This window comes from Rutilus rutilus (assembly GCF_951802725.1).
Source record: "Rutilus rutilus genome assembly, chromosome: 2".
In the NCBI taxonomy this organism is placed as follows: Eukaryota; Metazoa; Chordata; class Actinopteri; order Cypriniformes; family Leuciscidae; genus Rutilus; species Rutilus rutilus.
This window is the reverse complement of record NC_140210.1, coordinates 7,491,724-7,611,731: the sequence shown is the minus strand read 5'-3', so window position 1 is coordinate 7,611,731 and position 120,008 is coordinate 7,491,724. Positions and strand designations below refer to the sequence as shown.

At 38.2% G+C, this 120,008-nt stretch overlaps 2 protein-coding genes across 3 annotated transcripts; both read left to right on the top strand.

The window, feature by feature from the left end:
* The first annotated feature begins 1,834 nt into the window (after positions 1-1,834).
* On the top strand, positions 1,835-66,675 carry LOC311286181 (caskin-1). 2 transcript variants are annotated; one of them, XM_084402282.1, is made up of 22 exons: positions 2,193-2,410; positions 25,033-25,084; positions 28,306-28,403; positions 29,276-29,421; positions 29,530-29,625; positions 32,102-32,223; positions 33,669-33,777; positions 38,500-38,608; positions 38,727-38,821; positions 47,970-48,084; positions 54,513-54,752; positions 56,575-56,676; positions 58,405-58,595; positions 58,721-58,802; positions 59,245-59,354; positions 60,232-60,342; positions 60,436-60,537; positions 60,929-61,067; positions 63,398-64,341; positions 64,585-65,218; positions 65,477-66,296; positions 66,445-66,675. In XM_084402282.1, exons 1-22 carry the CDS (start codon positions 2,317-2,319, stop codon positions 66,539-66,541), a joined length of 4,608 nt encoding a protein of 1,535 aa, XP_084258408.1. In that variant the 5' UTR covers positions 2,193-2,316; the 3' UTR covers positions 66,542-66,675. The 2 variants fall into 2 exon arrangements, with proteins under 2 accessions (XP_084258409.1, XP_084258408.1); XM_084402283.1 differs by lacking the exon at positions 54,513-54,752 and having other exon boundaries at positions 1,835-2,410.
* A 3,908-nt stretch (positions 66,676-70,583) lies between these two features.
* On the top strand, positions 70,584-85,701 carry LOC311286877 (interferon-induced protein 44-like). Its single transcript, XM_084403324.1, has 7 exons — positions 70,584-70,730; positions 76,756-76,789; positions 77,141-77,348; positions 77,774-77,914; positions 80,956-81,139; positions 84,209-84,309; positions 84,582-85,701. The coding sequence occupies exons 1-7, from the start codon at positions 70,682-70,684 to the stop codon at positions 84,765-84,767; spliced, it is 903 nt and encodes a 300-aa protein (XP_084259450.1). The 5' UTR covers positions 70,584-70,681; the 3' UTR covers positions 84,768-85,701.
* Positions 85,702-120,008: the final 34,307 nt, after the last annotated feature.

The window sequence follows — 120,008 nt, the reverse complement described above, 5'->3', positions numbered from 1 at the left end:
CTTCTTGAGTTAAGCACTGACCGCATTTCTTTATATTTGAGTCCAAGTTCAAACACTATGAAACGCTCCATTAACGTACGGAGCTCTGAAACACTGCCAGCGGGACATTAAACAGGAAGTGTCTGTCCGAGCTCAAAACAGGTTTTGCGTGAGAACGCAAAGTGTCTCGGGGGAACGCAACAATTTTGCGAGGGAACGCAAAAGATTTGAAAAAATAAATTCTCCCATCCTAATTTTTTTTCCACCACCACGTCCCTTTAGGGGCTCCGTAATATTGAGTGAACTTATTGTGAAAAATTCCATTTTGTGTTCAGCTGGAAGAAAGAAGGTCAGATTTGGAATAGCTATGGGTGAGTAGCCTAAAAAATGGCTGAATTTTATTATTATTTTTTTTGGATGACATGTTCATTTAATAGTGTGCATCATCCCCCCTTCTTTAAAGGACCGCATGCCTTTGGCTCAATACACGGTCAGTACCTACCCCACTAAAATTTGTCCGGTGACCTTTCTCCTCAAAAACACACTCGCTCGCTCACACACACACACACACAAAAACAACACACACTGCTTCCCTCCCTTTTAATCTGTCAGCTCATGGGAAAGGGTCTATTTAGTCACGCCCCCTGATTGATGCAGCACCATCAATTTAACCAAGCTCTCTCTCTCTCTCTCTCTCTCTCTCTCTCTCTCTCATACACACACTGTGGCAAGCTGCTTTAATATTAATTCCTTTAATGTGTTTTTATGTTAATAGTGCTTACTTTATGTGTGTCTTCCAGACTAGTATCCCTTTTTTAATTCACTACACTCTAAAAGAAATCCAGGAGACCCATTTCTGCAACTTAAATAAATGCATGGTTACTTGCAAGTTAGAAATTCTAATGTATTGATTTACTTCACCTTTCTGTAAGGTTGAAGTTTTGTGGTTATTGTGCTGAAGAGTTGTGCATGTGCAGGTTGTGGGTGGCTATATGAAGTATACACAACAGTGACTCTATGAGCAATGACTGCGTTAACTCCATTGACAAGTAATGTTTTATTTGTTCATTAGATTTATATAAGTTAGTTTGTGTTATGTTAGCTGTTTATTTTAACAGAAAATAATAGACATGACTTTAGAGTGCTGAATTGCAGAGTTTGTGCAAACATATTCACGTTGCTATGATCAGATGATTTTCTTATACTTTAAAAAAAATGCTTGTGGTTTTTTCATTTTTGCTGTGTTTATTTTGTTATTGAGAGGAAAGTACAGCACATATTTACATATTCATCTAAACGTAACTCTTGGCAGAGTGGGCGGCATCAGATTACAGTATGTCGCTGGTCACGTATTTCGAACTTCATTTTGCCCCTAGAAGAACGAAAAAGAAATCCACTGTGAGTATATTGGGGCCTTAATGATATTAAAAACTTGCTCCCCCTAACTCACAGTTATTTGTTGGATGAACATAATTTCATTGGAGATTGTCATAGCTCAAAAAGATTGATAGTTTAATTGCCGTTAGATTAGTTGCAGTTCTTTGTTTCAGATCCCACATGTTCACTTCCAGATAGCATGCATATATATATATATATATATATATATATATATATATATATATATATATATATATATATATATATATATTTCCAGATAGCATGCATATATATATATATATATATATATAATATATATATATTTTTTCTAGTACTAACTGAATATATATATATATATATATATATATTTTTTTTATTCTAGTCAGTTTTTTTTATAGAATACATGTTAAATCAGCTTGCCATACATACACAGATAGTACACAGACAGACACACACACACACACACACACACACACACATACATGCGCACATGAGAAAGCGACAGCGGATTACAACCTCCAGCGCCCGCGCGCACATCTGCCTGGATGTTTACGTAATATATACGGTCTCTCTACGAGCTTCGGGTCAAAGAGACGGCTTCTGTTTTGATTTACACAACATCTGATATTTTTGTTACGAGCCATGTCACCGTGCGTAAATACGCGCAAGGTTTCCGCGCCGTCCCTTTAACCTGAAAACGAGGGGATTCTGTCACCTCAGTACGCAATAAGACCTTTTTTCGTCGTTAGCGACTGCGTGGACGCCACTGGTCACTTCACTGGGCATGTAAACGCGTCTTGCGCCTCTCTGCGCACTCGACCTTTCAACGATGAACGGCGAGGATGTGCTGGCGTTAACGGCACCGTTAGGTCGCCTGGTCCCCTGAAGATGCGCTGGATGTAAAAGTGTAGCCATGACCGCATGTGTGAGAGAGGGTGCTTGAGTGTGTGATTGAACAGGATGGGGAAAGAACAGGAACTCTTGCAGGCGGTGAAGACGGAGGATCTGATTACCGTCCAACGGCTCCTCCAGAGACCCAAACAGGGCAAAGCGAGTGAGTATCACACCCACCGATCTTAAATGTCTCATCACACCCTCCACACACCCCCTTGCGATTGCTTCAATGACCACTTAAACCGACGCGGCTTTTGAATATGTGATATTATATGGCAAAACACTTTGCTTTAGCGAAATAAATAAATGTGTGGTTAACAATTTCGTGCATTTTCAATCAATTCCCTCTTAAGAGCATGTAGAAAAATGACTTTGTAGGCCTTCTGTATGTTAGTGTCGTATAGCTACGCGTCTAGATTGGGAACCGAGAATCGTTTCTGGTTAAGGACCGCTTACATTTTTAAAACGTACCGAAACTAAATTATTTTTGTGGCGTTCACGAACGCTTAACGCTTTTCGTGCATTTTTTTTTCCGGAGCACCCTTTACGTCCAGTTCGATTTCTAAACGAAACGTTCCTTTAAGTGACTCAAAATCATACAGCGCGGCAGGGTCATCCAAATGACTCTAGAGTGGGTCGTTTTTTTTTTTTTTTTTTTTTTTGTTATTATCAGCGCAGACATCTACATTCGCTGATTATAACGGAAGCGTTCCACTTTTGTCGCGTCGCTCAGTATAGATGGATCGTCAATACTTGATGCTCGCTGTGGCGGGCCGCGCCAAATCCGCTTTGATGTCCAGATGAGCGCGCGCTCAGATATGGCAGGTGGCTCAAGATCGCCAAAGATTAAAGAGATAGAGTATTGAAGGAAACATGTGCAGATGGATATTGGCATTTTACAGTTATGGCTCATTAAGTACCTGACTATTCTTCATATTATATAGATTTATAATGTCGATAAATAGATACCATCTTTATATTATATCAAAGTACCTGTTATTTCTATCAGAGAGCTAGAAACGTTGTCCTTATTTTATTTCCAGCTACCTGTAGATAGATAGACAGACAGACAGACACATAGATGGATAGATGGATAGATAGATAGATAGATAGATAGATAGATAGATAGATACCATCTTGTTTGTCCATGTTGGGAAGCATGAGGCTTGGGAAGGGAAGAGGGATTATATTAGTGAAAAGCGCCAGATGTCAGAGTAATAAAGTGTGTGAGTACATGAGAGAGAGAGAGAGAGAGAGAGAGACTCAGCTGTTTGGGCGTCTGTCCATTATGACGTGTAAAGAGGCGTTCACTCTGACAATCTTTTATCATTGGAGGTCGCCTGGTCACATTACTGTTTGAAATAGGTATACGTATTGCTAAGTGCCATCATTTTATTGATGTAGGCTATATGTAGCTTGTTTTTAGTGAACTTTTAGTAGGCTATTGCATGGCCACATGCTTTTTTTCTGAGGCAAGTATAGAGGCCCATTCACACCAAGAACAAAACCTATAAATATATCCATAACAATAACTATATAGCATCCACACCAATGCACAGTAACGTTATAAGCATGCGCTGCAGTTTTGTGATCTGTCACTTTAAAGGTTCAAGGTCTTTAAAGTAGGATGGATTCTGATTGGCTGTCAGTGTTTTGATCTTTCATCAGCTGGAAAAATAGTTTTGAAAGTGATTCCATGATATAATTCCTCTGTGGCGTTATTATTATAGTTGTGGTGTGAACACTGCTATTCCTTTACATTTAGAATGATTTTATAACTGTTGTATAATTCAAACGTATAATATACATTATAGTTCTCATCCTTGAACATCCATTAAAATGTTCTGTTATCATTATAGTTATCGTCCTTGGTGTGAATGGGCCATAAAACAGACAGTTTTATCTATCTGCATCCATATTGAGAATGCAGATAGTATTTGACTGTTTTGGTGGGTCACAAATCATGCTCGTTTGGAATAGCTTTTCCTCTTATTCATACAATGATTCCTATACAGTCCTATACTATACATACAGTGACTGTTGCACAAGATCAGGCACACGCCACACAAACATACGCGGACACATGCCTATAATTGAAATGCAATTACCACTTCCAGTGCTGGGTAACATCCCAGGTGGTCAGAGATGCATCTCCTGCTATGGTAGGAGGGGCGGCCTGAAATGAAAGCAGGCCACTCTCTCTCTCTCTCTCTCTCTCTCTCTCTCTCTCTCTCTCTCTCTCTCTCTCTCTCTCTCTCTCTCTCTCTCTCTCTCTCTCTCTCTCTCTCTCTCTCTCTCTCTCTCTCTCTCTGTGTGTGTGTGTGTGAGAGAGAGAGAGGGAGAGAGAGAGAGTATTACAATAATAGCTATACTGAAGATGCCCTTCTTTTCCTTGTGTTGGTAAAGAAACAAACCTTTTTTTCTGGTGCATTTTTAGACACCATCATCTAGAAAAAAAAGAGCACAGTTTTGTTTTATGTATACCTGTAGAGTGTGTGTGCTGAATAAAGACATGAATGAAGACATATTTACCTTTGTAGATATTCTTTTAAGAGAGTAGTTATTGTTTTCCTCTGAAGGCATAGTGAGGATCAGTTGATGTGTCGGTATGCCAGACTGTATATCCTTTCTGTGATAGTTGCTAAACCCTTGCTAACACCTTTATGTCAATGTCCAATATGTTCTGCTGTTGGGCTGTAGATGTTCTCATCTCAGAAAGCTACATCATCTCTCAAGAGACTCATAAATTAAAATGTATGTTCTCTTGAACTTCCCTTGACCTTTGATACCATCTCCCTTATGCTTCCCCTGAAACTACATCAGAAAAAAAAGTGAATTTTGCACAAATTCTGCTCTGTTAATTACAATATATAATATATTGTATATCTTTATATATATGTATATGTTGTTTCAACTGTGGTGTTTGAGGGAGTGGCCATTGGCTCTTGAAGATGGATACTTAATTAGGTAGGCAGGGCAAAAAATAAGGATTGTAAATAGTTGATGCTGGGATGCACGATGATATCGGCACAACATCGGTATCGGCCGATAAAAGCTTTAAATGACCATCATCGGCATCGGCCGATATGATCATTTCTGCCGATGAGCCTTGCCGATAGGGTGGCGTGTTTCCTATGTGCACGTGACGACCGTGCATGAGGGTCAGCAACTTAACATGTGGAGGCGTTTCGAGCATGGGCGTCAGTTTGGTTTGAAATGTGCTGGGGACAGAGATGCATTCGCAAATGCATTTTCAGAAGTGCTGGGTACAATGACGCAGTAATTTTTTTTTCTCTTTCGTGCAGGTCATGTTTTGAAAGACGATGTCCTGTAGCTTACTAATGTAAACTCTCCAAGCTACTATGCTCTCCACAGAGCATAACATATTCATTTTATTTTATGTTTCGTGTTCGCATTTATGAGGAAAACCGAAAAGCACAAAGCCTTTCCAAGTGAATTTCGTTTTGTATTAATTGTATCTTAATTTTAATCAATGTTTCATCAACCAATTGCCTGGATTTAATAAATAATAAGTAAAGCAGATAATAGATAATAGATATCATGACACGGAGGCGTCCGCGATTGAACTGGAGCTAATGAAACGAAACTCAGCATAGCCTACTTGCCTCACAGACCTGAGAAATATATCTATTATCTACAGAATGCTTGAAATCATATTTTTAAACAGAACAATTCAAAACGAAAGAAAACTATGTAATCCGAAATGTGCATTTCTCTCCGGCGCGTTCACTACTGCGAAGATCGCGAGTCATCGTCAACTTCATCTTTGCAGCTGACACAGAAAACACTTGTTTATTAATAAACAATTAAAAGGTCTCCTTGCTATATTTGACATATTCATAATCATTTCTTTTGCGGTTCGTTGTGACAGCTTTTAGTTGCTTTATTGGCAACGCCACCCTTACATGTTACATGAACGGGTCGCCACTGCATCAGCACCGAAAACAGGGGAGCATTTGGTAGACCTGTTCAAGTAGAAGATGTATTTTTTATTTATTTTACTCCTAAGGACTGAAGTTTGAAGTCTGAACTTAAAAATAAAATGTGGCACTGGCATATCATTTATTCTCCAAGTGAAATAATTTGCCTATTTTTAAGGGGTGAATGTCTGTCTACATTTGTAAAAGACTTGGATTTCTCTTCAGTAAAATTAAAGTGTAAATATATCAGGGGGAAAATGTGTATATATATATCGGTATCGGCATCGGACAAAATTAGTTTGAAAATATCGGCATATCGAATATCGGCCAAAATGCAATATCGTGCATCCCTAGTAATTAATAAGGCTATAGTTGCTTTTAGTTTTAGGCTATAGTTGCTGTTTTATTTGAAGCCACCATTATGGAGGTTAGTGCTTCTACTCAATCTAAACCTTAAAGGGATACTTCAGGATTTAGCATTAAGCTTTGTATTAGTAGAAAACCTGTAGTATTTTCGAATTACCGTGCTTTCCACCCTCATATCCCCCTGAGACGAGAGATTTATGTATTTTTTGTCTGGAAAAAATCCTCCGATGACGCAAAAATCGTCATTTTTTGGCCAGAGGCTAAAGACCACAGCCAGTAGTAGGGGCTGTCCCGCATGTTTTCTACCCGCCCATAGAGGGTGGGATCTCACTCACAGAATGTACACATAGTGTCAGCCATCTTTTTTTGGAAGCTAAGCTAGCTCTTGTTCTGTGGAGAAAGCTGAGTAGTAGGAGAAAGCTGAGTAGTAGGGGTTACCATCCTCTTTTTCCCGGACATGTCCGGCCGTCGAGATCGTCCAAAATGTCCGGGATTTGTCTTTTGCTTTCTACAGTCGCCATTCATTGTTTACATGCACACCTTTTGTTTCAATCTAACTGAATTAATTCCGATTGGTGAATCTGAATGTAGTGTTTACATGAACGCTAAACAAGTGATCGGTTGAAAATTCCCGCTCCTCCGTGAGAGATACGAGACCGGTGCGTCTCACAGGATGACACGCTCAGTAATCACGGCACCGGCCTCGCGCCGTTCTCCCACGGCCCTCAGCCTCGTCCTGCTCGCCACAGTAAACATAATGAATGGCGACTGTAAAACGCAAAAGCCAAATCCCGGACATTTTGGGCGATCTCAAAATCCCGGGCAGACTCGTCACTGAGACTCACTAGCAGCCTAGACTTGTTGTTTAACTACTGCGCTCTCTTATAGGCGTGGCTTGGGAGTGGCCTCCTAGGGCAGCGAAGCAAGTGCATTCTGGGAGTTGTTGTCTTTCATCCACATGAGCCAAAAATACATTTTCTGGCTTTTCTCAGTCTAGAAAACTCAAAATAAAAAAATTATTTCACATTTCTTCTACATAAATGACCCATTTTAAATACACATTCATCTTTCCAGAGGTGAAGTATCCCTTTAAATTTGTTGGCGATACTGGGTACATTCCAACATTTCTTTTGAAGCATTGTCTGCTTTTGTGTTATATTTGTAATTTTTATGAATGAACGTGTAGATTTGCGTATAACTGACCTGATATAAAGTATGTTTAACTAGTAATTTCTATGTAGATAAATCGCTTTTGTGCTTCCACATGAAGTATTTTTTTATGCACATTAAAGTACTCTTTAAAAAAATGTGTTGCTCACCATTATCTGAACAAATTGATTCAGTAGAGCAGATGTCCATAGACCTCCCAAAAGATTAAATTAGTGCCTGTAAAAGATTCATATATCTTAAGCAGGTTGATTTGACACTGTTGCTTCGAGAAACTCCTTCTTGTTCTTGAGCAGTTAAATGTTGTTCTTGCATGGGCAGTGATCACTGATCATTGACACCAGGGCACTTAAAACACCTGCTACTGTGATTAGCATATAGAGCAGTAAGTAGATTCCAGTTCTGTTTGAGCATTTCCAAGAATTTTCCTGTTTAATATGACTGAATTAACCTGACTACATCAGATACATCAATTCATGTAATTTAATAAAAAATAGCTTCAGTAAGTGACAACACATAGTTTAACTTTTTGTGCGTGTAATACAAAGTCTTATTTGATTTGGAGATGTGAAATAATTCATTACTTCTCATGTTATTCCAGATCTTTTATGAATGACAAGCTATACGCGCAGATTCATTCAAGCAGCAGAACAGATGGAAAGCAGGGAAAAATCAAAGCATTTCAGAAGTGTTTGTTCACAGCATAAATGGTTTTCAAAAATCCATGCACAAAGAAGCACATTTGACCTATTTTTAGTATATTTCTGTCACTGATTTCATTTTCACATGGTTCCCAAAGGTCTTAAGAGAAAAAAGAAAAGTGCACTAGATGTTGGATAATTTACCAGCTAACAGCATTTGTAGTTGTGTATTTTTTATTTTTTTTAAGAATGAACATATAGATTTGCGTATAATTGACCTTATATTAAGTAAGTGTAACTAGTAATTTGACCTATTTTTAGTATATTTCTGTGAGTGATTTCATTTTCACGTTTCCCACAAGGTCTTAAGAGATAAAAGAAAATCCAAGCGGACCAGATGTTTGATAATTTACCAGCTAACAGCATTTGTAATAGTTTTAAATGGTTATTTTATTTTATTTTATGTATGCTGGTTTGTGGTTGCATTTAAAGATTAGTATATTGTAATATAGCCATAAAATAAAAGATGGATTGTTGCATCAGATATGACTGCAGAAAACTTGCTTGAGGCTAGTTTTCTTGGCCGGATTATTCGTTTTCTGTAAATGTGATTTTCTGACAGGTTAAATGCATGAGTGTCACTTTAAGAAGTGATGGGGACAGTGGAGTTGAATATGAGGATTGAATGTCAAGTATTAATCATCTGTCTAACGTGACATTTTTCAATTGGGGGTCTGTGAGGGTTCTTGAACGTACTGCTTTGGGTCAGTGGACTAAAATGTCAAAAAAAGTATTAATTTATTATTTTATCATCGTTTATTTCTAAATGCAGTTAATTTCTTCTATTGTTCTTTAACTGAAAGAAGCTACGACGTACTGTTTGCTAATGTTATAAATAGGGGCATATTATGCCCTTTTACAAAATCTCGATTTTGTTTTTGTGGTCTACTAGAATTGGTTTTCATGCATGAATGTTCAAAAAACAATAATTTTACATTACTGCAGCACCCCAGTAACGCTCTGTTTACTTCCGAAAAGTGTAATGTGCTCTGATTGGTTGGCTGGACCAGTCTGTTGTGATTGGTCAGACGCTTCGAGCGTGTTTGGGAAATGTCACGCCCCTCACCATAACTGCGAGTTTCAACACACTACTAATGCAACTCAACCAGGCCTTGACCTCTTTTTGCGCAAGCGTTGGGCGGGAATTATTTAAATGAGGAATATATATTCATTCCTGGAAGAAAACTCAAGACTACAATCGAGGCTTTTCAGAGAGTTCAGAAACAGTGCGCACTGATATAGAGAAGAACTCCTTTTTGAGTGACTTTGTGCTTTGTAACATTGCAGACCTCAAACAGCAACATTATAAAGAAAGTTGAAAATGTAGCATAAAAGCACAATAGGTCCTCTTTAATAGAAGTTATTAGGAAGAGGTTCCTAAGTTGGAAGATGTTGGCATCCTTTGGGCAAGTGTTATCACTTTGTGTATGAGGTATTTTATTTTCTAATCTTTCTATTTTAATGAACCAAACTTGCTTCTGTGGATGTTTATCAGGAGTGGCGGCCCATTTGTTTTGGGGTTTCAGTACAACAGATAGCGAGTCGGAGAAAAAAAGCTGATGCTTTCTGCTTACTGATAACAACCTCATTGAGCAGTCAGCAAAATATTAAAAATAACAAATTCCAGCACTGAGTCATTCATTATCGCATACACAAACAAAATGAAACCCATGCTTGACAATTGGAAATGCTTCCCCTGTATCAGATAAATCCTGGAAACAGGCATTGTGTTTGCAGATTCACAAACTTGAGTGATGTTTTTGGACTACAGTTACATTGCTTAACATGAACTTACTTAATTTATATTCATGTGTAACTGTTTTTCTGCAACTGTGCCTCTTCACAGGGCCTCATCTTTGCACAGTGTGTGTGTGTGTGTGTACTATAGCAGGACATTCCCAAACCAGCGAAAAGAAAATGCCAGAACACATCAGCTCAACCAGCCATGAACATCAATGCACTCTCAGAAAAAGAAAGAGGGAGTGAGAGACAGAGAAGGAAATACCATTTATCTCACCCTAAAGGAGAGCACATGAGAACACGCAAGACTTCATAGAAAGAAATTTTTGTATGCGTAGCTCACATCCAGGGAATATATATCACTGCACTACAGATATATTCACCTCAATTGAGACTGGTACATTTACACACTGGTACATTTACATCTTTTGCATTTAACTCTCTGATGGATGGTGAACACTACAGATGTGTAACTCTCTCAGAATGAATAATTTTTTTAATGATTATTTCCATATTATTAAGATATGGAATCATTATATTTGTGTTTAGAAGTTTAAATAAACACAAGTGTTGTTATTGTTAATTGAAATTGAATTAAAGTTGAAATAAAATAAAATATAAATATTATCCGAAAAGCTTGAACTTTAATAAGTTTACTAAAACTGAAATAATAAAGCTAAATAAAAACTAATAAAAATGACAAAACCACATAATAAAATAATTATTAAAACTTAAACAAATATTAAAATATAAAAGTCAGTTAAAATTATTAATAAATACTATAATAAAACCAAAATATAATTAAGAAAAAAAAAAATCCTGCATCACAGGCCATCTTGGGTCTTTTCTTTAAAGCACTGACATTCCCAATTGATGTTTTATTAGCTTGGTTATTCACCCAAAATTGTAGTCATAAGGCCACAGGTTATCATTTAGCTTTGTTCATTCAAACATTTATTGTGTATTTTTTTTTAACGTTTTTGGTTCCTTGAATGCTGTCTGACCTTAGATCAAATCAGAAGATGGAGTGAGTGTGCTTAGTTGCAGTTCAATTAATTGCATCCAGCTCTTTCATGCATCCATAACTGTCGAATCTTTAAAGTGGGTTTTACGATGGCTTCCCCTGTGCTGGTTTTGTCGTTGTCATTGTCAGATCTTCGCATTGTAAACTCAAACTGATCCGTCCGCCGTTGAAGCTGACACTGATTGGTTGGGCCGTAATTTTCCCAGACAAGGAGGTTTCATTGGACTTGAGGCCAAATGTGGAGTTGAGAATGTGAACGCTGAAGATTCATCTGTGTGTACAAGGCCAAGTGTGTGCGGTGCTGCACTTTCAACAGGGTGACACAGATTCCTGCACAGGCCGCTTACTTTGACCAGAGCCCTTGTGTCCTTCAGAAGGGCACTTAACCTTTTGCTTTGGCTCCATTCTGTGTATCAATGTTCCTGTTAGAGTCTAAAATAACAACAACTCCTGTATTCAGTATCTATCCAAGTCATAAAGGTGAAAATTGCGAAAGAAGATCATTCAGTACAAATTTAATTTTGCAACCTCCATTCCCTTGTCTAAATTGTAGATTCATATAAGCTGGTCCTTTTCATGACTAATATGAAACATTTGGAGGCAGATGTATTTCATTTATGTTAATTATTCATCTGTTTTTTTCTTCTGTTGACTTTAGTTGTCCACTTCACTGTGGCATTTCTAGAGACATTGTTGCTATGTGAAGGTAGTAGACTTTAACAGCATCCCAGTATTTACTTGGTAAAGTGTATGTGTATCCTTCCTTCCTTCCTTCCTTCCTTCCTTCCTTCCTTCCTTCCTTCTTAATTTGACAATCCAATTATTTCTGGTTAATAATTATAGTGCTTCAACTTTGATTTATTTCAGTTTATTGCCAAGACAACATTTCACATTTTTGTTTAGTTTTAGTTTTTCAACTAATATTTATATTTTGTTTTATTTCAGCTTTATTTTAATTAACCCTGTATTTTAATTAAAGAACCCTGTATAACAAACTAGCTTGTTTTAAGTATTCAGATGACATATATTAAATTAAGCAATAATATTGGTCTAAAGTTGCTTCTTCAAAAGAGTAACATATATACATTATTTGTTTTTAATTTACTCACAAGTGCACTTGAAAACCCCTTCCGTCCCCATGTTGGCAGAAGTAAAGGTATAGGAAAACAACACACACATTTCCTTGCATAACAGGCAGCGGCAGCATGGTGTGTGTGTTGTCTAGCACCTGAAGCTGTTGATGTTAATGTGTAGTAAGATATTTCAGAGGTTATGGTAGGTCAGCTGGAGTCTGGACAGCACAGGTTTTTGCTGCATTGAGCTGAGCTTGACAGGTCTTGTCTTGGAGATGAAAACAGAACAAGGCAGGCCTTCAGTAAAATGACTTGTTGTGCTGGTTCCGCGTGTGTCATTTTGTAAAGCTGTTGTGGGTTCATTCTGGGATTTGGAAAATAACATCTGAAACATCACACCAAAATAAACATTGTGCCATCATTTACTCACCATCATGTTGTTCCAAACAGGTATGTGAGCATTCAAGTCGCTACTCACAGAAAATCGTATCTATTTTATGGCTTCAGAATACTTGTAATTAAGCACATATACTTTTAATGTTGCCTTTTTGGAACTTGTCAGAGTTGTAGAGTTGCACCAGACTTTCGTAAGTTTTTACTTAAATTGGAACGTAATAAAGTCCTCACTAGGTACACATTAATACTAGCTGGTTTGTAACTAAGTCATACGTAAAGTCCCACCAAAGAGCCTTGAAACGCGCAGCTTTATTCAGTATTTTGACCTCATTTCCACAGGGCGGGACATATCGAACAGCCCCTCCCCTTTTTTTAAACAGCCAATTGTGTTTAGTTTATATCACTACTAAACTTGACTTGACTTGACTTTAAAGTAAGAAACAAAGTCAAACAGTTTTGGAACAACATGAGGGTGAATAAATGATAATAGAATTCTTGTTTGGGTGAGACTTTTCAATTTGATGCTGTCTTCAAAGGAAGCTTCACATTTTGTTCGATGATTCTGCTATGGAGAAACGGCAACAAGAACACAGCATGAAAGTACTTCATAATCTCCTACAAACATAATTTCAACTCGTTTGTGATTTTGTCCTCAGCTAGGATTGTCTCTTAAATAACTCACTGACTTTAATGAGGATATTATCAGTCTGACTCAAATAATGGGGAGATTACCCTCAAAAACATAGGGAGCATGTTTAAATAATCCTCTACACAAAGGGAAGAAAGCAGCCGCTTTGCTCTTCCAACAGTTCTTCCAGTAAATATATTTCATATGATATATATTTCAAATATATTTTATACTCAAAATATTGTGATATTGCTTGTGAAATAGTATTTGAGGTCTAAGGCTATATAGGAAAGAATTTGCTCATTGTTTTTCACTTCCACTACGTCGCATTCAAATGTGACGTAGTGAGGGGGGTTCGGGGGTATTTTGTCCCCCGAGAAAATGTGGATTTCTCGGACCTACATATGTGCATTTTAAGGTGTTTGAAGGCCAAAAAAATTGGATAACAATAGCTTTAAAAGCATGTCAGTGGGCAGTAGCATAAATTATTTGTCAAGCAGTTGACAGGTGAAATGTTCAAACACATTCGAGGACCATACAAATATTATAAATTCATCAACTCATCAACTTATATATATTTATACTTATGAATTATCAAGCCGACTAAATCACACGACTGTGCAGCAGTTCACATGCACTACAAGCTCATTATACAAAGGAAAAAAATATTACAGATCTAGACAAATTGAGTTGCTTATAGTTAAAAGAATGTCATGAACGATAATTTAGGCTAGATGTATTGATTGCATTAGTGCGTGATATTGAAGAGTGCGCGCCGCGAGCACACGGTTGACACGACAGGAAAGTTAGTTTTTCTGAGTTTTATGTTCTGACATATACCGTGACAACATCTCATCTGACAGAGGACTGTACTGCTGCTGACTGCGTTATTTATAAAAAAAAATTAATTGCTGTGAGATTGTTCGCTGTTGCCCGCAAATCCTGGAGATAGGCTGAAATCACTCACGTGGTGCGTCTCTGTGTGAGACAGATTTCAACAATCACCATTCAGAGACAGCAGCAAAGCCAAAGCACAATGAAAATAAGGCAACTTATGATTTACATGGTTTACATACATAGGCTATTGTCCGGTTTCATATTTGTCAGTCAACTTTTCAAAATACATTCGGGGCTACACTCAAAACATTCGGGGCAGAAGCCCCGGCAAAATCGGCTGGCGCCGCCTCTGCTCCTGAGATGAACAACTGGTGTTTGTGTATGTGGAAACATTGTACATGCTTAAGTACTGTTATGCATAAAACTATTTGTCAACTGAGTGACCATGGCAATGCTGAGCATCTGTATTGGCTCAGACTAGAGCCGTGTGTCCGGGCATCGGAATATTGCACATCCGTTTTTTATCCTCTTAAGGCTCTGTGTTGGTGTGTGTGTGTGTGTGTGTGTTCTGGTGGGGTAGGCTAATCCTTGAGGTGATGAGAAAAAAACAACACTGTTTCTGCTACTTGAGATCTGAAGCTGCCTTTTCTTGTTGTTACATTGGATATTATTAATATTAAATTACTTATCCCATTACTATGGTGCACATACACCAGCAAGAAGCATGTCTGCCAATCAGCATATATTTAACATTTAACAGAGTGCAACAATGCCCACTTTTCCAGTATTGTATTTTTCCAATTAATTTTTCCCATAAGGATAAAAAAAAAGTCGTTGTTAGTCGTGAACCAAACCAACTAGATCTGAGGTGAACCACAACAATGATTTGTAGCAAAAATGTAGACAAAAAGGCAAAGGTACAAGACTGTGTACATAAAGGCTTTCAATGAGAGAAAGAACTACAATCCCATAAAGCATTGCAAATGACGTAATCAAATTAAAAATTATGGAGAAATATAAAGCTATTGATTTAATTATAAATCTTTTCCTATAAATCTCTAAATATTTTATGTTTATTGCAAAATAGGCATATATATATATATACAAACAATTTTGAGAGTAAAGGGCCATTATACTTAGCCTGGAAATCCAGACCTATATCTAAAAGATTAATGGTCTGATGTCGACTAATGAAAATTGGGCGGCATCAAGCATGCATTTGAAAATCTCACTGCACGCAATTGGATAACACTACGACCAATCACAACAATAAACCCCAGCAACCAGCGGAGCTAACTGGTAGATTAGACTCTTACCGATCCGGTCCGCACAAAACAGCAAAAACGTCCTTCTTGCAAAGGAACGATTCGAGCGGCGTCTTCTGTTCCTGTTTTAGATAAAAAGTCAAGTCTAACTCGTTCATTGTACACTGAAAAAAAGGATTTGTTGAATTTAATAAAAAAATGTATGGTAAGTGGTTGCAAACAATTGATTTTAGCTACATTTAAACAAATGCATTACGTTGAACTAAAATTGATTAGGTTCAACTTAATGCATTTGTTTAAATGTAGCTAAAATCAATTGTGTGCAACCACTTACCATACATTTTTGTTAATTAAATTCAACGAATAATTTTTTTCAGTGTAGCGGCCAAAGCCGTTTCAAACAACTGGTGTTCATCCATAGCCATCTTGCAATGTTTACTAATGACTTCGACGTCACAGCGCTGTCGTCATCTCGCCTCCAGCTCGCCTATATCAGATGACCAGATGTGATTGGTGCAGCTCAGATAGAGGGGCATATTTAATTAGCATCATTACTCGACACCAGAGTAACTCGCTGACTACTGACTAATTGGAGATTTCTTTGCAGAATCATCAGAATTATGTTGTTCAGCTGTTTTTTCAAGCGTCTCCATATCTGAAAAACTGCGGAAAACTACTTTTAAACAGGAAATGATGAAATATTTACGTACATATTTACAGCGGGTCTATTCACACGGGATTAGTATTACCTGAGGTAATTATTCCGGAGCTTTTTACTGAAGGTAAAAGTCGCCGTAATCTTTACTGACATGTCCGTAATGATTACTGAGATTTGGACGGGACTAAAATCACAGAGAAGCTCTGGTAATTATTACTTTACCCCACCTCTCCATGTTAAACTTCAGTAAAAGTATAAAGCTACAGTGAGGAAAATAAGTATTTGAACACCCTGTATTTTGCAAGTTCTCCCACTTGGAAATCATGGAGGGGTCTGAAATTGTCATCGTAGGTGCATGTCCACTGTGAGAGACATAATCTAAAAAAAAAATTCCAGAAATCACAATATATGATTTTTTAACTATTTATTTGTATGATACAGCTGCAAATAAGTATTTGAACACCTGTCTATCAGCTAGAATTCTGACCCTCAAAGACCTGTTAGTCTGCCTTTAAAATGTCCACCTCCACTCCATTTATTATCCTAAATTAGATGCACCTATTTGAGGTCGTTAGCTGCATAAAGACACCTGTCCACCCCATACAATCAGTAAGAATCCAACTACTAACATGGCCAAGACCAAAGAGCTGTCCAAAGACACTAGAGACAAAATTGTACACCTCCACAAGGCTGGAAAGGGCTACGGGGAAATTGCCAAGCAGCTTGGTGAAAAAAGGTCCACTGTTGGAGCAATCATTAGAAAATGGAAGAAGCTAAACATGACTGTCAATCTCCCTCGGACTGGGGCTCCATGCAAGATCTCACCTCGTGGGGTCTCAATGATCCTAAGAAAGGTGAGAAATCAGCCCAGAACTACACGGGAGGAGCTGGTCAATGACCTGAAAAGAGCTGGGCCCACCGTTTCCAAGGTTACTGTTGGTAATACACTAAGACGTCATGGTTTGAAATCATGCATGGCACGGAAGGTTCCCCTGCTTAAACCAGCACATGTCAAGGCCCGTCTTAAGTTTGCCAATGACCATTTGGATGATCCAGAGGAGTCATGGGAGAAAGTCATGTGGTCAGATGAGACCAAAATAGAACTTTTTGGTCATAATTCCACTAAACGTGTTTGGAGGAAGAAGAATGATGAGTACCATCCCAAGAACACCATCCCTACTGTGAAGCATGGGGGTGGTAGCATCATGCTTTGGGGGTGTTTTTCTGTACATGGGACAGGGCGACTGCACTGTATTAAGGAGAGGATGACCGGGGCCATGTATTGCGAGATTTTGGGGAACAACCTCCTTCCCTCAGTTAGAGCATTGAAGATGGTTCGAGGCTGGGTCTTCCAACATGACAATGACCCGAAGCACACAGCCAGGATAACCAAGGAGTGGCTCTGTAAGAAGCATATCAAGGTTCTGGCGTGGCCTAGCCAGTCTCCAGACCTAAACCCAATAGAGAATCTTTGGAGGGAGCTCAAACTCCGTGTTTCTCAGCGACAGCCCAGAAACCTGACTGATCTAGAGAAGATCTGTGTGGAGGAGTGGGCCAAAATCCCTCCTGCAGTGTGTGCAAACCTGGTGAAAAACTACAGGAAACGTTTGACCTCTGTAATTGCAAACAAAGGCTACTGTACCAAATATTAACATTGATTTTCTCAGGTGTTCAAATACTTATTTGCAGCTGTATCATACAAATAAATAGTTAAAAAATCATATATTGTGATTTCTGGATTATTTTTTTTTTATTATGTCTCTCACAGTGGACATGCACCTACGATGACAATTTCAGACCCCTCCATGATTTCTAAGTGGGAGAACTTGCAAAATAGCAGGGTGTTCAAATACTTATTTTCCTCACTGTATATCTTTTTGATAATCAATATATTGTTCTCTGGAGAACTTTTTAAACAAGTCTATTTAATCTCATTGCTGTCTAGGAGGAACTTTTCTATGGGTTCCCTCATATGTATTTTTAGAGTCTAGTGTGAAACTGACAGTCACGTGTACGGCATGTGAGGCCAAACTAGTGGAAGAAAATGGTTGTTCTCTCCATGTTTCTCTCTCTCTCATTTTCTTTTCACAGTCAGCTTGCTTCAGCTTCAGGCCATGGCTGCTTTAAACTGAACACAGTTAGATGATGCTGAGGGATGCTGAGGGTTTGTGTGTGTGTATTGTGAGAGTGTGTGTAAATATGCAGTGCACACTAGTCCTTTTTTTGGTGGTATTGAAGAGACCGTGGTACATTTACTTTGACACAAAGAACCAAATATAACTCGCAGAATTCAAAGGGAGTAAAGTGGTAAATGTGGCAGTATATGTTCAGCATGTGCTTTGCAATTCTTCCTATATATAGTGCTCATGCTTTTGGGTCATTTTAAAATGATAATCATTAAATATAATTATAGCTATGGGTTAGAGCCTAAGAATGGGGGGAGACAATGTGTTTGCGTGTGTGTGTGTGTGTGTGTGTGTGTGTTGTTCAGATTATTGTGCTTGTCCCAGATTATGCTCCAGAGCTGAGAGATTAAATTACTTCCTTTTTAAAAAAACAAAAAACAAAACAAGCATGGAGGAATGCCATTATTATATGTATTTCTTTTCTGAATTATATATTAGGTCACTCAAATAAATTTCTCACTGTGCCATTGTGTGCAGTTCTTTATGTTTTTAAAGGTGAATCTCACATCAGTCTAAAATGAAGGGATTATATTTTTACATTACATTTTGCATAAAGAAAGGAAGACAATTTTCTCATTAGATTATTATTAAATTAAAATGAATTATTATATGTTAATGAATGAATACAACTGAAATAATATAGAATTTGTTTAGCATTACTCTAATGAGAATAAGAGTTCACATAAAACGCATTAGATTCTCATTACAATTAAATAAAATAATATATTGTATATAATGTTTTTTTAAATTACATTATTGACAATTGAGGCTTCATTGCAATGAAAATAATGCCACAATTTAATTTCTTTAAGCGAAATATCAGCACTCCACCCCCCTTCTTGTTTTGAATTATGACCTGGACATGTTCTTGAAAGGTTTGGTGAGATTCACCCATAAAGCATATCATGCCTCCAGAGCGAATCTTATCCTCTACTATAAATTATACTCCCTTTCCATTTCCTCTTGTGGGAGTACACTTGGGTAACCTTAATCTAATTCCTGAATTGTGAATATTAACCTCAATGTCAGTTTCATGAAAGGTGTGCAGCTCTTGACACCTCTTTTGTATTGAACTTGTGTTGTATCCTTCACTATCTTCATAACCACTGATAAGGCTGGATAAGTCTTAGCTCGTCCCTGCAGGGGATTTGAAGCTCAGTAAGTCATGTTCTGTGTTCACCCTATCGTGCGTATAGCATCAATATCATGCAGCTTGACAGATTAATGTTGCATTGGATTGGAATGTTGAACATTCCGAGGTCCTTGAGTATTAAATGTAACATTTCTTCACACTAACTATGAGGTTCTCAAACATAAAACAGCTGATCTATACCATTAGACAAGCAAGTTATGAGTAAGTTATTAAGGTTATTACCTTTACGTCCCATGCAGCAAGAAATTTTTTTTTTTTTTACAATGTTGCATTTTTGTTGCAATTATGTTACATTTCACTAAAAACACTACTTTGACCCACCCTAAAACACTGTAGTTCTAGCTGAGACTGGAAGAGTTTGGTTCATGTTGTCGACATGTCGAGAAGACGCTGTTTTCTGCGCTGCATGCACTTCAAAAGGATGAGGACTCGCGCTGGAATTATGAAAAAAGGACGCCAACATTACTGTTCGTATCACTGTGTATCAAGTGCTGAGAAAGCCTCTGGAGATGAAATTCAGATATGGTAATAGACGTTTCATTTCTGACATGCGCTGTAATTGGAACTGTTTCAGATGATGTGCAATGTGTTTTATGAGAAAATTAAAGCGTTTTTTTGACCTTGCATGTAAACCTGTTGTAGAACCTTTAAAATAACATAATGGGGGCACTTTAAAAGAAACATGGGTATCTGTCACATTTGGTACATTTGTAAATTAGTATTTATCACAACCTTTTTGCAATTTTAAAAGATAGTTCACCCCAAAAAATTTAAATTCTGTCTTCATTTACTCACCCTCATGTCATTCCAAACCCCTATAACTTCTTCAGAGCTTCTTCCCCACTCTTTACTCTCTTAACTCTGTTCTTTACCAGTGTTATTTTAGTATTCATCCATAATGTTCCTATTGTAAGCCACACCGGGTGAATTACAGTGAAGTATCAATATACTGATACATTACTGTCATTTGGATCTAGACAGAACCTGCGGGGCTGAGCATTTGCTCTAGAATTGATCTGTGATTGTGAATCTGATGTCAGTCAGTCACATGCTTGTCTAGGCGTCTGTGTCGTAGGCTGTCAATACATTGATTACATAATTACTAACAAAATTAAGTACAATGCAGGGGCTTTAAACCTGCTGCTTTAGTGCAATGATTATCCCTTTTACTTGAGAACTAGAGATAGTGATAGAGATAGAGATGCAATAGTGTTAACAAGGTGTGAGAGCCTAGGTAATTTATAGGCTTTCGTGCAGCACTAGAGTTGGATTAGAAAGTGCAGAACAGGCTAGACAAAAACTGTGTGTTTTGAAGGTAAAGTGTGTCATTTCTGTTCAACTAGCAGCACCAACTGTAAATGCAAAAATAAGGACTGTCCTGTGGATGTTATGTGGGCATGTGCCCAATTACCCATATGGTTAATCTGGCCCACAGCCTAACTTTGCCTAATTGAAAATAAAAAAACTGTACAGCTTCTTCACCATTAACAGAGGGCAATGAGGGCATCTACATTTTATCCACCATATGTAGCATGAAATCACCATGCTACAGGTGGCCTCCCATTGGCTGGATGTTTCAACAACTGTCTTGATTTCATGTGGTGAAGAGACTGGTATTCAAAAGCCAGAGAAGGTACAGAACCTGGAGTCATGGCTATCAGAGGGTTTGAGTGCTACTTGAATCTCTGCAGTGAGAGATTGTAGGTTTATTAGGAACTATTAGAGCTATTTTTTTTTATGTTTCCCAGCTGTGACTTTCTAAATTTATCAGTGTGCTGCATAGCTAATTAACTGGTTCATGTCATGATGGCTCAATAATACCTATTTAAGTCCAAAAACATTGCCTTATACCCACAATAGCTATGTTTCCATCCAAAGTTGTGAATTTAACTTTTGCGAATAAAGCAGCGTTATGTTCAAAGGAAATTGCCGCTAAAAATGGAAGTTGCTGCAATCAGGGAAGCCACTGTGTATTTGTGACTTGCATCTCAGAGCTCTCAGACGAAACGCAATAAACGCTTTCATAATATCTTGTGTTCGGATTCCTGGTGTTTGGGAACTCAATCATGTGAGACACTTCTGGAAGGGAATTAAACCAAATCATTCTGATGACAGACTTTGGCTCAGGCATTTCAGAATGATCAAACCAACATTTGAGATGCTGTGCAATGAGAAAGGTCCGCTGGTTAGTCCAGTTATCCAATCACTTCCACTGCGCATCGAGGGATTTATTAAAAATAAACAATACAGCTTCTTCACCATTAATAGAGGGCAATGAAGGCATCCACATACTAGCATTAATTGTCAGATTATATCCACCAATTATGAAGATTCTATCATTTACTCATCCTTATGTCTTTCCAAAAGATGACTTTCTTTCTTCTGTAGAACATAAAACAGTTACCAGCTTGTCGTTTTTTGGAACATTGTTTCATTATAAGGAAGAGAGCAACTCGGACATTCCGCTAAATCTTTCACTTTGTGCTCCATGAAACTAAGAGTTTGGAACGACATGATGGTGAGTAAATGATATCAAAATGTTCGATCATGGGTGAAGTAATCCTTTAAAAGGCCGTAAACTGTATGGCAGTATAACTGATTCTTTTTGAGAATCACATGGGGAGAAGTCTTGTTGGGTTTCAGGGGAAATATATGATTTCAGCATTTGCCATGACAGATGATGGATTATATCATCTTAACCTTTAACCTTTTGTAGATTCCCAAGTCTTGCACACTCTGCAACACTCCAGCTGGGTCTGCTGTGAATAAACTGAATGCAATATTGAAAGAGGATCCAAGGGAAGATGAGTAATAAAGAATGTTTAAAACACAGGAGGTTTTGTGCGCTCGTGAGCAGGGGCTAGGCAACACTGATTTTTTTTTTTTTTTGTCATGGTTAAGGTCAAGGTTTCCATAGCAACAGGCACCATTGAGGTTGCAGTGATAATGGTATGAATAATTTATCACATGGAAGGATTATGACTGAGTTCCAAAACACCTCATGGTGTGTGACTGTATGTGCACCTGTTTGTATGTATGCAAAATGTATGGTTCTGCCCTTAACTTCTTCCTTTATCGCGATACCATCACCACCGTTACTAGACAGACATTGCATGGCAACTTCAGGTGAGGAATTGCCATGGTATTTCTGTCACATTCTCTAATTACCATCACAGTGACATTGAGTCGTCATGGAAATGCTCATTTGCGTTTTTCTCATTCCATTCCGTTGTGTTTCTGAAGGTGTCTGGGAGTTTGTTTTTCGAAAATTAGATGCTTAATTAGTTGTATATTAAATGTGCAATAATTACGTATCTATTAATTTAGAGATAAAGTTGAATAGGGAAATTAATGAACTAATTTATCATCACCACCACCGTATAAGCATAATTGATTAGGCTGTGATCAGCGAGTATGAATAATAATGTCATTCATACATAATTAATAGCTTCTTAAGCATGTTTAGTAGAATAAGACTGCTATTAAGGTCAAACGAGCATCACACACACATACAGGTTGTTTATTTCACAAAAATGTTTGATATTTTTTCTGCATTTCAAATTTCTGTGGCTTTCTGTCTGTCTCTACACTTCCATCTCTGTCTCACCCTCTGAGAAGGCTGCCATCTGGACCACTTTCATTTAGAGCACACACACACACATACATCTGGAGATTAATGTATCAAGCCATAGACATTTGATGGAAATATCACCCAGAATTTAATGCATGATTTTGATTAGGATTGTCAGTGTTTTGCTGTAATACATCATTGTGTGAATGGGTGGTTTATAGCCAGCTGTGATTAAACAGTTTTGTTTGAGTTTAATGAATGGAAACTCTACCTGCTCATGGGTTTGGCTGAGAGGAATCCCCTCTGTGACTGATCCACTTTGACCTTTGACCTCAATATAAACATGGTGGGAAAGTATTTTATAATGGCTAACTAGGATACCGCTTCAACGTTGTCACAAACGGTTGCACAAACGTGAGGAAAGGATCTATTTGCAGCAGTGTCAATAGATCCCAGTTTCACAGACAAGGCTAAAATGCATGTCTGTGAAACCAGACCTATATGTATTAAACAAAACTCAAAATACTCAACGGGAACAGAACAACCGTAATACCACGACGAGAACTGACAAAGAACAGAAAGAAAACCAAGGCTTAAATACACAGAACAAACCAATCAACGAAATGAGCAACAGGTGTAACTGATAATCAAACAATGAATAACCAAGGTAACCAGTTGAAAACACAGAAAACAGAACTAATCGCATGCAAAACCCACCCAAACAGGCACAAAACCCGGATAGTCTCATATGCCTTGTATACATTGTACGATTTTGGGCTGTCCCAGATGAAAGATGACCAAACGTGGCAATTTCTGTGGTCGTGGATCCTAAAGGTGGTCCTACATCGTACAGTGAGAGAGGTTCAAAGACGGCCGTTGTCACGGTTTGAGACCAAAGATAGCCTGCACAAATTTTTGAATTATATATAATTTCATTTAAATTTTTAAATTACACAGAAATTAAGCATGATGATCTCACATTGTGTTTGCTGCTACGACCTACATCTACTAACAAGCCAATAAAAATGCAACATGAAATGGCATATTGATTAGCGCGACATGACGCTAAAACCTAAAACTATTACCTCAAAGCTCCATTTGCAAAATTGGCATGCCAAGTTGGCCTCTTTTCCATAGCCATGACCGGGTCCATATTCTCCTCTTTCATTTCCTCCTCCTCTTTTCAGCGCACATTAAAAACCACAACTGCCAAATTGCGATTCATCTGGCTATATTTGTGATTCAGTTTTATTCTTCTATACTAATGCTGCGTTCCAGGCAGCTCGGACATCTGACTGCCTGGAACTCACCGAGATCTGAAGTGGGATATTTAATTTGAGATATTCCCACATCCAACCTCATCTGGGATGCAGCATAACTTGCGTCGTAGCCTACGATTCAATAGGTGTCATTATCGTACAGTCTACACACATGTCCTACCCAAGTTTATTAGATCCATGTTGTACAGTGCGATTTGTAATGATCTTATAGGATTGCTGAAATCGCAGGCATTACTAAAGCAGGCATTACTGAAGTATGACATCATAGAAGAATACATTTTAAATGGGAATACATTCACATAATTTAGTGTGCAATTTTATGTGTGATTTTTGTAGTTTTTCAGCATGAAGTACCCATTAACATTTCATCATATGCATATTTCCAGGAACATTCAAAATGCTAAACATTTTAAATGTAAACTACATATTTAGAAGTATTATATTTAAAACATTTTATTTTAGATGACCAGGTGGAATTAAACCTCGTCATTACCTTGTGGAATTAACACCTCATTAAAAATTTATAATACTATACAATTATTGTTTTAAAATGATTTTTTATTTATTAAAAGTAAACACAAAGCTATTATGATTGACTATATTTTCATGCCATCTTTTCATATATAACCATTGCATGCATTATGTTTATGTCTGACCAAGAATGTTTTTTGTTAGTTTAACAAATGTGTCTGTTTGGCCAAATTAATGGAACATCTCCCTTGACAATTATAAACTGCATTAATTCTTTATCATTATTGTTTGTTCAGAGTTCAAAATATTCTGTTTTCTCCTGCAGAGCTCCTGGGTGCTGCTAAGAAGGTGAATGTGAACTTCCAGGACACAGACGGGTGAGTTTCATCTATACTACAGTGACATCACATGATGTCAATCAATTAAATTGAGTAGTGATCAAATGATATGGGCTATTCAGTGGCCAGTGCCTATATTAAAGGAAACAGCGTTTGCAACTTAATGTAAGGTATTTCCAGGTGAAACATGGCTGTACGTTATTTTATTCTTCGGCACTTGATTGGATTTTGAAAAGTGAATGTTATACGAATTGACCATTAGGTGGTTGGAGGGAAGGGCTTGAAAACTATGAGTGATTGATGACATCACTACAATGCAGTCTATTTTGAGTTCATGGTTAAGTTAGCTAGTGGACAGTGCAGATTACAGCTAAAGTAGAGGTGTGTTGTTATTAGAATGCTGCAGTGTGCTAGTAGTAGAGAGAGATAGTGAGTGTGTGTATGTGTTGTGTGTGTGTACACACGTGGTTTGGGGCTCTGGCAGAGAGAAATCTCTTACTCATGGAAGTAGGTCATAGCCTCCTGCTCAGTTAGACAGTGAGGGATCGGAGTAAAGTGGCAGAGTTGAGCTGCAATGAAGTCAGATTAGGGACTCTCTAAAAAGTTACGCATAGGCCTTAAAGTGCCCCATTATGCTCTTTTGGATAATAGTGTGTAATATAGCTGTTTGTGAATGTAAAAGGTCTTCAAAGTTTCAATGAACAAAGTGCATGATAAAAGCAGTTATTGTCTCCCAAAAGAAAGAACCAATTCCGAACTGCCTAAAACGAGTCGTCAGTAATTCCAGTCTTCCTGTACTTCCTGCTCGAACCTATGTAGGTTTGAACAAATTTCAAAATTCAGATATGGTAATGAGCGATTGGTTTTCTTACACCAGCCTTTCTCAAACTTTTTTCAGTCAGGGCACCTTTCAAAAGTGCATAAAATCTCAAGGCACCCCAGTGTAAAATATAATTTAAAAACACTGCATAACCCAAATGTAAATGCAAATTTTTTATATATATATATATATATATATATATATATATATATTTATCTAAAATGAATTTACAAATGTATTAATCCGTTCATATGTTTAACCCTTTCACACGTAAATTTAAAATATTCTGGCTGACCCCCCAGCGTGAGTTTTTCAAGGTGACCATTATTTAGAATGTGTCACTTTATGGTTTCCATGGTGACGCGTCATTGCTTGTCACGTGACACACCGCAGCAACAACAGAGCTGAATGAATGATGATCTGCTTTTATGTCATTTTTCCTTTTTTATTCAAAATATTCACAAATTTGTTAGATATGGCATGAAATATCTGATATTCCGATTGTCAAATATATGCAAGTGGAAGTGTTTTGTTTTTTGAACACCATTATAACGATTGCGTTAGTTGAGCTGTATGCGCGATGGGCGCCGCCATGTTAGTTTGTGCCGCAGACACAGTTCAGAGAATCGGATCTGTTGGATTTACAACAAGTGAATTTATCCACTTCTCCCGAAATACATAAAAGTAAGTGGCAGGTGAACTGGGAGAAGAATAGAGTAAACTTTAAAGTTACTTACACAATGTGTATCTGATATGAATAAAACTAATTATAATGTAAAGGATTATTATTGCCTCTTCCTTTGACATCGGTGTGTATTTTACAAACTCTAAATGTATTGTTTTTTTTGTACTTATGTCTGAAACCTAAAACAAACATTATGTGGTTGAAAACACTGAAAAGTTGTGATATATGACAGCTGAGCGCGCCTGTCTCTGGCTCAGCTCCAGCCAACGCGCGAAAGCACATTTGAATTTAGCAGTTGATCACGTCATGCACTGACCGTTCTAATCACACCGGTGCTCCAGGGACCAGCCTAGACTGATCACACGGTATGAGCGTACGTGCGAAAGGGTTAAAAAGAATAAGAATGTATTTATGTAAATTCAAATATATTTATATATGAAATGTCAGATTTTTTTTTTTTTTTTTTTTTTTAGCCTACGTAATTTTTTGGCGGCACCCCTGACACAGTCAGGGGGCACCCCAGTGTGCCGCGGCACCCACTTTGAGAAAGGCTGTCTTACACACTTGTAAGTGGCAGACCAATCATAACAGAGTGGGCCATTTGACCAATCAGAGCAGAGTAGGCTCTCGGAAAGGAGGGGTTTAGAGAGACTGGATCAAACCATTTCAAACACTGTGAGAAAAGAGGTGATGCTGCGATGAATAGCTTTTATGAGAAAATGAACTACCCAAGCTTTCCTTGGAGTGTTTATGAGCAAAGCAGTGACTCATTTGTGAATGAAACATTCTTTTGAGTGGAATCTCCTGATTGAATTGGTTTCTCCACTTCCCAAACGTGGGTTGCGTCTGAGAATTGTTTGGCAACCTGTAAAATAGCAAAATATGGGCACTTTAAAGCACTTGGATTGGAAATAAGAACTGATATATTAGGATTGGGTATTATGAAGACATATTAGACTGTTTTTAAGAAGATATCTTAACCATAGCAGGCCTAGAAATTAGTACACACACAGATTAACCTCAAGATTTTCTGCTGAATACTTACATTTTAAGTACATGTTGAATACAGGGTTTTCAACATAAAATTTCATTATTTTTGTCTATTCTAAATGGAATCAATAACAGTGCAGTAGAGGTGATTACGGGGGCAATTTCTACAATTTCAGGACACTCACAGGTCTGTCTCTAACTGAGAAAAATTAATGCCTTAGAGAGAAATTTCATCAAAAACAGATTTTGAGAAGTCTTTTGCTGCCTGAACTTCTATTGTCTTTGAATCCATAATATCTATCTAATCTCTAGTAGGACGCTGGTTGGAAGTTTACATGAATGACAGATGCTAAAAGATTTAGTACCAAATAAAGGTGAAAAAAATTCAGTAACATTAATTTATACATATATTGCAATGATAATATGACTTTGATATCATAATGATTTACCAAAGCCTGACTTTTTTTTTCTTATGTGACAGAAATTGGCTTCCATATTATTTGAGATACAACGGGTTATTTCAGTTTAAACCCAACCACTCTTATTGTACCAATAACCTTTTATTAAATAAAATTTGAGTCATTTATTGGCTATATGAATGTTTCTTATACCAAAAGATCCCCCATACTTTAACATTTTTACCATATTTAAATCGATTCCAAAGGTTTCCCTCCTAAAAACCTGTGCATAATTTTTTTTTGTTGCAGATTCTATATGTTACTAGAAATGGTTAATGCATATTGTGTTTGTGTGCTTGTTTTATAGGTTATCTGCCCTTCATCATGCTGCTCTTAATGGTAATGTGGAGCTGATTGCGCTGTTGCTCGAGTCACAAGCCGTCGTTGACATCAAAGACCAGAATGGTACAAACACACACAGTACCTTTTAATAGTCTTAAATGTACAATATGTACAGTATTTACTCAATATACAGATGAATCAGTTATTAAAATAGTTGTTAGACTTTTAGAGTTTTAAATATTTTTTGAAAGGTCTCTTTTACTCACCAAGGGTGTATTTATTTGATCAAAAATACAGTTAAAACTGTTAACAGTAAAATAATTGTTTTCTATTTTCTATCTAATACTGTCCCCTATATATGGAAGCTTATTTCCACAAATGAATAAAAAAGAAAAAAGGTAAAGGCGACTTTTTATCTCTCAGTTATGACTTTTCTTCTCAGAATTGCGTGATATAAACGCGCAATTGCGAGTTATACAATCAGAATTGCGAGATATAAACTCACAATTGCTAGTTTTAAAGTCAAAATTGCGGATAAACTCACAATTGCGTGTTATAAAAATCATATCTCAAAATCAAATCATCTGAATTTTGTTTCTCAGAATTGTGTTTATGTCACACAATTCTGAGAAAAAAGTCATAATTTAGAGATAAAAAGTCGCCTTTACCTTTTTTATTTTTTATTCATTTGTGGAAATAAGCTTCCATAGGGGACAGTATTTTTTTTAGATAGAAAATAGAAAAAAATTATTTTACAAATGTGCAAACTTGCGTGTTTATATCTCGCAATTCTGACTTAATAACAGGCAATTAAAAAATAAAAAACAAAAACATATCTTTTTTTCCTCAGAAAAAAAGTCTGAATTGTGAGATAAAAAGTCGTAATTGTCTTTTAAATAGTTTTATTCCGTGGAGGAAACAAGCTTCCATAGTCCCCACACTTTTGAATGGTAGTGAATATGTTTCTCATTGAAACTGCCTCCTGTTTTCTGAAGGGATGCGGCCCTTACATTACGCTGCTTGGCAGGGCAAGTGTGAGCCCATGAAAATGCTGCTCAAGGCAGGGTCATCAGTCAACAGCCAATCAGATGAGGGACAGATCCCTTTACACCTCTCATCACAACATGGCCATTATGAAGGAGTGAGTAAATGCACATAAACAGTCAGACTTGCGTGCTTATGCACATATGCTGTACACACACACACACACACACACATACTCACTGTACTGCACTGTGTGTGTTTGCAGAGTGAGATGCTGCTCCAACATCAGTCGAACCCCTGCCTCAGAGACCACGCTGGGAAAACCCCTCTAGACTTGGCCTGCGAATTTGGACGTGTCACGGTCAGTTACGCCGTGTTTGTGTGTGTCTCTCTGTGTGTACGGCACGCAGGGGTTTGTGATAGATGGATGAGAAGCGGTGCTCCGCAGTGGGAATGAGGCACAAGAAACCTCTTCTCACGTTTTCAGCCAAATGTACAATAGGAAGCCTGACATGCACTCACACCCCGGTTTCCAACGCTTGCAAATGAGCACAAGAGACTCCTACATAACAGTTTAGTTCAGTTCAGACTTGGGTTTTGTTAAAGGTACAGTTCACTCAAAATTTATATTCTGTCATTATTTACAAACTCCAAACCCGTATGACTTTTTTTTTCTTCCGTGGAAAGGAGCTTTTTTTTTTTTTTTAGAGTACTGGATGCTATTTTCATGCAACTGGAAGTATGCAAGTATGTATTTTTATAATTATTTATTTAATAATTTCAAATCACCTTGTTCACTTATTTATGCATGAATGTCTTGGTTTGTTTGTTTTTATGTATATTTGATTATTATCTCTATTTGTTAATTTAATCATTTAAAATCCCCTCTTTTATGCAAAATAACCATAAATGTATTATAAACGTCCATGTACACTTTACTTCAAATCTTATGAAGCCATATTAGCCATAGTTTTGTGTGAGAAACAGAGCAAAATTGAATCATTATACACTGATAATCTTCACATGTTAACCATTGCAACTGGGTTATTCAGTTCACTGAGATCCTTCAGTGAACTGAACTAAATCAGTCTGATTTGTCAACGACTCATTCAGTCCACGGCTGCGTCCGAAAACTTAAAAATGCTGCCTTTCAAGGTAGGAAGGCATCAAGGCACATCCAAATCCAATGTTAGCTTCTTTTCCAGTCTCCTGAGATACCTTCATTGTAGTAATTAAATATTGGCTTAGTTATTACCAAAGCTTGCTCTAATTTGTTGTAGATCATTAAACCGTCATGAGGTATCTTCGTGTGCCTACAAAGTCATTGCCTGATAAGGCAGCGAGGCAACAGGTCTGCTGCTTTTCAGACGCAACCCACGTTTGGGAAGTGGAGCAACCAATTCACTCAGGAGATTCCACTCAAAAGAATGATTCATTCGCAAATGAATCACTGCTTTGCTCATAAACACTCCAAGGAAAGCTTGGGTAAATCCATTGAAAAATGACTTATCTGTTCCTCACGTAAACCTATCAACTTCAGACGTCTTGCACTATACATGAGTCCATAAGTGAATTTATGAGTTTGATACTTTTATGGTATTTGGCATCCCTTTGAAGTTTAAAATCCTTCTTTTGTGTTCAATGGAAGAAAAAAATTCATATGGGTTTAGAGTCATTGAGGGAATTATTCTTTACTATACACCTTTGTTTTATTTGACATATTACATATTGTTTTGCTGACCTGTTGTTTTATTTGTCCTAATAGATCATTTCTTAGGCCATGAATCACATTTTTTATGTTAAAGTTGCTGTAAGTGATGTTCTGTTTCACTAACTTCCAGCCAGACTCAGAATCTGAATTAGATCACTCCCTTTCACCAAAATATCTTGCTCCTAAAACATGTCAGCGAACCTGTCAGCTTACTCGAACGCTCAAAGTGACTGACAGGCGGTGAGCGCCTCAAAGTTCTCTGATTGGCTAAACAATAGCAATCAAATTCGTTTTTGCTGTTCACAGAGCTTAAAGCCGTCACAGAGACAGGTGTGATGTCTCATGACACCCATTTCAGTGATATATTGCATGCTATTCTAGAAAAAAATATTTACAACACTTTTAACTGATGTATTTTTAACAGTGTAAAAATAATAATAATTCTTAGTTATACATATTAATACAAATTAAAATAAAACACTGAAACGCCTAATGCACTTTTATAGTTGAAACGATTAATTCACTGTAGTACCATTTACTCTACCGTTCAAATGTTTGAGGTCAGTAAGATTTTTTAAATCTTTTTGAAATAAGTTTCTTATGCTCACCAAGACTTCATTAATTTGATATACATACAGTACATACAGTAATATTGTATTAGTTGTAAATTGGATTACTACTATTTACAACAGTAATATTGTAAATACAGTAAAACATTAAAAACGGTTAAAAACAGTTGTGCTGCTTAATATATTTGTGGAAACCAAATTTCTGGATTCTTTGATGAATAGAGAGCATTTATTTGAAATAGAAATATTTTGTAACATCATAAATGTCTTTACTGTCACTCATTTTAATCGATTGAATGTGTTCTTGCTGAATAAAAGTATTAATTTCTTTCTTTCTTTAAAAAAAACAACAACTACTGACCCCAAACCGGTAGTGCAAATACCATGCTGTATGAGTGTGGCATCATCCAGCAACCCTGGTGTATATCAAAGTATCTTTTAATCACATAACAACTTTCCCACGGTATTACCACAGTCTGCTTTTTGTTCTGGGATAAGGCCTATACACCTGTTTAAGCTGTGTGTGAATGCATGCATGTTTTCTGTGTGTTCTACAGGTGGTGCAATTGCTCCTGAGCAGTAACATGTGTGCTGCTATGTTAGAACCGAAGCCCTCCGATCCCAATGGCATCAGCCCGCTACATTTGGCTGCCAAGAATGGACATATCGAAATCATCAAGTAGGTGCTCACTGGACTTCTTGGCTTTGCAACTACGATGACTTGGTTCTTACCACTTTATTTCAGCATGTATGCTGAAGTAATAACAGCTGTTAAGTTGTCATTTAGGTTATGGTCAACCTATCTTTACTGAACTGCATGGGCTTTTTTAGCTGCCACATCATTCAAGTGAGGACATTATTATAAAACACACTGCACATGTCCTTTAGTCAGATCAAGGCTTTGGCATGATTATATTACAACTTTTTCAAACTATCCGCTGATTAGATGTGTGGATGAGAACACAATTATCATCAATATTTTAGAATAGCATTAATATATTTGGTTAAAATATTTATTTTAAGAATATATCTTAGAATATATGCAAAGTCTGCAAAACTCTGGCAAATGAGGAGATTATGTGAGGATGTTTATGAGAAATTGTTTTCTATTGCTTTCATTTAGCAGTTATACATTTTGTACAAGGGGACAGACATTGATGTCGCAAAATCCTGACACAGCATTTAGCTCAGTGACACAAAACTGTCTCTGTTGCATGACTGATGTGGCAAGACAGGTCAGGAGCAAAGGGATCGGGGATGATGGGAGAAATGAAAGGCACTGTGAGCTGTCCGATCAGTCCCTGGAGGCTTCGTTCATTAGATTCGCACACACACACACACATTCAAACCGAGTGTCCTCGTTTTTCCTTTTGATGGACAGTGCCGTCATTGCCTAGTGACGCACGTCGTTAATTAGTGATTTCATCATTCATCACACATTTTAGGCTGCTTGTGGATCAGTATGAATGTGTGTATGGTTTGACGGATATGAAAGACACATTTTTAATGCCCATCCTGGACATCAGTTCCTACATCACAGCTTCTCAACTAACATGCCAAATCCGCTGCACAAATCTGGAGCAAGCAAGCACTTGTCCTGGCCACAGTTCATCTACCTTAGTTTTATGCAGGAATTATTCTATTTTAAAGATGTCCTATTATGCTTTTTTACATTTTCAAATTTATTTAGTGTGTAATGTTACTGTTTTAACATGAAAAAGGTCTGCAAAGTTACAAAGCACAAAGTCACTCCAAAGGAAGTTATTCTCTATATCAGTGCGCACTGTTTCTGAACTCCCTAGTCTTGAGTTTTCTTCTGGGAATGAACACATCACAATATTCCTTATTTAAATAATTCCCGCCCAAGGCATAACGGGAAGAAAAGGATAAGGCCTGGTTCAGTTGTGTTAGTAAATGCACAGTTATTAAGGGGCGTGACATTTCCAAAACACGCTTGAAGCGGTTGACCAATCACAACACAGTGATCCAGACTCTTAACTTTCTTTTTATGTTCATATTGATAAACTTTGCACTAGCTAGAATGATGTTGTGAAAGAGAGCCTTTTTAAGTGTTTAACAAAAAAAAAAGCTTTTATAAAGTGTTTCGTGTGTGAATGTTTTCAGGTTACTGATCCAGGCTGGTATAGATATAAACCGACAGACTAAATCAGGCACAGCGTTGCATGAAGCTGCTCTCTGCGGGAAAATCGAGGCTGTACGACTGCTGCTGGATGTGAGTATTTCATTATTATATGCATTACATTATGTGTGGGGTCCAAAATGATCTTTTTACCACCAATGACATGCATATATATTTTTTTTAAATATGCTTGTATATAAAATATTTATCGGTCAGTAAGATTGTGTGGAAAAGCTAAAGCTTGTTGAGGTGGAGATGAAGGAGACAGGGGACGGAGAGTGACTGTGCAGCGCATGTAATATATTCAGACACTTCAAAAACAAAAATATATCACAAGAGATTTTCAGCTGAAACTCAGACTTCTGTATACAACACTTTAGCACGGCTTTCACGTGCACAGCTCACTTACCAGGCAGGGACTCTCTGCACTCACGCCCTCTGCATTTCACCCGTCTCTCGACTCACTGCAAAGTGCAAATACCTGTTAGTTCTCATTAACCAGCATTTCCCTTTCCATTCCCTTACCATTCCCCCGCACTCGCTTTCCACCTGCAGCTGCCAAACCATGCCCTGTCTTCCACAGATTGTTTGATCATTTATTTGATCAAAATTACAGTAAAATTCTAATATTATTACAATTTATTTTTTATTATTACAATTATTACAAATCTTTTATTTGTAATATTTTTATTTTATATTTTCCGGTGATGGTAAAGCTGAATTTTCAGCATCATTACTCCAGTCTTCAGTGTCATGATCCTTCAGAAATCATTAATATATGCTGATTTGTGGCACAATAAATATTTATTTATTTATTTATTATAATCAATGTTGAAAACGTCTCGGGTCACGACTGTAACCCTTTTTCCCTGAGAAGGGAATGAGACACTACATCGATGACGGCACTATGGGGAACACCTCTTAACGTAACGCGTCTGAAGCATGAATGAAACTAATCCAATCCTATTGGCGTTGCGTGATGACGTAAGCGTGTGACGGCATACATGGAAGCTACACTGCATTGATGATGACACTAGGGGGAACGAAATACCCACTATGCCACAACGAATACTGCCTGTCCCAGTGTGAAGCTGCCTCAGGCACAACTAGGACGAGAGCACTTGTGCACCAGGTGTAGAGGGGAGGACCAGACAATAAAATCTCATGAATGTGTGCGGAGTGGCCCAGTCAGCCGCATCACATACCTCATGAATAGGTGCCCCTGAAAGGAGGCCTCTAGAGGATGCCATGCCTCTGGTAGAGTGAGCCCTCACGCCCAAAGGTGAAGGCAAACTGCGCACCTGATAGGCCAGGGATATAGCCTGAACAATCCAGTTACTGATGGTCTTTTTGGATGCGGGAAGCCCCTTCTTGGCCGACCCGAAACACACCAGCAACTGGTCAGCCTTCCACCACTGAGAAGACCTCTGAACATAGATGCTTAGTGGTCTGACAGGGCAGAGTAAATTAAGTCCCCCATCTTCCGCCGTCACATGAGGTGGGGGATGAAATGCCTGCAGAACCGTCGACCTCGCCATATTAGATGGCACCTTAGGGACATAGCCCGGTCTAGGGTGCAAGATGGCCTTAAAGGGTTAGTTCACCCAAAAATGAAAATTCTGTCAGTAATTACTCACCCTCATGTTGTTCCAACCCCGTAAGACCTTCGTTCATCTTCGGAACACAAATTAAGATATTTTTGATTAAATCTGAGAGCTGGCTCACTCCTCCATAGGCTTCTAAGACACTATAACTTGCTGGCCCAGAGAATGTATTAAAGACATCGTTAATATAGTCCAAGTGACTCCAGTGGCTCAATCTTAAGTTTATAAAGCGACGAGAATACTTTTTGTGCGCAAAAACAAACAAAAATAACAACTTTATTCCACTTTTCATTTCCTTCTCTCTGGGCCTCGAGTCTTTTCACGTAGTGTTTAAGCGTAGCGCGTCTGTGTTGCACGTCACCACTGCGAACACGCCGACTAGGAACGACTTTAGTTCTAGGAACTCCATTTGGAGGAACTAATTTAGCTCCTAATTCAGAGTAGGGTCTAAACCAGCACTATAGGAACTACCCGTGACGTTAGTGTACGCTGATGACCGAACGCACGCAAAACACCAGCACCTGCCATTTTTAAAACAGCTATATGTAAACACACAGATTATAGGTTATATATTTACTCCAGAAACTAGATACAAACATGGAAAACAGTGATAGATGGGCCTCTAAACCTTTATGCTGAAGAGAAAATCCAACGCAACTTTGAGGGGATCAAGTCAAACATGATTATGTATTTCTGCTCAGCTAGCAACACTGGACATCAACCACACGGCATAGGCTAATAACCTTTTTTTTTCATATACTGTGTACTTTCTATAACAATTCTATCTAAGAACATGTTAAACAGTACTGTTAGACAGATCGCTAACTAATGAACACAGAGAATGCGAGCATTGTTTGCTCTGGCGTTCTCAGCGCCGTCAAAATAAAGGTCGCCGTGCTTGCGTCACTCCCTTCCCCTTCCTACCAGTTCCTATGGCCACTTGGCCAGTGCGAACGCAAACAGCAAAACCGAGTTTGGGGGAGAGTAGTTCATAGAACTGTTTAGAAGTGGACAGTTCCTATAACTAAGTTCCTGTAACTACTTGGTCGGAAAGTGGCTATAGTGTCTTAGAAGCCTATGGAGGAGTGATCCAGCACTCAGATTTAATCCAAAATATCTTAATTTGTGTTCCAAAGATGAACGAAGGTCTTACGGGGTTGGAACAACATGAGGGTGAGTAATTACTTTCATTTTTGGGTGAACTAACCCTTTAATTCTCCCAGGAGCAAACTCCAGGCATTGCAGAGATATGGAGAGCGCCTAGAGATCTCCTACTCTCTTAAGAGAGGTGATGGCAAGGAAAAAGACCACCTTAAGCAACAAGTTCTTGGCCTCAGCCGACTCCAGAGGTTCGAAGGGGGCCTCAACCAGCCCTTCAAGGACCACTGCCAGGTCCCTTGTGGGACCACAGGAGGATCTGTTGCGCCAGTCTGGAAAGAGTGCGCAATCTCAGACCCCCCTAGTGGTTTAAATAGGACACTACTGACGTATTGTCTGTTCTCAAAAGAACGTGGTGACCTTTGAGGTCTGGTAGGAAGCTAGACAGTGCCTGAAAGACCGCCAACATTTCTAGGCAGTTTATGTGCAAAGAAGAATGCTGGTCCTGCCACAGACCTCTTGTAAAGCGCTTGACCGCTCCCCAGCCCGTGAGGGTTGCTTCTGTCGAAACGGCTTTCCAGCGATATGACGCTCCAAACACAGGACCTTGGGACAGAAACCAAGGTTTCTTCCACATTGATAGGGAACAAAGGCATCTGCAAGTAACCCTTAACATGCGGAACGGATTTCCCCTCAGGGAAAACCCCTTGGTTTTCAACCACCACTGTAGGGCTCTTATGTGCAGCAGGCCAAAAGGTATCACGTTGGACCGATTCATATGTCTTAGATCTAAAAATGGACACAACCCTCCATCCTTCTTTGTAACTATGACGTACCGGCTGTAGAACCCGGACTCCCTGTCTGGTGGAGGAACATATTCTATGGACTCCTTTACCAGCAGCGAGTGAACTTCCTGTTCTAAAACCCGACCCTGCTCTGGGTCTACTGCAGTTCTGACCACCCCGTTGAACTTTGGTGGGCGGACTCGGAACTGCAGCCTGTACCCTCTTTCTACAGTGCGAAGGACCCATGGAGATATATTGGGGAGGCATTGCCATGCCTCGACAAAATTCACCAAGGGAACAACCCTGGCGGCTGGTGTGAGTTGAAGGGATGTTCCCTTGGTTTTGTCGGGCAACGGGCAATGCCTTACAACCCTCATTGCTTGCTTGTAGCCTGCGCCTCCTGCCTCTCTTGTGGCCAACTGATGTTAAGTTTTGCCACAGCACGCGTCACAACCTCCACGAGCTCCTGATATGCTCATGTGCAGATTGAAATGGCATGTTTGATTCGTTTAGATCCCCCGCCGTGATGCTGAGCACGTCTACATCTGAGTCAGACAGCTGCAGCACCGGGCTCTCAACCCGAGCGGAAGAAGCCGCGGGGCGGGCTTCCGCACGGGGAGTGAAGGGATCTGAGCTATTAGATGAGGACAGAGAAAGTGCCGAAGTAGCCTCTGCTAACTCTCTCTGCAAGCCCCACGATCTGAGCTGCTGCGCCGCCTCGGCGGACGTGGGACACCCACCGCGGGGAGTGCAAGCCTGGCCGGCATCATCAAATACAGCTAGGGGGGACCGCACTCTGATAGACAGTGCTTCACAGTGGCCGCAAGCAGCCCCCCTCAAGGGCTGCCTGGGCGTCCTGTGCTCCCAAGCAGTACACACATATCATGTGTGTCCCCACCCGTGATAAAATGAGGGCAGGGATGCACACACTTTTTTAAACTGCTCGCTTGCCATTTCACAATATATATATCACAAACAACACCAAATAGACGATTAACACAACAGAGAGCGCTTGTTGAAGAGCCAAAGCTAACGCTGTTGTGTGTCGGCATCCCTTTGTAGCTTCCGTGTATGCCGTCACACACTACGTCATCATGCAACGTCACTCAAATCATCATGCATTGTACAAGATGAGTCAGTCTCCATTTCTCTGTGAACCTTGTTGTGATAAATATTCCAAATATGTGTGTGTTTGATATGAACACTGGTCATGTTTGGGAGTTTGCTGGTATGTTAATGATCGTTATATACGTGAATGTGTTCATGTCTGTATTGTCAGTGTAATCACTATGTACCATGTGAATGTGTATTCTGGCTTTTCTCTTCAGAGTGGTATCAGTGCTGGGGTGAGGAACACATTCTGTCAGACAGCGCTGGATATTGTTAACCAGTTCACCACTACCCAAGCCAGCAAGGAGATCAAACAGATGCTAAGAGGTACAATGGGCGAAAAAACATAAATTCACACAGAAAGGTAGAGTCAAAGGCTTTCTGAACTCACTGGTATCTGTGTGTGTGTGTGTGTGTGTGTGTGTGTGTGTGTTCCTGCATACAGATGCATCGGCTGCTATGCAAGTGAAGGCTCTGAAGGATTACTGCAACAACTATGACCTTACAAGCCTCAATATTAAAACAGGCGACATCATCACGGTAAAGAAGCAATTATTTTACTGTAACAATGAAGCAAGTTTACACCCTGAGTCATGCACATATGTTTTGTATGCAGGAGTAGTGGTTCTTTACATACATTGCTATTCAAAAGTATGGGTCAGTATGATAAAAAAAAAAGAAAAGAAATTAATACTTTTATTCAGTAAGGATGCATTAAATTAATCAAAAGTGACAGTCAAGACATTTATAAAGTAACAAAAGATTTCTATTTCAAATAAATCCTGTTCTTTTGAACTTTGTATTCATCAAAGAATCCTAAAAGAAATGCATCATATTTTCCACAAAAATATTAAGCAGCACAACTGTTTTCAACATTGATATTAATAAGAAATGTTTCTTGAGCAGCAAATCAGCATATTAGAATGATTTCTGAAGGATCATGTGACACTGAAGACTGACAAATTATGCTGAAAATTCAGCTTTGCATCACAGGAATAAATTACATTCTAAAATTATATTATAATTGTCACGAACACTCGTTATTTTAGCTTTTTCATGGACTTCAGAAGACAAAACTAAAAGTCCATGTGTCACTGGCCTCACTGTTTTAATGGATCCAGTTATCCAGCCGCTAAACACTTCCACAATAAACTCCACGAAGGTGCAATTTATGAAGTTTAATCATGAAAAGTGTGAAACTACAAAGAGAAAAATACACAAACATGAATTTCACAAAATAGATAGATCATTAAATAAATGAGCATTCTCAAGCACACAAGGCAAAGAACCAACAACAATACAGTTGAATCAACAGCATAGATTAATACTTTGCAAACTTGAGTAGGAAAAATGTAACAAACATGCTGAATTAAGTGCTACATTACATAACACAACAATAAAGAACTAAATGCTCACTTAACAAAATCAAACAGTCACTTACAGATATTGCATTTCAAAGGGCTTTGATAAGCAAGATGAAGATGGATGTCTGCAACCACATGGAGTACCTTGCACAACTAAACCACTGAAGGAATATGGCCTACTTCCTCTTTAAAACAGGAAACCATTGGAAAACTAAGGAAAACCCCAAAATAAGTATCAAAATAAAAGTCCTTGTTGAAACCGAAGTTTAAAGTCCAGCACACTCCCCGCCTGGGGTATGTAAAGACCTCACTTTGTTTTGTTTTTTTGTACTCCAATATCTTAGGGGGAGTAAAGCAGAACCACTTCTGATATAGGGCGAATAAAGTTTTTCTGCATGCCTTCTCTGATAAATTTCAGCTCCACTTTCCTCACAAGACTATCTTTACTAGGTAGTGTTTTTGCAATGATAGCCATAGGCCACTGATTTCTCTCTGCTTGGCCATCTTTCATCAACACAATGTCTCCTTCCTTGAGACAAGACTTCTTGTCTTGCCACTTCTGCCTACTCTGTAGAGTGGTAAGATACTCACGGCGCCATCTTGTCCAAAATGTTTCTGCAAGATTTTGAACTCTTTTCCACTCAGCTTTGAAAAGATCTTTATCTGTAAACTCACCAAGAGGCGGAGGGATCGAACAGGTTTTCTGAGTCAACAGAATAGCAGGGGTGAGTATTAAAGGAACTTCAGAATCTGAAGATACTGGCACAAGAGGGCGTGCATTAATGATAGCAGAAACTTCAGCCATGAGGGTTACAAGAACGTCGTGTGTGAGATGCAGGGACTTTCTTTCAAGCAACATACAGTCAAGAATACGTCGGGCTATACCCACCATCCTTTCCCAAGCACCTCCCATATGTGACGCATGGGGAGGGTTGAATATCCATGTACAAGCATGTTGTTGTAGATACCTCTGAAGATCAGAGCCTGAAGTTTCCTTATTCATCTTGAGCTCCTGCACTGCTCCAATAAAGTTTGTGCCACAATCAGAGCGTATCTGCTTAGCAGGTCCCCTTATTGCAAAAAAACGTCTCAGAGCATTAATGAATCCGCTTGAGCTCAATGTCTCTACAACTTCAATGTGCACTGCTCTTGTGCACATACAAGAGAAAATGACTGCCCATCTTTTGGAATTGGAGCAGCCTCCTCTGGTGCGGCGAGAAACAACCTGCCATGGTCCAAATACATCGACTCCTACATATGTGAAAGGTGGAGCCACTTGAAGTCTTTCTGCGGGCAAATCTGCCATCTGTTGGAGCTCTGTAGGACGACGAAGCTTTCTACATGTCACACACTTGTTAAGTAGACTTCCAATGCATCTTTTGGCACTCATCAGCCAATATCCTGCTGCTCGTATTGCTCCCTCAGTAAAATGCCTTCCTTGATGCTTGACTGCTTGATGGTAGTGTCGAACAAGCAAAGTTGCTACGTGATGTTTCCCAGGAATGATCACAGGATTGCACTCTTCCTTCTCAAGACCTGCCTGAGCAATACGGCCTCCAACACGCAGAATACCTTTGTCATCCAGAATAGGGTGAAGTTTCCGTATACTACTTTTAGGTGAGAGATTGCATCCTGCTTTTATATCACTTAGCTCTTCTGGATAGGCTACATTTTGAACGCTCTTTAGGATAACAATCCTGGCTTTTTCCAACTCTTCATTTGTAGGACTGTTACTACAGAGATGCCATCCACTACATCTTGGCTCCTTTGTTGAATGGGAGAATGACTTGGAGATGTGGCGTAAACGAGCGATCGTTCTGATTAGCTTACTCAAGCTGGAGAAGCGTTCAAAACGCTCAGGAGTCAGGAACTGATTAGACACTGCAGTTAGACATGAAATCACTTGTGGTCGGATTTCTGGATCTACTTCAAGATCAACAAGGTCATAATCCTCTTGAAGCAAGGCGTTTAAGATTGGAGATTTCAAAAGGAAATCTGGCCCTGTAAGCCAAGTTGTACTACTGAGACAATCAGCTGATACAGATCTAGACCCATGGTCTGCAGGATTGACATCTGATGGAACATAGTTCCATTGGCTAGGAGTAGATGACTGAAGAATTCGTTGGATTCTGTTGTTCACATACACATAAAAGCGTTTTGTTCGATTATGAATATACCCAAGAACAACCTTACTATCTGTGTAGAACTGGATACTATTGAACTGCAAGTCTATTTCTTCTACAACCATGTCTGCGATCTCAACTGCTAGAACTGCTGCACAGAGTTCTAATCTCGGAACAGTCAGATCTGGCTGTGGTGCCAGCTTTGTCTTTCCAAACACAAAGCCAGTATCTGCTTGGCCATTTCGAGATGTGGATCGCAGATAAGCTACAGCTGCAACAGCTTTCACGGATGCATCTGCAAATATACACAATTCCCTTGTCTGAACCTCAGAAGTAGGAAAAGATGAGTAAGTTCGTGGTATCTTTAGATCTTGCAAACTTTGTAAGGAGTTCCTCCATCTGATCCATTCTGGCTTTATGTCATCTGGTAATGGAGAATCCCAGTCTTCAGCCTGAATTGAGAGTTCCCGAAGCAACAGCCTGCCTTTGATGGTAACAGGAGCAATGAAACCACATGGATCATATAAGCTGTTTACGGTTGACAGTACACCTCGCCTTGTGAATGGCTTCTTATCGTCAATAGCTTGGAAAGTAAATGTATCTGATGCTAAGTTCCATGACACTCCTAGGCTACGCTGAACTGGAGTATCTTCAAAGAAGAGGTCAACATCTTTGATATCCACAGCCCGATCTTCAGGGTGAAATGCCTCAATCACCGCAGGTCGATTAGAGATTATTTTATGTAGCCTAAGGTTTGCTACTGCAAGCATGTCTTGAGTTTGCTTCAGAGCACTAATTGCTGTGGTTTCATTGGGGAAGGATTTCAGAGCATCATCAACATAGAAATTATGTTCAACGAACTCTTTAACTTCACTGTCAAAGTTCTTTTCTTCCTCTTTGGCCGCTCTATGCAAACCATATATGGCAACAGCAGGAGAGGGACGATTGCCGAACACATGTACACACATTCTGTATTCCACTATTTCTTTACCAGGGTCATTGTCTTGATACCAGAGAAAGCGCAGGAAATCTCTGTGATCCTTTCTGACTAAAAAACAGTGGAACATATGCTGAATGTCAGCGGTAATTGCCACCGGCTCCTTACGAAATCTTAGCAACACTCCCAGGAGGGTATTGTTGAGATCTGGCCCCTTAAGTAGGATATCATTCAATGAGACTCCATTATAAGGTGCACTGGAGTCGAAGACCACACGGATCTTGTTTGGCTTCTTCGGATGATAAACACCAAACAAAGGCAGATACCAGCACTCTTGGTCTTTCCTGAGTGGGGGAGCAATTTCCGCATGTCCGTTAGAGAACATGTTGTCCATAAACTCAAGAAAGTGAGCTTTCATCTGAGGACGTTTGTCCAAAGTATGACGAAGTGAGGATAGACGGTTGTAAGCATACTCTCTGTTATTTGGAAGCCTTCTTCTGGGAACTTGAAATGGCAAAGGAGCCACCCAGCCATTGGATTCATCCTGATAGAACTCTTTGTCCATTAAGCGTAGAAACCTGTCATCGTCCGCTGACAGTGCAAGCTTGTGATCTCTGGATGTACAAACAAAGATTGTTTGACCTAGCTTCTCGCTTGCACATGTTGCTAAAGCACTTACACCTTTTGATGCAAGATGATCTTGAAACTGAAGCTTGGTGCCATACTGCTCTTTTATATGGAACTGACTTTCACAGGGCCAGAAGAAGCTGGGGCGGCCACTTTCAAGTATGGAGGTCTTAAAAACATCAACATGAGCAGGTCGATGAGCACCTCCAAGACACACGTCTCCAATAACTACCCATCCAAGATCTAACTTTTGAGCAAATGGAGCGTTGTGTGGACCATTAATCTGTTGACGGACTTTGTGGACCCTAATAAGGTCCCTACCAAGGAGGAGGAGGATGTTAGCATCTGGATCTAGGGCTGGTATTTCATCAGCAATATCCCTGAGGTGACTGAAATGACGTGCTGCATCTGGGGTAGGAATTTCAGAACGAATGTTAGGAATCTGATTGCACTCTAGCAGTGTAGGAAGATGAAGGCTTACACTCTTATCCAATGATTCCACAATGTAGCCACTTGCTCTCCTTCCTGTTGTCTCTTTTAATCCAGCACATGTCTTGAGTGAATATGGAAAAGAAGATCCTTCGATTTGAAACTCTTCAAAGAATTCTGTTCTTGCCAATGAGCGGTTGCTCTGTTCATCCAGAATTGCATACATTCTTCTGGATTCTGATTTGTTACCCACAGGATAGATATTAACCAAACAAATCTTGGAACATGCTCTAGCACTCATTCCAGCTCCACACACTTCAGTACACTTTGATGTTACCTCTTGATTAATTAATTCACTTTCCTCCCCGCCATCTTCTAAGACAGGAGAGACGGTTTTCCTCCAGGGTGCTGGACCAGGATGTAAAGCGGACACATGACGATCACTATCACATTCAGTGCAGTGAATTTCAGCTTTGCAGTTTTTTGCCATATGTTCTATAGAAGAGCAGCACCTGAAGCATACTGAATGTTCTTTAAGAAACTGTTTGCGATCTTCAAGACTTTTCGCTCTAAAGCCTCTGCATCTTTTTAATGGATGTGGCTTGTCATGGATGAGACAATATCGTTGAGGATCAACAGTCCATATCCTGTCCGTAGCATTTCTTGTTTCAGACATGTTGACTTGGGTTTTATGAACAGCTATAGAAGCTTGCCTGAATTTATCTGATCTTTCTCGATTTTCTGGCGCTGAAGGAAAAATGGCAAAGCTGGGATCCGTTCTTGTTTTAGCTTCTGAACGAATAAAGTCAGCAAACACAGAAAATGGTGGGAAGGCCACAGAATGTTGTCTCTTGTACTTTGATCCATACGATATCCATTTTTCTTGGATATTATAAGGGAGTTTTCCTGCAATCGGGCTCACTCCATGAGCGGTGTCAAGGTAAGACAACCCAGGAAGATAGCCATCCAGCTTGGCTGCCTCCAGTTCTGCAAGCAGGTCTCCAAGATCACGCAGCCTGTACAGATCTTTACCTGATATCTTAGGGAAGCTTTCCAATTTAGAAAAGAGAGCTCTTTCAATAGCCTCTGATGAACCATACATTTCCTCTAGCCTCTCCCAAGCCATTTGTAGACCTTCAAAAGGGTGCCTAATATTAACTGATTTTAGTCTTCGTACCTGTTCAGATGATTCTCTTCCGAGATATTTGATGAGCAAATCCATCTCTTCCTCTGGCTTAAGGTCAAGGTCTGCAATAGTACTTTTGAAAGATGATCGCCAAGCCCAATAATTTACAGGTTTATCATCAAAAGAATTCAGTCCAGAAGTTACCAACTGACTGCGTGCAATGAATTTGGCCAGGCTGTAAGTGTCTGACATATGCTCAGGACTACGTTGTAAGTTACGGCTAGAAGCTTGGTCTCTTGCATATTCTGCAGTGCGTTGGAGGCTGATCTCTTTGGAAAACTCTGATGCTGATACATGGTCTACTTCCGTGAAGGCTGCTGCTAAAATTTCTGCTTCTGCTATGGCCGCATCTCTTTCTTTCTCTTCCTGCAGTGCCTCTAGTGTTGCTTGAAGTCGGGCTTGTTCCACTTTAATCTCAATTTCTTTCTTTGCATGAGCCGCTCTTGCCTTGGCTGCCTCTGCCCTCGCACGAGCTTTCGTGACGGCTAAACTGGCCGTTGAACTTCTTGATGAGGTGGAAGCTTGAGAATTTGAGCAAGCATCATCACTTTCTTTGTGCATGCGATGGCGCAGTGATGATTTAGATTCACTTGAAGACATGATCTTTGTGCAGGCTAACAAACAGAGATATTCCTTTATCTCTCTGATAGATGCAGTTGTTAGACAGGCATCCCCTCCATCTTTCCAATTTGCTGCTTATCTTTTCACTGTCACTGGCCTCACTGTTTTAATGGATCCAGTTATCCAGCCGCTAAACACTTCCACAATAAACTCCACGAAGGTGCAATTTATGAAGTTTTATCATGAAAAGTGTGAAACTACAAAGAGAAAAATACACAAACATGAATTTCACAAAATAGATAGATCATTAAATAAATGAGCATTCTCAAGCACACAAGGCAAAGAACCAACAACAATACAGTTGAATCAACAGCATAGATTAATACTTTGCAAACTTGAGTAGGAAAAATGTAACAAACATGCTGAATTAAGTGCTACATTACATAACACAACAATAAAGAACTAAATGCTCACTTAACAAAATCAAACAGTCACTTACAGATATTGCATTTCAAAGGGCTTTGATAAGCAAGATGAAGATGGATGTCTGCAACCACATGGAGTACCTTGCACAACTAAACCACTGAAGGAATATGGCCTACTTCCTCTTTAAAACAGGAAACCATTGGAAAACTAAGGAAAACCCCAAAATAAGTATCAAAATAAAAGTCCTTGTTGAAACCGAAGTTTAAAGTCCAGCACACCATGAAAAAGAATAAAAAATGAAAGATAACAGTGTTCGTGACAATAATATAAAATAGTTGTAACAATCGTAATAATATTACTGTTTTTTTTTTAATTTTTTTTTTTTTTTTATGCTGCCTTTGTGAGCAAATAATACTATTTTAAAAGAAATGTTGCTAACCCCAAACTTTTGAACAGTAGTGTGTAAGACATAAGTCGTATACTTTTTGGAAACCTGGGTTCGACCTACTAGTCTTTATAACTTTATCCTTTTGGTAAGACTATACAATAAGGTTCTACTGTATATGTTAACATAAGTTAATGCAATTAAATAATAATGGGCAAAATAATTTTTTTAAACCAAAATAATTTTATAATAAGTTTTGTTGCATGGTGCAGTGCAATGTTTTGGTTGTTCTCAGTGGTGGACGAAGTACACATACCATGTACTTGAGTTAAAGTAAAGATACTCAAGGTAAAATATTGCTCAAGTAAAAGTAGATGTGCTGCCTTTAAACATTCACTTGAGTAAAAGTACAAAAGTATTTGCCTTCAAATGTACTTAAGTATCCAAGTACTATGATTTTTTTATGGCTATAATGTCCTATTATAATTTTTGTCACAAGACTCTTGCTTAACTCAGTCTTCGTGAAGACTCCAATGTCACTCTTGGCACATCAATCTATTAATAAAATTACATTAATTAGTCTTTGAATACATTTTTTGTGTGTTTAATTTTGGACGGAAGGGGACTGTTCCCATAAGGTATAATACATTTACAGTATTTACTGTATATATTTTTCACGAGCGTCTGTGGTTATAATTATAAACATCCTAATGTTATGATACATTCACATAAACCTGCACAATGTCATTAAATACACACACACACACACACATATACATACATATATATATATATATATATATATAATTTCCCTCCAAAATTAAACACCAAAACGTATTAATGCAGTGTTTCTGCTACTCCCCAGAAAAAAAAAAACCTATTATATGCAAGTAATTTTAGTGTCAACGTAATAACGAGCAATGTTCATTATGCGTCAATATTTACCGATAATTGCTGCAATAATAGCTGCTGCTCTCTGCCCCGCTTAAAATTGGCAACGTGATTTGTTTGGAACTATTGAGAGCTACACGAATCACGTGACCGCGCGGCGGCGAGATCACAGTGGGCTTGTTCGACTTGAACCGGCGCTGCACACACAGACCATTCGGTGAATGACATTAAAATACAGCGAGATTGATTAGAGTAGACGGCTCTATATGCTTTTCAATCGCTCTCGCGATTTCGCTCTATACTTTGATATCATAAACTGATCGGTCTGTGCAGCGCCGGTTCAAGTCGAACAAGCCTAGTGTGTCGCAACCTCTTATATACTGTCTATGGTTGAAACTCTCATATTTAACGGCTCTGGTTCACGCTTAGTAGATAGCGCCAAGGCAAGTTCAAAACAAAGCACGCACGTTGTAGGCTACTGTGATTGGTGGCTCGTTTGACCAGTTAAGTTTTTATCCACTCATAAATAAAAAGGAACGACTGATTTTGAAAATGTAGTAGAGTAAAAAGTAAGATATTTGACTTTGAAATGTAGTGGAGTTAAAGTAAAAGTCTTCCAAAATTGAAATACTTAAGTAAAGTACAGATACGTTAAAAAACTACTTAAGTACAGTAACGAATTACATTTACTTAGTTACTGTCCACCACTGGTTGTTCTCAACTTCAGGCACATCTGCAACATGTCTGTTTGCTCCTCAGGTCTTGGAGCAGCATTCTGATGGACGATGGAAGGGCTGTATCCATGATAACCGCACAGGAAATGACCGCGTGGGTTACTTTCCGTCCAACATGGTGGAAGTCATCAAAAGGGCAGGTGTGCCATCGCATCGTCACATGAGCCTTCTAGGATGTCATGTGACACATATGCACATTTTAATCCACTTTAAAATCAAGGTCAATCTGAAGCTCATCTACCTGGCATTTAAACATGTGTGTGTGGGTTCTGGTGAGTTTGTATTTAGTGCATGCATTTCTGCATATATATGAGTGTTTGTGTATTTATTGTTGTGTGTTTAGATTAGGGATGAGCATTTTGTTCATTTCGTCTTCTTGAGTACTCAATTGGCACATCAACCTGTTACTATTGGAACAAACCTCTAAGTTTAAGTATAGAATCCCCCCCTTTTTCAGCAGCGCATATGTTTTTCTAGTCATTTTTCACATAGGGATTTTTAAAAAAGAGTTATAAGCCATGAGCCAAGACAATCAGCTATGAGGTGAATCACAACACTACAAACTTTGATTTGAAGCAAAAATCATCTTTGAAAAAATATTTGAAAATCAGGAAAAAAATAGGTAAAAGAGCTGTGTACTTAACATCTTTACTGAGGGAAAGAACTAAAATCCCATAAAGCATTGCGAATAGCATAATCGGATTGAGAAAACGATTGAGAAAAATAAAACAGCTAATTTACAATTGTTGATTATAAAAACAATATATTTTAAGTTTATTGCAAAATATGCTTATATATTCAAACATTTAAGTATTTTGAGAGCGTATAGATATTGACTCGATTACGCCATTCGTAGCGCTTCATGGGAGTGGGCGGAGCTAACAAGATCTTTTGGTGCGTGTTGCTTTTTTGACTCTCGGATTGGTGTAATTTTCTATACAGCTTAATGGGTAATGTTGTTTTTTCACCAGGAATTTCTCTATTAAACGTGATTATTTAAAAAAATAAGCTGAAATAATGTGGGCTGACGTCTTCAGTAGAAGCAAATGCCTTTGAATTATAACCTCGTAGCTCACTGTAGGTCTGTCTTTAAGGGTTTATAAGTTATCGTTCAAAATCAAAAAGTTTTATATCCGGAATCTGGCTGTTGCACTCTATTAAACTTCCAAAAAACTACTGTTTGTGCCACTGACATAAATGATACCTCAAATTATGAAGCTTGCTGAACAAAGTGAACAGATGATTGTTTCCCTAGAAGATTATAAACTTTGATGGAGCTGCTGTCTTCTGTGCCTTCTGTGTATTTAAATACATGAGTACTCAAGCCCAATCCTAGTGTATGTGTGTGGTTGTGTGGGTGGCTGTTCATTCGCTCTATATCAGGGTTGCCAGGTCTGCACAAGAAAACTAGCCCAACTGCTAAATCAAAACTATCCCAATCACTTTCAAAACTATCCCAATCGCATTCCCCGGTAAAAATCACGTTCCAGGGGGGTAAAAAAACAACCCGCGGCAACAGTGTAAAACCACAGATTTGGCAACACTGTTCTATATCCAACTGCACCAGTCAAGTGATTATAGTTAGAGGCGTCAGCTCGAAGACATGAAAGAGAGGGAGTGAAAAAGAGGGCAGATGAGAGTGGCTCATTTATCTGTCACTGTTTGGTCATCTCTGCGTCCACCTGTACCATCGTTTCCATGCCCTCCTTCATTTCCTTTCAACTCACATCAGTGGATTCACACTTCTGCACATTCGCACACATGCAAACAGGCTTTCACACATACATGCAGAACAGTGGCGACTGCTGCTTCTCAAGAGTGAAGAAACAACATCACTTATCAATGTCAGAATATGTACTCAGATTTACTTTGTTCTGGTGTTTGTAATTTGCTATTTAATAAAAAACATTAAAGAGAAGCTGAGCTTCTAGTCAAGATAAAAATGACAGTGATTAAAACTAGGGCTACGTGATTAATTGAAAGAAAACAAAATTGTGATGTGGCTTAGTGCGCTTAACAAATCCCAAAGTTTGTGATTTAATTAAATAAATATATGGGCTGCATGTTTCAGAGTTAAGTTCGGCACTGTGTTGCATGGAGTTCATGATCCAGGGTTTTTGTGTCTCAGAGCGGCTCAGTTCACACAGTAAAAGCTGCTCCACATTAACTCATCTCCACATCTGCTCTGAGTTTGGGTCGCTTAATGTGTGTTTGGGAATGCAGCATGTGCCAACAATCTTCTCAAACTTTAGAAGTGCTTATAAACCAGCTTATGCCAATAAAAGAGAAGCTTTAAGGGTTCCTGCGGTTTTCTGCCAGAAATTACTTTTTTTTTTCTTGAATACCTTTTTTTACGGTAAGATATTAGTGTATAATAATTGTAATAATATTATTTCTTAAAGTGCCCCTATTATGCTATTTTAAAGTTTCCTAATGTTGTTTTGGAGTCTCCTACAACTGGTTTACATGCATTAAAGGTCAAAAAACTATTTAATTTCCTCATAATATACATTTGCTCATCACCACATTTTCAATGATTCTCAAACGACTCATCAGATGAATCAATCTCTCTAAATCCCTCCTTTCTGCGAGCTACTCTGCTCTGGTTGGCCAGACAGCTCAGTCTGTTGCGAGTGGTTTACCGCATACAGCGCGTGCGTAACAATGTCAGGTCTGCGTGTCCTGAGGCTTCCTACACCGTAAACTAAACACAGTAATGAACAATGACGTTGATTTTACCATATCAATGTGAGTGCGAGTCCGATGATGAAACATTGGAAGAACTAGTTATTCAACCCGAACCTCCATCGCAAGGACGACTCGAGCAGGACGTTTCTCAGTGATACACTACTCAGTTTGAGGTACATTATGAGATGTTGCATCTGTAATTCCTCACCATCAGCATTAACAAGTGCATGTCCATCAACAAACCGATTATTTTACTTGTAATAATTTATTTACCAAGTATTTTTCTAATATATTGCGGTGAACACGTGGAAACTGTCTCAATAACAGTGCATACATTAGCCGGGCTCTAGCATGAATGACTGGTGTAACATAAATTTTGGTAGAACAGATCTTGCTCCATGCTTAATCTTTCCTCAAAGTAGTGAGAATGACAGACAATCTGCATTAATAGACACAGTTATAGGTAATAGTGTCCCACAAACTGATTAGCAGAAGTATTTCAGTAAGACAGTAATAATATGATTTAACCAGTTAGCAGGAGACCTACACTATATAAAACTCAAAACTAAGTATTTTTAACACCATCTTTCAAGAGCAAGCGGTTTGCGAATCCTGCATTGAACTCCGAGATTTGAGAAGCAGTCATCAGTGAAATAAAGGGAACACAGCAGAAGTTTAGGATTATACTGCTGTGATATCATGGTAAAGATGAATTTTAACCACTGATTCTTCACATGCTAGTCCTTGGGTACTGAAAAAAAAAAAACTGGCTTTACCTTCACATTGTAGAGCACAGCGTCTTCTCGACATGATGTCTGCGCGCGCAATAAGTGGGCGGGCAATATGCTAATGTTTCGTCTTGACGTCACAACGAAACGGCTTATGATTCGTTTGAAAAACGATTCATTCAATTGACTCAGAGTCGACTCTTACTTTTGAAAGACAATAACTTTATATACGGTGCACTTTCAGATTTAAAACTTGGATGTTTTCATTCACTTAGAACTATGTTACACACTACATGAAAGGTAATTTTCAAAAATCCATAGTAGGGGCCCTTTAATTTGTTTAATAGTTATTTGTATTATTATTTTCATTTTGCTGTCATTTCGATATATATCACACACAACTTCTCTCATAAACTTCCATTGAAGTCTGAGACCCAAAATAGTGTGTTAAGAGCCTCTTGCTGGATGAACATCAATATTCGCATCATTTAAAATCAGTAATACAGGTATGTGCCATAGACTCCAAGTGGGACTCTATGGGCCATGTGTCCATGAAATCTATTATTACTTTGTACTTTTTAAAAATGTTTACTTTAATATTGCATTGGTGTAAAGAGTACCTGAAAACCATACTTAAAAGTTAAAGTAGAAATGACTCCATTACAAGTTACAAGTCACCAAATCGAATACCATGGGCCCTATTTTAATTATCTGAAAGGAAAGTATCAAGCGCGAATCACAAATAACTTTGTGGGCGGGTCTTGGGCGCTGTTGCTATTATACCGGCGGGATAAATGACTCTTGCGCCCGACGCAAATCTAAAATGGGTTGGTCTGAAGTAGCTTCATTATTCATAGGTGTGGTTTGGGCGTAACGTGAAATAAACCAATCAGAGCGACATCTCACATTCCCTTTAAGAGCAGGTGCGTATGGCAAGCCGTTTTAGCTTAAATTGTACCCAGCGTTACTCGTCGTAATTGCATTTTTACTAGTAAGAATTCAATTTGAGAGCTCTACAATTCAATTCTTACTAGTAGCAATTACAATTAGAGAGCTCTCTTATTCAGTTAGTAAGAATTGAATTAGAGAGCTTTGTAATTGTAGTTTTTACTAGTAATAATTGAATAAGAGAGCTCTCTAATTGTAATTGCTACTAGTAAGAATTGAATTGTAGAGCTCTCTATCTGAATTCTTACTAGTAAAAATGCAATTACGACGAGTAACGCTGGGTACAATTTAAGCTAAACGGCTTGCCATAGGCGCGCTTGTTCCATATTTTTTCACATCTTCATGGACAAAACAATGATTTCCCTCGTGTGTTAATATTTTTCCTTGTAGTAATGTATGATTTGCAAAAATGAAAACTGCTGCTTCTGTGTAGATGAGAGAATCAAAGTGTATGCGCGTTGTGCACACGCTACGAGGTTTTTCCTGGTCAGTGGAATTGGTTTCTAAACCTGCAAAGTAGCACCAGGGAACGTTTGCGCCGGAACACGCCTCCTCTTTTCGCTGCACCGCCCCCGGGAGCGCAAGTTCACTCCTTAGTTTACCGGCGTGCGTCTGTGGAGGGAAAAGTCCGCTGTGCGCGGGTGCAAAATAGGAATGATACATGCGTCGGTGTACAAAGTCAATTGCGCTGGGTGCAAGATAGGGCCCCATGTGTGTAAAAGTCTTAGAGTATCAAGTATTTTATTCATACTGAATGTAGGCTTAAAGATGCACTAGTCCTCAACACCTATACATGCCAGTGAAAAACAAGAAACAGCTGATTTGTGTGGAGAGAAATCACATGTTTATCTTCTAAAATCAAAATAAAACTAAACACATCAATAGTGCAATAAATCAAGGTGGACACAACAGCCTCTTAAACATCTACAGACACTCAAGCCTGAGCTAAGCTCAAGTGCTCAAAAAGGGAATATTGAAAAGCAATATTCAAAAAGGAAATATAATGGATAAATAAAATATTGTTAAGCCTCATATACGGCTGAAGCCACATCCTCATCTCATATATGAAACACCTACGATTGAGCAACTACCCGCTAATGCACTCGCATTTGCGTAAAGTAGACTTTTTGACAAGTTGATGTGAGTAAGGGCAAAACGCACAAGATATAATACCTTCAATACCCTGTAGATAACGATATTGCTTCTTTTGTAGAAGAAATGAACTACTGCAAAAAAAGTAACTGCATTACTCATCACAAATGCATTGGAATATTTTGAATATGTTCAAAAATGTAGTCAAGTAGAGATAAAAGGTTGCTAATTTCTACCAGAAAGACTCAGAGGGCAAGTGAACATTTACATAATATTTATTTCATAAAGTATTAACAGATGGTAGTGAGCTACAATGACTCATATATAGTTATTATTACAAAAAAGTTCTTTGGCTTAGACCCCGTCCTTAATCCAGATCCTGAGGGAAGCAGATTCGGGCTGATCCTGCCGAAAGATGAAGGCAGGGGCAGAGCCCACCCCAGACGGATGGACAGGGACCGACCTGGTAGAGGTGGGGAGGATGGAGAGGGACGTCAGCCTCATCAACTGCCAATGTAAAAGAGAAAGTTCAGCACTCATATTCCAAGTGTCAAGCAGTGATTGGCCAGACCTCATAGTTATGAATGAATGACGTAGCACTAGAGTCTTTCTGGGAGAACCTATGCTAAAGCTTTCATATATTTGATACTCAAAGTACAAAGTAGCCAAAAAGATACTTAAGCACATAACTACATTTACTCAAATACTTTACACCACTGCAATAATGAAATGCACCAATATTGAAATGTTACATATACTGATTGATGTACACATTCCAACACACTTCAAATCCCCATTTTCTCCCTTTTTTGTGCATGAATGTAGTCTGCATGCATAACACATAGATCAGTTATAAATTTGGTGTTTTTGGGAATGCATTTCAAGTATGTTTTGTGAAAATAGTACGCATGAGTATAGTTCTTTTTTTAGTTTTCTAAAGTGTTAATTTTCACCTTGCATGTTAACTTACGGGGTAAATATAAGCTCAGCCATAGAGTTAGATATTTTTGCTTGAACATGTTTTGTTTTGTGTTTCCTTTCCTGTTTTTTTGTTGTTCTTGTTGTTGTTGTTTGTGGTTTTTTGGTGTCGCCTGTTGTTCTGTTGTACCCAGGTCCCTCGACCCAACAGTATCTTAAGATACAGATCCGTCCGCCAGCAATTGGTTCAGTTGTCATGGTGAACGGAGACTGCTCCCACATTTTTTCTCTGCCCCTCACTCCCCCACCCCCTCCTACCCAGCCCCTTACCCATCAGCCCCTCTTCACCTCATTTGGCTATAATATGCCTACCTGCAGCACAATTGGGTATGAACCAGCCTCCTCCTGCTCAGAGGAGCCACAAAAAGAGACAGGTATAAACACACACATACAGTCAGAAAAATACACATTTACCCGTCATAAGCATATCATATCATACACCTGGCTTTTTTTTAACTTCATGACCATAGTAAAATGGAGTAAACAAGATGTGAATCTGAATGCCTTTGAGAAAGTTGGATGTGTAACATACAAAATTAGCAGTATCAGAGATATTTGTGTGAAGAACATGTCCAGGCCATATTTCACCCCAAGAAAAAAGTAAAAAAACATAATGTTTTCCAAGTTTTTTTTTTTTTACTGCTGTGACTTTTTTAAATGTCTATTTAGCATATTTTCCCCCAATTCTCTTTACCATATAGTTCAAAAATTATCACAATTAGTTTGAAAAAGGATATAATTATATACCTTTTTTTTTTACAGAAATTAATACTTTTATTCAGCAATGATGAATTAAATTGATTAAACGTGACAGTATTGTTTAAAAAAATCTATTTAAAATAAATTCTGTTCTTTTGAACTTTCTATTCAATAAAGAATCCTGAAATCAGTTTCCACAAAAATATTAAGCATTTTCAGCATTAATAATAAGAAATGTTTCTTGAGCACCTAACCAGGGCTGCGTTTCACAAAAGCATCGTTAGCCAACTATGTTCGCAAGTTCCATCGTTATCAGCATAGTTCATCTAGTATCAACGAGTCGGTGTTTCCCGAAACCATCGTTCTAACGAACATTCGCAAACAGCATCGCAAAGTTGTGTAGTTGGAACGACAGCTCTTGACCTTAGAAGCAGAGTTTCTAGTTTGCATGACATGTGGACTAAATAGATCCTTATATTGAGCAAAATAAGCAAGCTGACATTCAGTACAACCCGTGTTATTTATTTAGAATACATACAAATGTCATTTACGTCTTTTAGTTTGTTAAGAGTTTTAAAGCACCGTTTTTGAAGACTGCGCATGTGCGAACGTGCTCTACTATGTAAGAACGATCCAATGATTGAATCTGGAAATAAAGCAAACTAACAGAGAAAAATGAGAAATAGTCCTCAGATGCCATGTCTGTAATTTATAGCAAAACATCTAGCGTTAATTCGATCCCAAACAGATTCATTAAAAGAAGTTAATACTCCACCACGTGCGTGACGTCATAAACTAACGTTTCGGGAAACAGTCGTGACTAGCTAGTTGATTTCTTCAACAATGCATCGTACTATGGTGGTTAAGCAGCGAGTTACGTCGTTGTTCGGGAAACGCACCCCAGCATATTTTACAAGTGATAATCATGTATAATCAGTAGTGTATTATTAGCCTTTTAGTTTTAAATAAAACAAATTGTTACAGTACTTTTTTTTTCAGTAATACTGCAGAAATGACTATATTACAGTCATAAGAAATCTTGGTAGCACTTTGTTTTACAGTCCTGTTTCCCATGTACATACTATGTACTTATTATAATTATAATAACTGGGTAATAACTAGGTTATTACATTAAACCTGACCTTAACCCATGTAGTTACTGTACTTTATATTACCCAGTACTTTCTTAAGTACACTGTAAGTACACATACTGTAAAATAAAGTGCTTTCAGTGCTAGACATTACATTTCACAGCTAACTAAAGTTGAATATTTTTTTGGTACTGTAATTACAAATATAACACACATGTTCATCAGCAAGGATCCCAGATTACTGTTGGATATGCTGCAGTCCATTTGAACTGCCCCCAAATGATCCCTTTACTATCTGCTTCCTCTGTGTGTATCTGGTTTTGCAAATTAGGAGCTTGCAAAGCAATGTATTTCATTCTTACCTCACTATGATTGTGTGTGTGTGTGTGTGTGTGATATCTTTCAGGCTCAAGGGGATCCGTTTCCAGCCCTCATGGTTCTCCAACCCTCAGCGGCCAGCAAAGCAGCGCAAATGAGGAGATTTGGGTTCTGAGAAAACCTTTAGCTGGTAAAGACACAGTTTTTCAATGGACAGTTGATGTGACGTGAGCAGTGACCTGTAGCGTGATATGCTATACTTTATCTAAAACTATATGTATTTATGTTTATTATGTTTGCTGCTTTTATGGTCTCATATTAATTGGGAAACTACATGGGATATTTACACGTTTCAAAATATACACTACCGTTTAAAAATTTGGAGTCAGTAAAATGTTTTCAATGTTTCTGAAAGAAGTCTCTTATGGTCACCCAGAAAGCATTTATTTGATCAGAAAAACAGTAATACAGTTATATTGTGAAATATTAATGCAATTTAAAATAACTGTTATGTATTTGAATATATTTTAAAATGTAATTTATTCCTGTGATGCAAAGCTGAATTTTCAGCATCATTACTCCAGTCTTCTTTGACGGATTGAAAGTTGAAAAGAACAGCAAACAGAAGTCTTTTGTAATATTATAAAAGTCTTTACTGTTTGTATTTTTTACCAATTTAAGGTGTTCTTGTTGATTAAAAGTATTCTTTCAACAAAAAACATCCTACTGACCCCAAACTTTTGAACGGTAGTTTATAAATAAAAACAAAAATAACTATTTAATTGGATTCCAAACGTTTAAAGTCCCCCTGTGGTGAAAATCAAAGTTTTAATTTTGTTTATATGTCTATGTGGTGTTATTAATGACAAACCATGTGCAAATTCATAAGTCAAAACAGCATTGCTGAGTATTTTCTCCTTAAAACGGCAGTGAACCAAAGACAGACTCAAAAATGCGGTTTAAAATCGCTGGTGTTTCTGACATCACAAACCACCTTGTAACCAATCAAATCAACGTGTGATCATCAACGAGTGGATCTCTGAGCTGGTGTGAGTGAGTGGAGGCGGGGCTAATTTGCATATTCATAGAACCCCATATTCTAAATGAGGCAAGGGTGTAGAGTTACATTCAAGCTATGAAGAATTTTTTTTTCAAGGAAAAACTTGTAAATATGTCATTTTGGTTATCAAAGGTGAGTTTTAAGGGATAATATGATTGACTACAGGGGGACTTTAAGATTTTCTTTTTTCCATGGAAAATAAAAGGAAATATATTGCAGAATATTTGACCTGCTCTTTTTCATACAATTAAAGAAATAGACAGTGATTCACATGGTCAAGCTCTTAAAAGGAAGAAAGCACATTAAGTACAATGCACAATATTCCACTTCTTCTGAAGCAATACAATACCATAGTGTGATGAAAAGACATTTAAGTGGTTATTCACTGAAAATATCATCAAATCTCATTTGTGGATTCGTTTGTGGTGCTTCAAGAGCCGTCGCAACATGTCATCATGCATACCGGGACATAATACGCTTAAATGTTTTGAAATGACAGAAGATCCAAAAACTTTACCCGGCCTATACAGTAATATAAATTCAAAGAAGTTTGTTTTAAGTTATCTGTCAACAACCTAAATACGGTTACACTTTATTTCAATATTCCACTTTAGACATTCTACTGACTATAAGTAACTTTGCAACTTTTTTAGAGTATTAGAAGACTGTTAGGTCAGGGTTAGGGTAAGTAGAATAAGTTGACATGTACTTGCAGAGTGACAGTCAACTAATACTGTAATGAGTAGTTAGTAGAATGTCTATCGATAGAATGTACTATCGAAATAAAGCATACACACAAACATGGACATAATGTTTTTTTTATTTCTGGTTTCTTGCATGATAACTTGTACCTGCCAGCAGGGGGCAGCATGGGCAGCACAGGCAGTCTGACCAGTGGACGTTCATCTACTAGCGGACAAAGCAGTAATGCCAACGCTCACCTCACCAACTCACCAGTGCCCGTGCCGACCACCCCCACACACTCACCCGGAGTTAACACACATGGCCTCAATGTGCCAGGACTGCATGCTCAGGCCGAGGGCGTGAAGGTGCGGCGCACACAAAGACCATAGATGCACACGAGGACAGATGTGTAAATTCTCTCTTTGTCTGTCTTTCTCTCTATTTCTCACATTACTGATCATGTATGTGTGCATTTGCGTGTGTGTTTTAGCTGTTGGCCACGGTGCTGTCCCAGTCAGCCAAAGCAAAAGAACATCTTATGGACCAATCACAGTCTTTAGATCCTAATTCAGGTACTACGAAATGTATACCAACAACCTCAGATCTAACTTCACTTTTCTTGTACAATTACTGGTGTCCAAGTGAATTTAATGGGATGTATGAAGTCAGCAAAACAATCTATTGATTTATAATTTTTTGAAATTTCAAATAAATGCCCCTGGCTTGATGTTTTGAATTAAAATGCAATAAGATCAATTTTAAATGTGTGTACAAATACTTTTGGGAGCCATTGTAATTTATATTTTATTTTATGCATTTAAATATTTACATTCAAATATTAGCCTGATCTTAGAATACAGGTTTGTCTCATTATGTCTCATTTGTACACATCTCATATATCCATTGTTCTATGCCTCCAAATGTTTTAATAAGCCCATACATGTATTCAAAGTCCTGTTAATTAAGAATATGAATCGGTAATTGGTTTTCATTTTATTAACTTTTTTGCTGTAGTGTCTTCTCAGCGCACTCAGAGTGCATCTGCTGCCCCACGCCAGCAAAAGAAGAAACCCTTTGTGGATCCATTACTCCAGAGGAAAGATGAAGTTTCAGCTGAGAGCAAGGCAAGTGTGTGTGTGTGGTGGCACAGATTTGTTTATGTAAATCATAATGTGTCTATATTTGTTAGTGTGTTAATGAGAATAAATATTCTTTATTTTTATTTTGAACAACAAAAAAGATACAAATAAGTCTAAGTATGAAAGTAAAATGGATTAATCACTTATAAACAGATAGGCTACTTTTCTAAAGTTTTGGAAAGTTTTATATATATATATTTAAAATAAATCTTTTATTCTCACCAGGGCTGCATTTATGTGCTCACAATACAGTAATATTGTGAAGTATTATTATAATTTAAAATAAAATTTTTATAAGGGGATATATTTGTATGTGTAATTTATTCCTGTGATGCAAAGCATCATTACTGCAGTCTTCAGTGTCACATGATCCTTCAGAAATCATTCTATTCTGATTTGTTGCTCAAGAAACATTTCTTCTTATTATCAATGTTAAAAAAAAGTTATGCTACTTTTTTTGCTGAAACCGTGATACATTTTTTAGGATTCTTTGATGAATAGAAAGTTCAAAAGAACATTACTTATTTGAAATAGAAATATTTTATAACATTGTCACTTGTGCATGACGTCCCTGTTTAAGGGTTACTATATTCAGATATATCAGGGTTTACGTTAAGGTGTTTCAAAAAATATATCCAAAAAAAACACTGTATTACTATGGTATATTTGGTTAGTGATTTATGATTTTGAAGCAAGAATATTTTTTTGCTGCCACACAGTGGTTTTAGTGTGTACTACATAACACACTTTCATACTAGGACTTGGAATCATGATACTGTCAAAGCAATGTCTGAATTATTGATGCGTTTCCGTCTTTCCCTGCCATACTGTGTTTGTTTGTGTGTGTGTGTTTGTGTTGTAGAGCTCAGAGGCTGTTGTTGAATGGCTCACTAGTGCACAGCTGCAGTTCTACACGGCAAACTTTCTCACTGCTGGTTATGACCTGCAGACCATTAGCAGAATGACACCAGAGGTAACACAAATAGTTCTTCAACTTAAAGGAATAGTTCACTTAAATTAAAATTCTGTTTTTGTGTGTGTGTGTGTGTGTGTGTGTGCCCCACAGGACCTCACTGCTATTGGGGTGACAAAACCAGGGCACAGGAAGAAAATGCTTTCAGAGATCAGCAAAATGAACATCCCAGACTGGATACCTCAAGAGAAACCAGTAAGAGAAATAAAGTCGGGTTCCAGAAGTCTGGATCTCATAATATAATTTAAACATATAATAAAAAATAAAATAAAAAAATAAAGCTTTATTATAAAAAAAAAAAAATGAATACAAAATATGTATCTGTATACTATTTTTGTTTCACATCAAATAAGCACATTTGTGACGTTTATTGTAGAACGTGATTTTCAAGTTTTGTGAAGTCATTGAAGCAAAAGAAGGATAAACCAAATACGAGTAAAAGTGTTTTGCTGATAATATTATTTTTTTTCTTTGAAAAGTCAAAATGATTATTTCATTAGGTTTTAGACTTTTGGACCCCACTGTATGTATATACACACAAACTTGCTGTTCAAATCTGTTACTAAATATCTGTGTAACTTTGTAGCCCAGTCTGGCTGAGTGGCTGTCTGCAATTGGTCTGAATCAATATTACCAGACTCTGGTTCAGAACGGCTACGACAATATGGACTTCATTAGTGATATTACTCTGGAGGACCTAAAGGAGATCGGCATCACTAAACTAGGCATGTATACTACAAATAATTATATTTAATAATATTTATATTCAACATTTTTTTCTTGATATCCCTGCTGAAAAGACTGGCATAGTTGGTCACTAGTATATTGTGTTTTGGATGATGTTCTCTAGTGGGGGATGCATGTGCTGGTATGGCCAAGCATGGCCATATTGGATAGCATGAGGAATAAGAGGACATTTAAAGGAGTCATAACCTGCAATTTTCACTTTTCCACGAGAATCAATGTATGTTATGATCGACTAACGATTATACACTGGCCGGGAAGCCGATATTTAAAAGTGAAGCGTTTGTTTACCTCAGGGTAACGAGTGCACGCGCACTCAAATACGAGATTTTGATTTCAGCTCCCTCTTGACGTCATGAGGTAGTAGGATATACCATATATGGACACTGCGGCAGGAAGCAAGCCTGCCCTTCCCCTCATAGTCAGTTCAGTCGAGAAAGATGGAGAAACCGAGTGCACACCGGACTTGCTCTGTGGTTGATTGCCATAAAAAACATGTAAATGTGTTTTATCTCCCAAAATCGGACGAAACTATCAGGGACCAGTGGATGAAATTCATTTTTAATGACGCTGTCCCAACAACCCTTTCAACTGGCGTGCAGAGCCATATAGAGCGTCCACGACAGCCAAAACATCGCATTGATCTCGCGAGACAATAATGCCTTCAGAAATAAGGGTAAAAGTAGGTCTGTGTTTATTTTTTTCCACTTTTCTTTTTTAGAAGGGCCTGAAAGACTATAATACAGCAGTAGGTATCTAGCCTGGGTGCCAGCCCGAACCCCGCCCACAATATTTTTTGGTCGGGAAGTTCGGTCTGGACTCGCTCCGTTGAGGAGCTATTATGCCCGAACAAAAATTGTTCGGACCAATCAAATTGTCAGGGCGGGCTTTATACGATGATGGACAGATGAGCAATGCAACGTAATCGTCCACGTCACCAAAGAGCGCTTGATTTGAATTAGTTTACAACAAAGACGACTGCTGCTGGAGAATTGAGATTTCACGAGTTCACATTTACAAATAAGTCAGATAGAATAAATGCGTTTATAAGATTTCACACAAATAAGTCGATAGAATAAATGCGTATATGACGTGCTGTCCGAGGAGAGGGCTGTGGGCTCGGTAGCCATGCTCCCCCGTATTCCTGGTTGTGAGAGAACAAGACAAGAGTGAGGATTCGGGGTGGTGGAGGGATGCTGAAAAACTGTCAAGGAGTGTTAGGTAAGTTTACAGAGTGAATATGCTTCCTCATGCTGATAGATAGGGTAACGTTAGACATGGTATTGTTTGATGACAAGTTTATATTGGATTGATTATTTGTACGTGCTCCTCCCGAACTTTGTTTATGAAACATCGTGTGTAGATTCCGCCATCGCGTCTGTTATATCGACAGCGCATTCATTTTAAAAGAGGAACAGAGAGCCGCGACATTTTGTTGGTTGAAAATATGAATGAAGAACATGCGTCATTTACTCCGTTGCTCTGATTGGTTGTAGGTCTATCCAATTGAGTGCAGAGTTTTTTTTTTTCCTGGTTTGGTTGAGACACGCCCCATAATCAAATCTCTATGGAAAAGTATCAGACTCACATTCTGACTAGAATTGAGTATGACGACGTCAGGCTAGTAGGTATCCAATGTAATACTAGGTTATGACTCCTTTAAACACTCAGGAGCACAGAAATGAAACAAGTTGGATATTAGATGTATATCCTATGCAGGTTTTAGCCATAAAGTTTAAAAAACTTTCTTTGTTCCTCTGTGGTGACTTTCAAGAAGAAGCTGACACACATCTTCCCACAGCGCTTTACTTAAACCACAATCAAAAGCACTTACTACACTAAATGGTTTTCTCTTACTTTATGTAATTTTACTTCTGGTTTAGATGTTGTAAATTTTTTTTGAAATGTAGCATTGTGGTTTTGTGAGTACTTTTGGATCTTGTATGAAAAACTTTTAATGTTCCTCACTTGTGAGAAGGATGATAATAGCTTCTGCTGAATGTTAATAGGGATATGGGTTCTTTGAGTCTTCTTTTATGCATGATGTTTTTGTCTAATTTTACATATATCTGTTTTAATGTTTAAGATGCATTGTGCCCAATGCCAGTGTCAGGGTACCAGGTGCCATTCATGCTGGTAAAATAACAATGAAAATAAGTCAGTTTTTTTTTTTTTGGTCAAAATAAACAATATGACTACACTGATCCACCATTAGTATTTATGTTGGTCTTTTCATCAGGGAAAAGATTACAGGTTTAACCTCACAAACAAAAATAATTACTGTCCACCTCTTTTTTTCTTTCCCACTTAGGACACCAGAAGAAGTTGATGTTAGCTGTCAAACGACTGAGTGAATCTCCAGAAGCAGACATTCCCACCAAGGAGAGCCAGATAGAAGAAAGCACAGACTCAAAACAATCATTAGAAACCAGCACAGAACCAGATGTGAACTCCGTCCCCTCTGTTCGAATACGCAAAAGAACAGAAGGCCGTGGCTCTCCCCGGCACAGCACCCATGGGCGAGGCATACAAAGAGCTAATGCCCCTCCTCCTCTGAGAAAACCTAGCTCAATTGAGAGTCCCACCCCAACACCTCCACACACCCCTACTAAAGGCAGAACCTCATCTTCTGCTTCAAATTCTCCTTCACACATCCCTTCCTCCCCGTTAAAAACACAGAGCAGGGCCAGAGGGCCTTGTGACTCTCCCCGTTCACATGCTCACGCTCGTAACGTTCCATTACTTTGCCTACCACCTGAAGGAGAAACCGAAGAGGGCAATGGTCAAACTCCATCCCAGCCAAGAAGTGGACAGTATATCGTTACTGATGCTGACCATGATTTACCTTTGCCAGACTCCTCTGTGAAATACGCAACACTAGGTGGACACAGGGTCACTCCTTGCAGTTCAGCGAAAGCCTCTGGTGAAACCCTTGACATCAACAGTGTAAATCGCAGTCAGTCATTTGCTACAGCTCGTCCTCGCAGAAGGACTCGTCCTCCAACTCCACCAAAACGCTCGTGCTCTTCCATTTCCACTGGTAACCTGGCTGATGAGGCTGTGGCTGATGATGTAATGTCTGGCGAAAAAAGGGCTAACAATTTGCTACTCAATGTGACATACAGGGAGCGCAGACGTAGCGATTGTGGAATTGCCTCTGAAAAAACTTCATCGGGGGGCAGCGTTAGAGACATTGCTGCCATGCTTGAAATGTCCAATCTTGGAAGCAGTGGTAAAGGAAGTGGTTATTTGCAGGTAATTAAACAGTTACTCTCAAAATAAAACAATCATTCTGTGGTCAACTTTAAGATTCAGAGCAATTATTGCTGATAAGATATTTTGACACAATTTTTCAATCTACCGGACATCAGAATTGTCCCTATTTACTGTCTTATAAAGTTCCTGGACTCATTTTTATTAGTTAAATAGCAATGTTTTACGCATGCTTAGGTACGTATTGACGCCTAACTGAGTTTTGATGTTTTACCTGTTCTTCAGGCAAGCCAAAACCTCCTTCGGCAGAACCGAGAAGTTCTGAATTCTGACGCAGATAGTCGCCGCCGCACAATCAGTGAATTTTACGACTCTCAAAAGCAGCCTGACAATGATGTACAAGAGGCTGAGATGAGCCGAGCCATGCAGGACCTCGCACATCATGGACCAGCACCTTGTGAATCCCATCTAATTAAACAGGCCCCTGAGCCACGTCCACGTTCCATGATCACTCATCTGGAAGGAGTTGTTTCTTCTCTGCCACAAGAGGAGTGGTCACGGATGGATGCCACTGCAACTTTGAGAAGACCACGACCACCACATTATTCAGATAGTGAACATTTTAACCTGACAGAAACGAGTACGATAAAGCGAAGGCCCAAAGCATTGGCTCCACCACAGAGTAACGGCACTGATGGAGATGGGCTAGAGAACTTTCGGAGAAGACCTGCATCAGAAGCTTGCATTGGAGATGGTGGTAGGGAGGCAGAATTGCAACACGACAGCTTTGGCTCTCTTCCCAGACAAATACTGAAACCCCCAGTTTCACCTAAACCAGCAATGGCACTTCGCAAATTCGATCCCCCAACTCCTTCAAGGAGGGTTCCATTACCTGGACCAGAAGGTCAACATAGCCCAGGTAAGAATGTTATCTATGAGGTTATTGTGTTCCTCATATTATCTCACCCTTTGTCCTGCAAACTGGCAAACAAGCATAAATCAGCCTAGCAAGCCAACATAGAAATTCATGCATGCATGAAATTCGTGGGTATTTTTAGACAGTAGTTCAGTGAAACCAGGTCCTCTGTTTAGCTTGATATCAACAGAGACCTTCCTGATATCTTCTGAATGGATTTAAATAAGTTGTACATTACATGGTTTCTTTGTCTCTTTATAGTGGAGATGAAGAAAATCCCCCCTCCAGTATCTCCCAAGCCAAGTCCACCTCCTACACTGCCCAAACCTGTAAAAATCAAGCCAATACATACCACTGGAACTCCCGGCTCTCCTCAGGCTGATGTTCTCAGCCCATCTAGTGCCTCCTTCAGCCCTGCTTCAATTGAACAACTGGAACATCTACCACAGACTTTGAGTCCGGTCACCCCAAAACCAATGGAGGGAAGCATGCTGTCTCCACGTCCAGCAACTTCTCCAGCTCAGAGCCCACAGACACCCCAGACACCCCAAACCCCACAAACACCCTCTACACCAGGTTCAGCTCCAGTGAAGCCCCCGAGGTCCTCCATGGCTGGTCTCTCAGTGGACATCCCAAGCCCTCTGGAAGTGGAGTTGCCTGGAGTAGACATGCAAAAGAGGCTTAGAGAAATAGAAAAACAGAGAGAGGAAGATGAAGTGAGGAAGCAAGAAAGAGTAGAGGAAGTCGGAATTGCTAGAATGGAAAGGGCAGGTCTGATCCAGGTTGATACAACATTTCAAGGTGAACAAGGCCTGATTTCAGGTTCCTCAGCAGGGAGTCATTTCAAAGAGACAGGAGAGGGCGCAGAACCGGTGGTAATGAGAAGAAGGAAGGTAGGCGTAGCCAGACAGACACAAGTAGAGGGTGAACCACAAGATGGAGTTGGAAAAACAGAGGTGGAAAGCCAAGGGTTATTGATAGCTGGTTCAGGGAACATGGTGCAACTCAGACTGGAGGAGACCAGTGCGTCCCTGGCTGCTGCTCTGGAGGTAGTGGAAGAGAAGATTAAGAAGGATGACAGGTATAAAAGTAGATGTTTCTAGACACTAAAACAAATTATGTTCTTCCCCCTTGGCACTTAGCAGTCTCTTCATTGCATGATGATGATGTTAGGCTACTTGTTGAAACTCATTCTTTTTCTTCTACTTTCTGTTTCTTTTCCTCTTCAGCTCCATTGTGGACAACAAGAGCACAGTTAACATTCTCGATGACATTGGCAGCATGTTTGATGACCTTGCGGACCAGTTGGATGCCATGTTAGATTAAAAATGAAAAAAAAATATTAGATTCCTTAGGAAGTGTGAAACACACAAGCTTCACTTTCTCAGTGTGGACAACCGAAATCAACTTTGATGCCTCAGCAGTATTGGAATCTCGATAGGGCAAATTAAGCTCTTCCATTCTAACGTGTGTAAAAGTCTACAATTGAGCATCTCTGAGAAAAGCCTAAGGTCTAAATTTTGACTAACATCATTCTCCACCTTTTCATTCTCCACCAGCTTTTCGTCTTACTCTAGTGGCCAGAATAGGTACTGCAAGTACATATCCTGACCTGCAAATACGGCCTGCTGTCTTGCTGCTTCCAGAGATAAGCACAATTTTAAGAGAGACTATGTGACAAGCTTTCTAAATATCATTAAGCAGAGAAATGCTAATATGTGTGAGTGTGTGTATATGTGTGTACAATATGTGGGGTGAGAGTTCGATGAATATTTCTTTTTAAAGGCAGCCCTAAGAGCAGTAAATGTACATCATATTCTCTTTGATGATGTTAGGAAGCTGTATTGCTCTTTTCCAAATCTCTGCTGAGAGCTTGTCCACAAGTAAAGGGGAGCTTTGAATTTCACCTTGTGGTCTTCAGCTGGACAAGTTACTGAAAAACTCTTGGTTTGGACTAAAAATTTGAAGAGCACAGTCCCATTTATGACCCTGAAAATATTATGACTTTTTTGGACTATTTCTTTGATCCCTTGAAGTATAATGAAGAAAAGCTTTGGACTTAAAGAGGTATATTGTAATCTTTACGTATGTTATTATTGTTGTTGCTGTTGTTGTTGTTGTTGTTGTCAGTGTGTGTGAATGTTTGACTGTGTAGTGTAGTTTTTGCATTGACAAATCCCACCCTGCCCAAGGTGTAATACATAGATATAGACAGAATTCAGAATAAGATGCTGGAAAAGAGTAGTGTATATATGACATATAGGTTATAGTTATCATTGATAGTCTAGAGTATGGAATGCATCAATATGGAATGATACAGACACCTGCTCATTCCTAATGTGCTCTAATAAGTGTTTATGTGTGTGTTTGTTTGTGTGTTTGGAGGGGAGGTCTGTTTGAGAGTGAGAGAATAAGGAAGTGTGTGTTTATAGTTCTAGGAAAGAGATAGTATGTTTGTCTTCTCTTACAAAAATGTACCATGTTTTTGGACATGGTACCATGGTATTTTTGAAGTATCTTGGATGACCATGTATTGTATATTCTACAGTACATGAATATGGTGATTATACAGTACCATGGTACAGTACCAAGTACTGTTGTATTATCATCTGATACCACAGTACCACCACAGTACTTTTTGTAAGGGCTGAGAGTATTGATCTCTTGGACAGTGCAATGATTCCTGTTTTGTCATGCAAACAAAAAAGACTTGCTGACAGAAGAAGTTGCATATTCCATACAAGTGGCTAAAATTAGATCATTTAATACTGTCATTGCAAGATGTATAAGACTACAGAGCAATATTTTTGATCCATGCACCATGTTATTAATTTAGCTTTATAAGTAATACTTTAAAACCAGCCATCTGGGATACAACATAACTGAGTATTTTCCGACAATCATGACAATTTTGTCCTTGATTATGACCCTGCGAAGTCAATGGAATAGATGTTGGATTATAAAATCTTTTACAGTGTAAAACTGTGTAATAATCAGTTGTTATTTTGTGTAAACCTTCAGATGGCTAATGTGTTTGTCTGACCCTGGTGAAAAAATCATCAAAGACCTCTTCCATGTAAAAAGCATTGAGAATATGTGGAATTAATATAAATAAATTGTTATGAATATAACCATAGTGACATCTGAGAGTTTTGTAAAGTATTTTATAACTGGCCATATATTATATCACATTATATTTTGGTTTGAATCATATTAAAGGAATGTTATTAAACTTTTTATGGTTTTATTTGAGGTATCTTAAAATATGCATAACAATATGCAATTGTCTTCCAAAAATAATATTCAGAATTAGCTTATAAAACAGAATCAGTTTCACTTTTAGATGTTTTACTCTTGCCTAAAACTTTAGACTCTGTGAAAAAAAAAAAAAAAAAAAAAACACAAAAAGTGGCTGCATGCAGTGTGCTATTTCTGCACTATTTCTGCACCATCTTCCATTGGTTGGAAAAACAGATAGTCCCACCCCAAACACATGCTACTGGTTGAGCCAATGTTGCTATAGCTGGTTAGTTTTTGCATGCATAATAATGCTAACATTTCTTTATTGTATTATTACCTAGTTGTTTTATCAGTGTCAAGTTTTCTGGAGGGATTTTAAAAGAATGGGGCATAGATTCTTCTTTTAACCTCCTGTCAGGCACATTACGGCCAATATTTAAGTGTAAGGTGTTGTACATTTTTGGACTACTGTATCCTATTGGAGATAAAATAAAATATAGCCTACTTTTCTATGGTCAACCTCCACAACTGTTTACTTATTAGGGTGAATTCAGGTTATTTGGGATACTTTATGCCATTGAAATGACTGTGAAAAGGTGTCCCAATCAACCTGAATTCACCCTAAATCAACATTGAATGAACTGAATGTGATGATCTGAACTGTAATGCGGTTATCTTCTCACAAGGAATGTTGTGGGCCCCCCCAATAGCTCTGGGCCGCCTGTACTCACTCTCACTTTTTCCCCCAGTAGCGGGACCCCTGGCTGTATATAGTGCTTTGGAATGACACCAAAAACATGACTTGTGAAGCAGCCAATGTTATAATCAAATCACCTACAAACCTACAATAGCTTCATATATGTTGATAAGATCAGAACATTTTTACCCAAATTGGTTCACACACCCTACAATGAGTCAACAATTTCCCATCACATCTAAACACAGATTAGCCTTCCCTAGGCTACTATTACCAATCATATTTAACTTAGATCACTAACGTTATATTAGCAATTGATTTGTTGCTCATCCTGCATGAAGAAAGAAAGATAAATATTACTCAATATTTATTTGCAGGTTATCTTCTATTTTTACAAAAAACTTACCTTTTGCTCAGTTGCCACTTTTAACAATCCTCATTGGGTGCCCTGTAAATTGGACATTAAATGTATGCATCATGTACTTAGACAACACTTTTTGAGTTGTGTGTGTTTAAAAGTGTAAATGAAAGTTTACAGGCCTGAAGTGATAAATATATGGGGTTAGTATAGCCTAGTATTGTTGCATTATTCCAAATAAATAGATTGAGATTCACAAACAAATGTAGAGATAAATTCCCAAATAATAGATTAAGGCACACATAAATGTAAAGAGTTTACAAAAAACGATAAAATTCACAAATAAATAAAATCAGATTTGCACACAACACACACACACAAAATAGCCTACTTCAGATAACGGACACATTTAGGCTATATATATTTTTTTATATATATTTTTTTTGTAAATATCTTTACATTTGTTTGTGAATCTTAATCTATTTATTTGGAATAAAGCAACAATTCTATCCTAGCGTGACCAGACGTCCCGAAAAAAATTCGTTGTCCTAATGTTCGATGTACCGAATCCCGAATCCGGCCCTAATTGTCCCGAAAATTATACTAAAGCAAAATCTTAAGTAGCCTAGTTATTGTCTGATAAAACATTAAAAATTGTCCATGGAGGTTGAGTCGTCCTGCAACCAGCCCCCGCCGGCTGCTCATTGGCTCATCTTTTTTTCTTGCTTTTAAGTTCTACAAAGATATAGTAGGCGCGAATATATATAGTAGACCTAGCCTATATTGATAAGCGAGCACAAGTTGCAGGCTGCAGCAGCCATGAGGACAGTGAATGTGCAGGCAGCCAGTCGTAAAGTGATTGATTGGTTTGCGGCACTGTGTGCAAAAAAATACTTAGGTCTAATGTCTGATGTCGGGTTACACAAAACAAATCATATACACAATTATTTATTTTTACCAAACACCCCCCAGTGATTCAGTGATTCAGCAAATTTCATCTGGTCACCCTATTCTATCTCCATATAAATACGCCCTCTGATGATAGGCTATACAGAGGAACAGAAGAACACAGTCAGAGCAGTTCTATTCCATCCTGCCTCTGTCGAATTGTCTTTATCATACAGACTTGGTATTTAAAGAGAATACAAGGGAATAACAGGAAGATAAAAACATGGGAGGATCATCATCATCATCACCAACAACAGAAACAGAAACAGAAGGTGAGATTTTGTTGCTTAATTGATTCAGTATTTATTTATGATTGCATTATCTTAAAACACTCCTATTCAGGCTGAGCAGCATGACATTGCACATCTAATTCAAATAGCCTACACATTTCTTTTCTGATGTATGTTTTCTTTGTGTATTGTTGCCTTTGTGTTTTGTATGTTCTTTAGGGCATATCCACGCACATCCACAGGCTTGTTGTGTGTTGCATGCAACACAGACACCTACAACTGTGCTAATATTAAAGGAAGTATAGGGAATATTTCAAGCATTTTTATTAAATGCAGAATTTTCTTCGGTTTGGGGAACTTTCACTTAAAAAGACAAAAACAAATCAAAAGGTTGCGCAACGACATCATTCTTACCCGTCAGTTTGGGCAGTTTCCGAATGGGCTGTTAAATGACGCATAGGCTATCTATGGCTGCGTCCTGGGTCGTAGGAAAAAGTTGGATAGAATAACTTACCCATTGTGCTTAATGCATTAACCAATTGTGACATTAAACGTTTGTGTCGCTATTATTTAATATTTTTGTATAGCATACACGAGGATGTAATATTCATTCGCGTTAATGACGTTCACTTCATTCTGCTTTGTCATTGTTCCGGTTATTTGTTAAACTGCCCCCTAGTGGCTACGTTTCTCCATCTCTCTACAATGTTTAGGTTCCCACATTACAGTTTTTGCCCATTGCTTACACACTAAAACCGAATGCTTAGACCAAAGCCTCAATACCTAAACTTCTTGTGGCATACCTTAAACACAGTGTAACCATACACTGTAAAAAAAAATCTGTAGAAATTACAGTATTACTGGCAGCTGCTTGCCAGTAACTTACTGTAGATTTAAATTGATTTTGTATTTTTTTTTTTTTTGTAGATTTAAATTGATGTTATTTACTGGCAACAGTTTGTTCAAAGTTGAATGAACATTAACAAGTCTTTATCTTTACAGAATAAAACTAAAATAACAGCCTCATGCAAAGCATTCTGGGAACCAAAATCTGAAGGAGAAAAACAGAAAAAGGTTGATGAAGATTTCTGGTTCCCAGAATGCTTTGCATTAGGTTGTTATTTTATAGTTCTATCAAATTCCCAACATTTACTCAAAATGTTGCACTGAATGTTGATACCAACAATGGATGGAAATATAAGAGGGAGAGAAGGAAGAGGATGAGTAAGAGGAGGTGAACAAGCAGGAAGAGGATGAGGATGAGGAAGAGCAATGTGGAGAATATTGTCAAGGCTGGATCTGGCTTTAGGGTTTTCCCCTTTGCCTGCAGAGACGACATTGTCTGAGATTTGGAGAAACTCCACTGGCCGGACCAACATGAAGACCTGATGCTGAAGCAGAATAAAATCTCTCTCACTGACCTTGATTTTGCAGTTGCACAACTCTTCTGAGTGCACTTTACTGTAACATGCTTTTCATTTAGAGTTTTTTACTGTAACCTTTTTGGCTTTTGCAGTTAGGTTACTGTATTTTCACAGTATGCAAGTGGTGAATATACAAACATGCGATAAGGCCCACTATTCAATATTCAGTACAATACTATACTTGCAGTGAATACAGTATACAATTTATTCACCTTACTACTGTAAGTTGTCATTACTATATTTTTTTACGTAATTGCAAAATTTGTTTACTTTGTTACAATATACTTTTTTTTCTGTAACTGCATGCTTTGGATTCTGTGTTCTCCATTTTCTGATGTAGTGTCTAATGAATGATCTGTAGTGTTTATAATTTTGACTCGCTGTGTGTGTGATCTGAAAGCATTGTTTGATTTTGAGCACAGATGAAATGGTTTTGAGGCAACTGTTTGATTTTACCAGAAGAGTCAGAGGTTCTGTGAATGTGGTTTGAAAATTTGGTTTTGTGTTTAAGGTTTTGAGAAAGTGAGTAATGGTTTCAAGAAATGTGTTTTAGCAATTCAGAAAAACTGTAAAACACTGTTTGCAAATCTCATTCACTTTTTTTTCAAAACTCTAAACACATTCTCACTCACTAAAACACATTTTGCACTGTGATGCACTTATGTTTCAAAATGCTGAACACAGGTAGGCGAAAGTTAAGCACAACTGCAACACAGTGGTCATCGTTTACACACAACGACTCAAAATTGTTCACACTTATTTCTAATGTGACCAAACCAACTGTGCATAATACAAGTCAGTTCAGAGTCCCAACATTTACTCAAAATGTTGCACTGAATGTTGATACCAACAATGGATGGAAACAATATACTGTAAGAGGGAGAGAAGGAAGAGGATGAGGAAGAGCAAGATGTGGAGAATGTTGTCAAGGCTGGATCTGCTTTAGGGTTTTCCCCTTTGCCTGCAGAGACGACATTGTCTGAGATTTGGAGAAACTCCACCGGCCGGACCAAACATGAAGACATGATGCTGAAGCAGAATAAAATCTCTCTCACTGACCTTGATTTTGCAGTTGCACAACTCTTCTGAGTGTACTTTACTGTAACATGCTTTTCATTTAGAGTTTTTTACTGTAACCTTTTTGGCTTTTGCAGTTGGGTTACTGTATCTTCACAGTATGCAAGTGGTGAATATACAAACATGCAATAAGGCCTACTATTCAATATTCAGTACAATACTATACTTGCAGTGAATACAGTATACAATTTATTCACCTTACTACTGTAAGTTGTCATTACTATATTTTTTTTACGTAATTGCAAAATTTGTTTACTTTGTTACAATATACTTTTTTTTCTGTAACTGCATGCTTTGGATTCTGTGTTCTCCATTTTCTGATGTAGTGTCTAATGAATGATCTGTAGTGTTTATCATTTTGACTCGCTGTGTGTGTGATCTGAGAGCACTGTTTGATTTTGAGCACAGATGAAATGGTTTTGAGGCAACTGTTTGATTTTGCCAGAAGAGTCAGAGGTTCTGTGAATGTGGTTTGAAAATTTGGTTTTGTGTTTAAGGTTTTGAGAAAGTGAGTAATGGTTTCAAGAAATGTGTTTTAGCAATTCAGAAAAACTGTAATATAGCCTATATATATATATATATATTGTAATGGTCATCAGCTGGATTGCCCTTGAGAGCCACCTGAGGGCACTCTACATCAGACTATCGTTATTCACTCACAACTACATTTCCCATAATTCACTGCCTGGACTCATCATCCCTGATTATCACATTCACTTGTGTGTCATTATATTGTTTAGTTCACCCCATATAAGCCTGGTTCACCTCATCATTCCCTGCGAAGTCTTGTACGTTATTCCACTGCACTTCTGAGTGTTTCCTTTGTTGTCATTGTTCCTGGTTTGATCTCTGCAGTGTCCTGGTTTTCCCGTTCCTGCCTCACCCTCTGGATTTGTCTGTTTCTTTGGATTGCCTGCCTGTGTATGACCTTTGTCTTGATTCTGATAACGATTTTGATTTACTTTAATAAACTGCATTTGGATCTTCAACCTTCGTGTCTCGGAGCAGTTCATTATTTATATATATATATATATATATATATATATATATATTATATATTATATTATATTATATTATATATATATAATTATATATATATAATTATATATATATATATATATATATAATATTATTTATATATATAATATATAATATAGGCTATATATATAATATAGGCTATATATATATAATATAGGCTATATATATAATATAGGCTATATATATACAGTATATATATATATACATACATACATACATACACACACTATATATATACACTATATATATACACAATATACATATATATATATATATATATATGACAAACTAAAATATTTTGTCAATAAAATACAATATTATAAAAAAATAGAATATTAACTTTTCATATAAAGCAATGGCATTTGTTACAGTTTTTCTCGATTGCTTAAACACTATAACCAGGTTTTTGAACTAAAATTTCAAAAGCATAATGCCATTTATCAAAAAGCACACCCATTTCCCTCAAGTTAAACTATAAACACTATTCCCTGTTTTGACACATGAGTCAGATTTGTTGAACTGTCACTGCAACTTTGATCCCGCCTTCTGTTCGGATCTGGCCACAAGACCTCGTCCAACCATTCTGTAGAAAATGCCACCACAAGATGTCATTGGTTAGGTTCTTTTTCACATACTGTACTTTCAAACTGTACACAGTACTGTAACATTACAATGGTATTCCTTTACATATACTTCACAGCACTACCCATTTTTGTACTGTACAGTTAGTACAGTAATACTGTAATATATATATAGGTACAGTCTGGAGTAGAAACTTGAAGTCGGAAACTTAAGTCGGAGTAGAAACCTGTTCTCCAGTCGGAATGTCCTATTTGTAGTGCTAAGGCTCAGACCGATTGGTGTTCTGTTTTCTGTGCAAGTGTTTTCAGGTGTGTATAAGTGCCTACAATTGCCAGATGAGTTTTGCATTTTGAACAGAGTGTTTTCCCAATGATAACAGGTGATTTCGTTTTTTGAACAAAGTGTCTAATGTAATAAGACGTGTGTAGTGTTTCGCAATAAGTGTGTTACACAATTGCAAACAAAGTGCAAAGTTGACAATGTGCTTAAGCTATGGTCACACTGTGTTTAAGGTATGCCACAAGAAGTTTAGGTATTGAGGCTTTGGTCTAAGCATTTAGTTTTGGTGTGTAAGCAATGGGCAAAAACTGTAATGGTGGGCGAGTTAAAACACATGCCCAGCCAGTGCATCTGGCATTTAAACCTGGCTATAGTGTCTTCTGCTAGTTAGCTAAGCATTAAAGAACTAAACTGCTAAATAACAGATTGGAGATTAGAATAATAGCAGATTTGTCTCATTTTAAATAAACGCTAAACTGAGATGAAAAATGAACTTCAGTAAGATATTTACATTTGCTATGGTTAAATGTTCAGCAATATCTTCCAAAGATGTGTAAATTTTGCAAATTTTTTCTATAGTGTTGATATGGCAACTAGTAAGTGCAAATTCGTCATACTAGTATGTGTGGACATTTTTAAACCATGTGTTACAACTAGCCCCACGTTAGTTTGTGTCCCCCTGTCCCCTGCATTTACAGTTTTTCTCAATTGTTCACACACAAATACTGGTACTTGAGACACAATGACCACAACATGTAACTCATTCACCAACCCCCTGAACCAATTCTACTAAACTACAAGCACAACTCCTGCTGTACACTCAAACTGCAGTTCTAAAACACACCTTTTTCAAAACACTACAGACAATTCTCTGCTTTTGGCACAATTTTCATGCAGAAAATCTCTTGTTTTCTCAAGGAACACACTGCCATTCAAATATGCACACTGACTCATCACATGGGCAAACACCCGTCACACAGTTTTACAATTAGCAATCAGAGCTTTAGCATAAAAGAGCAACAGGTCAGCTCTTCAATGGAGCAATGGATGGCAACATTGGAATTTTTTTTTTTTTTTACTGTAACTGTATACAGTAAATTCTTCTGTTGTTTTGTATGTAGACCACTGTATGTACAACTTTGTGTTGGTTGGGATCTACACTGTGTACAATGTTTTTGTGGGAAAAATAAAATATATTTGTTACCGTGTATTTGTGTGTTCTGAGTATAAAAACAATATTCTCAAATATTTTACAACACACTTATGTATGTACTGTCTGTAGTAAGTGTAATAACACTGAACCAAAAAAAGGCCTAAGTCATTATGATGAATGGAGAAGAAGTGTTTTCCATTCATCATAGTGTTTTACATTGAGCACATCAGTGTTCAACTGGTTCTTATAAATGTCTATTCATATTATGGTTTGTGCGTGTCATTTGAAAACAAAATACCATTTTGAGAAGAAATAACATTGTTTTGAATGTAAAGTTTAATGTTGCAGGAGAATTAAGGGGTTTTGCCCATTGTGTGTGTGTTTTTTGATTTGTGTGTAGAGTTCTGAGAATATGAGGCATGCTTTCAGAAAATGTGTGTAAACAATCGAGAAAAACTGTAATAGTAATGCCCTGCACACCCTTATTGACATATGAATCACATTCATTTCACAGAATATAACGAACCATGGAGGAAAACACCCTGGGGGTAAGTGAAAAATATCTATCAACATTAAAGGGAAAATTATAAATGTTTATACACATTAAATAGTTTGTGTAGAAACACAAACTTTTGTAGAAACATTTGCCCACCCTAAATTTATTAAAAATAGTCAAATATAATAGAAAAATGATTTACTCTCTGCAGCATTTCAAACATTGATTATTAGAAAGCAGTTATTATTTTCTTTCAGTTTTATTACATATTACAGTGTCTACTTTCTTAAAATGAAAGTTGAATTACAATTCTTCATCCTTTTTGTCACCTCATTTCAAATTCATGAATTGGAATGTTTAAGGCACCCTTGTTGTTTACCATTACTACTTTGTTTCTGAACAGAGAGGAAGAGCAATTGGAGAAAAGTCTAAGAGAATTCAAGCTGAACGCTCCAAATATCAAGCATGTGAGGATCTTGGTAATTGGGAGAGTCGGATCAGGAAAGTCCAGCTTCATCAACTCAGTTAACAGTGTTTTCCAAAAAAGAATCACAAATGAAGCCCTTGTTAACAAAACATCTGACATCAGCTGCAGAACCTTCACAAAATTAGTAAGTATGAACATTTTTATGAACATGTACAGTATAAGTCATTCCATTCATTAAAAATAAGTGGTTTACAAAATGATATGCATTTTAATACAAAATATACTCAAGTTTAAAAGCCTTATAAGACTGGTGACCCATCAGCATTAAATATATTATATAAATATGTTTTTCAATCTTCCTTATTAAATTGTAAAAAAAAAAAAAAAAAAGAATTCATGCTCTCAGATTTATCTTACCACAGCTTTACACAATGGACCCTTTTTACAGACTGTGATGACACATTTACACTGTTAACATCAGATATACCACGTGTTGCTAGAATTTAAACAAGCTTTGAATTTTTTTCTTTGCCAAGGACAGAAAACCGGTTCAAATGCATTTTTACATTGTTCTATGGGCTGGTCAATGTTATGCTTTTTATCTTACAGTACAAAACCTATTACATAAGACATGGACAATCTGTTCTGCCTTTTGTCTTAACTGACACCATGGGCTTGGAGTCTGAGGGTGGCGTACATGAAGATGACGTTGTCAAAGCCATGGAGGGCTGCATAAAGGAAAGATACAAAGTGAGACCTATTCCTTTACATTTACTCTTGTACATGTGAATTGATTTTTCAAATGTTTTTCAACAATCCTCCATAGTCGCAAAGTCTCTTAGCCTGGTTCTACCAGACTCTTGTACATTTCATTTGTACAGAGAGTCTGGAATCTCTCCATTGAGAAACGTTTACTTCCTTGTAGGCGGGTTCTCTGTTAAAGTTCAAAACTATTGGATCTGCCCAGAGTCACTCAGGATCTGCCATAGCCAATCGCTAACGTGTGGTCGTGACGTATGTCATGCGCCGAAACCGGCCGGAAACATTAGGCTTGTTTGAGATGAGCAAAATCTGCGCAGAATCGATCACCGGTGATCAGCGCGAGATGCATGCCGGTTAGAAATGTGTCCGAGTGCGGTCCGCCTTGCTCTGATGTCATGCTGACGTATGTCAAAAATCTCTCGCGAGCGCAAGGCGCACCTGTCGGATTCTGCAGTCGAGCGCAGTTGCTCTCCACCGACTGCGCTGATCAAAAGCATGATGGGAAACGACTTGCTGACGACACAGCTTAATGTTCATTGGTTTAAACAACCGTGATGTATTGTTCTCTTTTAAAATGTTTGATTTTAAAACTCTGATATCATGTTTTATGTATATGTGAATATTCCCAAACTATCTAACAGTGCGATCTCTATGGATTATGCAATGTATTTTTTATAAAAAATAAATAAAATAAAAAACATGTCTGTATTAAAGAAAAAAAGACTGATAAACATGTATTTGGAATGGAATTAAATAAGTAGGCTACTTTGGGTGTCTTGTTCATTATATTTATTTTCATATAAAAGCAACAGAACTTAAATTCCATCCAGTTTATTAGCAACACTGTGCACGAGCGTGAATCCCGCGAATCCCGCGATATCCATCTTTGATCTCACAGCTGTCAGATCCACTGTGAGAGAGAACTGTCCGGCTTGCCTGCGCTTTTTTCACTCCTCCCCTCACTGCAGCCGCCTACTCTCGCCTACATTTCAGGCGAGGCGAGGCGCATCTCAAACAAGCCTATTTACAAATTCAAAACGTATAAGGACAGTGATGTATTCAGTCAACTGTCGAAGCTGGGTCTAATCATTAACAATACGCCGCTGCGGTCGTTTCGGATCTGCCGCAAATGCTGTACAGTGATCACCAGGCTACTGCGCGATACGGAAACAACTTTTCTGCCTCCTTCACTTGGTCCTCCATTAGTGCAACAAGAGGGGAGACGACAACAACTATCGGCTTTGCATCCCTATCGTTCCCCTTAGCTAACTCATTCACCACTAGAACTGCCATGGCGGTCATTTTGACCGTTTTGAATTTTATATCTGCAATAATTTTGTTGAAAAAATAAATACAATCCTGCTGGTACCTGACTTTTCCTAAAAGTGTCTGTATTTTCATTTAAAATGTTTTTCATATAAATTACCTATGTAAATTACACATAAGGCAAAAAAACTAAACAAATGAACATATTTACCTATTTCGGCCATAAACGGTCATATTGACCGCACTGAATTTCGCGGTATTATTATACCAATACGCAACAATAAAAATGTGGTAAAAAATACAGTAAACATATTCAACAACAAATCATTTAAATGTAATGATATTCAGAACAGAACAAGAATGAAAAAATAACTAAAGCCAAAATGAAATGCTTTATACGCGAAAGTGAAAGTAAGCGGCGTTGGGCTCACGTAACTCTCTAATTAGAATCAAAATGTTTCAACATTTGCGATGTATTTGGATGCTAAACTATTCTTTATTATATAGGCTTTGAACTTCACTCACGTTCCAATATCGACGGAAAAAATCATCCTCTTCACACGCATAAAATGGTACGAATTGTAGCCTACTTAGAAACAGAGCAGTGGAATTTTTATATGTTAGGTTGACTATTTTATTATTATATTTTATTATGGCTATAATGAACAGGCTGCAATGCTGGAATATGGTGTGTGTGTCGGCGGGCGCGGGCGCGATCGAACAGTGGAAACATGAAAACATCTCCGTCATTTTGTTCAGGGCATCTACGAATATTATTTATTTATAAATTATAATTAAAATGTAAGCTTAGCGTTAAGTTCTGCCGGGAAGACTCAATCAGCGCGTCATGAATTAACTCACTTCTAACCAATCACGTGTTAACACTCTCAGTATAAAAGAATGGTACTTACATCCGTCTGAGTTCGCAGATACTGACGGCGCCAATTACCTCCATCCTCCCCAACCACCTCCAAGATGGTCCTTTCCCTCCATCCTCCCCACCACCACCAGGATGGTCCCTTCCTTTACCTCCAGGGGGTCGGCTGCGCCCCTGCCTTCATCTTCAGGCGGGATTTGCAGATTCCGTTACCCTCGCATTGCTTGCTAAGGACGGGGCCTACGCCAAAGACTATGCTTGCTGAGCTATAAATAAATTTACTCTTGTTATATCATTTTATCTCCCGAGTCTTTCTGGTAGAACTTGTTTAAATGTACAGTTTGGTGTTGTTTTGTTTTTAAAAGACATCCTAATACAATAAATGCATTAATCTCTCAATTGGGGATTTATCATTAAAGATAGAGTTTTGAATAGCGATCAAAATGACCGCTTGTGGCAGTTGAACTAGTAGTTATGGAATTCTGGCACTTCTAGTGCTGAGTGAGCTGGAAAATCAAACTTTTCCCGAACCCCGTGGGGAGGAGGGCCACAACATCATGGCCACCAACAAAACTTAGCAAACATTGTTCTTGCTCCGGCTTTAACTTCTGTATATTCGGCAGTTTTGCAACAACGGACCGAATAGCTTTTCTCACATCTTTCTCCGCTGCCATTACTCCATCTCAAACTGACGCACTACATCAACGTCATCGTTCTCAGCCACTCCCTCTGTTCGCTGATTGGTCCTCCCAAAAAATTGGTTTCTGGAAACCTAAGAATATACAGCAGTCCCAGACGTAGTACTGAAGGAAAATGAAATTGAGCGGAAGTACGTAGGAGGGCGGAGCCAGGCTAATAGTCTCTCTCATGCATCCCTTTTTTTCAGTTCAATCCAGATTCTCCTATTTCTCCTCAAGATGAGGGCTACAGAAGTAATCCAAGCCTTCAGGACCAGACATACTGCCTGGTCTATGTGCTGCCAGCTGACAAGATTTCACTGAGAGTTAATAGTTATGATAATAAAGTCACTAAGAAGATTAAATATATTAAGAATAAGGCCAATGAACTAGGTGAGTATAAAAGCAAGAACATATCAGAGATCTTCATTATCTTTATCATAGCAAAGTCAAAAATCTCATTCATGCGACTTAATGACATTGTCCCAAAATTCATAATCACTTCAGTCACTGTCTGGATATGCTTTGTTACAAAGTATAAAAGCATGTTTTAATGATAAACTAATCTAGCTATTGTCATATTAGTATAATACTTATACACTCACCTAAAGGATTATTAGGAACACCATACTAATACTGTGTTTGACCCCCTTTCGCCTTCAGAACTGCCTTAATTCTACGTGGCATTGATTCAACAAGGTGCTGAAAGCATTCTTTAGAAATGTTGGCCCATATTGATAGGATAGCATCTTGCAGTTGATGGAGATTTGTGGGATGCACATCCAGGGCACGAAGCTCCCGTTCCACCACATCCCAAAGATGCTCTATTGGGTTGAGATCTGGTGACTGTGGGGGCCATTTTTGTACAGTAAAGTCATTGTCATGTTCAAGAAACCAATTTGAAATGATTCGAGCTTTGTGACATGGTGCATTATCCTGCTGGAAGTAGCCATCAGAGGATGGGTACATGGTGGTCATAAAGGGATGGACATGGTCAGAAACAATGCTCAGGTAGGCCGTGGCATTTAAACGATGCCCAATTGGCACTAAGGGGCCTAAAGTGTGCCAAGAAAACATCCCCCACACCATTACACCACCACCACCAGCCTGCACAGTGGTAACAAGGCATGATGGATCCATGTTCTCAATCTGTTTACGCCAAATTCTGACTCTACCATCTGAATGTCTCAACAGAAATCGAGACTCATCAGACCAGGCAACATTTTTCCAGTCTTCAACTGTCCAATTTTGGTGAGCTCGTGCAAATTGTAGCCTCTTTTTCCTATTTGTAGTGGAGATGAGTGGTACCCGGTGGGGTCTTCTGCTGTTGTAGCCCATCCGTCTCAAGGTTGTGCGTGTTGTGGCTTCACAAATGCTTTGCTGCATACCTCGGTTGTAATGAGTGGTTATTTCAGTCAAAGTTGCTCTTCTATCAGCTTGAATCAGTCGGCCCATTCTCCTCTGACCTCTAGCATCAACAAGGCATTTTCGCCCACAGGACTGCCGCATACTGGATGTTTTTCCCTTTTCACACCATTCTTTGTAAACCCTAGAAATGGTTGTGCGTGAAAATCCCAGTAACTGAGCAGATTGTGAAATACTCAGACCGGCCCGTCTGGCACCAACAACCATGCCAAGCTCAAAATTGCTTATAGTTTTTTTACAATCGCTATGACAATTTTTTCAATACTTTTAACAAATTTCCTAAACTCTTAACGCACCAACACACCTAAAACACACAAATGGCAAAACGGTTAATTTCATGCTCAAAATCACACATTGTAAACTAAACTCCAAAACTAATTTTCAAAATACAATAATACACTAACACAATACACAATGTCTAACAAAACACTGCAAACATGTTTCAAAATCAAATAATTATTCAAAACACTAACATATGTTCTCTTCCAACAGGAACATTTAGTCAATCATAACACAATGACAAAAAAACACTATCATCAGCTGAAATTACAGAAACTGCATTATTTTATGTGTCTGTATAAGGGTCTGCCCTTATACAATAGACAGCATATTGTATTGATCATAGATTGTGTTTTGCACTGCAGATTTGAATTTTTTTGGGAAGTCTCTATATTTTTGTTTTGTTTGTAATGTAAATGCATGCATTTTTTTTTTTTTTTTTTGCAGCAGAAATTCAATACAACAAAATAAATGACCCAGAGTAGCTTTATAGAATGTATGGTTTGAGGAAAAAAAGAAGACAGAGACAGAATTGCGGCAGTAACGGCTTTATTTGCAACAGGACATTTCTGCAAGATAACAAAAATATGCAATATAGCTGCCATTTACAGTATTACTGTATGTGAAAATACAAAATATACAAACAGAAAAGGCCATCTTCTAATCTGCCCGGTCTTCTGCATTTGTCCACATGTTCTCATCCACATCACACCTGATATCTTCCCTGGCAAGGCATCTTGGGAAGAATCTTTTATAGTAACATGTCTTATCCACCCCTGGCAGTGTTCAGCTGTGATGTCTTGGTATGCAGCATCTTTTGCATACAGGAGGGACATTTGGTCCTGTGGACTATGGTCAAAAACCTTTCATCTCCAGGCTGAGAAAACTCCTCAATGGGGGTTGAGGAAAGGGAAATAAGGGGCAAGGAAAATAGACATCATCCTCTGATGGGCGTCAAACCAGGCTGTGACAAGAATGGAATGGTGGAATGCCACATTGTCCCATATTTGCATAACTTCAATCAGCTGTTTCTCACTAGGAATGGAATAATGTGAAAATACAAAATACATGAACAGAAAAAGCACCAGAATAATAATAATAAAAAAAAAAAATCATATTCTAATTATTTGCATAATTCAATCAGCTGTTTCTCAGTAAGAATAGAATAAAATATAGGGGATATATTTGTGTTTCACTTCACAATATAAGCAGCTGTTTACCTTGACTTTACTGTAAGGTTAGGTTTAGAACATGGTGTTATCTGTTCTGACATACAGTGTTAAAGCATTGGTAAATTTGGCAGTAAAAATCCATTGTTTTGTTCTTGTTTGAGCTTGTGTGTAAAAGAAGTTCAAGCATTTTAGAGTTGTGTTAATTGTATTCATTTTGTGTTAAAGCAACAAGAAATGTTTTAATAGTATAGCTTACACAGACGGATGTAGAGCTGTGTTAAGAGGTTTGGAAAATTGTTTAAAGTATTGAAAAATCTGTCATAGCAATCGTAAAAAACTGTAAATCACCTTTCTTTCCCATTCTGACATTCAGTTTGGAGTTCAGGAGATTGTCTTGACCAGGACCACACCCCTAAATGCATTGAAGCAACTACATTGTGATTGATTGATTAGATAATTGCATTAATGAGAAATTGAACAGGTGTTCCTAATAATCCTTTAGGTGAGTGTACATCAAATCATATGTCATGACATCAACTGTATCACACAATGAATAAACATTTGTATTCATGGTCACATTCAACAGAAATCCCTCAGGTGGTCATCATGACAAGGGTGGATGAAGCGTGTCCACTGGTGAAAAATGACATAAGGAAGATCTACACTAGCAAGAAGATAAAAAAGAAGGTAATTGCATTTATATTATGTCAAAAATGCCCTGTCTGGTTTAAAAGTTTCCATTTTCCCTAAATGATGTTTTATTAACAAAGTTCGGGAGGATTAGTACTCTGGGTTCGGGCCCAATATCCGAGCTCGGAGCCCTCTCCCCGGACAGCACGCCAAATATGCATACCATTTAATCTATCTAACTTATTTGTAAGTGTGAACTCGTGAAATAATAGTTTGGCATTAATGCGCAGGTTCACATCTCAGCTGACAGCATGTTTGTTTTTCTCCAGTTGGAGGAGTGCTCGGAGATTACAGGTATCCCAGTGAGCCACGTCTTCCCTGTGAAGAACTACCACGAGGAAATTGATACACAAGCGGACATAGATGTTCTGATTCTGAGGGCATTAACTCATATTGTGCAAGTGGCAAATGATGCATTGACAGTGAAGAGCAATGAAAGTAGAAATTCGGAATGAAAACCTGTGGTGGCTGACCAATAGAGGGCGCTAGCGCACTGTCTTTCTGAGTGACACACACACACACACACAGACACACACACACACACACACACACACACACACACACACACACACACACACACACACACACACACACACACACACACACACACACACACACACACACACACGCACACTGTGATACTAGCTAAGCATTTTTTAGCATATTTTACTATGTGCCACCTCATTACTCAAAACAAACTCATGTCTTTTCCCCATAACTAACCAGGTCTAATCTAACTAACTAACTAACTAATCACCATAGTAACATACTAGCCATGTAACCATATAACATAACCTACTAGCACTAGAGGTTGGTAGTGTAACGAGTTAGCTCAAAGGGGAAATATTAAAAATAACTCACAACTTGTTATGATTTATTTATTATGAATATTTGGGTCAGTTAATTGGATTAACTTGATGCAGCTAAATTAATATTACAATCAATTAATCAGTTCATCCAACAAACTCTTTTGATTATTCTTTTATTCTAAGAAAAGTGTATCTTTCATGGCCACAGAAAAATAATTATTTCTTAGCATGTACAGCGCTTAGAGCATGTAACTAGATCAAGATCGTAAAAAGCTGAATCCATCATGTCTGATAGTTCTCACCCCCTGCATGCAGAATTGACTGTGCTGCCTTGTGGTTCCCTCTTTAGTCAGCCATCCGCCAAAACAAATAGATATAAAGTCTCCTTTGTACCCTCTGCTATCTCTCTGCTTAACTCTGTAAAAAGGAGGTGATGTCTGCATGTATGGTATACTGAACTTAAACTTTAAATGTTTGTGGTATTCATTTATCCATTTGTCTGATCTTGTATTTTATTTTCAATGATGTTGCTGCTTTGTTGTCATACTGTATGTTAACTTTGCTACTGCAGCAAAACTAATCGCCCCTCGGGGACAAATAAAGGTCTTGAACTTGAACTTGAAATAATCTTTGTTGCAAGCAGAGAATCAGAACCAAATACACATTGTGCACAAGTTTTATTAACTAAATCACAAACATAACTAAACTAAACAAACATACATACATGCATAGGTAAAATAGTGAATACTACTATGTACAGGAAATGGAACTATGGAAAAGTTCCATTTAACTATGAAAAGAACCATCAGCTTTAGAGCACCTCATTAAATGTATATGTATACTTGGAGTAGCAGTGAAGGGGGGTGTTTCATTCCTAAGAGTGGGCTTTGAAGCTTATTTATTAAATGTAACACATAGTTATGTGTCTGATTGTCTCAGTCGTTACAGTAGTCTTTTATATATATCACTCTGATACCAACAGGCGCTCAAGGTCAAGCAGACAGCGGCACTCAGCTCAGAGCGCAGCTGAGGTCAAAACATTGATAGTTGGGGACTCTACGATCAGAGATATCAGCTTGAAAGATTCAACTACATGCTGCCTTCCACAAGCAACAACCTCTGACGTAAACAGAGAAATTCAAAACATTTTGATGAAACATAAGACAGCAAATCGACTCATCATACATGTGGGGAAGAATGATATCCATAAAGAGCAGTCAGAACAGCTTAAGAAGGATTTCAATGAACTTTTTGAAACACTTAAAAGACTGAAAGTACAAACATTCATCAGTGGACCACTTCCAGCTAGAGGAAGTAACAGGTTCTCACGGTTGCTTGGGCTAAATTCATGGCTGCAAAAAACCTGTAATATAAAAGGAGTGAACTTCATAGACAACTTTAACCTTTTCTGGAATCAGAGGCCACTGTTTCAACAAAATGGCCATCTTCCAAACAAACTGGGTTCAAGAGTGCTAAAGGACAATATCCTTTTCTCCCTTCATCATCCTTCTGCCAATCCAATCAACCAGAATGGCACACACTCACCTGGACACAGTTTGAATGACCACAGGACTTCACTTCAGGACTTGAATGGACATGCGGCTGACACATCTCACAAAGACAATGATAACACCATGCAGCCAAAACAACTTCTGCTCACGGACACAACTTCAGCTGAGCCCTGCCCACTGAGCTCACCAGAGTCAGACTGTGACATATTAGAAATGTCACAAGATTCAGCTCCCAAGGACAGCATATTACAGCCTCGAATAACAACAGATTCAGCACCCAAGAATGACCAGGGAAGCCAGGACAGCATATTACAGCCTCCAATAACAACAGATTCAGCACCCAAGAATGACCAGGGAAGCAAGGACAGTACATTTCAGCCACCAGTAACAACAGATTCAGCACCCAAACACGACCAGGAAAGCCAAGACAGCATATTACAGCCTCCATTAACACCACAGCCACTCTCACCGCTATCACTATCTCCTACATCCCCATTGATGTGTTTCTCAGAGAAAATGGAAAAACTAGTGTATGCTGGAACCCAATTCGCTGGAAGCCCCCAGATATCAACCAGAAAAACATCACTACCACCAAAGTCTATGAGCGCAGCTCGCCCTCTCCCCCCTCCCCCTCTTCCTCCTCCTCGAGCATTAAGGCCCCTTCCACAACGCCAGGGCCCACAACTTCCACCGTCTGCTCGAGGTGTTACAAAATCAACCGATACCAGCTCCAAGTGATTTGTGCCGGGTCCCCGCTGTGATAACAGTAACTTTCTCAAATGTTTACAGAACAAGCGGGAACCCGGTGTTCCTGTATCATCTGTTCATTCACATGTTAGAAAGTCTAAGGCCTTTAAAAGCCGTACAGCAAACCCATCTAATCTGGTGCCTATCACACGACAAACTAAGATTGTGGACACAAAAAGCAAGACTGTTAAGTTAGCACTTTTAAACATCCGCTCACTTAAAAATAAATCACTTCTAGTCAATGACTTTATAAGCACATACAACCTGGACTTTATATTTCTAAATGAAACTTGGCTAGAAGCCAGCTGCAGTGCAACAATCCTCAATGAAACATCTCCTCCGAACTTTACCTTTATGAGTGTCTCCAGAGCTGGAAGGAGAGGTGGGGGTGTAGCTGCTCTTTTTAAAGATGTCTATCAATGTAAGCAAATATCATTTGGTAATTACCCGTCTTTCGAATATCTGGGTATTGTGTTAAAAGGTGCTCCACGGATTTTACTTATCACTATTTACAGGCCTCCAAAATACTCTTCAGCCTTTGCTGAAGACTTTACAGAACTGTTATCAATAATTTCCTCAGAGTTTGACAGTTTCACTATTGCTGGAGATTTTAACATTCACATAGATAATGCAGAAAATAATATGGCAAAAGAAATCAATACTGTTTTAAAAACTTTTGATCTGATTCAACATGTACATGGGCCCACACACAATCGTGGACACACTCTAGATTTACTTATCAGTAAGGGTCTAAACATTTCATTGAATGATATTAAGGATGTCGCACTCTCTGATCATTACTGTATTTTCTTTGATTTATTGATCTCTCCTGCCATTGAAGTTAGATCTGTGTCTGTCAAGAAGAGATGCCTAAATGAGAACACTAGTGTACTATTTATGAAGGCCATATCCCTAAGACCGAGCATATCTGCTGACTCGGTTGATTTTCTCCTTGATTCTTTTAACTCGAAGGTTAAAAATGTAATTGATGATATTGCTCCTGTGAAAGTCAGGAAGAATGGTAAACAAAAAGCACCTTGGAGAAACTCAACAGCAGTGCAAATTATGAAAAGACAATGCAGAAAATCAGAGCGCATGTGGCGAAAGACAAAACTTGTAATCCACTATAACATCTATAGAGACACCATTCGTGCTTTCAATATGGAACTAGGCAAAGCTAGACAGACTTTCTTCTCCAATATCATAAACAGAAACCTAAATAATACTCGAAATCTCTTCGCTACTGTCGACAGACTAACAAATCCCCCAAGCCAGATTCCCAGTGAAATGCTCTCCGACAGCAAGTGTAGTGAGTTTGCTACCTTTTTCTCTGAGAAAATCAATAATATTAGAAAGGTGATCAGCACATCCTTGAGTTGCACTGGGGTCAGACAGATCAGACTACAACCTGAGAAAGTAGTTACTATGTCTGATTTTGAAGAAATTGATGGCAAAATTCTGAAAGAAACCATTCAGCACCTTAAAACATCAACCTGCGCCCTTGACACACTTCCCACATCTTTTTTTAAAAGTGTGTTAGACTGTTTAGAAGCAGATCTCCTAGAAGTGGTAAATGCCTCACTTTTCTATGGAAGTTTTCCAAACTCCCTTAAAACTGCTGTTGTCAAACCCCTCCTGAAAAAGAGCAATCTGGATAAGACTATATTAAGCAACTATAGACCGATCTCAAATCTTCCTTTCACAGGCAAAATCATTGAAAAAGTTGTCTTCAACCAGCTGAACAAATTCTTAAACTCAAATGGATACTTTGATAATTTTCAATCTGGTTTCCGGCCGCACCACAGCACAGAGACAGCGCTCATAAAGATAATAAACGATATTCGCTTAAATACAGATTCAGGCAAATTATCAGTGCTGGTTCTACTCGACCTCAGTGCTGCATTTGACACTGTCGATCATAACATACTTCTTGACAGGCTGGAAAACTGGGTGGGGTTTTCTGGGACAGTTCTAAAATGGTTCAGGTCATACTTAGATGGGAGAGGTTATTATGTGAGTATAGGAGACCATAAGTCTGAGTGGACGCCCATGACATGCGGAGTCCCTCAAGGCTAAATTCTTGCGCCACTCCTGTTCAACCTGTACATGCTCCCAATGAGCCAAATAATGAGAAAGAACCAAATCTCTTACCACAGCTATGCAGACGACACACAGCTCTACTTAGCCCTATCGCCTAATGATTACAGCCCCATTGACTCTCTGCTTCAATGCATTGATGAAGTCAACAGCTGGATGTGCCAAAACTTTCTACAGTTAAACAAAGACAAAACTGAAATCATTGTGTTTGGAAACAAAGATGAAGTTCTCAAGGTGAACGCATACCTTCACTCTAAAGGTCAAACAACTAAAAATCAGGTCAAGAATCTTGGTGTGTCTTTAGAGTCAGACCTTAGTTTCAATAGTCATGTCAAAGCAATAACTAAATCAGCATACTATCATCTGAAAAATATTGCAAGAATTAGATGCTTTGTTTCCAGTCAAGACTTAGAAAAACTAGTGCATGCTTTCATCACCAGCAGGGTGGATTATTGTAATGGACTCCTCACTGGCCTTCCCAAAAAGACCATAAGACATTTGCAGCTCATACAGAACGCTGCAGCCAGGATTCTTAGCAGAACCAGAAAATATGATCATATCACACCAGTACTCAGGTCATTACACTGGCTGCCAGTTACTTATAGGATTGATTTTAAAGTATTATTACTAGTATATAAATCATTCAATGGCCTAGGACCTCAATACATTGCAGATATGCTCACGGAATACAAACCCAACAGATTACTCAGATCATTAGGATCACATCAGCTAGAAGTACCAAGAGTTCACTCTAAGCAAGGAGAGTCTGCTTTTAGCTATTATGCCAGCCACAGCTGGAACCAGCTTCCAGAAGAGATCAGATGTGCTCCTACATTAGTCACATTCAAATCCAGACTCAAAACACATCTGTTTAACTTTGCATTTAATGAATGAGCACTGTGTCACTGTTTGTCCGACTGTTTATACTGTGTCTTATTTTAGTCTTTATTCTAAACTGTTTTAATTATTTTTAGTTCTTTCTCGTTTCTTTATTTTAAACTGTTCTTTATTCTAAACTGTTTTAATTATTTTTAGTTCTTTCTTGTTTCTTTATTTTAAACTGTTTTGTATATTCTTATTTCTTCTGATTATTTTTAATAGTATGTAAAGCACTTTGAATTACCGTTGTGTATGAAATGTGCTATATAAATAAACTTGCCTTGCCTTGCCTTGCCTATATATTTTTTTCAATTTAAATAATTGTAGTGAATCAAGTGATTAGAAAGTGAAACAAGAACTGATGTTATCATGATGTTACAGTATGTTCTGTTCTAATGTTTCTGAGGTCTTATGCACCCCAGGCCTTTATCAATGAATGAAAAAGAAAATGTGATCAACACAAGTTATTATTTGAAAGAAAAGGAAAGTGAAGGCTCTTTTTATTGGTGTAAGGACAGTATGTTAATCATCCTAATTGGAAAATGAATGAGATACTAGTGCTTACTAGTGCTTTAGGCCAACCAATCACTTGCTATCATGCTTTGTTTACAGTTATATTATCTCTGTATTTTGTTGCATTCATCTTTTCTTCTGACTCTGAGCTGCATGATGCTGCCACCACCATCCTTCACTGTTCACAATTAGAAGAAAAGGTTCTATATAGAACCTTAAAGTTTTCTGTCTGGCTGCTGGTGCTCCATAGAACCTTATAGGGGTTCCCAACATTGGATATTTTTATGGATTTAGTTTGAATTATTTAAGTTATTTTTAATTTATATTAAATTTAACGAAATAAACAGCTCATAAACATACTTTTTCAGTCTTTATCAGTCTAACTTCCAACCAATTTACAAGTGTATAACTGTATACATACACAGTTTCAAACATCACATTTCAAACCCTATTAAAGCTGCTATACACCACATTTACAGAGAGTAGCCAGTAGGCTGGCTTGACCACAAGAGACTACATTTACACAACGTGTTCTTATGTTCAAAGATATCTAGACCGAGTGGAGCAGAACAGAACAGGTCTTACATTTTACAAACAAGGCACTCATGGCACAATCGAAGCAATGGCCAACGTGTACACAGACCAATAAAAGCATATCACACTCCAAACACAAGTACACATACTTTGTGAACTGCACCATACAGACTGATAAACTTGATTGTGAAATGGCTTGCTGTAGACTGTAAACCAACGACAGACTTGTGTTCAAAGATATCCAGACGGAGTGCAGCAGAAAGAATGGGTCTAATCTTGACTCACAAGCACCTCCAAATAAAATTATTTCACCAGTTTTTTCTCCTCAGACAAATGACATGTAGCTTAGTCTCTCATCTTTTGTCACCAGAATCATTTTTACTAAAGAAAGAAAGAATGGAAGAAAGACTATTTTAAAGCTGTTGTGAATGGTATGCACAAATGTTGCTTACGTATTTGCTCAGCCAGCGAATTTTACTTTTTCTATAGCTCATTCATATCCACCTTATTTTGCAATGTGGAAATAAGTTATTCTCTGTGAATGTGCTAGACTTCTGATTCAATAGTCGCTTTAATAAGAAGAACAACTATATAAGTGCAGTAAACTGTAAAACTATTTGCACTACAAAACGTGTTTATAGTTACAATGTATTAAAATAATTTGGTCAGAAATACCAGTTTGCAATATCAAGAAGCATAACTAACCGCTTTGTAACCTGAATTACCGAAATGTGATGACACCAGAAGCCAAACACATTCAATTTACACATTCAAATGGCCAAACATGTGTACAGCAGTTGAGCTGTGTGGTGTCGAAGCTTTGAACAAGCTTATCCCCTATGTGGAAACACAAATAAAGGGAAACAGGGAATAGACTGGAACAGAAACCGGATTTGTAAAAACCCTGTTTTAACAATAAATTTGTAGCACATACTGTATAATCAACAATAAATCATTCAAATGACTGATTCAACAGAACAGAATATATGCTTTAAACCACATGTGTCAAGCACAAGGCCTGTAGGCCAAAACCGGTCCGCCAAATTATTCCATACAGCCCACAGGGTCATTTCTGAAACATGAAATGCCTCACCGTTATCCTAGTGAATATTATCCCGCCGCACCAGTGTGTTTGGAATATTCAGTGCATGACTGTCACGGGGCAATGTAGTTTTGATCCAAAAGACGAAGCGTGAAGCAGAACGAACCAGGCTAGAGACTTTAATGAACAGAGAGTAGGGTTGGGTATCGAGAACCGGTTCCATTTTAGAACCGGTAACAAATTTCCAAAAACCGGGTATTCGATAAGACGCACGCATTACGATTCCTCTTATCGATTCCTGACTATCCGTTATTTCAAATGTAGGCGCGCGGCAAGCACGTTCATAATAGAAGCGACGTGGGTCGTGAGCATACGGTGCTTGGCGCTCGTTTTTGCAGGCGCGCCTATGCCTTGGCGAGATGAAAACATCTCAACTTTTCAGAATGGCGCAAGCGATGCGCAGGTCAAGTGACAAAAAAACAACCGACCTTTCTGTAACATCAAAAGCTCGGCTGAACAGCTTATCATAGCTGAACAGGGCGGGTTTTTATTTCTCATCTCCATAAATACAGGGTGGGCCATTTATATGGATACACCGTAATAACATGGGAATGGTTGGTGATATTAAAGTCCTGTTTGTGGCACATTAGTATATGTGAGGGGGCAAACTCCTCAAGATGGGTGGTGACCATGGTGGCCATTTAGAAGTCGGCCATCTTGGATACAACTTTTGTTTTTTCAATAGGAAGAGGGCCATGTGACACATCAAACTTATTGGTAATGTCACAAGAAAAACAATGGTGTGCTTGGTTTCAACGTAACTTTATTCGTTCATGAGTTATTTACAAGTTTCTGACCACTTGTGCTGCCCATTGTGTTGGATTGTCAATGCAACCCTGTTCTCCCACTCTTCACACACTGATAGCAACACCGCAGGAGAAATGCCAGCACAGGCATCCAGTATCCGTAGTTTCAGGTGCTGCACATCTCGTATCTTCACACCATAGACAATTGCCTTCAGATGACTTTTTTTTTCAAATTCCAATTTTTCTTTCAGTTCAACCTATAATGGTAATTACCATTATACCATGCTAACATTACAAAACCTGTTTTTTGATATTTTGAATGCGAAGCAAAACTCAAATAAGAATAGACAAAACACCAATAATAAACAATTATATACTTTATTTAACGATCACCTAAACATCATCTTGCTGTAAACAGGACAAAGCAAAGAAAAAAGGAAAGAATTGTGTTAGTGACTTTACTTTTCGTCTTGAATTGCATTAAAAAAAAACTCCTCATTTATAAGTCGCTTTGGATAAAAGCGTCTGCTAAATGTAAAATGTAGGCTAATGTAAATGCATAAGGTAAAATGATTTCTGGTAGGCGAATGTTCCTTCTTTTTTAATTCTTTTTGCAATCACTCTGTCAAATTCCTCGACTTCACTAAAATAAAAGATGAATGCCATTGTCAAAAATATTGTGTAGCCTAATAATAAATAATATTTTTTTGCAAATGCAAATTACAAGCATATCTAGGGTGATAAGTCGGGCCACGGAGGAAATGGCTGGCAACAACTTCATATCAGTTAAATTAATTTTGATTCATTTTAATACTTACGTTTTATAAGAACTAATTTAAGTAAAAGAGGCGAAAAAACATATACAGCTCAAATTTTGTTACAAACTATCTTTACAAATATTAAATGGACTATTCATATGTTGGTGTATCGATGAGCTATAAAGTAGTTTGATTAAAAAAGAAACCGAATGAGGTATGATTCGCTAAATAAAATTGACGATACTCACGTTCTTCACATGTTTATCCGATCTAATTTTATAGGAGGCGCTGTCTCGAAAAACGAGGGGTCTGAGAATGCGGGACTCTGGGTGCGGGACTGTAGATGCAGCAGGCTCCGCGTAAAAGCCGCCACTGCTCTCACTTCGACAGACACCCCGTCTCATGCTGAACGTGCTGGTACTAATCCTTTGTTTCTCACCTAACAGAAAGCAGCGAGTGACCGACAGCCCGACTGAGCACGCCTGGACACCCACCTTCACGAGCACGAGGACTTCACAGGAGCACCAGCCACGAAGACAGCACTCATCTTATTTCACCGTTTCACCTTTGTTGAAGTATTTTCAATAAATCCACCCTCCGGGGCTAATTTTCACCGAGCGACCTTGTTGTGTGATTTCTTATGGGGCGCCGTTTGTAAAGCGGCTCACGCTGAAAATAACAGCAACATTTTGTCACATTTAGCTTCAAACAACGTCAAAAATGTATACCAGTTTTTTAAACAGTCACTTTTTAGCACATTTACAACAATATTTGTCAACTTAGAGATATTTTAAATAGTTAAATCTAAATATTAAATGTTAGACCTAAATGTTAAATGTTAAATCTAAATGCTAAATCTAAATCTAAATGTTAAATCTAAATCTAAATCTAAATCTAAATCTAAATCTAAATCTAAATGCTAAATCTAAATCTAAATGTTAAATCTAAATCTAAATGTTAAATCTAAATCTAAATGTTAAATCTAAATGTTAAATCTAAATCTAAATCTAAATCTAAATGTTAAATCTAAATATTAAATCTAAATCTAAATCTAAATGTAAATGTTAAATCTAAATGTTAAATCTAAATCTAAATGTAAATGTTAAAACTAAATCTAAATGTTGAATCTAAATGTTAAATCTAAATCTAAATCTAAATGTTGAATCTAAATGTTAAATCTAAATCTAAATGTTGAATCTAAATGTTAAATCTAAATTTAAATAGAAAAAATCGATCATAACTCCAGTAAACTATGGAGTGCCGCAGGGATCTGTGTTAGGCCCTCTGTTATTCTCAGTATATATGATGCCACTTGGAAATATTATAAGGAAACATGGAATTAGTTTCCATTGTTATGCTGATGACACTCAAATATATATTTCATCACGGCCAGATGAAAACGCTAAATTATCCAAATTGACAGAGTGTGTTAAAGATATAAAAGATTGGATGACGCGTAATTTTCTTTTATTAAATCCAGACAAAACAGAGGTACTAATCATCGGCTCAAAAAACCGCCCACAAAACCTCTCGCAATTCAACTTTAACATCGTAGGATGTCCTGTTACTTTATCCTCTACAGTAAAAGACCTGGGTGTTATACTCGACTGCAACCTGTCTTTCAAAAATCATATTTCATATGTTACAAAAACTGCCTTTTTCCACCTTAGAAACATTGCTAAGCTACGTAATATGCTATCAGTTTCTGATGCAGAAAAGTTAGTTCATGCATTCATGACCTCGAGACTAGATTACTGTAATGCTTTATTAGCTGGTTGTCCTGCATCCTCAATAAACAAGCTACAGTTAGTCCAAAATGCAGCAGCTAGAGTTCTTACTAGATCAAGAAAATATGATCATATAACACCGATTTTATCATCACTGCATTGGTTACCTATAAAGTTCCGTATTAATTACAAGGTATTGCTACTGACTTATAAAGCCCTAAACGGCTTAGCTCCAGTCTATTTAACGGATCTTCTATCGCACAATAATCCATCGCGCACTTTAAGATCACTAAATTCAAGGCTTTTGGTCATACCTAGGATATCCAGATCCACCAAAGGAGGGAGAGCATTTTCACATTTAGCTCCAAAACTCTGGAATAGCCTTCCTGATAGTGTTCGTTGCTCAGACTCGCTCTCCCAGTTTAAAACTAGATTAAAGTCGCATCTCTTCAGCCAGGCATTCATATAATATTTTTAATCTTACAGTTCAAATTACAATCCGGCCTCTAGTTAATAAACGCCAGAGGAGAACTGGCCCCCGACTGAGCCTGGGTTCTCCCAAGGTTTTTTTTTCTCCATTGGGTCACCTGATGGAGTTTTAGGACACCATTAGGTCACTTGATGGAGTTTTTCGGTTCCTTGCCACTGTTGCCTTTGGCTTGCTCAGTTGGGGATATTCTGGGGATATTTAATTTGATTTTATCAATCAATAAATTCCATTAGAAACAAACCTTATTGTATTATTTTAATTTAATACTGTGAAGCTGCTTTGATACAATCTGTATTGTGAAAAGCGCTATACAAATATACTTGACTTGACTTGACATCACCTTTGCTTTTTTTTTTTTATTATGCTCAAACAGGGCTGAATTTTCACCTTTCAACAGGACAAAGATCTCTTTAGTTTTTCATTTGACAGTTGACTGATTGCAGAATGAAAGCGAGTGATTGATTGGTTGGTTGGTTGGTTGAAAGTGCTTGAGACTTTGGACTTGTTTTGTGTTTCTCAGTAATTTGATTATTAATGTTACACTTTTCAAAAATGAGGCAGTGCTCTTCCTTGGTGCAACACATTTATTTTCTGTATGAAAGTGTGAAAAAGACAGGTTAGAGCAGCAACACTCTCTGTAGCGTGTACACTCGAACTCACTCATTACATACTGAGCGCTCTTTCACTCTACTAGCATCAGTTTCCTTAACAGTATCAAAAATGATGTCTCAAAGTGCAAGCATTTATGCATATTCATGACACTGACTGGACACACCATCACACTATCCTTAAAGTTACCTTTTTTTAAACCCATTAACACTATAACACAATAAATCTAAATTACAGGCGAGGAATGTACAAACTCTATACTCAAACATTGAAAATTACAATTCAGTATATAGCTACATTACTCACATTACAGCATTTATAATTGTATAAACTTTTCTTATTGCTCTTTTTATAATTTTATGAATTACTTTAATCACAGTTTTAACCCAATACCGGTTTCTATATTTTAACATTACATCCTCAGCAAATGGATAATAAAATCATTAACACACTGAGTCTGATTTCTTATTAATAATACACCATGAAATGCTCTATTTACAGTTAATGGCTGATGGCATGATTCTCAATAAAGTTAACACGTGAGTGGGGTGATTATAGGCCTATTCACACGTGTACGCTTTAGCTTCACTTCTTTAACACTACAAACGACTATTTCAGGTTCCAAAACATCGCCTATCTCACATTTTTGTGTGAATCATGGTATTTTTAAACACTAACTACTCATTTTCACTCATGCAGAAAGTTATGATCTTTTATCAAGATTGTTCATATTGTAACGCGCGTGAGTTATCCTTTAACGTTAGTTCTCTTACCCAGCGCTGTTCCGTGGGTTCTTGGCTTCGTTCCTTTTTATTGGGTTATCACCACTGTAGGGAGGACACTGACAAGGAGCTCCGGTGATGACAACACTTGTTTATTGAACAATTCAGAGGCGACATCGTGAATGGCCGCAGCCGACTAAAGAGTGCATCTGTACTATCACAACTGCGCAGATTGATTTCTCCCCCGATCTAAATCACGGGGCGCGTTCTCGCGATATTATCCCAAATCCTATTTAAAGTCATAGAACATTATAACTCTTAAATTTCACTTCCTACATAATACTCCCTTACCCAAGAAGAAATGTCCTCATTTCTATAACATAGTTCTTAAGACAATTTTTTTTCCTTAACATGTTTTCCAACATCTGTATCAAAGGGGTCGAAATTAACAAAAACATGTTTAGCAATGCTAAAACATATAACTCAAATAGACCCCTAACGGCATCAATATATATAATTATATATATATATAAGCATGCTCTAAATAAAGATTCCCATTGATTTAACTTTGCACCTAATATAAAGAACACATGAGAACAAAGAACATTTTGCAAATCAGTAAAGTGCAAAGTCCTTCAAATGGTAAGGCAACCGACGTGTCCTAGGGAGCACATCCCGAGTAGACACTGGAGTGTCAGGAACCTCATAAGCACCTGTTGACGGTCCAGCTTCAGGTGTGCACAGTGTTAGAGGAAGCAGTTCAGGGTTCAGGGTAACATGGCTGTCCTGTGCATTTTGCGCAGAGCTGGATGGTTGTGGGGTGCTAGGTCGTTGAATGTGAGGTTGCAACTGGGGCAATGGTGTGGGCTCCAATGGAACCTGGGGTGCAGGGAGTCCCGGTGGCACCGGTGTAATGTGAGGTGGGAGGAGTCCTGATAATGTATTCAGGGTATTCGGTTTAACAGGGGAGGAAGGGGGAGTAAGGGCGTGTGTGTTCTTTGAGTCTGTGATGTAAGGTTTCATGCGATTGTAGTGAATTATTTTTGCTTTTGCACATGGTTTGGATACATCCCGTACTTCGAAATTAACAGGGGTGGAAATACCAGAGGGGCATATTGGTTGCAAAACCTCATAGGGGCCCACCCAACGTGGACACAGTTTGTTGTGGCGGTGGGCAGGATCATCCACTAACACCAAGTCACCACGGTTATAAGGAGTGTATTTTAAATGACGATTGTAGTTCAGGCGTTGTTGATCTTGTGCCCTGTCTCAGTAAGCAGTTGCAGAACGGTAAGCAGAGGTCAATCTTTTGCGCAGCTTGTTAGCATATGCTGCTGGCGTGCCCGCTGTCGCTGTACTAAGAGCATTATTATCCTGGAGCACTGTGTCCAGGGAAATGCGTGCCTCCCGGCCATGAACCAAAAAGAAGGGTGTCAATCCTGTACTAGTGTGCTTGGTGGTGTTATAAGCCAATGCAACCTGCGGGAGGTGCTCGTCCCACTCTGTGCCCGATGCGAAAAGATGTTTGGAAAGTTCATCTTTCAGAGTACGATTAAAGCGCTCAACAGCCCCATCACATTGAGCGTGATAAGGGGACGTACGAAGCTTCTTGATTGATAGCAAGTTACAAAGATGCTTTATGAGGTCAGATTCAAACTGTCTGCCCTGGTCAGAGTGTAGGGCCTCAGGGACACCATGTTGTGGAATGTAGTGGTCAAAGATGCAGCCTGCTACTGAGACAGCCGTTTGATCCTTCAATGGGTAGAGGTTGACAAACTTTGTGTACAGGTCCATCATTACTAGAACATAACGGTTACCCTTGGTAGACATTGGCAACTCTGTTATGTCTGCGGCCACTATTTGAAATGGACGGTCTGGAGAGATAGGAATGAGTGGTGCCTGTAGGCGGGGCACAGGAGAACGCCTTGACTAACAAGCAGCACATTGGGAGCAATGTTTAGCAATGTCTGACGACATGTAAGGCCAGTAAAAGGACCGCATGGCTCTATCCAACGTTTTGGCCAAACCATAATGACCCACTGAAGGGTGTCCATGGACATGACTGAGGATCTCAGGAATCAGCGATGTAGGAATGACAACTTGCAAGGGATTGTCACCTAAGGAATTGCGCAAATGTCTGCATAACACTCCATTATGAATGACGAGGCGGCGAAACTGTGCCCACAGTTTTCTGAGGTATGATGAAGCGTCACGTAGCCTCCATAAGGGTGGTCTATGTCCTGTTTCCATCCAAGAGAAAACAACAGCTAAATCTGGGTCTGACTTTTGTTGCCCCATGACGTTCCAATCACTTTGGATTTGAACCAGATTTGATGTTGTGTGGTTTGGAACAAGCATGGGCAAAGGGGCATTTTTGTCCATGGGCAGTGTTTGGGAGTGTGCCGACATCGGGTTTGCCTGCAAAGCTATTGATGTGGTCTGAGTTGCTGCCGAGACAGTCGACGTGTCGCTCTGAAGATACCTGTCCAGTTCCAGAGGATCGGTCTCTGGCCGCCTAGACATGGCATCTGCATTAAGGTGTTTAGCACCATTACGGTGAATGACATGCCAGTCATACAGGTCCAATTCTATAGCCCAACGCGCTCGTCTACCTGTAGGATCATGATCTAAAGGGAGTTTCTTGAGACCGACCAAAGGCTTATGATCAGTAACGATGGTGAACGGATGACAAGCAAGATAGTGTCGGAAATGACGGACTGACCACACAATGGCATACAATTCCCGATCAAAGGTAGACCATTTTCTTTCAGAGGCAGACAGCACATGGCTGGCATATGCAATGACATGCTCTTTTCTTTCCACTTGTTGTGAAAGAACAGAACCCAGTGAATGAAGGGAAGCATCAGTGTAAAGGATGAAGGGATTTGAAAAATTTGGAAATGCCATAATTGGTTGTGACGTCAGTTCCTGCTTCAGTACACTGAAAGCTTCATTTGCTTCTGCCGACCAAGAGAATGATACTCCTTTGTGTGTGAGATGGTACAAGGGTTCAGCTGTGCGTGCAAACTGTCTAATGAATAGACGATAGTATGAGCACAGACCCAGGAAAGCCCTGACCTGTGTGGCTGATGTTGGAATTGGCCATGTCTTGACTTTGTCTATGTTAGATGGGTCTGGCTCGACACCGGCACTCGAAACACGGTGGCCCAGGAAAGTAACAGAAGAACATGCCAGATGGCACTTGGACGGCTTAAGTTTGAGGCCAGCTGTACGAAATCGTTGAAAAACTTCCCGCAGATGCTGAAGGTGTTGTGGGAAATCAGCACTGTAGACGATAATATCATCTAAGTAGATTAAACAAATACTCCAGTGCAGACCCCGAAGTACAAGCTCCATTAAGCGCTGGAAACTGGGCGGGGCATTTGAGATTCCCATTGGCATCATACGGAATTGATATAGGCCTGTACCAGAGGAGAAAGCCGTTTTTTCTTTGTCATCTGGATTGAGTGGTATTTGCCAGTACCCAGCAGTTAGATCAATTGTGCTAAACACTCTGGCCCCAGAAAGTCTATGGACAGACTAAAAGTCACAAATAGATATTACAACTTGTTAATACAAAACACAATCTACAAATAGATTAAAAATCCACAAACAAAGTCCTCATGATCCGCAAATGTAAAACAAGATCTACAAATAGATACAAAGTCCTCAAACAAACTCTTTGTGATCCACAAATATAAAGCATGATCTACAAAAAGATTAAAAATCCACAAATAAACACATCCTGATTCACAAATAGAAATCAGTGACTTGTACTTGAAAACCAGAATTTGGATGAATGTAAAGTGACTTGTTTGCAGGTGAAGATCATGTTCTTTGTAGATTGTGTCACATTTGTTTTCAGAATTCTGACACTATTGTTTCGCTGTTGTGACAAAATAATGCCATAATCATTGAAAATGAAGAGACTATGAGTCAAAAATGCATATTACAATTTGTAAACACAAACAAGATCTACAAATAAATTTTAAATCTGCAAACAAACTCCTCATAATCTGCAAATGTAAAACACAATCTGTAAATAGATTCCAAATCTGCAAACACACTCCTCATGATCCGCAAATGTAAAACGAGATCTACAAATAGATAAAAAATCCACAAACAGACTCTTCATGACATACAAATATAAAATGCGATCTACAAATAGATTTAAAATCCACAAACAGACTCTCCATGATTCACAAATAGAAATCAGTGACTTGTACTTGACAACCAGAATTTTAATGAATGCAGAGTGATTTGTCTGTGCATGAGGGTCATTATTTGTTTGTAGATTGTGTTGCATTTGTTTTCAGAATTTTGGCACAACTGTTTCGCTGTTTTTTCCATTAAAAAATCTACAAATGCCCTCCTCACAATTTGCAAACAAACACAGTCTAACTTGTATTTTCAAACCACTGTAAAAAGACATTCTTACACATTCTGTGCAAGCTCAGCATGCAAGTGTTGAATATGCGTTTGCAGATCACAGGGCATTCACAGATCCCTCTACACGCGTTTGCAGATCACAGGGCATTCACAGATCCCTCTGCACACGTCTACAGATCTTTTTGGCACTATCTTTCCGCAGAGAGTGCGACTACGATCCACACGTGTAGTCAGCCAATCAGGGGTATTGCTTCAATGTGATGTCACGCCCCCTCAATAAGCCCTTTTCAAAATAAGAGCTGCCACTTCTTGGATAGGTGGGCTGTGCTCACTGCCATTTACCGTTGCCGGTGTTGTACCGAAATCCGACTCCCCGGACAAATTGCACTTTCTTTCGCATGCACGCGCAAGCGAGTTTAAATGCACTTCCTTTGCTATATTCATTTATCGATCGATTTTTCACACAGCAAGCACCCAGATCCTGCATGGAAGCTTAAGTGAACTAGTGTGGATAAAAGATGCAAAAATAGATAGCTATCAAAACAAAACTGTTAATTTCACTTAATTTAACTGAACTTATCGTTTGTGTGTTAAACACGCAGTGGTTCATAGGAAAATATTGTATTACTCTCCCCATTGCACATGAATGTCATTAAAAATAATAATATTTAACCTTTTTTCACGAAGATATAGGCTTTAAGAGTTCATCAAATACATATGTATGAGGCAAATACCTGGAATTTTTTTTTTTTTTTTTGCTTAATTGCGTCTTAAAAATAGAAATAAAACAAATTATTAGTAATAATTGAAAAAAGAATGTAAGAAACTTTAGACAATTTTTTTTAATTAATAGTTATTTTCCAGCACATTAGGGCCCAGAAAAGCAGTATTTATTTAATTCATTCTTTCAATTTTACATCTTACATAGCCAGGGCCGTTATAGACATTAGGAGGCCCTAGGCAAAATTCATGTTGGAGGCCCCACCCCAATAAAAAAACACTTGAAACAAATATGATTCCTAACCTTTTTATGTATACAACATGTCATTTTTAAATTTAGTATATTTTTACTTACACAGTAGGCTACATAAGTTTGGACACATTGCTATTTTTAATGTTTTTGGATTTATTTGATCAAAAATACAGAAAAATAATATAGCCTAGTGAGTGAAATATTATTAAAAATTTAAATAATGGTTTTCTATTTTACTATACTTTAAAATATATTTATGTGATGCAAAGCTGAATTTAGTGTCACGTGATCCTTCAGAAAACTTTATAATATTCTGATTTATTATCATGGTGCTTAATATTTATTTTATAACCTGAGATACCTTTTTTCAGGATTTTTTGATTATTAAAAAGTTGTTTTAAAAAAGTCTTCACTATCACTTTTTATATATTTAACACATCCTTGCTGAATATTCCTGTTTTGTTTTGTTTTCTGTATTTTTGATCAAATAAATGCAGGCTTGTAGAGCATAATAAGTAGGCCTAACTTCTTTCAAAACCATTAAAAATAGTAATGGGTCAGACTTTTTACCGGTAGCCTATACTGTATAGGCTACATATTAATCAAACTTTATCTAAGGTAATCTCTTTTTTGTTTATTGAAGATGTTATTGTTGTTGTTGTTATTATTATTTTGCTGTTTTATTCAATTTATTCACAGTTCCAGAATACTACTACAGTAGAAGAACATAAGTCCTTTTATCATTTTTTCAGCTGCGGTATGGGCAGGATTTTTCCCTCCCATTTAATCAATATTGACTGCAGATATTGTCATATTATTAATATCAGTAATATTATAGGCTACTATTATGTATTGCATTGTTACCTTAAATATGCTATAGGCTACACAAATCAAGTGGGAGAGAAAGACACGATCGCTACTGAGCATAAAAAAATAGATTTTTTACTAGTCAGCTCCTGACGCGATGTTATTCATTGTAAGCGCAAATTCAAAGCGTGCACTTGGGGATGTACGATTACTCCAGGGCCGGGTTTCCCGATAACGATGTATCTTAGCTCTTAAGAGCGCTTTCTACGTGCAAGATTACGAATGCTCGCAGCAATTCCACGAGCGTTTCCCAAAAATGAACTTAACATGAACGCGCGAGAACGCGCTCTACGTGCTACTTAAAGAGTCGCTGTCCATTCGTGAAGTTCTGAAACATAACCTTATATGGAATCGTATTCTGAACGTTTAACCTAATAATTGTCATCTGTTGTGGATTAGCAATCAAGACAAGTCTATATAAAGCACCTACAGGCGGAGGCACTGACAAAATGGCTGAAAAAAAAAACCTAAAAAAAAAACCTAAAAAAAAAAAGATGTAATTTTTAACAGATTTAAAGGATTTGTTTTATTTATTTTTTGTTCATTCATTTCATTTTGATTAAAATTATTAAATTAAATTATTTCATTTTTTTTTGTTTTGTTTTCTGACCTTTTTAACTATTTAATTTATACATTAATTTAACCAACAACAAAAATGAGTAATAAAGTGTACAATAAAGTACAATCAAAACCTTATATTATAATCACATTGCATTTGAATATTTGAATTCGTAGCTTAAGTAGCACTTGAAAATCATCGTAGATCTACGAGTGCTCTGGAGTAATCGTAAATCCCTACGTGCGTCGTAAGAAGACAGAGTTATGAGGTCACCTGCTGGACAACCGGCAGATTACACCTTTAACTTTATTCAAATGCAATGTGATTATAATGTAAGGTTTTGATTGTACTTTGTTGTACCCTTTATTACTTTATCATTATTATTATTTTTTGTTAAATGAATGTATAAATAAAATAATTTAAAAGGTCAGAAAACAAAACAAAAAATATAAATAATTTAATCAAATAATTTTAATAAAAATTAAACGAATGAACAAAAAAAAATAAAAGATGTGATATGCTTCAAAGACTGGGAAAAATAGGGATGAAATCTGACAATGACTTGCTGATATGCACGAAAACCAGCCATGTATTGGGCATTTCTTGGTTGGCCATCATGTGGTCCCATGCCATCTTTGTCCTCCTAGTCCTCCACCACCTCTTCATCTTATTCCTCCCTGTTAAGCAAGGACACTCTCATATGCACTGACAACAACTACAAACATTCTCAAACTGCTGAGGTGTTGTGGCTGCAGTCTGGACAACAGAAGATGGAGGCTGAGGCCTGGGAGGGTTGTTTGGAGGACTAGGAGATGGTAGGTGCTGGGAGATGGATGGCAGATGAAACTGATGAAGGACCTGACTCAGGCTGTCAATACCACCACAAATGCCATCTGAAGCACTTGTGCCAAGCATTGACAAGGCCTTTTCTTCCTCTGCTGTGAGAAGGGAGGACTCATTGGGCACCACCTGTTTTATTAAATGTTGTCCTCTGCAGTGCCCTTTTCCTTTTAGCAAGGCTGGCAAAGTCCTGCCACTTCTTCCTGACCTCCTTCCCTGATCTTCTAATGCCACTAGTTGCAGTCATTTTTCTAGCAAAATCCCAGATTTTCAGGTTTTGTTTATTTGTATGACTTCCCTTAAACCTGCTGAAAATAATGTTTATAGCTCTAAAATGACATTAATCTCCTCTTTAAAAAAAAAAAAGTATTTCTTTGATGTTTTTGGTTCAGCTATTTTGCTGGTGTAAGTTTGCTGGTAAACACTTGTAGGTTTGTGCTTTTGTAGATTTTTGGCCTCGTAGAAAATGCATATCAGTTGAAAACAATTAGTTTAAACATTTCAAAAGCGTGTGCTACAATTACGAGCCATTCTACAAGGTGACATTTCAGCACTTGACAAATGGACAGCGACTCTTAAGTAGCACGTAGAACGCGTTCTCGCGCGTTCATGTTAAGTGCATTTTTGGGAAACGCGCGTGGAATTACGGCGAGCGTTCGTAACCTTGCACGTAGAGAGCGCTCTTAAGAGCTAAGATACATCGTTATTGGGAAACCCGGCCCAGAGCACTCGTAGTTCTAGGAAGATTTTCAAGTGCTACTTAAGCTACGATGCTTTTGGGAAACAGACCGTAATATTAAGATCAGTCGTACAATCGTTTTACGATCAACTTAAGCTTACGATGCTTCTGGGAAACGCAGCCCTGGCTATGTAAGATGTAAAATTGAAAGAATGAATTAAATAAATACTGCTTTTCTGGGCCCTAATGTGCTGGAAAATAACTATTAATTAAAAAAATTGTCTAAAGTTTCTTACATTCTTTTTTCAATTATTACAAATAATTTGTTTTATTTCTATTTTTAAGACGCAATTAAGCAAAAAAAAAAAAAAAAAAGACAGGTATTTGCCTCATACTGTACATATGTATTTGATGAACTCTTAAAGCCTATATCTTCGTGAAAAAAGGTTAAATATTATTATTTTTAATGACATTCATGTGCAATGGGGATAGTAATACAATATTTTCCTATGAACCACAGCGTGTTTAACACACAAACGATAAGTTCAGTTAAATTAATTGAAATTAACAGTTTTGTTTTGATAGCTATCTATTTTTGCATCTTTTATCCACACTAGTTCACTTAAGCTTCCATGCAGGATCTGGGTGCTTGCTGTGTGAAAAATCGATCGATAAATGAATATAGCAAAGGAAGTGCATTTAAACTCGCTTGCGCGTGCATGCGAAAGAAAGTGCAATTTGTCCGGGGAGTCGGATTTCGGTACAACACCGGCAACGGTAAATGGCAGTGAGCACAGCCCACCTATCCAAGAAGTGGCAGCTCTTATTTTGAAAAGGGCTTATTGAGGGGGCGTGACATCACATTGAAGCAATACCCCTGATTGGCTGACTACACGTGTGGATCGTAGTCACACTCTCTGCGGAAAGATAGTGCCAAAAAGATCTGTAGACGTGTGAAGAGGGATCTGTGAATGCCCTGTGATCTGCAAACGCGTGTAGAGGGATCTGTGAATGCCCTGTGATCTGCAAACGCATATTCAACACTTGCATGCTGAGCTTGCACAGAATGTGTAAGAATGTCTTTTTACAGTGGTTTGAAAATACAAGTTAGACTGTGTTTGTTTGCAAATTGTGAGGAGGGCATTTGTAGATTTTTTAATGGAAAAAACAGCGAAACAGTTGTGCCAAAATTCTGAAAACAAATGCAACACAATCTACAAACAAATAATGACCCTCATGCACAGACAAATCACTCTGCATTCATTAAAATTCTGGTTGTCAAGTACAAGTCACTGATTTCTATTTGTGAATCATGGAGAGTCTGTTTGTGGATTTTAAATCTATTTGTAGATCGCATTTTATATTTGTATGTCATGAAGAGTCTGTTTGTGGATTTTTTATCTATTTGTAGATCTCGTTTTACATTTGCGGATCATGAGGAGTGTGTTTGCAGATTTGGAATCTATTTACAGATTGTGTTTTACATTTGCAGATTATGAGGAGTTTGTTTGCAGATTTTAAATTTATTTGTAGATCTTGTTTGTGTTTACAAATTGTAATATGCATTTTTGACTCATAGTCTCTTCATTTTCAATGATTATGGCATTATTTTGTCACAACAGCGAAACAATAGTGTCAGAATTCTGAAAACAAATGTGACACAATCTACAAACAGAACATGATCTTCACCTGCAAACAAGTCACTTTACATTCATCCAAATTCTGGTTTTCAAGTACAAGTCACTGATTTCTATTTGTGAATCAGGATGTGTTTATTTGTGGATTTTTAATCTTTTTGTAGATCATGCTTTATATTTGTGGATCACAAAGAGTTTGTTTGAGGACTTTGTATCTATTTGTAGATCTTGTTTTACATTTGCGGATCATGAGGACTTTGTTTGCGGATTTTTAGTCTATTTGTAGATTGTGTTTTGTATTAACAAGTTGTAATATCTATTTGTGACTTTTAGTCTGTCCATTTTCAATGGTTTTGGCATCAATTTACCCCCATAGCCATTGCTTAGAAAAAAGTTTCTCTTTTAAATGTATTTATGCATCAGTCTAATCAAATAAGCAAATTTGTGTCATTGATCATGTGACTCGGTTTTGGATGGTTTGGATGGTTTTTAAATGTGAGTTTTATTATTTAATTAGAAGGAATACGTTTAACAGCCCAAATATTAAATATTTAAGGTATCTATCCCTGCAGCCGGAACCAGAAGAGATTTGTCATCATTTACCATAAATGGGCAAGTAAGTGTGACGCATCTGTTCAGTTGGGTTGTCATTGGCTGTGAAATTCTTTTATATATTTTAACCCATATAAAATGGCGCTTCATGTTAGAAAGTATGTTTTGGTGTTATTATTATGTTAGTTATACATTAAGTTAAAGGTATAGTGGAGGATCTTTCCGAATTTTAGATAAGACCCGCCCTCTCCACTTTGATTGATTCACCAGAATGATTGACAATTAGGAGGACCAATAGTATAGGTGATCCACCCGGAAGTAAAAAATCCTCCGCTATACCTTTAAAGGAGCCGTATGTAAGATTGTGGCCAAAACTGGTACTGCAATCACTTTCAAATTACTGTAGAGCGGTGTATCCCCTCCCCCTCCCCCCTGACTCGAGGTTGCCAGATAGGCTGCAGGATCCAGCAGGAACGTAGGCTGCTACGTAGCTGTGGTAACTAGAGCAGAGCTGGCAACCCCGATGCCGAAACACTACTGACTTCGTGACTGGTAGATACTGTAGGTGGAGGGTGGCGCTTCAGGCCAAAACACAACATGACAACATCAACATCAGTTGAGGGCTGCAACTTCACTTTTAAATGACAATATCCTGGCCGGACTACTGTTGTCAGTGATAGAAGTTTTTGAAATGAACATGATTTCTTAATGTCTAGTGACATATCAGGGCCATTTTATGATTAATTGAAATACATTTCTTACATCCAGCTCCTTTAACTATACAGTGTCTCTATATGTTGTGAAAAATTGCTCCTTTACCGAGATCCCAACCCTAACCTTAAGCATTTGTGCACATTTCAATGAACTACAGCACAATGTTTCCTTTTCCATTGATGGAATGACAGAGATATGTGGGTAATGTAGTTTAAAACGTTTAGTAATGAAACAATAAATGTTAAATAAATAATATCTTTAATGGACAACTGGATATCTAAATATGTTCATTGTACAAACCTTTATGACATACTTGAGCAACAGTCTGAAATTTTATATTTTACTGAGAAAACCTTTATGTCAGCTTTCCATATATGTCTGAAAACTGTGCCCAACATAATTTAGTAAACATAGCATAAGCAGTTGTCCTGCCGATTTTGTCTTTGATACACTAACCGGACTTCCGGGGCCGTTGCAGGGCCCCTGGGGTGGAATGTATGTGCAACATTTGTTGCATTGTTGTCCCAAACATCATTAACCAGATCAAAATATTTAGGTCCTAAGTAAAAGAATCATGGTAATGGTTTTTAAATTATGAACTAAACTCATAAGAAATGAAAATGTCTTAAAATACTCTTAAAAGAGTCGCAGCTCTCTGGAAATTCCTTTTGGTTGGAAGTTTCACAGGCCTTTGTTGGGAGAGTGAGTTTGCTGGATTATCTCATTAAATAAATGAATAATTTGTGTGTGTCTGATTGGTCCAGATGCTACAGCTCTTAAAAGAGCTGTTGAGTTTGATATTGTAGAAATCTTAAAAAAAGGACTAAGTTATCCGTAATCCTGCAAGACAGAAAGGAAGGTAATTTTATTACATTACATGAAAGTAGTCAGTTTATATTGTTTTATGGTGCATAATTTTAATTTATTATTTTAATTATTCTCAGGTTAGGTAAAGTAAGTCAAATCTGTCCTAAATAACAAGCATTTGAATTTCCATACTTACAATATTTAGATCACAGAAGACTTCTCCGTGGTCAGTTCAGCTCAATCTTTTGTAAAACAGAGACTTATGGCAGGCGAGCTTCTTAATTTCAATTATATACATATTTTATTGAATACAATCAATCAATCAATCAATCAAAACTTTATTGCAGACTCAAGTACTTAGCCGTATGTTAGTTAAGCCCATTATTATTTCATTTTGTGACCCATCAAGCTGGCAAATGAATTTAAACATTAGGTTTCTTAAGACAGCATGAAAGGTCCTTACTCTTGCAACCACAAACATCTCACTTGCACTACACCATCTTGGTCTTGTGAGTAATATTCTCATTGCGTCGTTATATGCTACTTTCAATTTTAAAAGACTTTCTATAATTTGACCACAAGTGTGCAGTATAGAACGGTGTGCAATATGATTTTAAAGGTGAACTAAGTAACTTTTTTACCTTAACTGAACAGCTTCGGAGTCATTGGAATGGTTATATTACTTATTTCGGGTTGAATGGTGGTCGTTTCGCACCCCCCTGGTGCCCGTGAGTGGAAAATCCGCACTTGCAACTTTGAGCCGGCGGGCCGCCGGCCGCCTCGTCAGGAAATATCGCGTGATATCAGGTCTCGCGATGTAAACAATTGCTTTACGGCCAAAAGAATTCTGCTCAAATACTGCCATTATTGCGCTCCCTCACGCTGTCCGAACCCGAAGGAAGAAGACATTTTAAAGAATGTCCCATCTGCTTTGATGTCGTTGGGATGCCTCTGGTGTCTGAGAATCACCAACGAGTTTTTACAACAGTGTTGTCAAATATCTATTCCGAAGCTGTGGGGGAGCTCTAGAGAGAAACCTGCGAGCAAAAAGCGAGAATACAGCGAATAAATCCCGAAGCTACTGAGTGCTGCTTTAAACAGAGATATCTTCACACCAACCGTATATGCCCTAAATTTACGTAAAATAATATTGGCTTGTGCATACATCATGCGACATTGCCTGTAAATATCTTCATCATCTGTCATTTTATCAGTGATAAAATGACCAAGGTATTTCACCATATTACAGACACTAAGCTTATTATTAGCCAATTTAAAATAAGGGTAGTTCAAACATTTATCATCTTTAATTCTACTGACCATGACGACACTCTTATTGGCATTATATTTGATATCATGTTCCACATCATATACCAAACTGATTTTAAGAAGCTGCTGTAATCCAGCACTACTTGGACTAAAAATCACAAGGTCATCTGCATACATAATATGGTTCACTATTGAATTACCAATCATGCACCCAGTATTATAGGCTCTCAACTGCCTGGACAGATCATCCATATAGAGATTAAAAAGAGCAGGTGACAAAATACCCCCTTGTCTGACTCCATTGCCAACCCCAAATAGAGCGGAGACACTATTGCCCCATTTCACTTGCATAGTCTGGTGGGCATACCAGTAAGCCAAAATTCTCACAATATACTGAGGCACCCCTCTTAGCCTTAATTTATTAAACAGTTTACCATGATTTATATGGTCAAATGCTTTAGAAGCATCAATAAAACACATAAGAACTGATGAGTTTTTATCTCTATATTTGTTCACAATTTCCTTTAGAGCATATATACACAAGTCAGTGCCATGTTTAGCTTTGAACCCAATTGGTTATCTGTGGTGTTAATAAATTCATTTAATCTGTCCAACAGAATTATTTCTAGTACATTTGATAATATGCTTGCTGAAGCTATAGGCCTGTAGTTATCTAGACTACCTACCTTCCCAGCTTTGTCCTTAATGACTGGAACTAATAGAACGGCCAACATTGAGCCAGGCAATACACTATGTATCATAAAAACAGTAAAATAAATGGCGAGCAAGGGAGCTATTCTTATACTGGCATTTTTAAGATGTTCAGCAGAAATACAATCCAATCCACTAGCTTTGTTATCAGAAAACTTATGTATGGCTTGGTGTACCTCATGTGACATAATCACCATTGATTCCAATGAAGTCTTACTCTCAATGTGTTTTACTATATACAAATCAGTGTGAATACAGTTGAATAAAGGCCTATTTATACTTCTGCGTCGAACTGCCGCCGTAGCTACGTCGTAGGCTGTGTGTAGCGCGCGTACCCTACGGCGTACCCTGACGTGCACCTCTCCAAAAATGTAACAACGCGTCAATTCTACGCGGACACAAGCGCTGTGATTGGTCTGCCAGAACCCCTCCCTCGGGGTTTCACATGCTCCCTAGGTGCGCGTCAACGCGGACAACGACACAGAAGTATAAATTAAAACCAACACGTTGCCTACGGCGTATAGGCTCCGGCGTAGGTCCGACGCAGAAGTATAATGAGGCCTTAAGGTACTATAGTGCTGTCGCCATAACTCTGCAATTTTGTCTAATCCAGAGATACCTTCAACAGTGCATGGTAAAGATGTCATGCAGTTATTAAGAACTCTCACTTCTTTCTAAAAATCATAAACATTGTTACCTATGAGCTTCTTTGCCATGGAATCAACCCTCATGGCCTGCTCATTTTTACATATAAAGCGAATGGCATACTTATATCTTGCATTAGTGAGCTTCTTATGCTCAAACACAGGACCTTGTCGAGGTCTACCAGCAAGAGCCCATGATTTAGTGGCCTCCCGTTCCTCCATATATATATATATATTTTTTTTGATAGGGACAATGCTCATTGATCAACAAACAAGTTACTTGCTGTAAACAAGCCAGAGTTATAGCTACAAGTGCTAGTTTTCATCTGTTGTCCCTAGCCAGGTCTTAACAGGCACCCTAAAATACAAAAGTCAATAAAGATACACTATAAAATACAGTAGCAATGTAATAAATACAGCAGGAATTTATAAACAATATGGGCATACCCTCAAACAGACAATATATTGTTCACCTCACCAACCCTCAACTTAATTACAGTATAAAGTAGATACAGTATTAAAAAAAAAAAAAATAAATAAATAAAAAAAGCAAAGTATGTTCATAAAGTTAAATATTTGGTGTATGGTTATAATTATAATTGTCCCTAATCCAAGATTTAAGCTGTTTTTTTTTAAAAGAGAGACTATACATTCCCTTAACTCATTGGGCAGGCTATTCCAAAAAATTGTGGCTCTGACAGAAAAGGCTGTTTCCAATCCTACTTTTTCTATATTGAACTATGCAGTCCCCTCTGGTGGTTGCTCTGGTTACTCTATTGACCTTATCTTTCTGTTTTATAAACTGGCACAGTGGTGGTGGAGCAAGCCCACGGAGTACCTTAAAGACAAGACATGCATCAGCAAAGTGTCTGACGTTTTCAAAGCTAAACATGTTGTGTTTTTTGATTATGTGACAATGATGATAGCTATTAGCCTTACGGTCTAATGTCTTTAATGCCTGTTTATAGAGTGACTCCAATGGTTGCAATGTTGTTTTAATTGGCTTGCGACCAGCTTGTTAAACAATAAGAAAAATGTGATAAGATCATCGCATGCAAGAAGAGCTTTGCGGCCTTCAATGGTAGATATGATCTTATGTGCTTAAAATTTGCAAGGTTAAATTTAACAATATTGGCAACCTTTTTTGTATGCTTTTAAAATGAGAGTTGTGAGTCTAGGATGATTCCCAGATATTTAAAGTCAGATACCACTTTAACCTTATCTTGGTTAACAATTACCTCAGGGTCATAAGTCACAGTAGTTTGTTTTGTAAAATACATACACACTGTTTTACTTATGTTCAGGTGTAAGCATGAATTAGTTAGCCATATGGATACCTTGCTCATGGCCTCAGTCAGTTGGTGTGCAGCTTGTTGTTTATTTTTAGCATGCACGTAGAGGACTGTGTCATCTGAATACATTTGTAAATGTACAGATGAACAAACAGTGGGCAGGTCATTTATATAGAGACTGAACAGAAGGGGTCCAGTATAGATCCTTGAGGGACACCTATTTTACAGTTTAGATATGTACATTGAGTGTTGTTAATGCGTGTGCTTTGTTTTCTGTCAGTTAAATATGATTTCATCCATTTAATTGCATTCCCACAGAAATTAAAATAGGATAGTTTTGACAAAAGAACGTCATGATCGACGGTGTCAAATGCTTTTTTGAAGTCTAAAAATATTGCACCCACCACGCCTCCTTTATCTAGATTCATTTTGATGGTCTCGATAAAAAAGCAGTTGGCTGTTTCCGTGGAGTGATTACTTCGAAAGCCAAACTGCATTGGGTGCAGTGGTGTATGGCCTTTACTAAGATGAGCAGTCAGCTGTTTCGCCACCCATTTCTCTGCTACCTTGGATATTACAGGTACTGATGGGCCTGTAGTTCTCCACCAGTGTTTTATCACCGGCCTTGAAAATTAGGGTTACCACAGCTGTTTTCCAGGAACTTGGGAAAATACCTTGTTTAATTGATAGATTGATTAAATGTGTAAGATGTTTAATTAAAGACTGTTTATGAGTTTTAAAAAATACAGAATCAAGACCAAAAGCATCTTTAGCTTTTGAGTTCCTTAGTGAATTTATGGTATTCTCTACCTCAAGTTCACTAATTTCCTCAATTCTAAAAACAGGTTTGTCATTATCAATAGGAATGCTCACTATATTACTAGTAATCAGTGTTGGGGCTAGTTACTCAAAAAAGTAATATTTACTCTCAAAAATAGTAATGCCTTACTTTACTTTATTACTCCCTGGAGAAAGTAACTAGTTATATTACTATTTATATTACTAGTTACATTTTTTTTTCTTAATTACTCTATAATTGCCTGAGATGCATCAGATGGAGGGAGAACATACAAAGGAGGAGTGTTCTTTAGGGTCTTTATTACGCCAACAACAGACTGGCACTGTCTAGCACAAATAACTACAAACAACTGTACTTGTGCAATCAAGTACAAACAAGTATTAACTTCCTCAATGTTTAACAAACACCGTCTGGTGCAAACAATCAATAAATTTGATTGTCAATTTATAACAAGTCCAAACATATATTAACTTCCTCAATGTTTAACAAACACTGTCTAGTGCAAACAATCAATTTGATTGTCAATTTATAACAAGTACAAGAACATATTAACTTCCTCAATGTTTAACAAAAACCATCTAGTGCAAAAAATCAATTTGATTGTCGATTAACAAGTACAAACAAAAAAAATATTAACTTCCTCAAAAAAATATATCCATAAATAAAAAAGACTGGCCTTACCAGCACTGTGTAGAGGAGAGGTAAATTGTTAAAAAGCAAAACACAGTGCAGAGGAGAGGTAGGTTGTTGAAATGAGTTAAAGCAAATACAGAAGACTCAAAGTAAATAAAAGGAAAAATACAAAATAAGAGCTTCTGAATGTGTCAGCTTATTTGTCAAAGTAGTGGTTATACCTCATAAGGAGAAGTCTCTCAAAGCGCTTGTCTCCTAACCTGTTCCTCTTTGGAGTGAGAACAAGGCTTCCCAGGCTGAATAGCCTCTCCACTGGAGCACTGGATGCTGGTGCTGTATTGTATTTTAAAGATAAGTTCTTAATTCTGGGGAAGTTGTCTAGGACCCCTAGCCTGACGTCGTCATACTCAGATTCTAGTCAGAATGTGAGTCTGATACTGCTCCATTGAGCTTTGATTATGGGGCGTGTTTCAACCGAATCAGGAAGGAAAATGCCTCTGCACTCAATTGGATAGACCTACAACCAATCAGAGCAACGGAGTAAGTTTTCATTCATGTTTCCGATCGACAAATGCCTTGATCGTGGTTCTCTGTTCCTCTTTTAAAATGAATGCGCTGTCGATATCTTCTATAACAGACGCGATGGTGGAATCTACACATGATGTTTCATAAACAAAGTTCGGCAGGAGCACGTTCACATAATCAATCCAATCAACTTGTCATCAAACACCATGTCTACACTATCAGCATGAGAGGAAACATATATTCACTCTGTCAACTCACCTAACATTCCTTGACAGTTTTCAGCATCCCTCCACTCACTCTCAGCCTGTTCTTCCACAGCCAGGAATACGGGGGGGTACTGGGTTCGGGCCGAATACTGAGCCCGGAGCCTCTCCTCGGACAGCACGTCAAATATGCATTTATTCTATCTGACTTATTTGTAAGTGTGAACTCGTGAAATCTCAATTCTCCAGCGGCTGTCGTCTTTGTTGTTAACGAATTCAACTCAAGCGCTCGTTGGTGACGTAGATGATTACGTTGCTCATCTGCCCATCATCGTATAAAGCCCGCCCTGACAATTTGATTGGTCCGAACAATTTTTGTTCGGGCATAATAGCTCCTCAACGGAGCGAGTTCAGACCGAACTTCCCGAACGAAAAGATTTGTGGGCGGGGCTAAGTTCGGCTGGCATCCAGGCTATAGGACCCCCATCTCTGACCCAGACTTCAGGTACTCCATCACCTCCCTGTCTGGGCCAAAAGATCCTGAATCCTGCTCTTCCTCAAACACAAATAAGTCATCCTCACTACTGCTGGATGCTGGACTAATCTGTGGAGGCCTGACCTCATGCTCCTCATTGTGGGGGGCAGCCAGGGGTGAAGCACGACACTCTGTTATCAGCAGAGTCTTTAGGGCCTCTCTCCTGGTCTCTTCCCTCAACCACCTCATCTTGAACTTCGGCAGAGTGACAGCAGCCAGGAGACCCTCCCTACTGTCCAAAACAGAAGCAAAGCGGGTTTTGATGGCCTGTAAGAAAGAGATTTCTAAAATTAGATATTTCTCTTAAAGAGGAAAAACATACCTTCCTGTGGAATTGAAAGATTTTATGTGTTTATATGCACATATGTTTATATGCGCTTTAATGTTTAATCCCTTGTTCAGCACTTTGTAAACCTTTGTTTTTTAAATGTGCTATACAAATAAAATGGATTGGATTGGATTGGAAGGAGTTGACATGTAAATGATGCAACAGGCATATTGACTATACCAGGTCTTCAGAAACACAGTACCAGTATACAATTCTTACATTCTCTAAGAGCCTATTTCAGTGTGAAATTTAGAAGACTGTGATAATGGAAGCATCTGTGATAGTGGAGGGATGTGCAATTGTGCATATGACAGGCTTCTTTCATATCAAACAAAGTTACAGTCAGTAAGTCTTAAATACACACTCACAGCCTACCTGCACTATGACATCAGGCAGATTTGCCATCATCTCGGAGAGGCCGGGACGCAATGCCAAGGTCTTTGACATCAGAGACTCCAGTGTCGGTAATAGATTGCCATAATAACAATCATTTTCCCCTGGAATGAATGAATATGAATCAATGAATGAATTACTTGTTTGATTCAAATGTTTGACATTCAAAAAAAGGAAAGGCAAGAAGCCACAGGTTTACATTAACCTATACTTTATCTCACCTTGTAAACGGTCCATAGCTTTTGTAAGCGGTTTTGTGACTGTGCAATACTCTACAAGGAATTTGTACTCTCGCTCGGAAAAGGCTCGTACACCTAACTGACTGCAGAGAGTTGTCAACTGTGGTCTGGATATCTCAGTTATTCGTGCAACTGCATTGTGGAAAGAGTTCCATCTCGTCACTGTAGGCACCATGAGCTTTTTTCCACAAAGGCTTTCCACTAGCTCTGCAGCTACTGTAGACCGGCTGGCCTTAGTCCAGAGGGCAGAGCACTTTGCAGTGGCACTTCTGTAAATTGTTTTGTTTGTCACTGTCAACCATTTTTCAATATCAACAGTTCAATCAAATTAAGTATTAAGTAATTAAGTAAAGTGTCCTGGGTCTTCTTGTTCCGTAGAGAGCACTTCTTGTACATCGGTAAATTACACTTCTTCATCCTCCCCTGATCCCTCGTCCTCTGAATCGGATGCTGCTGCTGCTGCTGGCTTGGGCTCATACTCCCTGAATGTGAGAAGTGCAAGAAGAAAAAAAAAAACTATAATGTGTGGCCTATTCAATTCAAATGTAATCATATCATGTGTCTTCTTGATTAATGCAATCAAATTAAACAATTCATTAACTTATACATTTGCAAATAAGTACAAGTAAGTAAACTATTATTCAACTGACCTGAAAGCCTTAACAAAATTCGATCCATTGTCTGTGACTGTTGCTGTGACCTTCTCTGACAGTCCATAAGATGAGTGAACCTGCTCAATTTCAGTGGCCACAATGTCATATGTGTGTCGTCCTTTGATTCTTTTGCAGGCAAGGGCTGCTTTTTCACGATGGAAGTTGCTTGGATCAATCCAATAGACCTTTCTCACAACTTCCGTATTTGTGACCGGAAATACGCAATCGTCGTGGTAATCTACTTCCTCCGCAGTCAAAGCAACATAAAAAATGGCGCAAGCAACTAGCAAGAGCTATTGACACGCTAATGATGTGTCATTTTAATTAACAGTTCAGTAACAGTTAGCCTCGCTCTCTACTTACCTTGATATTTATGGACAAATTCCGTGTGAAATTTTTTTTACCCTTTATTTCGTTTTTTCTTTTTGGTGATGGAGTTTTCCTCTACGAGTCGTCACATCAGCAAATGTAATATTTGGCAAATCCGTTAATGAAGTTGTGTAGACTCTTTGATCCATTTTAAACTTGCCCGCGTTTATGTTTTTCTGGTGTGTTGACGCTTGACAGGAACTCCGCTTCCACAACGATTACGTATTTCCGGTTATTGTGAAAAAGGTCTATGGGCAGTCATGCCTATGTATCTTTTGTTGTGACAAGTCCAGATGTCGGCGGTCGTTGACACATACTCAGTGCTCTCAAACGTTTTCTTCAGCTCACTTTCCATCATGGCGTAACATTTATATAGGTACATTGCGAAGGTTTTCCTGTCGGAAAACGGCTGGTCTGTCCCTGCTATCGGTATTTTGCAAATTATCTTTCTAAAAGACAGCGATTCGACGGTAGAAAGAGGTAACATTTCTTCTACTACGTACGAGGCAACAAGCTTATTTATCTCGGATTTTGATGTTGGTAGTACTTTATGTTCAAATGAAAGTTTTTGCTGCTTGTGGGGCTGCTCGTTCATGTCACTCTGTCGCTTCGCAACGAGCTTGATGTGTCCGTGCTGTCGCTGCAGGTGCTTCTTCAAGTTGGAGGTAGAGTTACAAGCGGTGGAGAGCAGCTTTCTCCCCGTGTTAAGTTATTTTCCTTCCGTTGAACATATTCAAAATAATTACTGAATCTCCACCCGTCGAAACTAGCTTTCTGTTGCTGGGAACATTCCTCTGAAAAAGAGCTTGCCGTTGTTGACGCTTCCATTTTCCCCCATCTGTCTTTGAGGGTGCCGCTCTGCTGCTGGCTGCCGGGTGTCGACCAATCGGTGATGGTAAATGATACCTCGTGCCAAACCCAGACCAATCACTGTTCCATTCACGCCCTCCTCCCCTTCCCTTCTGTTCTCTGTGTTGTGTGCCTTGTGTGTGATGAAGGTGCTACTGGCAAATGTAACGCAAGTAACTAGCTCGGGAAAACTGTAATAATATTACCATTTTCAGACGAGTAATGCCTTACACTACCAGTTACTGAAAAAAGTAATATTATTACAGTTACACCCAACACTGCTAGTAATGCACTTCTGTGCCAATTCCTCAACTGATTGGATAAAAAAATTGTTAAAAGTGCTTGCTATAATGTCATCTTCTCTGGTTATGATTCCATTTAATTTCAGTTCAAGTGCCGGTGCGCAGTGCTGAGTATCTTTACCAATTAATTTATTAAGATTGTTCCAGATTAATTTCCCATCTCACTTTGCATCATCAATTACTTTTATATAGAAATCCTTATGTTCCTTACTACTCTATTTCTGAGGGATGTATAGCTATACCAGTCACTTCTGAGTCCTGACTTAAGTGCAATCTTTAGTGAGGAGTCTCTGTCCCTCATCTGTTTCCAGAGAGCCTCATTGAGCCAAGGTGGAGAATTTTTCTGTCTTGGTCTGTGTGACATTCTTCTGTTATATAAGGATATTATAGTATTAACAGTGCTTGAAAACATGTTGCAACTGTTCTCTATATCTTCAATAGCCAGAAGATCAGTCCAGTCGATATCATTTAAGGCAGATTTGAATTTGTCCATATCATTTTTAGGAATTTGATGAGTTTCCTTCCTAATAGTGTTATATTATGGTCAGATAAACCTGTTAATAAATTGTATGATTTTGTTATCCTTTCCGGTCTGTTTGTAAACATTAAGTCAATTTGCGCCTGAGAGGAGTGAGTGATGCGGGTGGGACCAAGAACTAACTGGGTGAGATCAAATTTGTTTGTTATGTCT

Bases quoted from the DNA above. Each gene is read 5' to 3' on its own strand.
- LOC311286181 (XM_084402282.1), top strand. From the start codon at position 2,317: ATGGGGAAAGAACAGGAACTCTTGCAGGCGGTGAAGACGGAGGATCTG. The intron at 25,085-28,305 runs GTGAGTTTCATC...CTTGTTTTATAG, and splicing joins AACTTCCAGGACACAGACGG to GTTATCTGCCCTTCATCATG. The intron at 29,422-29,529 runs GTGAGTAAATGC...GTGTGTTTGCAG, and splicing joins AACATGGCCATTATGAAGGA to AGTGAGATGCTGCTCCAACA.
- LOC311286877 (XM_084403324.1), top strand. From the start codon at position 70,682: ATGGGAGGATCATCATCATCATCACCAACAACAGAAACAGAAACAGAA. The intron at 76,790-77,140 runs GTAAGTGAAAAA...GTTTCTGAACAG, and splicing joins TGGAGGAAAACACCCTGGGG to AGAGGAAGAGCAATTGGAGA. The intron at 84,310-84,581 runs GTAATTGCATTT...GTTTTTCTCCAG, and splicing joins GCAAGAAGATAAAAAAGAAG to TTGGAGGAGTGCTCGGAGAT.